This window comes from Opisthocomus hoazin, chromosome 19, assembly GCF_030867145.1.
Source record: "Opisthocomus hoazin isolate bOpiHoa1 chromosome 19, bOpiHoa1.hap1, whole genome shotgun sequence".
Lineage (NCBI taxonomy): Eukaryota > Metazoa > Chordata > Aves > Opisthocomiformes > Opisthocomidae > Opisthocomus > Opisthocomus hoazin.
The window spans coordinates 15371860-15508462 of NC_134432.1; the positions used below are offsets into that span (position 1 = coordinate 15371860).

Below are 136603 nucleotides of genomic sequence, written 5' to 3' on the forward strand. Positions count from 1 at the left end.
GTCCGTAAAGCCCTGCAGTCACAGGTGACTGATCCTCGGGGGAGTTTATGTTACATTTAAGATAAACATAAGGGTAAGCCAGAGGTAATGAGTTTGGAACCGCTCCCTCAGCATCTGGGCGAGGGGAACTCTGCCGCCGAGGCTGGCGGGGTAAGGTTATCCTCCGGTGAGGAAGGCAGCGCACAAAATGGGGGCTCCTCGAGGAGCTGGGCTGCGGAGCGTGGGGCAGGGGCAGGTGGAGATGAGGGGCCGGCAGGCAGCGCCATGCCCTGCGGGGCAGGAGCGGAACGCGGAGGGAAAGGCGGGAAGGGGGAACCGCCGCCGCCCTCCCGCCCTCAGCGGCGCCGCCCGCGCGCCCGCCCTGAGGGGGAGCCGGCGGGCGCGCGCCCCAACGGCTCCAACGGCCGCCGCGCGCCCGCCGTCCCGCAGGCTCTGCTGCCCCCTGGCGGCCCGCGCGGCCGCGGCGCCTCAGGCGGGCGGGCCCGGCCCTCATCCATCGGGCCGCGCGCTCCCCCGGCGGAGCTCGCTGCCGGGGCCAAACCTCGGGGCTCTCGAACAGGTTCACCAAATTGTCAATTAAGTGCAAATCAATCCCGGGCCATTTATCACCGTGTTAATCCGTCTGCGCCGTCCGAGGCGAAAAATCGATCGGTGCCTGTCACCGGGGACCAATCGAGGAGAGCTGGAAGACCAACATCTGCTGTATCAGGGCAACAGCTGAAATTTATAATCGCGGAGAAAAATTGCCAAGTGGCCCATTAGGAAGTTGGGGAAGTTGGGGGCGTTGGGGGGGAGGAAGGGGCCGTGACAAGGAGCCTGTGCGGGAGGGGTCCTGCCAGGCCCCCGAGGAGCTGCTGATTTATCGAGGAGAGAGAAATAAAGGTCCCCGTTCGCGCAGGGATCGATGCGTCCATGCGTGCGGCTCGAGGTTTCGGGGGGGGGTTGCTGGGGCTGCTGCGGGTACCCCGAGGTGCAGCGAGGGGCTCCTCAGGACCCCCCTTCGGGGACAGCAAGGGGACCTCGGGCTCTGCGCGCTGGCGGACGCTTGCATCCCCGGGATGGATCCCCCTCGATGGCATCCCCCGTTCTCAGAGGTGTTTATGGTGACTGAGGTGGCATTTACACAAAGCCCGTAGGCAATCTTTTCTCAAACCGAAGTCACGTCAGGCAGGGTTGTTGGACACGAGCGTTTCATGGATGGTGCTTGAAAGCATGGAACGGGGTGAACGCACCTCCAGAACCCCCCCAGCCACCCACCCTCCTGCGTGTGGGGATGCAGAGCGTGGGGAAGCTTTCCCAGCCAGCTGCGGGCTGTCACACGCTGGGAATGCCCAGAAAAGAGGGGCTGGAGGCGGCGGGTAGCTGTGGTGACAACCGCACCGAGCAGCGTCTCTCAGGTCGGGGTCTGCGCTGCTGCTGACCGAGAAGGGGCTTGTCTGGGCCCTTCTGGGCTCTCTTCATCACGGAGTGATTTCTGTCCGATCAGACCAGCTCGTTGTCATCTCTGTCATAAGTTTTGCCTGAAAAACCTGTGCAGTCACCTCCCGCCGATGGGTGGGAGACCTGGCTGTGCCCGCAGCAGCCAGCACGCCTTTGCTGTGTGCCACGTCGGTGTACTGCAGACACCCGCGACGTGACCACTGCATTTAACAGGAGCGTCTGAAGGGCTCTCCAGAGACAGCTGGTTTTAACAGAGCAGTGCTAGGAGCACCATCATAGCTCTTTTTTAAAATGCTCACAAAACAAACACAGTTTTTTTTAGGGGAAATAAAGCTTCTCAATTATTCTTGCGTGCAGCTACCAGGATTGCTAGAAAGGGTGTCAAAATGCCCTCCCTGGAGGCTTGCCAAAGGTCATCACAGGCAGAGCTTCCTCTGGAAGAGTTTGCGAAGGGAAGTGACTGTATTGGGGAGCTCATTTCTTGAGCTTCCTTGAGGGTCTTACTGAATGCAAAGCTTGAAATCATAAGCACAAGCCAAGAGCTGGGGAATTAAAACGGTGACGTGATTATTAGCTTAAAGAAGTGAACACGCAGTTATTTCCTCTGAAAAGAATGGCTGTGTGCTGGATGACGGGCTGAGACTCAGGCGGTGCGGGGTCCTGGGCTGACTCTGCCACAGGGCTTTGGGGCTGTGACTTCTCATTTGACAACTGAGGTTGAAACAACTTCCTCTGGCTGCTTTTGGGGGCTGGCATCGCTGCTCACCAGGAGTGCAGAGCAGCTGGCGTAACCGCGCTCGCATCTTAGCTGGGCTTCCTTTGGTGCAATACGGAGAATAAGAGAGCAACTCGGCTCGTAAAGGGAAATTGAACCACTCAAGGAAAAGCGTAGTCAAAGCCCTTGTGGTTTTTATTCCCTTAGTGCAAGTGAAAAATCTGCCTTTTTTTGTCCATAAGTGCATGAAGGCCAAGAAGTTTGGTTCAAGACACAGATAAGCTACTACAAAACAATTTTGTTTTAAAATTTTATATTGGTGATTTTCACCGCTGTAATCATGCTGTGTTCCAATATGAACCTCATTGAAAACTGCTATTACATGTGTTAGTTTGTTCCTTGCCAGAATCGTAATTGGTTAGGCACAGTTTTCTGGCAGAAAGGAAATCTATGTCCAATCAGGATTTGTATTTTTGGTGATGGCAGCAACCTGGCTACAGAAAAAAAAAAAAAAAAGCTGCTGGGTATATTATTGAACTGTTTGGACACTGCTGTATTTCAGCTAAAGGATAAGGTGCTTGCTAGCTTGTCCTGCCGCTCAGATGCTTTTTATCCACAAAGCTGTGTAGTTACTGGAGTTAATGAGAGGAAGGAAGAATAACGTGTGGATCTTCTCACCTCCAGCAACTTTCATTGGAATGAAAAAAAAATACTGAAATCAGCCCCCGTTGGGGGGTGCGTGTGTTACATTTTTCGTGTAAAATCTGGTAGAATATCACTCAGAATCAGGTTGGTTGGTCTTGGTTCCCAGATTAAGGAATTAAAGATCAACTAAACTCTTCTCAAGTATTTAAGAAATGAACCATCTGTATCAGAATCTAGGACAGATTACACTTAACCTTATTCTGAAGCAAGAGATTAAGATGAGAACAGCTACTGTAATTAAGATGCTGCAGATGCTGTTCACTAAATATTCTGCAAAAGAGATCCTAGACTCACATGCTGCGAAAGAGTGTAAAATAACACAGGATCTTTTCAAAAAGAGCCTCAATATTTTGTCTGTGAAAACCGTCTCACTCCAATAACTCTTGACTGAACCTGTGAGGTGCTCTCAGGCAGTGCTGGGCTAGTGATTCACTGCCGGGCTCACTTCCCACGGGCTGTGGCAATGTTCGCCGCTGAAGACTTTAAAACAATGCCAGGGGTGCCTGTCAGAAGGTTGTTCTCTTGCTCAAGCACTGCAGAAACTTCTGGAAAAGCGCTTTCATCCTTCTGTAGGAGGCCACAGGAAATGGACAGCTGTGCCAGCCCAGCTTTACGTCATATTTTGAGATTCCCAGCTACAACAGATCCTTCTCTCACCTTTTTTTAGGCAAAATTTACTATTTGCAATGCGGGCTAGGACTCAGACGGGAGTAAGGAGCCCTTGAAATTAGGATGGGAAGAGGGTTGGGGCTTGGGGTTTTTTTTCAGTTTTTAAAGGTTAATGGGATAAAAGGTTTGTCCAGAAACCTTTCTTGAAAGTAAAGTAACTAATCAAGTGACAGTAAGAAATATTATATGCCGTGTGCAGAATCTGTCGATCTTGTGTTTTGCTGGAGAAAAGGACTCCTTGCTGATGCCTGCAAGAAGTCTGGGCTCCTCCTAACTGCAGAGCTACGCGAGGCCTCTCGGGCTGGGAGTACTTGGATGTTGCTGATTCAGGGATTTTTCACGGATGCACATGAAAGTCATTTTGCATGTGACTGTTGTGTTTGGTAGCTAAAGAAAGATTTTTGGCTGCTGTGACTCTTGGGCATAAGGGTGGAATAGCAGAGCGTCAATCTAACTGGCCCTGAGAAAGCCGCAGGCAGTAATCTGGTTCCCAGTGGGAAGCCCCGGTCTGGAAGTGAGCAGAGTATTTCCAAGCGCTCACCTGAAAATCGTGGCATAGTGCATCAATCTGATGCTTAATGAAGTGTTGTCATATAGCCAGCTGCCAAACTGCACTAGTAAAAGAGAACTAAATCCCTAGCAGTCTTCCAGCAACTTGGGTTCCCAAACGAGGCAGGAAGCAGAAATCAAACCAAGGTTTTTGTTTTTTTTTTTAGAAAAGTTGTTTACCAGCATCGGTGCAGAGATCTGACTATTAGTAGTAGGAATTTCTTTCACTTCCCAAGTGGGAGATTTCCATTAAACAAGAGAAAAGACACTGAAGCGTTCCCTGAAGGAACTGAAGTTATCATCATGTGAGTAAAATTCCGAGACATCCATTGCACACTCATGAAATCACGCTGGGAGAATGACCATGGGCTCGTGGTCAGGTGAAATTGCCTGGGATGCTCACATTTATGAAGCGAAGTCATCTAGTTAAGCATCAGTTTTCCTGCTGTCAGGAGAGCCTTTCCTCGTTAATAGGCTTGGGCTGCTTGAATATTGTCAGGGAACAAATATTTTCCCAATCCTTTCCCGGTTCAACAGCAACCATTGCCCTTTGGGCCAAACCAGCTTCCTGGAGGAGGGACGGTCCGTTCCCTCGGCTGCTTTTGGAAGCGCCTGCTGTGACACGCCGTGTTTGTGCAGTGCCTTTCACGCCTTGCTAGTTCAAGAAACCCTAGGCACTGGTAAAAGCACTGGTATGTCTCGGATGGGGTGGAGTAGTTGCTGTACTGGCCAACAGCACTGGGAAATTATTCTCCCCGTTGCCTTTATGCCAAACACAGAGATCTGCAGCCCTGCCTGCGCTTGGTGGACGTTTGGCCAGCCAGGCCCTGGTCCGTGCTGTAGCAGGCAGACCTGCCTTCTTATGCCTTGTTATTCCAAAAGCCTCGTCTGAAAGGAGGGGGGGACATCTTCAGCGTATTATCGGCGATTAATAGAAAGCATCACATTTGAAAGTGCTCCAGAAATGAGTTGTGCATTATTTAAAAAGGGAAGAGTATTACTACCTTCCTCGGATCCCACTCTTCTTGCCGATCAGATTGGTTTTTTTTCACTGGGATGGCAGGGAGTTGCTTAAAATGAAAAATTGATCACAGTGAACAGCTGAAAACTGGTTTGCATAAGTCACAGTTATTATTCAGATATTACAATGCAAGGCAGTGAGACCCATGAATACTCTCATGGAAGCATTTAAATATAAAAGCTTAGTATTTCCAACCCCAAACAATCCCTGCAGCCTGCCAACAAACGAGAATCTTACTGGAATACACATAAATCATCTTGTTTCTGACAAATCCTGAAGAAGCAGGGGGAGGGGGAACAGAATCCCTTGCTAATTCCCCCAAGCTGCTGTTTATTGAAATTAGGCAGCAAGGATAAACTATAGCTGGATCAATAATTATCTGTCTAATATAATCAAGTGCCTCCTATGAGAGTCTGCCGTTAAGCACAACTTCCTGCCAAACCCTCGGACAACGTTTCATGCAATGAACTACCCGGCGATTCCAGCGACGGGAATGCAGACGAAGCCGGGCCTCGCCGGGCCGCCGCGTTGCTGCAGAGCGGGAGCTCCCGCAAGCCGCTGACCGCTGCTTTGTGCTGCTGCTTCTGCAGCTGTAGCTCTCCGTTTGCAGGAGGACAGCACGGTGCTAGGTGCAGTACCAACGTAGAGGAAGAGACAGGCATAAAGTCTGATGAACTCACAGGCTACGAATCACCTCGAGCCTGCAACAGGCTTGCGGCTGGAGCAAGGCAGGAGTGGACAATCCCTTCGCATAACGCAAAAGGCTCAGGGTTTAGTGTGTTTTTCACTTTGCAACCCTTTCATTCTGTTCATTCCCGCTCAAAGTCTGCAGTTCTCCTGCCACCAGCTAACTTGCAAGCTCGCTTCGAGGGGTAGGTTTGGGGCCTGCACTTGTACCTGTGAGTGACTGGGCGCTGCGACGGAGAGCAACTTTATCCGTAGAAACAGGGACAGAAACAGGGAGTGCCGCCCCGAATCCTGAAGCACAGAGCACTTAACCAGCCCTCCTATGGAAACAAGCAAACTGTGAAATAGAAATAAGCAAGAAACATTTCCTACAGTGAGAAAATGAAGGGCAGAATCCGTTCTGCCCACAGAAAGCCCTGTCGCTTGAACCGCCTATATTGACTATTCAGATGAAGGAGTTGCTAAGACTGCAGGAAAGCCTGTGATTAGATAGCTGTACAGGCAGAGCTAATTGAAACTCTCAGTGATGTGGATGAAAGCAGCAAAATATTCTGTTAGTCTTCTCCTTCTCCAAAATGCTTTTAACATTCATCAAGAAGTTCCTTGCATTTTTCTGATTTTTAGGCTTCCTACTTGAAGTTTTGCATCTGAGAGTTATTTTGACAGACAACCCAGTTAAACTGTGAATTAGGCATTTACAAGCAACTTTCTTCTGTTTCCACAGTTCAGCTGCAGAATATTAAAGGCTTGTAGGTGTTACTGATAGTCATATATTGCAGCAATAATGTGTCCTACTGCTATGAACGTCACTGCAGAATTCATCAGTTCCATGAAAAATAGTTCCACGTGCACGAGTGTGTAAGTTCACAGCCGTGCTTGTGCCTGGACTGTGCCGACGCTGCTGACGGCAATAGACATAGATCACTTCATGACACTGCCGAATGCTTCCCCACATACATATGAAAATGTCTCTTTGAAATGGAATTCACAATTTTGGACCCTCCCCGACACCCCCATAGGTACATATGTTCTTGGAGCCCCTTAATGTGTGTTCTTCTCATAGGCACAGCCGTATCTGTAATAACCTCATTGAAGATCATCCTTCCTGCCTGTTCTCAGCTTGGATCAGTGGCACGTGGAGGTGGGCTTGCCATCTCCAGAAGTTTTGGGTTAATATTTATTTTGGAAACTTGTATTTCTTATAAATTAAAACAATCAAGTAACGAATATGACATCAAAATAAATACGCAGGCTGTAGACACACTTGTTCAGTACTCTGGCTGGTGTCGTCTGCAGACGTAGCTGCTCACTCCATCCAGTCAGAATGAGGACTATGTAATTAAAAGCTTTTATGACTAATATCATAAGCTATGAATGATCTCTCCTGTTGAAGATGACCAATTCTAATGCAGACATCCTTTCTTGAGAGAGCTTGCTGTAGGCATTTAGACTTTACCAAAAGCAATAAGCTAATCTGTCTCTATAACATGTCCTGTTTGGTGTTTGTGTTTCAGCCGGCAATAAAAATCAGGGCAGGCACAACGTTCAGACACAAAGTCATTTCCTACCTAGCTAGCAAAAGTCCCTATTAATTCTGTACAACGTGGTTTATTAGACCTGCTTACTAACCCTCTTCCTACCAAGCAGAGCCATGTTGCCTGCTGGGCAGAGATTCCGGTCTCTCTTCACAGCCCACAGCTGTGTAAATGCCTCAGGGCAATCCTATTCACCCTTCCCAAACAGGCTTCTACTGGAGGCTGGGAAAAGCACTCTGAGACTGGCAGGCAAAGGTAGCCTTTTCTTTCCTTTCTGAGCAGATATGGAACAAACCAAGTATTCTCTGTCTTAGTGAAGCTGTGAGGGCTGGTTCTGCTGGAAGGCACAATCTTAGAAGAATTTCGGGAATGGTATTTATTTTAAAGGAGCGTGAGTGGGTACCTTAGACATTGCTGGCAAGTACAAGGTATGTTAGTTTATAGAGACATCCTATAGAAGTTCCGAGCTATAAGGAACTGAGTAGATCGAGCTTGAGTTTGCTGTAAAGGAAGAATTGCTACTAAATAAAACCTTGTATTCAGAAAAAGGCTTCTTAAAAACTGTGAAGAATAGGAGACTTTAATACCTGAGCAGATAAAATCAGCTCCCAGCTTGTGAAATCCGGCTCCTCAGAAACAGCCTACCCAAAGAGTGCAAGCAACATTTAAAATTCTAATGCACTAGGGCTACTTTCTGATCTGACTTTACACTTAGGTGAAGAAGTTGAGCTGCTTTGAACGTAGCCAAGTTTAATTTCGATCGTCATTTGTGCTTCCTTCCCTTCTGTGAAGGTGTTGGGAAAAATGTGAGACCGTTGCTGAGACACAAACCTGTGCGGGGCAGGACAGCCACAGCTGTGGCCCAAGTGGGTTCAGCTGGGGTGTGTGGATGTCACTCATGCTTTTGCAAGCTTTTCTTCATCATTTAGCTTTAGTTAATAGAAGATTTAGCAATAAAGAGCTAATCAACTTTTGATAGGTATCTGTGACTGAAAATAAATGAAAATGCTCTTTATTCCAGAGGGAGAAAAATAAACTTTGATCTCTTCAAGGAAACAGCAGTTTGGCTGTATAGACACCATGGAAGTAGCCTCGAAACTGTTTGTAGTACTTAGACCTGATTTGTGGTTCTGCTGTTCTGAGAGCCCTTAGGCTTAAAGTGCTTTATACAGCCAGAGGTAATTCTGTCTGACTTCTGAGAATATAAGTCAGCAGCAGTAATATGTAAACTGAGAAAGATATGACCTCTGGACTGTATTTACTGATAGGCAGAGGGCATCTTCGGCCACACCTCAAAGTAGGAATGTGCAAATAATAAGTTACGTTAAATTTAAGCCTGAGAGTCTTTCGCTACTGGGTCTCTATACCGGCTTCTACTGAAAAACCTCTGCAAACAGAAGTCCCACTAACAATAAAATAACTGAGCTCAGTAGGAATATGTGCAAAGTCAAACACGCACATGTATATTTAGAGGGTTGAAGCCCTCCACAAACATCCTACTCAGTGAATGCAGTGGCTGAAGCCATGAATAAAAGATCTCCATTTGGCTCCGTGGTCTCTCCAGGCTAGGTTCATTTCTACTTACCGGTTATTACTCACCAAATGTACGGTCTATGGAAATCTAACTAATTTGTTGTTGTTTTCTGGTAGCTGCATCCTGCGGAGTTATTGATTGTCTGGGCTCAAGGTATGCATGTTATTGTAATAGGCTCCTGAGCAGTTAGCACACCATTGATTCAATATTCCTCTGGAGCGAAAGCCTACTGCCAAGGAATTTCCAGGCACTGGGAGGCTGTAACTATTTATAAATTTTATTCTTAGCACTTTGAACTCAGAGAAAACTCTTCTAGTTGTTGCCAGAACAACATTTCTTGTTATTAGCAGTAGAAGCGGGAAGCTGATTAAAAAGTGAGAGCAAGAGAAACTCCTCCTCCGAAGGGCAGCTTCTAAACGCATTTTACTGACCGATCCGATGTTCTCTCTCTCACCAGCTCCCAAGCCAGGGAGGCAGGACACCCGTGTGACTACAGCGCAGAAGCAGTAAATAAAAAACTCAGTTTTGACTCCAGGTCTGACTTCAACTGGCTTCTGTGACCCCAGATGGTCCCACTAAGCTCCTGAGATCTGAGGTTACTCCTTATTTTTCCATGCCTCAGTTTCCTCATTTTCTGCTCAGATTCCTGATTCTGTGATTCGCTGCCCGCAGCCGGGCACTGTGCTGTAGCTGACTCACCAAGGAGCTATGCTCCATGACTGTCCAACAGCCATGAAGCACATTGAGTTGGAGCGGGGTAAAAAAAGTCGGTTTGTTCTTTGTGTGCCCTGCACTTCTGTGATTCAGGGAAGGAGCCAGAGCTCTGCAGTGGAGGTGATCAGCAGGTGAAGCGCAGACCCCAGCACCCCTCCTTGCTGATGGGATTCTCTCCCTGCATGGCTGTTGCTCCACGAAAATGTTACTCCCATCTCACAGGATCACACAGAGAGGTTTTCTCGCTGAGCAAGGACTGAGTAAGGAGACTGAGCAATCCTTTTGCACTAACTTCTCAATTGTTAGCGAGGTACACAGGCAATCAGGAAACATTCAGAAAATGAGCATGTGTGTATAACATCTACATGCATCAGTTGAGTGCAGGGCTCTGCAGGATCATGGCTGGAGATTCTCTAACTTCTCGCATATACACTCCTGTACAATTATGTGCTTGACTTTTCTTTTTATTTTTTGGTTGTCAGAGTACTTCTTGCAGGGGATGTAACATCTCCTGTGGAATAAGTGACAACGGGTGGGGTGAGGGCTTTATAACTATAAGTAAGGATCAGCTCGTATTTGTCGGCATGGCTAATCCCTTGCCTGTTTCATCACTGGTTCTCCCAGCTGAGCAACAAAGCCTGCAAAGAACCAACTTTAAAAAAAAAAACCCCTGCATGAAACTAAAGGAAATCAAAAGCAAATTATTTTCCAGATTATAGCCCTCCAGAGCTGCTGAGATATTGCCCATTTTTCACAGCAGACAAAAACATTTTCCTGGGGATCAATTTAGCTTCCAGAAGTCGGCTTCTTTCAACCTATAATCCATCATATTTCCCCATTTGCAATCTCTCTGTGTCTGAGTGTTTTAAGTTTCCTATGAATTATTTTATAAAGAGTATAAAGAGGCCTTTCTTCCTGCTGAAATGAGGGAGTTGCCTTTCTGCCCTATCAGGTCAGATACCATTAGACTGTTGTACAAGGGGGCCCTGCCATCCATACCTCCATATTGGCAACTACCTTAGTAGGCTCATCTGTCAAAGAGATCTAGTAATCAATCACTGCAGTGATCAATATGCAGCTTATGCATTCATCATTCCTTTGAGGAGACTATTAGGATGAAGTTGTCAGTGAAAGAGGAACAAAGGGAGAAATATACTGAGCTGGCTGAGGGGTGTGAATGTGTGTTGGGGCACGAAAGAGGAGCTTAAAAAGAGGAAATACAGCTCTACTGAAAAGGGGAAAGAATTTTGCACCTGGAGGGACGGAGAAGTTTGTGACAGATTTATCTGGATGCCCAGGAATGTGGTGCAGAAGGTGACTCATCTTTCAAGAGGCAGAGTGGTGTAAAAATTTCCGGATCTCTTGATTGGTGTGTCACTATGATTTGTGGGCTGCTCTGCCAAGGTAAAATGGGTACCACGCGGAGCTGGGCACAAGCAAGCCAAGGAGGAACACGATGCAGGAAAGCTTGCAAATGAATCCATGAGAAGCACATTGAGGCAGGGAGAGGACTATTTATTTATTGCTCTGAACTTGTGCCTTTATTCCATTTAATCTGAGCCCAGGAATTACTGCAAACATTGATGATCACTTCTGCCTTGAAAAACACACCAGGGGTCCCTGCAGGTCTCAGCAGCACAGGCACTTGGAGGCATTTTTGATGAGCGTAAGCTGCCTGCCTGGGGCTCTGTGACCACAGGCCCCCAAAAGCATGCATTAAATCTGCCTCCGAGACAGGACTGCATTTCCGTGTTTGCCTTGCCAGGCAATGCTCTGTGCCCACCTGGGCTCCATGCCCGCAGGACGTGTTTTGCATGTTGGGGGAGAGAGAGGTGTGTGAATTGTTGGTGCCAGGGTCAGTACCTTCTGACTGTGCTTCCCTGGGAGGTGGATGGCCAGCTTGGGCTGGTTCTATGCCTTGGAGAGTGGAAAATAAAGGACACATCCCTGTGCTCCCGAGCATGGCCCTCCTCAGGCAGGTGAAATGCTGGCCTTTGGGCAGGTACCTCAGCACAGCGTATTTCTCTCCTTCCACTGCTCCATCCACATCCTTCCCCAATGTAACGAACATCTGGTCACTCTTCTGACCTTGCTGTTGCGTTAAGCTGTAGCAGTCTGGGATCTTGCCTTCCTCTCAAAGCATCTCCCATTGAGGCAGTGGAGCCCAGCAAGAGATGCAGGGGGAAGGGTGTCTCTTACTTGGTGACTGGAAGGACAGACGTTGATTTTGCCAATCTGCTGGAGTTTAACAGGCACCTGCGGTTACTGCAGTCACTCTGGTGTTGCCCAGACCTTCACAGATGGCGATGAGGGCATTGGATCAGACAGGCTCAGCTCATGCAGTCAAAGGAGTAGGGCTGGTACCCAGCTTAGACACCGGGTCCAGTCAAGTTAGGGGAAAGGGTTAATTCAGCTGGACCTTGGGAAGTTGCAGGCTCACTTATGGTTATTCCCTTAACCAATGGCAGAGCCATTATTTAGTCACTGTAATAATTTACATTAATTGGATGTAACGCATAACAAATTTATGAGACTGGGGCTAGGCTCAGCTTTTGCATGAAACTCATCATTGTGATGTGCTGACCAAGCACAATGGGCTCAGACCTGCCAGTCAGAGGAGAAGTGGTGCTGGCCCACGTTGTCCAGGGACAGGAGGGAGACGCGCTCGGCCCTGGGCCGGTGTGCAAACACCACCTCTGCATAGCAAGGCCACGGACGCTGCAGGGCCGTCCCGGGAAAAGCACAGGCAAGGAATCCCCTTTTACGTGCATCTGGATGCTGCTGAAAACCCTTCAGCTCTGGTTGCTGTAGGGCCCTTGCCACCATTACCAGTTAGGGGTAAGTCTCTCCAAACAGGAGCCATATGTGAGACCCCATAATAAAAACAATAACCAAACAAATACCACAGAAAAGTGAGATCGTATTCCCTTTGTCTCCCAGCCGCCATGCTCATGCATGTGGAAGCTCCTCGCTGGTCCCTCAGGCTCTGCTCTCCTGGGTAGGTGACCAGCATCAGCCCCATCAGTTGGCTGCTGTGGCCTGTCTGGTGTCCTCACAAGGGAGTGAGCACAGCCAGAGGAAACACGAGGCAATGTGCTACAACACTGAGGTCCTAGTTTCTTGATCTCTAAACATGTTCAGCACAATCTTTTCTACTCAACTCCATACAGATAATTTTTGGATACAAGTGTGTACGAAGACTGCCACGGAGAAACAGCGTGCCATGCTGAAACTCTGATTTGGGGGGATCTCCCTTCCCCCCCAGCTCTCCCCATCCCTTTCCCCTCCTGTTGCACTGAGCTGCAGGCACAGCTCACCCCGTTTGGAGAGAGGGATACAGTTGTGTTTGCCATGGGTTTTCTCCTGTCTGGTTGCAAATTAAAATGAAAGAGGAAGAAACCTGAAGGTTTCTTCAGCTGAGTGAGCGAAGCCAGGGGTCTGTCAGCCGGATAACTGCAGGCAAGTGGTGACTGGGAGGCTCTGGTCCGGGGTCAGGGAGGACTCGGAAACAAAGAGAAAAGGGAAAAGCCTGGGATGTGATTCCTGGTGCTAATTAGCTTGACCCCAGTGATTGTGTCTTAAAGCAACACTGATGACCTCTGACCGCGAGGTTCTTCAACTGTGATCTAATAAAAGTCTCAAGAATGAATTTTGCTTTGCATGTGGCCCCAGGGTATTTGTCTCTTAACTAACTTGTAAGAAACCTGGGAACACATAGAATCCCTCCATTAACCTTCATATCCTTACTTTACAAGACACGGTTTCCTCCTCTGACCTAATGACCATTCATAAAAACCTCGGTCACCTCTAACCTCACAGCTCGGCAGGATGACACGTGCACAGGCACGGGCTGCTCTGCTCTGCGAGGACCACGTGGACCTGGCAGATGCTCCAGCACGCCCACCCAGAGAAAACTCCTGCAGTGACTCTAAGCTGGCCTTTTATGGGGACAATGGTTGGGAGAGATGTATCGCTCTGCCCTGAAGTCCAGCACGCCCCAAGGGCCGAGTCCTGCTGCGCTGGTGGCTGGTGCCATTTCGGGTGCTTTCTTCCCTTGCTGACCCCACTCTTTTCCTTCCTGGGGTCTTCCTGCACTGACTGTTGAGCTCAAGCTTGAGTCACTGTCCACTGGGACTAGCAGGAGCAGAACTGGCTCTGTAGTCAGCTCTTTCTGGAGGTGCTGTAGCTGTCAGCGTCGCTGTACTCACACGCAGACCTTACCTTCCTGTAGTCTTAAGGAGCTAAGTGATTATTTTGCATTAAACTTCGTGCTAACTGCAAAACTAACTTTCATCCCTCTCAGACCATGATGACTGGTTGGTTTCTGTACCTTCATCATTTTTTTTTTCTGTACCATCATTTCCATGATGGCTTGGTTTCTGTACCTTGCATTGCTCCTCTGAAGCAGATCCTGAATGCAAAACACCCTGTCTAGAAGCAAGCATCCAGATCTCTAAAAACTAGTGCAGGCAGAATCCCGTGTGTAAATCACTCAGATTAGGATGTGACCAGGAAAACCTGCAAAGCGGCCGGGTCAAGCAGTACAAAGTACTCACCTTTTAGGGACAGTTCTCTTTTGCACTGAGATAAAGAAATGTCATCCTGGCATTTGTCTAGGCAGGATACCTGGAAAGCAATGGAGAAACTGTCTTGCCCTTCCCTAAGGGTCTGGAGCTAAATTGCCCTTTGCAAAAGCACCAGCAGCCCCAGGGACAGACACCGTCCCGACTGCAGAGCACTGCGGAAAACAAGGAAGGGATCTGGCACCTCTTCTGTTCAGTGATGGCCCAACCAGTGACCAAGAGTCTGAAGTCCTTCTCCTTTGACAGTCTCTTCCAGGGTGCAATGTATCTTAGTCATTTGTACTAATAATTTATTACAGAATTAAGTGTATTGCATAGGAAGCGTGCCAGTAATGCTTTGCCAGTGTATGTACAACACTTTGTTAATTAAATGTATTAGGCAATATAGACTCCATCGTTGTGAATTAATCAGTTTAATTATGAAGAGGATTAAGTATCATAGTTAAAATAATAGCTTTTGTCTCACACCAAGGTGAACGCCTGGCATGTGATACATACTTTTTTCCCTCTAAATAGTAGATCATTGCCCATGTTCGTGTTTTGCTTCCCGCTGCGCTGTGTGGTCACCAAGCTGCTGCCAAGGTGGAGCACAAGGGAAGCAAAAGGGAACGTGCCCCAGCTTTCCCCCATCTTTAGCAAACCCAGACCCTCTTTGGAGTTGCTTTTCAATGGATGAAATCCACTCTGCTGGTTTTCTGAGTGGAGGCTGAAGGATCAAAGCTTTCTGTGTTGCCTGTTCCAGTGAGGTGGCTGTAAGTTTGAGCCCAGGGAAGAAGAGGTGCATGACCAAAAGCCCTCAGCTGCCCTGCAGTGTGGAGGGCTGCTCTTTCCCTGGCCTCTTCTCTTTTTTCCACACTTCTTGCTACCTGATAATCATGGCCATAGACCTTTTTTATTGGGAATAGTGGGAACTTTTTCACTCTAAGAGGAAAAGATCAATTTTGCTCTCTTCATTTAAAAAATGATTTCTTCTTCTTTTATTTTCCTCTCATAAATCAACCCTGGCCCAGGCTCCAGGAGGACAGGCTCTAGAAAGAATAAAACGCTGAAGCTTGGGGATGTAAATAAAAACTGAATCTCAAGCAGATTCCAGGCATCCTCTGGAGCCAAAGATTCATCTCAAAGAAAAATAACAGGATGGCATGGGTTCAGGGCAGCGACAAGCCCCCGCGCCGTGATCTCGCATTGCTTGCAGGACCCGTCGACGCTGCAGCAGCTCTGCGCTGATCCTGCTATCAGTCACCCTGGAGTGACCCCACTGTCCTCAGCCAGAAAGTACGAGGGAGGCAGAAAATGACTTTTAGTGTGAGGGAGCAGCACTGTGGACCCTGCAGCACCCCAGATGGTGCCACCGCAGCCGGCAGCTGCCCTGCAGACACAGCTGCGCATCAGCCCCTGCTTTACCTGGGGAGGTCCGTTGGCTTGGGTGGCTGTGCCCACACAACTCACAGACACGAGCTGTGCGACAGCAGTCCCAGGACTCACAGATTTGGTGGGAGCTGCAGGTGTCTGAGATGCAGGGACGCATGGGAATGGGGAGCAGCCCCGGGGCTGGTACAAAACCAGAGGCTGCTGCATCTGGAAAGGGCAAGTGCCACATGCTGCGCTTCCCGGCCCAGCACATGTGCTCCTTCAGACCTACTGGTGTTGGGGTGGAGGGCTGGGAGCCCCTGTGACAACCTCACGGGGCTGCTGGAGGCATCAAAGTCTATTTCCCTTATTTATTTGGGGGATTACTCTGTTCTCTTGGGTAGGAGTGGAGCGCAGGGGGGTTGGAGGAGGTTTAATCCCGGAGACAAGAGGAAACCTTCCAAAAGGTTAATTGCTGGGCTTTGCATTTTGTGTAGTGTGGCTGCTCACGTTACGGCAGCGATGCCATCTGCTCAGCACAGCTCACTGCCCTGCATAATTCACCAGCTTCGCATGTCGGTGTTCGGATGAGCGCTCGTGGGCTATTCATGAGGAAGTTACCTTTAGGCAGAGCTCAGGTAACCGGTTACCTGACACCCCAGACTGACTTCTGCTCTCTTGTCCTTTTGCCCTTATTGTTCCTGTCCCCAGGTTGTGGGAGTTAATACCGGGGGAGGAGGCGGTGGAGAGGAGCCTGCTGGGTGGTCTGCCCACCCTGCCCTGCTCCAGCATCGCCTCCTCACTGCAGCAGTGCTTGAGTCGCTCCTTTGGACTGGGATAGCAGGTTTGATGCTGTTCCCTCTCCAGCTCATCTCCTCGCCCTATGCATGTGGGCACGAACACACGCCGTGCAAGGACACTTCATTTTTATTCCCCTGTTAAAATCTCAATCCATTTGGAAATTCCCCCTTGCTCCTTTAATGGCCACGAGCTCATGCAGGACTTCACCTGCTGCCAGAGGCGTGCTTTGGGGCTCCAGGCTGCCCAGCATGCCACTTTACTGGTCAGCTGGAGGTAATAATTGTACTTCAGCCGCACAACATGATCAGGACTTTTTCCTACCTCTCCATGCCCAGGCCTTATGTGGGGTAAGTCATTTCCAGGGGGGTTTTTAACTTGATATTGAGCTGATCTGCCCTGCCAGCACACCCTTCTCATCTCCGCTGTGTAACCCGAGTTCTCGCCCCCAGTTTAATAGCTACCTCTCCATGAATATTTAACCAAGGATCTTAGCAGATGAGCTCCAGCTAACATGTGGCAAACAGATTTCCAGTACAATAGGGGCTACTAAAATGATGCTGCGTAACAGAAACCCTGGAAGGAAAGGTTCACGTTCTGGAAAGGGAAAGGCTGTTTGTACACAGCGAGCTCCAAGCGGCTGCTCCAATTAGCGGAGAAAGAGGAGAAAGTGGAGCTCTCTCTGGCAGAGCATTCAAGGAGGGCATTTGGGAGAGACAGAGACAGAAACAGCTCGGACAAACAAACTGGAACTCTTCTGGCTGGTGTAAAGCCTTACCTACACGAGTTTGGAGTGGTTTAATTAATATCTCTGTAAGGTATTGTGACCTGCCCTGTGGGCCTGACCCACACGAGCCTCCACAGCTCTGGCCCCGGAGCTGTCTCTAACGAGGCAGCAGCAAAGGCGCAGGGAAAGACTTTGAAAAAAGGGCAACCCTTCTGCTGTTCATTGCTGTGCCTTCTGCAGCCCCCTGACGGGAGACCTCGTGGGCTGAAAGCAGTGGATGGACGTATAACACACGAATTTGCATAGCCTTTTTCTAGCTCCAGTGATAACTTACACAACATCCTCCAGCAGTGAGTTCCACAGTTCATTAATGCTCTGGGGGGAAAAAATCCGCCTACTGCCTGATAATTTTATTGTGTGCCGCTTAATTCTTGTACAGAGGAGAACGAAGAATGACTTTTTTTTCTCCTTTTCTTGGATACATTCTCAATTATTTGCAGAATTCTACTGTATACAGTTTCTCAATACTGTCCACCCAGGTAAATCTGTGTTTCTGAGGTTCATTAGTAATGAAATTAAGAACTAATTTCAGATCTAATGAGAGATTAATTTGGTCATTTCCATTCACCCATGAGGTGAAAACCAGCAGTGCTGTCAATAGCAAAAGATCTTTCTGCTCTGTTGAACAGCCTGGATATTAATAATAATCTCTGCTGCTCTCTTCAGCCAAAAAGGAGATGCTCTGACCCCCACCCCTCAAGGACTCATCAATGATAAAGGGCCCAGATTACCAAATTAAACGGAATTACTTTGACCCAAGTAAGGGCAACAGCTTAATTTTTGCATAAACCATGGCTGTGTTTGTGCCTGAATTGCTCTCCAGTCCCATGCCCGGGCGCGGCGCTCAGAGGACACCGAGAGGTGAAGGTCTCCAGAAGTCTGTGTGCTGCTGAAATATTGGTTTGTTCACCGGGTTTCCCTTGTGAGAAGGATGAGCAGGATTTACAAGGCAGGGCTGATTTGAACTGAAGCAGCCATTTGCACAGAATAATTTCCTCTTCAAGCCCTAAATTCAGACTTTATGGCTTCCTCTGCTCCCTTTGGTCTGCCGTGTGTTCTTGCCCCCGCTCCCACTCACCGTTCACACAGCTTGAACCTAGGTCCGAGGAGATGTGGCAGTGGCCTGCGCTCACAGCCTGGCAAATGTAAATCAGGACACTTGTTCCAGTTTTAATCCCTGCATGTGCTGCTATTTCAAGAGGAAATACACCACCAAAGGCAGGCAGCGATTGCTGGGGGGCTGGAAGCTTTTAACAGAGCTGGACTTTGTGAGTAGGGACACAGCTTCTTGGGAGAAAAATCCAATAAGTGATGAGATGAAGGCTTGGCCACCTCCTAGCAAGTCCAGCCAGGAGAGCTGGCACAAAGCCTGCGTTGACTTCCATGCTTCTGGGACCACCTAATCTTTGCTTCAAAAAAAATCTGTTATGAGAGGGGGGTCAAGAATTCCCTCAGAAAAACATGTGAGGCTTTGGACAAGGAGCCTGGGCAGTGAGGGCTCTTGCTCCAAAATTGGGAGCAGGGCCTGCCTAGCCCAGCCTGCTCCTAGCCACCTCCTCTGCCAGGGTTCCTGGCCCCTTCCCGGCTGCTTGGCTTCCCCAGGGCAAGGGGTGCTCTGGGGCAAAGCAGGGCTCCTCCGTGCTGCAGAGCCTGGGGTGCTGCCGGGGGTGGCCCCAAGGCGAGTGGGGTGCAGGCTGCTCCGTGAGCAACCTCTCGCTTTGTGCTAAGCTCTGCAATTTATTGGTGTTAGTCAGGTTAATGTACTATTACTTTGCATATTAATAATATCTTAATACATTTGTTCTTAAGAGTGGTATCGTGTTGAGGCAACGAGGATTAATGGCACCTGAGTAATATTTACATATTTACATTATTAAAAAGCAATACATCTTTTAGACAGCCCTGCGCATGGTCTAGAATTGCAGATGCTGTTCCTAAGCCCACTGCAGCCTTCACCCCCCGATACCCATCTTGCTCCCAGCTGCCCACCCTGGGTGTTCAGCAGGTTTGGCCACAGTGAGGAGCCACGGGCACCCACCTCCTGCTGAGCCCACCCATCTGACCAGCCGTACACCCCACATCTGCCCCCTGCTCCATGGTCCCAGAGAGGACCTCAGCTCTCCTAAATGTCTGAGCAAAATGTGCCCAAACCACCCAACCCCTCAGCGGTGGGAGGTGGTGGGGGGACGCAGCGGGATGGTGGTTCCCTCCCTGACGTGGCGAAGGACGATGGACAAGGGAGCGAAGGTTCCTCCCTCGCCAGCAGCCCCCGTCGCTCCCCCAAGGAAAGGCTCTGCGACTCAGCTGGAGGCTCCCAGTCACCTCTACAGTCCTAAACTTAATTAAAGCTGCCAGCTTCTAATTAAACCACTTAATTAAGTGCCACATTGTCAGTAGGTAAAGATGGAACAGACTTAATTATTTAACACAATGACTTAGAAGAAAAAACCCACTTTAAAAGCATGACACCTCCCCGGTGGGCAGGAGCCCACCCAGCCTTGCCCCGTGCCACCCCACAGTGCCAGCAGCCCAGCCAGCGTTCCCAGCAGCAGCTGGACGTGAGTGAGGCCTTCTGGACCTATTTTGAGTCTCTCCAGAAAGAAGACATCTAAAATTTCCAATAACCACACCGTGCCACCCCTGCCTGGGACGCTCCGAGCGGGGTCAGCACTGGCCTTCGTGCTGGCTCTCCGTCCTCATGAATCGCCCCCAGACGTGGATCATTAACCCCGGAGCACGGGGGTGGCATCCTGACCCCGCGGAATCAATGAGCAGAACCCAGCTGCCTCCCCAAGGTCACGTCTTTGCCTTCACAAGCTCATGGAGGTTGCCCGGCAGACACTCTCCCTACCCCACAGCCTCCGCTTCACCCACCAGCTCCTTTGTCTTATTTCACTCTTCCTTTTAAAACTTCTCTGGCTAAATGCTCCTGGCTGAAGGGGTGATGTAACCTAAGTGACTCCCAGCCTGGCATTCCGCGGGTAAGATTAACGGCAATGCCTTGTCAATAAATCCATAAAGACCCCAAACTCGGTGATGAACGTGCAGAAGGTAAAGGCAATGGTTAATATCTTCAAAATAGGCCCCAGAGCCTTTGAGTGCAGGGAAAGAGGAAAGCACCGGTGACCCTTGTTAATCTTTTTATTGGCTCCAGCAGCTATCGGCACCTTTCGCTGGCCAGAAATTTGCAAGTCTTTGGGGAGCAATGATTTCACAGTCGGGGTCTCTTTGAGAAAGAAAAAAAATCCCTTTGCTCCTGAAACGGGACCATTCTTCCAAATGAAAATTGACATTTTGGTTTGAACTTCACGACCTCCAGTAATCACACTAATGGCCTTAGCTGGCTGGCTGGGAGGGAGCAGGCTGTGGCCAGGACTGATGGGACCTGTATGGATCGCTGGAAATGGACCGAGAGATGAGGACAGGAGAGGCGGCTAACGGCGGGCTCTAACCGGCCGAGGCACTGCGGGTTATTTCTGACCTGCTCTAGAGACTTCCAGCTGCATCAGGCTGGATCACTGGTATTGGCAAAACCATTGGGAAAGCAGTCACTGAGTGCTCTCAGCCATCCATCCCGTGCCTCCATCCATCCACGCCGAGCTGTTACAGCTAACGAGCACCCATGAGCTGTCTGATTAGCAGCAACAGTGTCAGGAGCAGGGCTAGCTGGGGGCAGTTCCCCACGTGCTCTCGCTGGAGAGCAGATCACGGCTCCCAGGCTTTCTTGGAGGCCGACGATGTGCTGCAAGGTCCAGCAACGCTGGGTGAGGCTGGGGACGGTCTCCCCGCCAGACCCCTCGGTCCTGGGGTCCCAGCCCGGCTGTGCACGGTGGTGGCCGGGAGCAGCACAAGGATGCTGGTTCCCAGCGCCGCGATATCGCAGGGGCAGCCCCTGGCAGGGCAAACAAAGATGGAGGCAGGTTTCCCTTTGGCCGCTCTGCAAACACACGGGGAGTAAAGGTGCCCCCCCCCTCCTTGCTGACTTCTTTAAGCAAACTCACTTTTCATGAACTCTTTTCTTCACAGAAGGACAAACTCTTTAGCCAGAGGAGTTGTCTCCTGCAGTAATTGGTAAAAATGAGGGGGGAAGAAACACAATGCGCCAGAGTAGAGACGGCAAACCCGACTGACCAAGCCCTGAGCAGCCCCAGCCAGGTCATGTTAACTTCCAGGCTGCAAGAGCTCAATTAATATTGCTCAGCGCTTTGCGCTTCCCTCCCTGCAAGGGGTTGCAGACATTTTTTCTAGGTTATTTTCAGACCCGCAGTGAATTTTCACTGGGAACATGGGAGGCTCTTCTCCTTGCTACGCTTTTTATTCATTGCTGATTTTAGAACGCTCACGTGAACATCCCTCACGCACACACGGAAAACCCCAGTGCACCCTCCTGCAGCGGGCAGCGGCTGCCGGGGTCCTGCGCGCAGAGCACGCCAGCCTGCCCGCTGCTTGGCCCTGCTTCAACAGCCTTCAGGGTGAGGAGGGGGTGCTGGGGCTGAGACACTCCCACAGGAAAAGCCTCCTCCCTCTGAAACCGCTCCTTTTTATAGTTTGTCCGTGGGTAATAAAGTTGGAAAGCTTTCAAACGTTTTATTCTCCAGTTGCAATCCATCGCGGGCTGCCCTGGGAGCTGGGGCACCCTCCAGGGCCAGCCGGCGAGGCCAGCAGGGCAGCTCTCGGCTCTTCGGGATGCTGCCTCCGTCACGGGGAGCCCAGGAGGGCGCTGGGGCTTGGTGGTGTCTCCGGAGCAGCCCGGGCGTGCAGTGGTGCCACGTTTCGGGGAGGTGACGGAAGACCTGGTGCAGAGCAGCCGCTTTGCCGAGCCAAGGGGTTTTCCGCAGGCTGATCTCTGGGGTGCGGGGAAGTGCGTTGGCCAGGCACAAGCAGATCTGGAGGTGCTAAGTGCCGCCTTGGGTTAACTTCCCCACGCTCCATATTTTCCTGGGTGCAAACAGAGGACCTGTGAGACCTCCCTGAGCGAGATGTCACAGGTCTGGGCAGGAAAAGAGATGCTGTTCCCACTAAAAAGAGGGGAAATGGTTTGGGAGTCAGACAGAAGGGAGGATCTCACCCGACCATCCAGCACAGCTCCTCTGGCAAGGCGACCTGGGGGCCGGGGAGCTGAATTTCCACGATGATAGGGCCAAGAGAAGGTCTTCTCCTTCCTTCTGCTCCCACAAACCTCCCACCCATCTGCCATGTTTGCCTATCAATCTGCTTAATACAAAGGACTGATTTTTAAGTAGTACTGAATAAATTCAAACAAAGTTGCTGCTGTCTGGAGGCGTTATGCAGTGTGCCTTCCGTCGGCTGCTCCGACTCTCCTGATGGATGGTGGATGGATGGATGGATGGATGGATGGATGGATGGATGGATGGATGGATGGATGGATGGATGGATGGATACAGCCCCGTGGCAGCTCGTGAGGACCCGCCCCACCTTGCCAGGGCAGCTCTGCTCCTCTGGCACGGCCGAGACTCCTGGCAAAATTGAATTCTGACATCAGATCAAAATTCTTGGGCCATTCAGAGGGAAATCCCTATGGACTGTTGTGATCCACCTGCATGGTGGTGGCCGGGGTCAGGAATTGGCTGTAACTAAGAAAGCAAGGGGTTCCTTTTATATTATTTTTTTAATACTTCATTTAGTAGGTTTATATTGCATGTTATTTTAGTCTGCTTTCTCTATACATCTGCCACCCAAGCCCGTGCAGATGTTTTAGGATTCTTTAATCCTGACAAAGGACTTAGCGTTAAGGAAAAATGGGTTACATAAAGATCCTTATCTCCTTAAGAAATAAAGCATGTTTTGGGCATATTGTGTACAAAACAAGACTAAAATAGAGACAGAACATTCTGGGGCCACTTACCAGATGTCCAGGTCGGAGGACGCGGGTCTGGTTTGCCGGCAGTGTTCCTGCCTGTCTCCCGGCCCGGCGCTGCTGGGGTGCCCCACGGCCGAGCAGCCACCTGCGACAGGCGCGGCTGGGGAAAGAGCGGGGCTTTTTATTTGTAGAAGGCAAAAGTACCAGCTCTGCCATGGCACGGGGGAATTATTGAGCTCTTCTACCTTCCCGCTAACGGCAGCCTCATGGGTTAGACAGCAGGAGTTTTGCTTGGGAGAGGAATTTCCCAGGACAGTACCAGCCCAGGCTGATGCTCGCTCGTCTGCCGAGGGCAGGAAAGGTCGCCCCAAGCTGCACCCCTCTCCCAGCCCTGAGCTGCCGGAGTGTCCAGGCTGACAGCATTTCATCCTGTAAAACTTACAAAGTTCTCACATTTTCGTGACTCCGGTGATTGATCCAGTTCATGTAAATTACAAAAAGGAGTTGCAGTCCTCTGGGGTCTGAGGCAGAATATCAAAAGAGCATGGGCTCATGCTGCTTTAATTAAAACTTAGTTTAATTAAAAACCTTGAGAGCTTTATTAGACTCAGTAATTGATTTAATTTTCTTGTGGAATTCTATTAGAAAACACTTCCAGCATGTTGGCCTTGGGATCCCGGCTCCAGGACTGTCCTCCTCCCCCAGTGGCACCTTTGCGCTCTCCAAGGGGCGAAACACAAGCTCCTTCTCCGCCAGCCGAGTCCCCGAGCCTCCTGGGCATTCTCCTGGCTGAAACAGGCAGCAACCTCAAAGCTCCCACCCCTGTAAAATTAAGTCACTCCCTGTCTCTCAGCTAACAGGGCAGCCAAACGCATCTCCTGCTTCAAAAAGGAGCTGGGGCAATAGCTGCATGCGAGACTCGTGCACACAAACACGCTCCGATCTCTCCGAGGTGACGTGAGAAACCCTCCCGGGTCTCTCTAGGGCTGTGCCTACATTGGCACTCTCGGATAACCACGTTTTTGCAAACAGATTGTTTGCAGGGTGAAGGCAGGAAGACCTAATCCACCTCATGAAAGATTTTGTGGCAGTTCCCAGAGGTGAGGGTGCCCGATGCCACGGGTGCTGCCCAGACAGGCTGGCACGCCAGCGCTTGGCCTCGCTAAATTCCACTCTTGCTCCCAGCTCGGCTCTTCACTTGCTGCCTTAAGCTAAAGCGGATGGCTCAGTGCTAGGAATCGGCTGCCACACTTCGCCCCAGCCCAGGCTGCATTTCTGCAGCAGAAAGGACTGGCAGGGGGAAGAGCTCTGTGGGTTGCCCCAGCGTCATCTCACCAACCATCTGGCAGTGGATGCTCTGGAGAGATGCCTGGTGTTAAAGCAGTTCTGGCCAGGACATAGGGAATCAAACCGTAAAATAAGAATAATAAAAAAAAAACCCACCAGACAATGATTGTCTGATCTATATTTATTTCATAACATCCAGAATTAATAGGATACAGGAGTTAAAGCAACCATGGCAACTGAATGCAGAAAGGGCTGTCCTTGTAAATAAATGAATTCATAAATAACTCACAAGTGCTGATATAAGAAGTCATGGGAATCTAATGCAATGCTAATGCAATTCAAGCCTTCCCTTTTTTACATGCAGTATTATAATATTGGGTGCGCCTTGCTTTGCTCTGTGCTACAAGTGTCATTCTTAAGATAATAGAACTTGCTAATTGTACCAGGAGCCGGCCTGTGATTGATGAGGGCTTTGGGTTTTTGTCTCCTCCACGTTCTCGTTTGCAAAGTGTTGCACCATTAAGTTACAGATTGATCCGCTGGCAACAAATTTGGGAAAATTAGGGAGAAAGGAGCACACTTTGCCCTGCTGGGCTCCAGGGTGCTGGAGGGGCACCCGCCAGGCAGGCATGGGCTCTTTGAAAAGATGCTGCTACGAAAAGCGGATATGTTTGAAGATAGTTTTGTCTTATGAACCCTTTGTTCCTTTTTTTGTGATCATTTTTATTGATACAGATGTTGCTGCCGTTATCACGATGCTGGAAAGTCATTTTCTCCTTTGCATTACACAGGCTAAGCATAGAATCACAGAATCATAGAATGGTTTGGGTTGGAAGGGACTTTGAAGATCATCTGGTTCCAACCCCCCTGCCATGAGCAGGGACATCTTCCACCAGCCCAGGGTGCTCAGAGCTCCGTCCAACCTGGCCTTGAACCCTGCCAGGGAGGGGGCAGCCACAGCTTCTCTGGGCAGCCTGGGCCAGGGCCTCACCACCCTCATGGGGAAGAATTTCTTCCTAATATCTCATCTCAATCTGCCCGCTTTTAGTTTAGAGCTGTTCCCCCTTGTCCTGTCACTACACCCCATTGTGAAAAGCCCCTCTCCACCCTTCCTGTCGGCCCCTTCAGGCACTGGCAGCTGCTCTAAGGTCACCCTGGAGCCTTCCCTTCTCCAGGCTGAACAGCCCCAACTCCCTCAGCCTGCCCTTGTAGGAGAGGTTCTCCAGCCCTCGGATCATCTTCGTGGCCTCCTCTGGACCCACTCCAACACATCCATGTCCTTCTTGTGCTGGGGGCCCCAGAGCTGGACGCAGGACTCCGGGTGGGGTCTCACGAGAGCGGAGTAAAGGGGCAGAATCCCCTCCCTCGCCCTGCTGGCCACGCTTCTCTTGATGCAGCCCAGGGCACCGTTGGCTTTCTAGGCTGCCAGCGCACATTGCCGGCTCATGTTGAGCTTCTCATCCCCCAGCACCCCCAAGTCCTTCTCCTCAGGGCTGCTCTCCAGCCCCTCTTCACCCAGCCCGTGCTTGTGTTTGGGGTTGTCCCGACCCGATGTCAAAAAGACTCCTGCAGTGTTTCAGCCCCAGAAGTTTCTCTCCAGCTGTCAGCAAAGCATCGCTCTGCAGCAAGGCCAGGCTCTGCCGCAGACCCCTTGGGCACCCAGCGCCCACCGCCCTGGGGACACGGGGGCAAAACCCGGCAGCGGGGAGGGAGGCTGCGGTTTGCCCCACGCAAGCGGGAGAGCTCGGTTTGCCCCCCACGCAGGCGGCTCAGGGGCCGGCGGGGCCACGGGTGATGCAAGGGGGTTCCCACGGAGGGTCCTTCCCGCCTGCACCCCGCTCCCACCCCGCACTTTGGTACCTCAGGAGGGCCGGGACAGACACCCCCCCCCCCCCCCCCCCCCGCCCTGGGAGCGAGGAGAGGGGCTCCGCGAACCCCGGGGGAAGGGGCTCCGCGCTGCGCAACCCGCCGGCCCGACGCGGGGGAGGTTGCGGGGCTGTGTGTCCCCCCGCATCCCCCGCCCCCCCGCACTGTCGCCGGCGCCGCATCCCCGGGGCAGGAGCACCCCCACGCGGGACGCGGCCGCAGGCACAGCCCCGCCCTGCGGGGACCCCGGGACCAGCCCATGCCCCGTGAGGACCCCGGCACCGGTCCTCGCCCCCGCGGGGACCCCGGCACCAGTCCTCGCCGTGTGCCCCCCGGGCCGGGAGCTGCAGCTTGGCAGCTCCCCGCACCCACCGGCTGGCTGCAAAAAAAAACCCAAAAAAGAATAATAATTATAATAATAAAAAAGAACACTTACAGCAATTTACCCTAAAATATTACAGACATATTTTGTGCACCCTAACGAAAAGCAGCGGGGGATTCCCGGCCCAGCGAGCCCCCCAGGGCTGAACACCACACCAGCTCGTCCCGTCGAGCGGGGGGCTCGGGCGCCGACGGGCGAGCTGTAGCCGCGCTGAAGAAATATGGGCGAACTCTGCTTTGCATTGATCTCAGAAAAATGAATCCTGTCGCTAAATTTGACATTTAGCCGATGGCCAGAGTGGATGGCTGCATTGATTCGCACCGGAGGGATGGAGGGGGGGGGAGCTTGGGGAAATGCGCCTTCGCCAAGTGAAGGTTTGTCTCTGCTCTCCCCTGTCACCGTCCACCCCCCCGCACCCCTTCCTCGCACCCAGGTGTTGGGTGGTGGCACCCAGCCCGTCAGGGTTCAAAGCACGTGACACCCTTAGCCGTATGGTTTATTTTGAGGTCGTCCTGCGAGGAGAAGGGAGGTGGGCTTGGTGATCCTTGTGGGTCCCTTCCAACTCGAGATACTCTACGATACGCAGAGGGATGGAAGGAGAACCGGCTGGGGTGCAAGCTGGAGGCTGCCTGGATATCTTGGTGTCGTCTGCAGGTTTTTCCTCACCGTCTGTTTTCCTCCAGGAAATCGGGATGGAGTGAGACCTGGCCTGTGTTTCCTCACCACAGAGCTCAGCCTGAGCCCCCCGCTTGGCCCAGCGCAGGGCTCCCAGGGTGGTTATCGGTGTCGAGCTGCTGGTGGTGCTGGCTGTTCATTATTCGACCTCACAGACTTGCTGTCCCAAAGCCTTTCTGCTCGCGGCACTGGTGTGGTGCTGAGCACCCTCCTGGGCTGCTGAAACATCTCTTCCAGAGACGGGGGCTCTGGAAACACCAGCGACGAGACACGGCCCAGCGCTGCTGCTGACCCAGGGGCAGGTTGCTCTTGCTAAGGTGACCCTAGAGCAGATGGATCTCCTCTGCGCAGACCGGAGGGATCCATGCTATGGGTTTAAGAGGACTCATCTGCTACTACCACGATACGATTTGAGATTCACTACTAAGGAATGGAAAAACAGGGCACTGAGATTCCCAGAGAAAAGGTGTTACTCTGCCCCGACACTTCACGCTTGGAGACGCGCTTGGCAGAGCCAGAGGAGCTGGGAGGCCTCCCGAGCCCCCCCGCCGAACCTCGGCGTCACGAGGCAGACAGGGATCGGGTCCGTTGTAACGCCTCGTACTCGCATTAGCCCTAGCCTACAAATGAACAGCAGGCAGTAACGACACTTCTCCATGCGAGTTTTCTGCAGAATAGGCAGTTTCTGACATCAGCCGGATCGGGGCTGGCCAACGTGATGCAGCAACAAGCTTTGGCAGGAGTCCTCTCCCTGGCAAAGCGGCCGATTCTATTTTCATTTTCTTTAGAGACAGTTTCTCGCCCGCCATATGTGCGCAGCTGGCTCCTGCTCCAGCCCCCGGAGATCAGCGGGAATGTTTCCATGACTCCGGCATCTCCAAAATAGCTGCCTTCCCGTTCTCCAGAGATGGGGGAATCGCTGGGCCAGAGAGGCTCTGTCCTCCGCTACGTCACCAAGGCAGCTGAGCGTCCCCGCTATAGGGGGACGTGTATTTTTGTTTAGGAGGAGTGTGGGCAGCAGGTCAAGGGAGGTTCTCCTTCCCCTCTGCTCTGCCCTAGTGAGGCCCATCTGGAGTCCTGCGTCCAGTGCTGGGCTCCCCACTTCAAGAAAGATGAGGAGCTACTGGAGAGAGTCCAGTGGAGGGCTGTGAGGATGAGGAGGGGACTGGAGCATCTCTCCTACGAGGAGAGGCTGAGGGAGCTGGGCTTGTTCAGCCTGGAGAAGAGAAGGCTGAGAGGGGACCTTAGAAATGCCTCTAAATATCTGCGGGGGGGGGTCAGGAGGACAGGGCCAGACTCTTTCCAGTGGTGCCCAGCGACAGGACAAGGGGCAACGGGCACAAACTGAAGCAGAGGAAGTTCCAGCTGAAGATGAGGAAGAACTTCTTCCCTCTGAGGGTGACGGAGCCCTGGCCCAGGCTGCCCAGGGAGGCTGTGGAGTCTCCTTCTCTGCAGATATTCCAGCCCCGCCTGGACGTGGTGCTGTGCAGCCTGCTGTGGGTGACCCTGCTTGGGCAGGGGGTTGGACTAGATGACCCCTACCCTTCTGTGATTCTGTGATATCAACCTTTTGTGGGTTCACTGGGATCCCACCCACACCGGCGCTGGTTCTTCCGTCGTGTTCCACGTGTGGGGTGGGAGCAGAGTGTGAGGGCAGAGGGGACATAGGCCACCCCCAGCCCCACCGAACCCCCCGGGCTCGCTGGCTTCCTGGTGCAGCGAAGGCTGGCGGCAGCCCTGGGCAGATTATGATGCTAGAACGCATGCTGATGTGTCACATATATTGAATACATCAAACATTCCTGTCTCGCCGTGCCTCACACCAACCATTTATTTCTTTAGAAACTGCAGGCTGGTCTAGTTTTATATTTCGCAAGTCACCTGTAAAATATATATCTATAAAAGTATAACAGGAGCTACAATTCCTGCAGGGCCGCGGCAGCCTGCCCTCGTTGTGCTCTGCGACCCGACCATCTGCGCTGGGATTTCCATTTGTACCCAGTGCTGTCAGTCCCCAGCTCTGCCGTGCGGATTTCAGCTGGGGGTGCGGCGACGCGTGCGGACCCCTCGCCCCCTCGCTTCCCAACGCTCCCCAAACCCCGAAGCGCACCGAGCCCCGCGGCTTCCCCGGACTCCGAGTGCTGCTCGGGGGCTGCATGCGGGTATTGCAGTGCTGCCGGAGGAGGAATTAGTTGCGCTTGCTGCTACAGGTATTTTTTATATGATTAGTCTAATATACCGCATTATTATTTACCACACGCAAATCTCTTCACACTGATGAAGGCTGACATTTCAGCTAAGAGACGAGATCTGGAAAGAAGTCATAAGGAAAAATTATTTCAGAAGCTTTCGCACTTTAGATTTGCGGGGAGGACAGATTACATTTAAAATTTAAGGCCCAGGCTTGACCCTAAATCTCCTTTAAGGAAAAGGAAAGAATTCATTCATTAATTTGCTGTATTTCAGCGTTACAGGCCAACTCAGCAAACCCAGGGGAGTTTGCACAAGATGCCGCTGGCGTTGGATGGTGCTGTTGGATACGACCGAAAGGCAGCAGTGAACGCTAGTTTGAAAAATATCATGTTTAACACTTTTATTATCTTTAAGAGCTGAAGAGTTATGGCTATCTCTATTGCTACAGAATTACCGTGGAAGTAGTTGTTTCTGGGTCACTGAGGGAAACTTGTTAGCGATCTTTCTGGATATCCTTCTTGGCACATGGATTTTTATTTCCTGATTTCTGCCGGTGACCACATAGCGCTAGGTGCTACACACTTATACAGCACAATCCCCGTTTCACATAAAAGGTGACAGAAATGGTCAGTTGGCCTCTGGAAAGGATATTTTGCAGAGAGAGAAAGACAAAAAGGCAGAGCGAGAGGGAAAGAGTTTTGCAATGACAGGTTCATTCCCACAGCAGCTGTATGAATGTGGTTATTTTTTGTAAAACAAGAGTAGAAAGGTTAAAGAGCAAACAAGGGTCTGATTTTCAGAGGTCCAGGTATTTTCTAGGATTGAATACCTCACGGCCTCCTTCACATGAACCTGTAAACGAGAACCTCTCCATAAAACCTTGCTTACGCTTGCAAAAAGGAGATGTTTAGCTCTCCACAAGTAATAGTACTGAAAGCTTTTTCCAGACAGGGGTCAGGCCCATGTTATTGTAAGTGCAGATCCATTCAGCGTGCAAAAGGACCGAGCTGAACGGACGTTTCGGTATCACTGGGTGTTACTCCAGCTCCAGTTTAAATGACTTGACCGAGGCTCAGGTACGAATCGGCGCCAGAAAGTAGGGCTGGACACCGCAGTGCCTAGCGTGGCGTTCAGAGCAAAAGATCTCAATCACAAAATGAGCAAAACATGTGGAGGGAACGCCTGCCTAGGTTGGAGTCCTTCACTCACCCAGACCGAGACGAGATCGACTCCGTGGGCGAACATTGCAGTCATTCAACGAGACAAGCTCTATCCAGGACAGGCATTTCAAGTCTTTACTGGAAAAAATGTCCCCCCAGAATGGGAATAAGAAGACATTTCCATCACAGAAAGATTGTGGCGACACAGCTGCTACTTTTTTGCCCTCAGCCTAGAAAGCGTTTCTCGCATTCTCGTCGCGGCACGCTACCTTAGCGGCCCTTCATGTGCAGCACCATAGTAATTTATCATTACTCGGTCTCCAAATTATTCTAGTGTTGATTAAATTAGTAAATGCAATCACAATCTGAAGCAAGTTAATTGAGAGAATTTATTTGGCCCTGACAGTTTTATGCATGTTTGATTAAGTATTATAAGGTTTGTTTTTGATTTTGCATAATTTAACTTTAAATCCTGCACTGGGGGGGCCCATCAGCTATTAATGACCAAAATAAACTCTTTTAAGATGCATATATTTATGATTTATTTCTAAACACAATATCGTCCAGATTTTTTTTGTTCTGTTGCCAAAGTGACAAATATGTTTAAAGCAATATTTTGAGGCATTCGGTTCACGCTATAAATCTTGTGAAATGTATACAATTCATTAAAAGTTTTGAAAGAAGTACAAGTTAGCATTTATATTGCAACAAGTGACATATAAATGTGTATGTTTGTCTTTGGAGCATGCCATAAAATATATCAGCGCTCACTGGCCGCTGTGACTAGTACTAATGGCCCGCTCTCTGGGCTGATGATAAGTTTCATCACAAATCTTCAACGCTGTCAACACAAAACTGTTCAATCAACAGGAATATGAGTTGTGTCTTTAGTAAAATTAGCACAGGAAAGAAATACAGCCCGGAGCGCTGCCGGAGTGCTGTGGGCGGGTTCCCTTCGGGCTGCATCGCAAGCGCTCCGTCAGGATCCTGTCTCCTTGAATGTCAAAGCTTCAATTCACGCCTGACCTGGGGGCAGTTTGTTTTTTATGAAGATACACCTTCATTTAAGCAGCAAAGGGGTCGAAATATTTCAGGCAGAAAAATGAATAGGGCCATCCTGCTTTTTTTGCCATTCTGACCTAAGGAATGGAAAGGGTCGGTCTCGGCACCGACGCTGCCGTGTCGCGCCCTTACATACTCGTGTTTAGGTTGGAGGGGGTCGCTCAGCGGAGCTGCCTGGGTTTCTCTGGAGGCCAGGAGAAACCCCAGACCTCCTTCCCCACCCCGAGGGGTTCCTGCAGGACGCCAGGAGCCCCCCTCCGCAGCACCTGCCTGCAGCAGCGTCCCCGTAATTCTCCAAGGCAAAGCTGGAAAACCAAAGTACTGTCATAATCTTGCTGCTTGGGCTGAAATTCCCCTCGCTGGGCTGCGGCTCCAGTCCCAGGCAATGGCGGAGGGACTACAGGCAACGCAGCCCTCCTGCTTGTCCTCATCACTGAACAGATGTTCCCAGTTTCATGCGGTCGGGAAAATATATCCTCCCCTTCTCCCTGCAGAAACGGCAGTTTCCTAGGAGCACGCTGTCACTGTCACCTCGCCTCCAACCTCCCCTGGCCACACGCCCCGCGCTGCAGCCACCGAACAGAACTGCTCTGCAGGGCGGGCGACCGGCGAGCAGCCATGACGGCAGGCGAGGTCACGCGGGGTCCCTGGCCCGGTGGCTGCAGCGCCCGGGCAGCGCGGCAGGTCTCCGCGCGGGCAGATGGCCCGAGTTATCCTTATTTAACGTTTCTCCCCCGTGGCAGTGCCTGGACAGCAAGCAGGGAGCCAACGGCAAAGTCCTGTATTCTTTCCATGACAGCAACCAATTCCTAATTTTATATAAGGGAAAGCAGGAGGAAGTTTCTGTTCTTTATTTCTATATATTTTTATATATATTATATATTTTTAGTAGAGACAGCAGTGACAGGACGAGGGGTAATGGTTTTAAACTAAAACAGGGTAGGTTTAGGCTGGATATAGGAAGAAATTCTTTACAACGAGGGTGGTGAAACACTGGAACAGGTTGCCCAGAGAGGTAGTGGAGGCCCCATCCCTGGAAACATTCAAGACCAGGTTGGACAGGGCTCTGAGCACCCTGATCTCGTTAGCGGTGTCCCTGCTCGTTGCGGGGGGGTTGGACTAGATGACCTCTAGGGGTCCCTTCCGACCCAAAACTTTCTATGATTCTATATTGAATTTTCCTCCACCTGTTCGCTTTTTTAGAAACCCTTCGGCTCTCTCTGGCCTCTCCCGCGGTCTGGGGAGCCCCTGAGCTCCTCCCGCGGGCCGAGACCCCGGGAGCAGCCCGGTCCCTCCCGGCAGCGGCCCGGGCCCACCCGCAATCCGCCCGGCCACGGCACCGCTGCCAGGAGGGGCCCAGCCGGCGGGTAACGGAGAAACGCCGTGCCGGCGATTCCTTCACCGGGGGTGTCGCGGCCCCCTCCGGCCCAGGCCCGGCCCCGGGCAGCCCCGCGGCACGGCCTGCTGCCCGCCCGCTCAACAGCGGACACGGCCCCGGGCCCCGCCGCCCCCGCGTTGCCCGGGTAACGCGGCGCCCTCCCGCTTCCGGCCGAGGGGGGGGCGGCGCGGCGTGATGACGCCATCGCCGCGCGCCTCCCCGGCCGCTCCCTGAACCGCCGCCGCCGCCACCGGCCGGAACCGGCGCGCCGCTGCCCCCTGCACATGCGCATTGCGGCGCTCGCCCGTAGGCCCGGGCCTTCCATCAGCCCGGGCCCGGGGCGCCTGGCCTCGACGGCCGCGGCCCGGCGGGGGGCCATGGGCAGGACGGTGAGTGCGGGGCGACCCCCGGGACCGGGGCCGGGACCGGGAGGAGGCGGCGGCCCGGGCCTCGCCGTGCTGCGGCGGCCGCCTCCGCCCCCGGCCCCTTCTGCGCGGCGGGGGCGGCCGCGATCGGTCACCGGGGCAGTGCGGCCTGCGGGGCCGGGCCTGGTGTCATCCCGGCGGGGCTCTGCGTTCCCTGCGGCGGGTCGCAGCCCTGCCCCGGGGGCCGGGCGGTCGGCGGGGGCTCTGCCATACCGGGGCTGGGCTTCCCACCTCGCGGGCCGGCCTGGCCGAGCCTCCCGCCCCTCCGGGCCCTCCCCGGGGCGATGCCGTCGGATTTCGGATCCGGTGGGAGGGAGGGAGGAGGAGGAGTTGGGGTTCCCCCTCCTGCCAGCGCTCCCCGCTGCCACCGATCAGCGCTAACCTTTATTTGTCATTGTCCCTAACCTTGTACTGGTCCCACTGGTCCCACTGGTGGTCCTGCCGTCTGCCAGCCTTGCGGTCTCCCCGCCATCGCTCCTCCACCACGGCTTGGGAGCGCCCGGAGGAAGAGCAGGCCTTGCCTGGAGCGCGGGGAGGGGGAGAGGTAGCGCTGTGTTTCGGTAGCTCTCTCCTCGCACGCTCCGTTTTTAAAAGAGCAGAAGTGAAAACTCTCCAAAGTGAATGATTATCCGGATTTTTATCTTCCTGGCGCGGCCGTCGTTAGTGTGGCGCTGGGGGCGGCGGCAGCACGGCGGGCATCGAGCTGCCTGGGAGCTGAAATCCCGTGAGCCGCAGGACGATGCCCAGAGCAGACCAGCTCGGCGTTCCAGCCGCACAGCAGTGGGGTGTAAAACAGAAAGGCCTGAAAAAACGGTCACGAGAAATGGGTGTCCCGGTCTGATTCTGGGCGTCACGTGCCAGCGAAGAGGTCTGGGCGCCTGCTCTGCCGTGTTCCGTTTGGAAAGCGGTGGCTGCGCGTGCTCTCTGCGTCGTCTTCCGCGCGGCGCGGGCGAGCGGTGGTGGCTCTGACAGGGCCGGGTGACCGGGCAGAGATCTGTGGCTGTGATTTCCCTTTTCCTTTCTGTGTGCACGGCGTTGAGTACGAGCTGGGTGATTCTTGCCAGCGCGTAGAAGCAAGCAGCGTTATTGAGCACGTGGTTCTTTTTACAATCTTTGTGGGATTAAACATTCATGCCTGGGGAGGGGCATTGTATTTAGAGCTTTTTAACACACAAAATGAGCAAATTGAAACTCACTCTCTCGTTTTATCTTTTAGATCAACTCATATGTAGAGTGTTGTGAGTCTGTGAAGCACCTGAGCAGTTTCTTTCACTCCTCCTAGAAGGCCAGGTGTCACAGGGAAGCTTCACGCTTTTGTTACGAGAATTAAGTGGCCTCCAGAAGCAGCAGCGGATTACCGACCTTCTGCTGAGTGGGTGGCAGCACCGTTAAAAATGTAATATTTCAGAAAGTTTATTTTGTTCTCGCGATGTCCCTCTGCTCGTGGCTGTTCCGGTGTTGATGCCTGAGTTTATCTAAAGAGCGTGAACCTACCAAAGGCTGTTTGTTTCCGTGGTGGGCGCAGGGAGTGGGAACAAGCTGCCGCTGTTCACAAGGAGTAAGTCTCTGCAGCTGAGCTGTTTGAGCCGTTTTGTTGGCTTCACCTCTTGAAGGTTTTCTCAGGATCTAAGCTCCCCTGCTAAAACAGGGCTCAGACACGGAGCCAATGCGTTGAGTTTGGTCCTCCAAACTACAGCGTGTGCAAGCGTCGCTTGGACAGTGTGCGCACTGATCTCCCTGTGCCTGCCTGGGGACTCCGACCCAGCAGCTCTGTAAGGGTTTGCTGGAAAATGAGAAGCTGACTGGTGTCCTGGGGAAAGAGGTCGTAAGGAGAGGCTGCATCCTCAGAAATCACAGAATCACAGCATGGTAGGGGCTGGAAGGGGCCTCTGTGGGTCATCTAGTCCAACCCTCCTGCTGAAGCAGGTGTATGTGAATTTTAACTTACCCTGCTAATTTAGTCCTCCACAAAGATCTCTGGAAAGAAACACCGAGCAGTATATGTGCAGCATGTGGAAAGCATGTTCGGGTGCGTGCTCCAGGCACAAAACTATGTTGGTTTTAAGTAGTGTTGGTTTGTAGTCTGACCAACTTAGATGTCTTACAAAATACGTTCTTGTAACGTACTTCTGAGCTGCTTAGTATTTCCTTTCTACAGACAGGAAATGATGGCGAAGGGGCACCCATCGTTATGATTAGTCTCTGCTAATTGAGAACAGACCTCGATTTCCTAGATCCTTAATCAGGAGTTAAGCCATGCTCCTTTTTATTAGTCCCTGATTCATGTAGAGCCAACAGATTGCCTGCAAATTTCTGTAATGGTGAAAAGGAATTAGAACCTGGGGCCAAGCAGAAGAGATCAGAACTGCGAGTTCCATTTCCATGTAATCTGAGGCAGGAAGCAGGGAAGAGACTTACCCAGCAATGCACGTTGTATCCGAGAAGGTTTTTTGATATCAAAATACTGTTTCCTGCAACCTTATAATTTACTCTGTGATTAGTTTTGTTACTAACAAAGTAAAAAAGTTCTTGAAGTAACTTTTAGATTACTTTAGTTTTAATTTTAAGAGGAATAGGACTTCTGGTTCAACAAAGGAAAGGTCTGCCCAGGTCTGAACGCCTGGGTGTGCGAGGAGGCTGGGGAAGTCCCTGTTTTTTTCCTAGCGTTATCTGATGAGTGCATTGTCATTTCATAATTCCCGGAATTTGGCACATCGTGAGCCTGGGGTGAAGCAGAGAGCAGCTAACAGGCTACTGCTCATCACGCACGGGACAACAATGGGCGTGTGGAAGGATGTTAAGATTATAAATCCTAAACACTCCAGAAGATCAAGATATTTCACTTATCTCTGCATGTCCCAAAGGCAGAAATAAGGTGGTAGATGTCTTCGAAAGGCTGCCTTGCCACTGGGTGCAGTGACGGCCAGACCGCAGGGCTCGGCTGAGCAAGGGGAGGCGCATCCTGTGGAGTGTGAAAAACACGGTTGCCTCATTGTTCTTGCAAGACCTTCCATTCTTTTCAGTTTGTTTATTTGGCGAAGCTCTGCCAAGTTTTGAAATGAGCAGAAATCTAGCTTCACCGCTGTGTCTGGGCAGTGGAACTCACTTGCAAAACTACTTGGAGGACTTTTTTTTTTTCTGCTTTAAAAGAAGTATGATCCAATGCAAACATATACATTAATAGAACTGCTCGCCTGGGCAGACTGTTGCAGGCCGACTGTTTGATTAAGAAGGATCTGTGAATTAGCCAGGAGAATTCCAGAACAAAGTTCTCATTTTTCATGTATTAACACTGTAAAGTTTGTAACAGGTTACAACTAGTGCTGATACTGCGTGCTGCTAGGGAGCCGAGCGGGATGTGACTTGGTGATGATGGAAGCAGAATTGTATTTCCGTATGTCTGCGTGGTAAACAGTAAGCAAAGAGGCAAAACAGAGTTGTTTTAAGCGAAGAAGTTGAGTTTTGCAAAGCAGTTGTAAGTAACCGCCAAGCCGGAGAGTGTCCGCGTGCTGCCCCTGCTCCTGCTGGGGCTACTGAAATGTGTTTTCCTTCTCTGCCTTCCTGCAGGTCTCTTCCTTCCTGGAAATTCCGCAAAGAGCTAGCGTTCCTGGGCTGTTGGATCTCTTCCGTGTTAATGGATAAGATTTGATATGTGCCCTGTAAATCCTGCCCTGGGACTCTGTGACCGGTGGGGTGCCTGATGCCTGTGATCCCCATTCCCCGCCGGGTCCGTTCGTTCCACGGCCCCCACACGACCTGCCTGCATTCGGCCTGTGGCCCGGTGAGGACCACTCACTTGGTGCGTACCAAGTACAACAACTTCGACATCTATCTCAAATCCCGATGGATGTACGGATTCATCCGATTCCTGCTGTACTTCAGCTGCAGCCTCTTTACCTCCATCCTCTGGGTGGCACTCTCTATCTTGTTTTGCCTTCAGTACCTTGGCATCCGGATCTTTCTGCGTTTCCAGTACAAACTCTCCATCATCCTCCTCTTACTGGGGCGAAGGCGGGTAGACTTCAGCCTCATGAATGAACTGCTCATCTATGGAATTCATGTGACCATGCTGCTAGTGGGGGGGCTGGGATGGTGTTTCATGGTATTTGTGGATATGTAAATAAAACAAGCGCATGTGGGCTGAGAAGGTGACTTTTCTTCTACCCCAAAAATGTGTCAATATCCTCTTTTCTTTTTTTATATAAATTATTTTATTTATCAGTGCTACTTTTTATTGATAAATTAACGTACTTGTCTCTGGAATTTGTATCTTTTTGAGGGTTGAGGTGCCATTTTGATTACCCAAGTGCAACACTTGATTGGGTGTTTTTTTTCTTTGCACAGTGTGAGTTAATGGAAGTCTCTTCTAGTCCATAGGAGCCTGCCTTGCTGCTTTTCCTGTGGGCATGAAAAAGGCAACAGTTTATCTGGAGGACAGAAGCCAGGCAACTTTGCACACCACACTCTTAATCCATCTTCACCCTTTTTCTGAAAATGTTCCTTAATGTCTCAGGCATGTAATACTTATCCTACTTGACCCGTGTTATCCTTTCTCTGTGTAGTTTGCGTTTTGCATATTCCCTGCTAAGAATGTGGGGCCAAATTCAACAGAATGTGGAGGGTTTGGGTTTCTTTCTTCCTGTTTTTTTTTGGGGTTGTGCGAGACGTGCATTTGGCCCGCCGTACTGGTCTGTTCACTTTAACATAATGATACAGCTTGAAGGCCTTTGTGCTTTTCAGGCAGTTAGTGCTGAGTGATGGAGGCTTCCCCTGCTCAAGCAAATCCACGGGAGTGGTGGGAGCAGAGTTTGATATCGTGTGCTCTTGAAACTCCCAGTCAGGGCAAGCGTCTTACCATTTTGCAATGATTAAGGGGAAGCCGTCGCAATTGTCCGTAGTGTTTAGGTGTTGGCATTTGGTTCTACTTTTCCCTGAATTGATCAGTTGCTGTTTTCTCACAGAGGTACTTCTGTCTTACGGAGTGTGGTAAGCTGGGACTGTCTTACCTAGGAGAAATTGAAAGCAGAGTACAATCAGAAACAGCAAGAACTGTTCTCTGCGGTTACAGAACATGTTCTTTCTCCTGCCTCTGCAGCGGTGAGCGTGGGGTCACTGGGGAGCTTTGCTAACAGCTCGAGAAGGGAGTTAAGCACTGAGCTCAGTTTTTCTGGTCTTGATCTAAAATCTCAGACTGTTCCTCTGCAGTCAGTCAAGTAGCTGTTTATTTCTGGAGTCCAGAAGCTGGCCTGAAGTTTGTTTTTATTCTTTGTTTGTTTTGTTTTTCCTTATATTGGAACATTGCTCTCTTCCATGTGTTCCTTAAAGAACTGTTTAAAAAGAAGTTGGTAAAAATGATGCAGACCCTTTTTTCCCCGCCCCTGAGATCAGTGGAGTCGATCGTAACAGAATAAGCAAGACTGAAAATACGTGATTGTTCTTTTATGACCTCTTTGGTCTGAGGTATGAATGTGGTTGAGAACAAAGCCAGTTTGCACACAGGGAAGGATACTGCATATTTCAGCTTGTGCATGCAAAATACAGAAGCTTCTGTCTGAAGCCCAAAGCTAAAGCAAACCCAGAAATTATCTCGTTATGAAGTGTTACAGGTAATGCAGACTGAACACGCAGAGCTGAATAAATAACAGGCTGTGGTGGCATGAACTTTAGATTAGCCCCGCGAGAGCCAAAGGCTGTTTCTGCAGGAAAGATACGATGTCAGCATATGTCACAAATGATGTCTGGAGGTCTCCTCCTAACCGTAGAGCTCCCCAGAGCTTTGTTCTGGGGTTGCTTTCTGGGCTGCAGGTCCTCAGCGTCCTGCAGGTCCGAGCTACAGCTTGCTCGGTTCGCGGAGGGAATTCCCAGTGGTTCCCAGCCCAGTGCTTTTCTCACCAGTACAGCTGTGAGCCTGGGGCATCGCAGCTCCGGTGTGCAGACTGTGGAGCTCCTGGGATGGCTGTGCACAAGATTTTCTGCAGGAAACCTGTTACAGATGGCCAGCAGACAGCCCTGGTGCGAGCTGCGAGACCAGCTGGGACCCCAGCAAGGCACAGCTGAGAGCAGCTCTCCCTCGCCCATCGCAGGAGGCGCAGCCTGGAGAGTGGGGGTGGGATGGTAGGACCTTGTTTCACCTTGGAGTGGCTGTATTTTAGCACTCCTTATAACAATGAGTAAAAGAATCATAGAATCATAGAATGGTTTGGGTTGGAAGGGACCTTAAAGACCATCTGGTTCCACCCCCCCTGCCATGAGTGGGGACATCTTCCACCAGCCCGGGTTGCTCAGAGCTCCATCCAACCTGGCCTTGAACCCTGCCAGGGAGAGGGCAGCCAGAGCTTCTCTGGGCAGCCTGGGCCAGCGTTTCACCAACCTCATAGTGAAATTGCCCCAAAAGGGTGATTTGTGGTACGTGTGGGTGCTGCTGCGCTCCCCACCCGGGCCTACTTCAGCTGGAGGGTGCTCTGTGATGTAGACACTCGACTGCTTGGCCAAACCTGTGGTAGTTTGGTTCAGCCTCCGAAAGAAGTGAAGGTCAAGGCTGTGACCAGGTGATGAACTTCTCTAGTCCCAACCTGTTCTTTGAAAACCCACGCAGGAACAGGGTGACATGGTGAGCTTTGATGTGTATGAGCTGGGAAACCGGAACAGCGATCACGCGATTAACACGTGAATAGCAGGTGGTTCTTCCAAGACTAATTTGGTCAAGGAACAAAGGAGGTTGTGGGTATGAGGAGTCTCATACTTACCTTTTCCATTACATGTAATTTGACTACAACTACTTTATTCCATAAATATGACAGCCTGAGCGAGCCTTTTTTGAGCTCTCCCTGCTAAGTGGCTGGCTGCACGGCGGTGATCGCCCCGTGAGCTGGGACACCTCTCCAGGTTACTCCTCAAGGTTGAGAGACCCCTTACCAACTGCAGATCTTTGGTAAGTGACCAATATTGCCCATAACCATACCGCAGGGCAGTAAGATCTGGTATTGGTAACTTTGAAGCATTATCATATCCTCTGTGCAGTAATAGATGGAACCTCGCCCCCGGACTCACTTTTACAACATCTGACTTCAGTAAAACCACTTTTGCCACTACCTTCAGCGGTGGCTCTTTAAGCAGTCCAGACCTGCCCGGCCACACTCCTGCAGCCACAACTGAACTAATGAGGGCTTCAGCGCCGTGGCTCGTTGCTTTACTGCACAGCCTTCCCATCAACCCTCCGCCTCCAGATCCAGTCGTGCGTACCGAGGAAGAAGTACCCGTCCCCAGCAAATCACCAAAACCTTGTGTCTGCCAAATGCACCGGTGCTGCTCGAGAGAGACCTTGGGGCTAAGTTGCTTAAAGGACAGTGGGAAGTAATTCCTCAGCCTTCGTTTACAAAGCTAGCCAAGCACCTGCCGTCAGAATGCCCCGAACCCGAAGCCTGCAATGGCACCAAAGATGGGCAACGCCAACATTAACTGCCTGCGCAGGAGGCCTCGGAGGCGCCGCGAAGCTCGGGCTGCGCTCGCCGTTGGGCACTGCCAGCGCTTGGACACCTCGCAGCGCTCCGGTGTGTGGTCCTACCAGTGTCAGGGGGGAAGCGAGGGCCCTTTGAAGTCACATTGGCATGGAAGAGGAATTAATTTTCAAATTATTTGTTTTATGATGCCATAATTTGAACATTTTAGATCTACATGAGTGGAGCAGTATTTGGCACCTTTACGGCACTTTTCCTCTTCAAAGCGTGTTCCGACTGGAGCTAATTAAACCTCACAACATCCCCAGGAGATTGCAGAATAAGTAAGATCTTGGTAACGGTTCAGAATTTAAATTCAGTGGGTTTAAATCTGAGTGTTGGTTTTTTTTTTCAAGCTTTTAGGATTACTTTGCCAAAATATTTTTGTTCAAAAAGGTGAGATTCTAAAAGTTTCTTAGAAGCTCAAGGGAGCCAAGCCACACCAGAGGGAAGGAGAAAGCAGCAGAATAAAGGTTATATTATGTATGTGCAAAGAATAAGCTGGGTGGGGTTTTTTCCCCCATTTAGGTCAATTGAAAAATCTGGCATTTTTAATAAAGGAGGGGAGACCAAACTTCATAGAATAAGTAAAGAAACAGAGGAAGCTGAATCTTCTGCTCTTCTAGAGTCAAACAAGTGGCTTATAATTATATTTGCCAGAAATATTTCATGTTGAGCAGGCACTTGCAAACTTGTGCACCATTGGGGAAGTTCAGATTCTTTTGGATTCTTTTATTCTTTCCAAATCCATCGATGCTGGGAGGGATGGATCAGGCTCCAGAATGTGTGTGCTTCCCTTCTTACAATATAAATGGCTGTAACTCTAAAATATTTTGACATTTTCGTCTCAGCATTCCCTCGAGCCAATTCCCTCCTGAACCATGAGAGCAGCTGGTTTGTTCCCTGTCATTTTTTTTTTTTCCCCTTTCCGTATATGTGATTTAAATATTGCTATCATACTTACTGGGTTAAAAATGGTGTCAAAAGTAATTAGGAAGAATACTAGGAATACGGATTTGGGAGAGCATGTCCATCCCAGAGCCACGCCAACCGCTTCGGAGAATTCCCCTGGGAGCCCTGCTCACTCCAGAGCTTTCCAGGTGTTTGGGCAGCAGAGGGGCTCCGGCTGCGTTGCGCAGACTTCAGCCCAGGGATGACGGTACGTGCGGTGGCAAAGCTGCCTTGGCCTGTTGTTTCTCCTGTGAATGCACGAACGAGACTGAAGTGTCAGAGTTTCACCTCGTTAACTCTGCGGAACATGACACCAGCTGGTGTTTTGGGTGCCTGTTAATTTCTGTATGAAACATGCCACCTACATTAAACTTCTTTATTTTTTTTTAACGTGCTGATGGATTGATTGCCTGTGAAGGAAAAGGAAGAATTTTGTCGTATGATGCTGGTATCGTTCTGATGTGGGGATGCCCGAGATCCTTTTCCTCTCTTTGCACTGGTGCAGACAGCCAGAGCCAGTGCATGGCGGAGGAGAATCAGGCCCTCTCTGGTCATGCCTCGCTGAGAGCTGGGTGAAAGGCCTCTTTTTACCTCCTTGAAGGGTCATTCGGCAGTGACTTATGGGGAGAGCCAGGAGTACAGCACAGCTGTCTAGCTCCTAGGCTGAGGCTCTGCTAAGCAGACTGTTGCCCACCGCGGGCGTCCGAGTGATCTGAAGGAGCTGTCGCTTCGTGTTGCGGTGCAGATTGGTCAGTGGCGAGAAGGTGCTGTTGTTCCTCCTTTCCTTGCATGGAGCTGAGCTTGTAGTGCAGAGCTGAATTGTTTCAGGACACAGCTGAGATGAATCCTATGGGAATAAAGAGGAATATTCCTACTGTGATGGACTTTGTAATTCCTCTTGTTCTTATGTGGAAAGTGCTACAGTGATGTGCAGGGGTACAAAATCCTCAAATGGGCGCGGAAGAGGATCTGTTCTCCGGTGACTGGCGAGGTTGGAGCCAGCGGAGGCACAAGCTGCAGAGAGCCAGCACGGAGAGGACCATCACAGACTGAGCTGGAGGTGAACTGGAGGAGTGTTTGGAGAGAGCAGCCCACATCCCCGTGCGTGTGTGCGGTGTTGCTTTCTGCTACCCCAACTTAACAGCTGAAGAGTCACAGTGGAGGACGTGAAAGAAAGGGGAAGGAGGTTTCCAAAAGAGAGAATGATTTGGGCAAGGGTGGATGTATTTCCATTTTCAGTATTACATAGGAAACCGTAAGCAATGCTCAAAAATGTGGCTGGTGCACAATGGCAGGTGGCGAAGTCGGTTGAGTGCTGTGGAGTATTGGACTCGATGACAGTGAAAGGCTCAGGAATGTACTATATAAATGTGCAATTTTTGTTATTGATGTTATTTTTAAATGCATCTCTGAAGCCTTTGCCGTCTCCTAAGGAACTTGTTTGCCCAGTTCCTACAGCGGCACCTCACGGTGCCAGTGCAACTGGGCCAGCCTGGAAAGGGGAATGACCGGGTGCCCCATCGCGAGGGGTCCCCAGGGAACAGCCTCGGGGTGCCGCAAAGGCAGGCGCCGTGCCGTGCCAGCTCCCAGGGTGTGCTCAGCAGGCTGAGCCTTTTGCTCCGTCTGTACAGCCTTAGGACCAGGATTGCTGTTTCCCAGAAAAGCGAGCTGGGGGCAGGTTCTGACCCAGTCTGCAGGTGCAAGTCTCAAAGAGGCACTGGGAGCAGACTGGAGAAGAGACCAGCCCCTTACCTGAAACAGCCTTACCTGGCTGCGAGCTCGTTGTCATTCTTCCCAGGGTTCTCATGAATTGCTGATTTAGTTTCTTTCCCTCCTGGGGAGGTAGGAGACAGCATTTACAGCCAGTTGTGGAAAAGAACGCTGCACGTTTACTGTCACGACTGGCTTTGGCAATGCTGGAGCCTCGAGCATCACAGATAGTGTGCTGTTCCAGTGAAGACGTTGCTGGAAAATATGAAGCCTTGTTATCTTTTTGCGTTTTTATTTAGCTAAACAAGGTTTCCATAGCTCCTGGACAGCTCTGCCACTGGGGGGAAAAAAAAAAACCTCTCTCATTTCTTCACCTGCCAACTCTCTGCGCTAATTTTCTCTTCCCGCTTCAAAGCAGCCATCGTGCCCAGAAAATGTCAGTCCAAAGCGAAGTTTTGTCCAGTAATGAGCCAGTGAAAGTCGTTTAGTGTGAGACCTTCTTGTGCAGCTGTCAGAACTGTGCTTGGGTGAGAGCGGAGCTGGGCGGCCGGGGTCTGCTCCGAGCTCTCCGCTCGGGGGGTTGGAAGTCGGGGCTGTGTGTGAGCTGCGCTGCAGGGCTTGCCTGCGCGCTGGTTTGCTGGAGGAGCAGCTGGAAGGTAACGTAGATGAAAGGAGCATCCCTGCATCTCCCGCATCTTTCTCAAGCGACAAATTCATCTACTGGGGAAAAAAAAAGGGCCACGAAACTTGTGCAAAGGCTGTATAAACATGACAGTTTTCTGCGCTGACGCATGCCGGGTTTTGGAGAGCCTTCTCGCCCGCTGACCTCCACCCCACACTGCGCTGGTGCAGAGAGCGCGCTCCCAAGGCGCGTGCTGTTCCCCCAAGTGGGTGAGCGCGCGGGAGGGAGCTGTTCCCCCGCCGCCAGCTCTCGGCCGGGCGACGGAGCCTGGAGGGGCCGCATCCTGACCTTGGGCGCACAAGGCTGTCGTAAATCAGAGTCTTGAATACATCCAAAAGCCAACTTTCCCCTGCATGGAAAATACTGTGTGTAACACCAAGAGACGAATACCAAAGTCCTTAGCTGGTTCTTTTTTTTTTTTAAAAAAAAAAAACAACAAACTAAAATAAATCTCCCATTGGCCCTGGTGAGAGTTTTGCCTGAGTAAGGACGTCAAGATTATGCATGCTAATTGAATGAACCACCCATCCCTTCAGAGTCAGCTCTCTGCTGGGAATTCCCCTCTGAGTAACTTGCTCCCAGTGAGGAAAGGAGTTGCATGAAAAATTTCCCAGATGGTGAATCCGTTAGAGAAAATCACAAGCTGTTTGTGGCTTTTTCAAACAAAAAAGAGCACAGGAGCCGCTGCGGAATAAATTTGTTGTTGCAAACCATTTGCTCAGTAATGGGGAGAATTTAGATGGGCAAAGAGCTTTTTTTCAAAGGAGCCTTATCTCTCTGCCTCTAAAAATGAGCAACGGTTTAAAAAATAAATTACAGTGATGTCTATTTTAAAAGCCCGATGCCGTGACTTTAATGATGCCGGTTCATTTATTCTGGCATCGAGGGTGTCTGAAGCTGCCGGGGGACGGTGGCCTTGTCGGTGCAGACCTCTGAAGGAACAATTGCTGCTGTGTCAGCGCCCGGCTCTGTGCCCCCACCCGCACAAAGGAGCTGTTTCACCCAGAGCCGCCATGTCCCAGCATGTCTCCTGCCAGCGTCCACGGGCACGGGGACCCCAGTCCTTGGGGGACCCCCATCCCCGGCCAGCATGGCTGGGTGAGCGCAGGGCTGAGCCGAACGCTGTGATTTGGTGCCAAAGCCAACGCGGGCCAGGGGAGGGGGCTTGGGGGGCGATGGAGCAGCCTTTGGCTGGGGGAAGGCTGGCGTTGGCAGGGCCTGGCAGCGGTGCCAGCGGGAGCTGCCCGCGTGTCCTTGGGATGGACGGTGCCACCCTGTCGCAGGCTCAGCAGCAGGGGACGCGTGCCCCCGTGCCATCGGCCCCGTCGCAGTCGCTGCCTGGGGTGGGAGTGGGTGGAGGTGCCCGGCTGTGCCTGGGGGCTGCAGGTCGCTGCGCCTTCCTGCCAGCCCTGCTGCAAGGGGACGGTGTCCGGGGAGGGGACCTGCGTCCCTGCTTCACCCATCAGAGCCCGAGACAGCGCGTCGCTGCATGCAGCCTGGCTCTGCTGCGTTACTGACGTTGCCTGGACGCGTTTCACTTAAAATCCGAATTTCATAAAAGGCTCCAAGCCAAAAGAAATTCTTCCAAGGTTTTCCTTTTTTTTTTTTCCTTTAAACTCCAAATGAGCACTGCTGAATAGTTTCTTGGGAAGGCGTTTGCTTGCAGTTACGTGCCGCGTAGGCACTGCTACTTCCTTCTTTTCCATGTGAGGCTGACTGCAAGCTGTCTGCTGGCAAACATGAAACCCGGCGTTGTGCAACGCCGGGGGCGAGGCGGGCGAGCGGGGAGCAGCCTGCACCGCTGAAAGGGACCCGATTTTAAATGTGAGGTTTTCTTCGCAAAACCGATGGTGAGTTGTTCTTGTGCGTACAGGGGTCTAACCAGCCCCTGTCCTGTTAATAACCCAGTCCTTACTGGTAAGGCTTACGTAGACAAGCGCTGTCTCAGTGTTGCCAGGTTCAGTTTCGGAGCGATTTGTGAGCCTCCAGGATTTGTACAACTTGCTGAGCTTCAAGGACTGAGGGTCCAGCGCCGGTCACGACCGGGACTCGCACGCAGCCCTCTCGCTCTCCAGCCTGTCCTAAGGAACCAGGCTGGCAGTGCTGGTTTGCCAACAAATTTCCTATTTACTGTTCACCAGAGCATCAGCTGTGACAAATAAACAGGAGAAGGCAGCATTTTGCTGAGAGCATGTTGTGTACTGATGAAGACACTGTACAAAGAGAGCTCCTCTGGGTACATGGGAAGGCTTGGTTGCAAAGCAGCTATTGCTGCGCTCAGGCGGGTTGCTGTTGGGGCTTTGCGGTGCTAACCAGGGTAAAAAAATCACAGAAATACATGTATTTCTGAAATCTGACTGTCCGAAGCCAGGGGAGCACGCTTCTCTTTGCAGTAGCAGGGGGGTGGCTTCCACAGAGGTAGTTTGATTAAATTATGCCTATATTCACACGCCGTGAACGCCTTCGGAAGGAGATGAATACGGTGCCTGCTTTTGAGAAAACACAGGATAATTTTTATGATCAGTAACAACATGATAGCAATGTGCTACAATAAGGGCAAGCAAATTTCACACTTCAAGGACTGGAACTGCTTGCCAGGGAGGGCAGGAGGGGACTGATGCTGCTTTTTCTGTTCTTTGAGAACGTTGGGCGCGCATGAAAGGGCTGTAGGATTTTTGGTCTCTTCCTTTAAAGCATCAAGCACCAACAAAGAACTGAAGCGAGAACCGAGACCTGCACCCAGGTTTTAGCTCTGGGTAAACGTCTGGTTCTGCCGGAGTCAATGGCGAACTCGCAGAGCTTCCAGCGAGGTCAGGATTTCACCTTGTGTTCTGCTCAAACAACACCGCCTGGTCTTGGGGAAATAAATAAAACATCCGAAAGCGATGCTGGTGAGGTCGAGTTGCGATGTGCCTGCAGACAGAATTTGTGCCTTGCTTTGTGGCGATGCGTGGCGTGAGAAATAGGAGGCCAAATCCTGAAGCCCCTCAGTCAGACCACTGCTGGGGGTCTTTTTTTCCAGGCTGACTTTGCCCCCCGTTGTAGCTCCCGCGCTTCCCGGCTTGCGCAGCGGCACCGCTGCCTCGGAGAGCCGCTCGCGGACGGGGCTGCGTTCCCTGGGCGAGCGGTGGGATTCAGCTCAGGGGTGCGAGCTGCACCTCCCGGGGGGGGTCCAAAAGCCTCCAGCACAGTACGGCGTGAGAAGCGGCTCAGCCCCTTTGGAGAAGCCACCCCGCTGCTGGGGGTCCCGCCGGGCAGACGCGCCCATCGCTCCGTGGGGGTTGACGCGGTGCCGTGAAGCCGCGGAGGATGGAGGACGTGACCTTGAACATCTTTTACACCCTTCCAGCGCATGATTCGGGGGAGAAAGCAGGGGCGGGGGCGGCAGCACAGTATCGAAACGTTTGTTCAGCAATCGCTGCAAAAAAAGAAAACTTGCTTCAATCTGCAGAGATGCCAGCAGAATTTTGTTTTGTTTTGGTATTTTGGAGGCAAGCCAAAAGCGGGAGGTTGTGAAGCCTTCAGCAGCTACTGCCTGCTTGTTCCATACCAAGCATAACTTTGTATATATTTTTATCGGCAAACTCGGTCCCACGCATCTTGATGTGCAGACGAGAACCCTGGCTGCAGGGCTGCGCTTCCAGGGCGCTGGAGACAACAGAGCCCTTTTGCTTCCCTGGTTTCTCCGAGCTGGAGTTGCAGGAGCTGGCCTGCAAAGGTAGCGTTTTCTTCCCTGCCAGCTGCCAAGAGGAGTCGCAAATCACAGAATCACAGAATCACAGAATGTTCAGGGTTGGAAGGGCCCTCTGTGGGTCACCCAGTCCAACCCCCTGCCCAAGCAGGGTCACCCAGAGCAGGCTGCACAGCACCGCGTCCAGGCGGGGCTGGAATATCTCCAGAGAAGGAGACTCCACAGCCTCCCTGGGCAGCCTATGGATGGTTTGATTGGAGAGGGATGGCAAAACGAGTTCTGTACCCGTCGGGGTGCCTGCTCCTCGGTCTCAGTACAGGGGAGATTTCGGTGCGGTCCTGGCTGCGATTCTGCAAAGGTTACGGTGAATTTAGAGCATTGCTTTCTGCATTTCATGGAGGGATGAGGCACATTTCTGCTTTGTCAGCAGAAGGGCCTGTTCTCTCCCTTGCACAGTAGAAAGCCGCTGGGTATAAATAGCCTTTCATGCCTATCACCTCGGTGACTTTAATGGCGATGCCCTGATTTAAGCCCTGCTTCCAGAAGATGCTTCAGGTGTGTGCTCACCCTGCGGGACTGAGCACGCATTTAAATTAAATGCCTGTTCAAGGGGCTCTAAGCAGCGACGCGCTAAGCCCGTGTTTGAACACTTTCCGGAGCTGGGACTGGCGCGAGGGGGGGAGAGCTGAGCCCGCTGTCGCTGTTTAAGCTCTACAACTGTCACCTTCACAAAGGATCAGTGCTCAGAACAGGGAGACATCTTAAGAATGTCTGACAAATATATGTACATTCGGGGACCGCGAGCCTTGCATGCGTAACACGGTGAAGGGTATTGAACATGACAGAGCTCCGCGGAGGATCCAGCCGACGCTCTACCTGCCCGCCTCAGCAGGGCCGGCTCGAACAAGCCCCCGGGGTGGCCGGGGTGGGACGGCAGCGGCTGGCGGGGGGCAGGATGGGTGCCCGGCACCCAGCGGGCGTGGAGGGGATGGGTGCTCCCTCCTGTCTCCCTGGTTCGTCTCCTGCCTCTTCGTGGAGAGCTTCGCGGGTCGCTCTTATCGGTGTTTTCCAGTGCTTACCACGATGCAGCCCCAGCATCAACTGGGGTGAGAAGTTTATCAATTTAATACTAATAATTAAATGATTTATCTCGGGGCATTCAGTGTGCGGGCTGGACTGGGTGCAGAATCCCAACTGGCGCGACAGGAGATCTGTGTCGTGACAAGCTGGGCAGAACACCCCGATGGGGTGGCCCAGTCTCACCTCTTCCCTCGCCCCGCTTGCCCTGCCTGCAGCCCGGTTGCCCCTTTGCCCTAAGAAAAGCGCCCGAGGTGACTAGGGATGCCTTTTTAAATGCTCATCGTCACATTATCCATCAGATACATATTTACAATCATTCATTAAATTAAGATGTACGTTTCATTCTTCTTTCTTAGAATATTAATACCTACTCCTGGCTGAAATGCCATATGAATATTCATTAAAAAATCAATCAATTCCTGTGCCAGGAATGATGTCATTTGCGCAATAACTGAAGCAGTAATCGAGCATGCTATGAAAAAACGATGAATGCCATCAGATCTAATGTTTATTGAACTCCGTGTGGGTAAATCACAGTAGGTTTTTTTCCATGCTTTTGTGTGCATGAACTGGTGCTCCAGTTCTTCCTTCTGCCTGGTGCCAGCGAGCCCAGCCCAGCCCGGCCAGGATTGGCGACCACCTTGGAGCAGGTACGAGACATCCCGCAACGATGGATGGGCCTGGGGGCCGGGTGGGATGTCACATCGCTGCAGAGCTCCTAATGAAGAGTGAATTCGAAATTTGTCTTACAACAATGGGAAACAAAAGCTCTCAAACCTGTTGTGGGAAACCTGGAGAATTAATAGGCTGAAGTCTGCTTTCCAGCAGATCTTTGGCTGGTGAAGCTCTTTCTCATCGCTTAGAGCATCGTCCCGAGGGAGTTGAAGTGATGGCTTTTCTTGGGTTGTCCTCTCCATTTTTAATGGTGGAGCTACCAGGGCAAATACAGAATAAAGAGTAATAATGCTCTTTGGGAGGGATCATTATTGCTCTAAATTTGCTTGAATTGAGACTTTCTAACAATAGCGAAGGAGCTGTGCCAATGCCCGGGCTCTGACTGCGGCTCCCGTGATAAGATCGCACTCTGGTTGTGTGGGAAATATTACGAGTTTTGGCTTGACTTCAGCAGCAGGAGTCATTTTGGAAATCTTTTGTGTGCAGTGCACCAGCCTTAGAAGAGAGGTCGTCTTCAGGATCTGCTTTTTGCCGTAGCTGCCATATGAAAATCCTCCATCAGGTCTGCAGAACAAATTCCATGGAGTATTTATCCTGGGGAGAAGTTGGTGTGATTGTAACTACACGTATTGTCTAAGATAACTTTAATAGGCAAGATTGTCACCCAAAGAAATTTGCATTTTTTCCTTTGTAGCAGAGGCAGGCATCAAACACAACAATTTTTTTTTTCTTTTACTTTTTTCCACCCTCCTGATTTCTGCCAAAAGAGATACAAAAATAGCCTGAATTTTAAAAATGAGCAAAACCTTGCTTGGCACTGACAGGCAGCCATCAGTTCTGTTCTGCCGAGCACAGCACGAGCTCCTGGCCGCGTCCGCGGTGCTTCGGGGGCTGCTGTGTGTGGTCAGTTGATCTCCTCGCAGGAGTCCAGCCCCGGCAGTAACCGGAGCGGTAAGAGGAGAAAGGAGAATTAAAATGTGTTTTCTGACGGACTCAGGCACGCTGGAGCCGTTCTCGCTGGGTGATGGGATGCCGCCTTTACAAACAGCGGAAAATCTGGACACGGTTCTCTCCTGAAAAACCCTGACGTGTCGCGTCGGACGCTCCTGATCTGTCAGAGCGGAGGTCAGGTTCGGCGCGGCTGTCCGGGAGGAACGCCGGCACGGCCGCGGTGCTGCCGGCAGCTCCGGAGCGCAGCGGTGGGCTCGGGGAGCGGCCGTCGGGCGAGCCCAGCAGCCAAATACCTGGCTCCTCGTCTTCTTCTGAGCGTTCTGGGGGGTTGTGCCACACTTTATTGCTGTTTACGCCCGGCCAGCCCCTGCAGAGCATCCTCTGCCTGTGTCAGTCTGCAGGTGTGAAGGGCACCCCGCCATGCAGGGTGGTTCTTCCCACTTGGCATTTCGCTGCCCGTGTCTCTCGCTGCTGCAAGGCAGATGTTTGATCCGGTAATTTGCTGAGCACTTCCCAATTCCCATCCTCCCCTCTCCCAGGAGAGTGGGCGGAGGAGGTGGGAGAGGAGCTGACGGTCGGGAGCTCTTTTCTCAGGATGTCCTCACAGTCTGTTGGAGCTAAACATTTAGGAAATTTCACAGTCATAAGTCATGAAAATTCTTACCGTGAATTAAGTTATCGCTTAATCATTCAGAAGATCACCTCGATTGCTCAGAATAAACATCCAGACTATCTCACGTCCAGCAGCAATATTTCAGGAGACATCTGGGTCAAGCCCAGCGCTGCAGGGACACGGGGCTGCTCCGTCCCCTCTGCCCGGCCCACCGTCACCGGCCATCACTGGAGAAGACAGGAGCCCAGGAGCCCAGCTGCGCTGGTTTAGCTGTCCACACGCTAACGTGAACAGAGAAAATCTTCAGCGGGTGTCAGAGTGGGGGTCAGCCCCTTTCCAGCGGTGAGAGAGCCGCTTCCCAGCAGCGCTGGCCGGTGGTCCCGGGCCCTGGGGTCCCGCAGAGGCGGAGCGGGGAGCCCGGGTTACCCCCTTCCCCCCCAAGTGCTGCAGCATCAGCCCAGGAACCACGGCTCCGACAGCAGCAGCTTGCGGTGTCAGTCACCGCGCGGACACTTCAGCCCGGAATGTTCTCCTACGGAAAGGAGGGGAAACACAAGCTGATTACGCCAGTCTCATTTACATGCTTAGCTTAGAAAAACGAAACGCCTGACTCTGTCTCCGGCAGTTTCACGCTCTCGTTGAGAGCATCGCTGTCTCCTGCCGAGCAGACACAGGGCCACCCGGTCCCCTTTCCGCCTGGCCAGAGTTATTTGCCCCTCCGAGGGTGACCTGAGCTGCTTGATTTAAGGCCTCCTGCTTGTGTTTCTGTGCCTCTGAAGCACGAAATGGGGAGAGATGGAAGGGAGTCTGTCGGGAGAGGCTGAACGCCATTTATCTGCTCAGCGGTCAGCTGAACGGTCAACTTTAAATTAATTAAAATCATTATCCAAGAAAGACTTTGAAAAAGCGATGGCTGTATTGAAAAAAAATGAGACACCCTGTGTGCCAAGCCTGAGGTCAGTGTGCGGGGAGCTCTGGTTTGAGAGACATCCCGGGGTGTCGCTCTGTGTCCCCAAAGCCTCCAGGCTGGCTGCAGACCCCCCCCCCCCCGTTACCGTGGGCACACAGGGCCCAGCTTCACCCTCTCTGCTAAACCCGAAAGGAATGCTCCCTGCCCGAGTTTCAAAACTCCTGAAAGCAAACAGGTGACCTCAAACGCCAGGCGCTGCGGCGGGAGCGAGTCCTAACAAGAGTCGGCGCCGGCACCCAAGTCGCTGGGTGCGATCGTTGCTGCGCTAACGAGCCGTATTCTCACGCAGCCCAGTGGAAGATGATGCATCTGGGAGCAGAAATCATGGTCAGACCTTAAAGAGAAAGCAGTCAGCTAGAGCAGGACTTGTAAAATCCCGTGGATTTTGCCCGTTCAAGTTAAATACAATTTCTGAGCGGTAAAGGCAATTAAATATCAGGCTCATTTACAAGAAGAGGTATCTATCCGCCAACATGTTGCGTCTTTGAAGTTGAAAGCACGTATCCTTCTGAAAATGTGATTTTAATGCTGCTCCTGGGAGAAAAGTCTGCCGTCTGTGTCTAGGGAGGTCAGGAGCCTTCCAGCACCAGAGCCCAGCAACTCCAGCTGAGGCAGGGCACTGGGTCCCGGCACGTGAATGAACAGCGGAGGGAAAATTCCTCCTGGGACGGGGTTTTCTCTTCTCCTGTTTGCACCGTCGCCGCACCATTAGGGAGTAAATAACTCTTAAAACAGGCCAACGGTACGTTATTTTTGTTACTGTCCTCCTCTCCCCTCGTGGGACCCAGCTGGAGAGGAGCGGTGCCGTGTGCTGCTGGAGCAACCCTCCCGGCAGGGTCTGAAGGATTTCTCCGTTGACAGAGGATTAAAGCCTTTTCACACCCATCCTTGCACCGGTTCGGTTAGGACACTGCGGCCACCTTGGAGACGCTCTCATTTCTGTTTGTTTTAACTTATTCCTAATCATTTTAATGTAAACCAAATAAGCCTGGCTGTAGTCAAAATAACTATCGTTTGCGCCGTGTCTGCTGGGTGGCACAGGGCAATGCCCGAGCCTTGCGCAGATGCTTAATGTAAAGAACTCAGAACTTTATTTACTTTATTTAGAAAAAGTAACAACTTTAACATCTGGTTTCGTCCCATGTCTTCTCCCATCAGTGACTGCTTCATCATGTTACTGGGAGACCCCTGCCCAGAGGAGGGAGGTGGCAGAGCCTGCCTGCGGTGTGTCCCATTTTCTGGTCGGCATGGCGTGCGCCGGAGCAGACAGAGGGTTGGGAGAGCTGGGGCTGTCGCACCATGTTCGAAGCTGAAAATGAGAATACCCCGGGGGAGAAAAAACAACTGAGCTGAACAGCCACCAAAGACAACAAGTGAAAGGTCTTCTTGGGTAAGAAATCGTCTCCCTGGGTCCTGCAGCTTTGGCTGAGCAAAGACTTGGGGGGCTTGTCCCAAAACGCGGTGCTGGCGTCCCGTCCCTCCTCAAGCGCGACGGGTCACAGGAAGGTGTGGCGAACACGCCGCTCAGCATCGTCCCAGCACGGCTGATCGTGCCTGGCGGTCGCAATTACTAATGTGACAAGTGGGCTGCAGTGGCAGGCGTCTCCCAGGGTCATGGTCTGGTTCAGAGAGCTCAGACGCCGTCAAAATGCCGATTCGGAGCGCTGGGCCTCCCGGGAGATCTCTGCGGGGCTGACGTGCAAACATTGCTGGGCTGGAATGAGCCCCCCTGTGACCCAGGAGAGATTTACTGCAGCAGGGTTAAAGCTTTCCCAGTGAAATGCATACCAGCGAGGCTCCCTAATGGGAGCAGAGTGTAATTCTGGAGGGGAAAGTGAAATGAAGACACCACAAAGCGGTCAAGGAGCAAGAGCCTAACGAGGCAGAGCCAGCAGATCAATTCCCGGGATGGTCACAGGTTGTCATTTAACCTCTTTATCGCCATTTCCCAAGGGAAAAGCAGGCGGAATAGCTACCTTCAGACCTGCTCCGAGCTTTGTGGCGGAGAGGTGTGTACCTAGGGAATCGCTGCTCTGCGCGGCCAGAACCTGTGCGTCCTCCCACACCACTCCGCGCTGCTACTCAGACGGCAACAAATCCCCCGAGGAACCAACTCTCTCCTCGCTTCGCGGCTTTTCGCTTTTGTGCAAGGACGTGGATGATTGCCTGGAGCACAACCAGCAAGACTCATCACCTGGCGAAGTTCACTTGGCTGAGGAGAGAAGGCAAATCCCTCAGCCAGAAAGAAGTGAAGGGTGTAAACGAGGGCTTCTGATACATTTTGCTTGGTCATTTGCTGCGCTTCATGATGGTGTGTTGATCCCAGTGAACTTCACGCGGCTGTAATCTAGCTGCCGTGTCCTCGCCTCTCGCCTGTGAATACCAAGCACGCTGAAGCGTCAGCTCCACGTCCCATCGAAGCAGAGGTTTCTGGTAGCAGGTGATTTTCCCTCCCTACCATGCTGCCTTGTAGCTCGCCGCGACGTGCAGAGCCTGGTCGCGGGTGTTGGACTGGGTCGATGCTGCTGCCTCTGCCTGCAAAGCAAACTTCTGCCCCAGTTACAGAAATTCCTCCTAACGCGACAACCGACCTGCTTTGCGAGCTGCTCTGAAGGGTTGCTTCAGGGAAACGAGTCGCTCGGGCAGGCTGCTGAGTGCTTGCTTTTCTCTTCGAGGCCGGAGCCACTCCGCTGGACGTGCGTGGTGGTTCCCGCAGCTGCGAGCGCTGGGGAGCCGCCGAGCCCGGGGCCGTGACACCCCTCGCCGCGGCGATGGCCACCCCCACCGCAGCCCATCTGAGGGAGGAAGGTGAGGAAGATCTTGCAGGTCTTCTTCATGACCGAGTTGGCTGGAAAGTCCCATCTCTGTGTCCTCTACTCGCTGGCTTCGTCAGCCATGGGTGCAGCTCCGTGGGCTCCCTGGCACCGGTCTGGTGCCCAGCCCGGCCGGCTGCCTCCCACGGCCGTTCGGAAATACAGCTGGGAAGCAAGATGCAAAGTGCATTTCAACCATCTTCCATGCCCTGAGAGCCCAGAATCTGCAGAAGGAACAAAATCTCTGAAGCTTTGCAGTGAACAGTTCATGTTTAGCTGGAGAGCTGCAGCCGGGAAGGGTTAAACGGACGTGGGATGCTGCAGGATGATTTCTTCTGCTTCGCTAAACTGCTGTTCAGATGGGGAAAAAAATAAAAAAAGTTAGCTTTTCTCCTGCGAGAATGTAAATGTTGGGTATTTTATCAAGTGATTTCTTCAGCCCTCAAGCCATTCTTCAATCTGAAATGCTAGATTTCAAAAAAAAAAAAAAAAAACAGGGAAGAGAGAGAATGAAAGAAAATATTTTCGTCAGCCCGAGAACACTTTGCAGACATTATGGAAAATGTTGCCTATTTTGTTTCCTCTAGTCGCTGCACCAATCTTTTGCATTAAAATCAGCACAGTAGTAAATAAACATGTTTTCTCTAGCCCTGGAGCCATTCTGAGACATCAAGCGGTACTTAAGGAACGTTTCTTTCTCCATCACAGGACATTTTTCAGCCGGCCCTGGCTGAAGGGAGGGAAGGTGCTCCCTTGGCTGAGGCAGCGGCGGCTGGCTCAAGGCTGGGGCAGGCCCTGGGCGAGTCGCGGAGCTCAGATTTTCTGTCCCGCTGAAGCACTTGGAGAAGAACAGGAGTTTCCCGGCCATACAGCGTCCCACCCCTCGCCGTGGAGGTGCCTGGATTTCCCGTGGAGCTCGGAGAGGTGCAGGGGGCTGCCGAAACCCAGCCCGCCGACCCCCTTCCCTGCGCCCAGCCTGAGCTCTGCGGAAACCGTCGCCAGCGTATGAAGCGTCTCGGGGCAATACGAATTCCTCGAGTCGCGTCCCCACGTCCTCTGCAACACGGGGATGCTGCGGCGTGAGCTGTGGTCCCTCAAGGAGGGACAAGGGGATGGTGCTGGCTGTCCCCTCTGGGGTGTTTGTGCCTGGGGAACAGCCCCAGGAGGGGGTCGTGGTGGTCCAGCCAGGCACAGCCGGGGCATCTCCAAACTCTTTCCAGTGGTGCCCAGCGACAGGACGAGGGGCAACGGGCACAAACTGAAGCAGAGGAAGTTCCAGCTGAACCCGAGGAAGAACTTCTTCCCTCTGAGGGTGATGGAGCCCTGGCCCAGGCTGCCCAGGGAGGCTGTGGAGTCTCCTTCTCTGGAGATATTCCAGCCCCGCCTGGACAAGGTCCTGTGCAGCCTGCTGTGGGTGACCCTGCTTGGGCAGGGGGTTGGACTGGGTGACCCACAGAGGTCCCTGCCAACCCCCACCATGCTGGGAATCTGTAAGCGTCACAGACAAAAGCGGAGTCCTCTGCGGTGGGACCGCTCGAGACTTGTGGGCAAATTTCCGTTCCAAATTTCATCCTATAGCCTAAAAAAAATAAGTAATTCATTTTCTTGCTTCTCTAAGCCCAAAATATTAAAACCAGCAAACCCATCTGCGTGATTAAAGCGCGCGGCGTTAGCCCTACGTCTTCTAAACAAATTTCAAAGGAATAACAAAAAACCTCTTTAAAGCACGAGCCTCTTTCTGTCTGTTCCGCACGCAAGATCGTGTCAGAACGTCTGAATCTGGAAGTTTCTTTTCTCTCACACTCTCGAACATTTATCATTTCACGGCTGCCTTAAAGATCTGCCGCAAAATATCCCCGTATTTTAAAAATCCGTACTGGATACCGAGAACTGCTCAAGGCTGAGGAATTTCATTAGCACTTGACACTTTAAAAAACAGTGTCAGGTCAGGACAAACACATTTCCTTTGCTGCGCAAGATAAAATCGGTTTTTTTTAGAAATGATGCATGAGAAATATGTCCCAAAACCGCATTCTGAGCCAGAGCGATCGTACTGCCCCGCCAGCGTGACGTTCCCTGCTCCCCTCCCTTCTGTTCCATTGAAGCATCTCGACGTGACGCCACCAACGCTCCAGCACCCGCACGGCCACCCGCTCGGGAGCGGGGACAGCGGTGGCCCACCCGGCCGCTTCCTGGGCAGAGCGGAGCCGCTGAGTCCCACTCCAGCGGAAATGGGTGAAATGTGTCCCGCGAGAGCTCCCCGTCGCAGGAGATCACAGAATCACAGAATGTTGGGGGTTGGAAGGGACCTCTGTGGACCATCTGGTCCAACCCCCTGCCCAAGCAGGGTCACCCACAGCAGGCTGCACAGCACCACGTCCAGGCGGGGCTGGAATATCTCCAGAGAAGGAGACTCCACAGCCTCCCTGGGCAGCCTGGGCCAGGGCTCCATCACCCTCAGAGGGAAGAAGTTCTTCCTTATGTTCAGACAGAGCTTCCTCTGCTTCAGTTTGTGCCCGTTGCCCCTTGTCCTGTCACTGGGCACCACTGCAAAGAGTCTGGCCCCGTCCTCCTGACACCCTCCTGACACAAGGCTTTGTGCCGCGGGAGAAGGGGCCGGGAGCGGGCGCGGAGCTGGAGGCAGCCCGGGAGGGTGGGCTCGGCTCTGGCCTGGGTCTGCGGGGCTGTGGGTCAGCGCAGGTCTTGGTTTGCTGGGGCCGTCTTCCCCCGGCGTGAAAATCCGGGCTGCGAGGCCAGCGAAAACCGAAAGCCCCTGGGTTTCGCTGGGGCTGGGAGCTCTGTGCCCCCGAGGGCTTCCCTCCGTGCTGTGCACGGGTTGCGGGCGGGCAGCATCACCCACCGGCCCCTCGCCGGGTGCCGCAGCCCCGCAACGCTGCCGGCTTCTCCTGCTCAGCTTCGAGGGGTTTAAACCTCCTCGCGGGCATCGTCAGCCCATCCCACCCCGCAGCCCGCTCCGTCCCTCCCTCAGCAGGGCGGCTCCTGCACGCGCTGATTCCAGACGGAATCCCACGGGATGCGGGCGCTGGGACGCGGTGATGCTCCGCGCCCTCGGAGCCGTCCCCTCGCCGACGCGCGAAGCTCGGCACGCGCACAGATATCGAGAAAATCAGGGCCCAGGCGAGTAAAATGGAGGCAGCACGCGGAGAGGAGAAGGCGTGGGTGGCGAGGTCGCGTGAATTCCAGAAATCAAACTGGTCCGGGGCTGAGAAACCGCCCGGCTGGCTGGGACGAACCAGGGGAGCTCGGCGGGGCGGGCTGGGGAGGCGGCCGGGGACGCTCGGACATTTCCCCGGTGGGATCGTTGGGCGAATCCTGTGGGATTTCCTCTCCGAAGGGAGCCGCCGGAGCCCGGAGCCCATGGCTGCGCGGTGTTCGGGAGGGTCCTCCGCCATGCCGAGATCCCGTGCTGCGAGCCGGCCGAGGGCTGGCAGCAGGCGAGCGGCGAGGGAGCGGGAGCAGCGGTCTGGTGCCCGCCGCGTCGGCGGCTGAAGCGGGACCGGGACGGGTTGGCCCGAGCGTGAAACTTCCCGTCTGCCTCGGCGGCTTTTGCGCTCGCTCTCGCTTCCACTCCAGGTTCTGGCGGGAGCTCTGAGCGACGCGCGAACACGTCGGGGACTGCGGTGGGGGAGCGAGCCCCCGAAGGGCCCCGGGCGCTGCCGCCGGGTGACGCCGGGCCCCTCTCGGCAAGATTCCGGAATTATTTAAGTTTGGGGTGGAAGCAAGGGTTTGGAGGGGACCCTCTGAGAGCGCACACACGTGGTCGGCATCGCACGTCACGCGGTGACGCCGTGGTACCGGCGCAACCAGCACGTCCCGCTGTCCGCACCCTGCCCAGAGCCAAAGCCTTGGCACGGCGGGAAGCACGGCGGGAAGCACGGCGGGAAGCATGGCGGGAAGCACGGCGGGAAGCATGGCGGGAAGGCAGTGGGAAGGCGGCGGGAAGGCGGGGGAAAGGCAGGGGAAAGGTGTGGGAAAGTGGCCCGAAGCGGTGGGCACAGGGCAGGGTGCCCAGGCAGCCCCCGAGCAGTGTGAGCAGGGGGGTGGGGTGGGACCCCAGCGGGGCTACGCACGCTCCAGCTGACATCATGTAGGGAATGAGGAAAATAAAATAAATTTTTTAAAAATTAAATAAAAAATGAAGTAATAAAATAATAAGGCAGTTGGCAGTTGGACTACGTGATCATGGTAGGTCCCTTCCAAGTGAATTACTCTATTCCATTCTACTAAAGAATAAAATAAAATAGAAAAAAAATAATAATAAAAATAAAATAAATGAAATGAAAAATTAAAATAATAAATGAAATTAAAAATTTAAACAAAAAAGAAATAATAAAATGAAAAAACCAAAATAATAAAGTAAAATAAAGTAATAAAGGTAAATAAAAATAAATAAAAGTAACAAAATTAAATGAAGAATTATAAAATGAAATAATAAAATAAAAAGGAAAGTAAAAAAAATTAAAATAAAATAAAGAAATTTAAAATGAAATAATGAAAGGAAATTAAACATAAAACAATAAAGTGGAATAAAATAAAAAATGGAAAATTTAAATAGTAAAATGGAAAAAATAAAACATGAAGCAAAAAAAAATACTAAAATGAAAAAAGAAAAAATTAAAATAAGAAAATAAATAATTAAAATAATAAAATAATAACAAAGGTAAAGAAAAATAATAATATATATAATGATACATATATGACATAATTATAATATAATAATATATATAATTATATATAAGACATAATTATGTTATAATAATAAAAAATTAAAAAGAAAAATAAAAATGAAATGAGATGAAACATCAAACAATAAAATGAAACAAAATAATAAAAATTTTAAAATTTTAAATAATTAAAATTAAAAAGAAAGTACACAAAATAAAATAAATAAATAAAATTTAAAAAATAAATAAATAAAATAAAAATAAGATAAAAAATTAACAACAAATAAAGTAAACCAGTATAAAATAAAATAAATGAAATCAAGAGATCCCGCCCCCCCCACCCCGTTCCCGGGCCGCGCCCCTCCACAGCGATGCCCCGGGGGGCGGCGGGGCTGGGGGGGGGGTCTCTGTGTCCGTCTCTCTGTCTCTGTCTGTGTGTGCCGGGGTCCCGCCCCCCGCGGTCCCTCCCCCCCGAGCGGGGGCATCCCGGAGGCGGGGGGGGGCGAGGGGCGGCGGCGGCGGGAGGTGGGACCGGACCCCCCCCGCCCCCCCTCCCCGTGGTCCGGTCCCACCCCCGCGGTGTCCCGGCGCGGGCCGTGCTGCGCGGCTGCCGGCGCGGGGCGAGGTCAGGGCCGGTCCATGTGAGAGCGGCCGGAATCACTTCCTGCCGCCGCCGCCGGGACCGCCGGCTCCCGCCGCCGCTAGGCCCAGGGCAGCGTCCGGGGGGCCGGCGCCCCGCAGGTGAGCCCCGGGACCCCCCCCGGGACCCCCCCACGCCGCGGCGGGGCGGGAGGGCGGGCGGGGGGCTGCACCCGGCATCCCCCTTTTAGATTTTAATAAGTTCCCCCCCCCATGTTACAACTCGTGCACCGCGCCAACACCCCTCAGCCCCCCCGGTTTTTTTTTTGGGGGGGGGGGGGCACGCACATCGCTGCTTTAATCCCAATCTGTCGTTACCACCCTGCGGTGACCCAGCGGGGGGGTTTGGCTCGGGCAGAGAGGGGATTCTGGGGGGCTGGCGCGGGGGGGGGCACTGGGAGGAGGAGGAGGAGGAGGGGGTCACCCTGGGTGCGTGTGTGTCCTCCCCCCCCGTGGGAAGCGGGGTGTGGGGGGGAGCTGGGTCGGTTCCTGCGGTGTTTTCAAGTCTTGCTCGGATGTGGGAAACCGGGTTATGATTGGAAACACCTTTCTGGGGGGGCTGCGGTGCGGCGGGGGGGTCGGGCCGGTTCGTGGCTGAAGGCGGGCGCAGGCCCCCGCGTTCTCTCCCAGGGGAGAAAAATGCTGCGAAAGGGGAGAGATTGGGAAAAACCCAACCCCGACACCCGGCCGAACGCCTCGGTCCGGAGCCGAGGACGGATCCCGGCGGTCCTTGGGGTGCCCGGTGCCCCCCCCACCCCCGGCACGGCTGGGGCTGGGGGCTGGCTGTCCCCAACCCAGCCGCGGAGACCCCGCCATCGGCGAGGGGTAAGGCCGCTGATCCGCTCGCTGGTGTCTTCAATTGGGGGGGGGGGGGGAAATATTGGGGTGGGTGGTTGGGTTTTTATTGGGTGAGCGCCTTGCCGAGCGCCGGCGCGTTCGCCCGCCTGCCGCAGTCTGCAGCCTGCTGTGCTTAAAGTGCTCAAGGACTTCTCCGAGCGTCTTCCCTGCCGTAGGAAAAACCGAGCGGCAGCAGTGCATCGCGTGCCGCGCTCGCCCGTCCCCGCCGACGGCGGAGTGCCGGCTCGCTTCCAGCCAAGTCTCCATGACCCGCTGCCTCGTTAATTGGAATATTCCCTTTTTTTCTGCCTCCCTGCACTCCTTTCGGGAGGCGTTTGCGAGGTTGCGGGCAGCTCGGTGCCTGCCAAGGGTTCGCCCCGCGGTGCGGAGGGGCCGGCGTGCCGCTTTGCCTTCGCCGGCTGAGACATTAAACAGCAGGAGAAGGTGAAATGGGTGAACAAACGGGAGCGATTGCTGCCCTCGCGGTGGCACGGCCGCTGCTCAGCAGCGATAGCCGCGGCAGGGCTGGCAGCGGCCGTGCCAGCTCCGTGGGGTCCCCGGTGCCTGCTGGGTGCCGGGGGGGGCCAAGAGAACCGGTCTCGCTCACAGGCACGGCGTTCAAGCACGGCTAATCCCAAGCTACCTGCCTTTTTCGTAGCCTGCTATTAAATAAAGCCCTTCCACTAGAAAGAAGAAAGCTGAGGCTTCCCTTATTAGCTGGATTGATGTTGTTTGTCCAGCCTGGGACAAGAAGTCCGTGACCTCAAGGTGTGGATAATGGCGGTAATAATAGTGTGAGGTGAAGTAAGCAGCAAATATAAAATAATTAGGGATCTTGTCCTCCTCCTCCTGAGAGTCAGTAGCCTTCCGCAGCTGTAACGGCCGCAGGTCTGGGGTTTTACCTCCTGCAGAAGCCTTACCATGAAGGCTTTGTGGGAGAAAAGTTGTGATATTTGGACGCTAAAGGGTAGGGATGGATTTCTAGAACTTAAAATCTGTCAAAGGAAACTTCCGAGGCTCGCTGAGCGGTACCAGTAGTCGGGCCAAAGTCAGACGTCAGCAGTGCGTGCGCGGGGGGGTCTCTGCATGGAAGGGGCTCGCCGGGGTGAAACATGGGGTTTCTGCTTCCCCGGGTGTCCCTGGGGAAATTCTCCCTTTGCCCCCGCGCTCTGGCCAGGGCCGTGCTGTTGGCAGCCCTTGGTGTGCTCCCCGCCGGCCGGTTCGGGTTGTTCGGGTCTCCCGAGGCTTTCCCCTCCTTTGTTCCCAGAAGATGGATCTCATCCTCGAGACGAGACGCGTGCGTTGATGCCGCACCGCTGCGGCAGTGCTGTTTTCGGTGCCCGCTTGCAGTGTGAACGGCTTTTCACCCACCCGGCCGTAACTCTGTGCTTTCCTGAGGGAGCCTCCTTGGATTTGGTGAGGCCCCATCTGCAGTACTCTGTCCAGTTCTGGGCTCCCCAGTTCAAGAAAGATGAAGAGCTACTGGAGAGAGTCCAGCGGAGGGCTGAGAGGATGATGAGGGGACTGGAGCATCTCTCCTACGAGGAGAGGCTGAGGGAGCTGGGCTTGTTCAGCCTGGAGAAGAGAAGGCTGAGAGGGGACCTTAGAAATGCCTCTAAATATCTGCAGGGTGGGTGTCAGGAGGACGGGGCGAGACTCTGTTCAGTGGTGCCCAGCGACAGGACAAGGGGCAATGGGCACAAACTGAAGCAGAGGAAGCTCCAGCTGAAGATGAGGAAGAACTTCTTCCCTCTGAGGGTGACGGAGCCCTGGCCCAGGCTGCCCAGGGAGGCTGTGGAGTCTCCTTCTCTGGAGATATTCCAGCCCTGCCTGGACGCGGTGCTGTGCAGCCTGCTGTGGGTGACCCTGCTTGGGCAGGGTGTTGGACTGGGTGACCCACAGAGGTCCCTGCCAACCCCCACCATGCTGTGATTCATTGCTGCTCGGCACTCGGGGAAGAAGCGCCAAGAAGTCTCCTGCCGGAGCCCGTCCGGCCCGGTGAGCTCTGGCTTTCCTGCAGAGAAACCTCCAGACTGAAGTGTGCTTACCCGCCTGGGGATGCAAACCAGCTCGCCTCGGAATGGAAATATTTATTTTAGACTGTCTGCTTATAAAGCCCCATTTCCCTGCCAGCCTTCCGGAGGGCTCGCGCCGGGCTGCGGAGCTCTGCGGGGCCGGGCGGTGTCGGAGAGCCGGCTCTGGTGGCACGGCGGGGCTGAAGTCGGCGCGCGCGGACGGCGTGGACTGGGGATAAACACGGCGAAACCGCCCGCGGAAGGGCGACGCGACGCCGTGCTGGCTTCGCTCCGCACGGTGCCTGTGTTTAAAAATACCCAGGGCTGACAAAATGCGGTTAGAAGGAGGCTTCAGCCCGGGGTTCGGATTCTCCCAGGTTTTCTGCGCCAGCCGGCGCTGGGGGTCGGGAGCTGGGGTGGGCCGTGCCGGGCTGATGGGACTACTCCTGGGGTGCTGAGGAGCAGAGAGGCTGCACTTGAAATGCTTTTTTTTATTTCCTCTTTTCCTACATTTCTTGGCGTTTAGTTGAATGCAATGAAAGAAGCAAAACGCAGGCGTTCAGCCCTTCTCGCTCTCTGCAACTACTTGGAAGGAGGGTGTAGTGAGGGGGGGGTTGGTCTCCCAAGTAACCAGCGACAGGACGAGAGGCAGTGGCCTCAAGTTGCATCAGGGGAGGTTTAGACTGGACATTAGGAAAAATTTCTTTACTGAAAGAACTTCTTCACTCAGAGTGATGGAGCCCTGGCCCAGGCTGCCCAGGGAGGCTGTGGAGTCTCCTTCTCTGGAGATATTCCAGACCCACCTGAACACGGTGCTGTGCAGCCTGCTCTGGGTGACCCTGCTTGGGCAGGGGGTTGGGCTGGATGACCCACAGAGGTCCCTGCCAACCCCGAACGTTCTGTGATTCTGTGAAAGAGTGGTCCAGGCTGCCCAGGGAGGGGGTGGAGTCCCCATCCCTGGAGGGACTCAAAAAATGTGTAGATGTGGCACTTCAGGACATGGTGGTGATGGGTTGACGGTTGGACTTCATGATCTTAGAGGTCTTTTCCAACCTTAATGATTGTATGATTCTGAGAAATTACAGCTGGAGGAAAGTAAAGTGAATTGTGAGTTCCCTGCCCTACCCAATGGCCAGAGAGCGCGTTGGGTCTCGCTGCCTTTGGCGTGAGCCCGTGTCGCCGTCCGACGCGCAGCCTCCCAGCCCGCCCAGCCTCCGTCCGGGGAGGGGGACGCGGACCCGGCTGGGACGGGCACACCCAGAGGAGGTGTTGGCCTGGGGTTGGTGATGTTGGGTTTTTTCTTTGACTCAAGCCCGTAGAGCAGTTGAGAAATAGGTGAAGCGTGCTCAGGAGAGGGTGAGGCTGATGGTTTTCTGTACCTGACTTTATTTGTGAAGTGACAGGAGTTTTGACAGGCTTTGTGTCTTTTTTAGCAAATCAAGTGTCATGCCAGGTTTGCCTGTGGATGAGATCATTTGCAAAATATGTTTCCCAGCTTGCTTCGGGCATAATTCATTGTGTCAGCTCCAATTGCTCATTTGCTAGGAACGGTGATTCATTAGCAGTTCATTTTTTAAATTTTTTTTTTAAGTTCAACTTGTTTTTAAGCAAATGTTTGGAAGCAGAACAGAAATTTTTAAAAAAATACAAAATCTCACAGTCTTTGTATCCACAAATGCTGCTGTTCAGGGAAAGCTTGCTAACACGCCACGATCCCGGGGAGGGGGACGTGGTCCCCGGGCGAGCTCCGCTGTGCGGGACTGCGCTCGTTTTCGTCATGTGCTTGCTCCTAAATGGGGACGGAGGTAATAAAAATTGGACTGCTGGGATGGAGCCTGCCACGCGGAGCCCCGGGGTGATGGAAGCGGCGTGCGGAGCTCCCTCCTCCTGTCCCCTGGCGAGGGGTTCCAGCCCGCTGCAGGTACCGCGCTCCTCCTCGTCCCTGGGCTCGGCCGGGGCGAAGGCTGCGCTGCGGATGGGAGCCGGGAGGGATGGGGGGCTGCTGGGGTGACCCCGGCTCTGCCGCTGAGCCCCTCGCCGCGGGAGGTGCCGGGGCCGGTGTGAGCGGAGCAGTGATTTGTTTGGTGTGGTGAGCGAGACCCCCGAGAGCTGGCGGCTAGAGGGGAAGATGAACCGCGCTTGGCACGCGCGCTGTGCCGTGTGCGTTCCGGGGCTGCTCGCTGCCGTCGCAGTGTGGCTCCGGTCGTTTTAGAGGTCCTCACGTCAGACTTTTTAAAAAAAAAAATTTTGCATGTCAAGTACATTTTTTTGTGTTTCGCTTCCTATGAAGACGAACGTTTCAGCGCATTTTTTCCCGGAGGTGGGTGGATGGGGGGGCAGAAATCACTGCTGCTGCAGCAGCCGCGGGCTGTCCTCCCCGAACAAACCGGAGCGTGGGGGCTGAATAAACTGAGATACTTTTCACAATAAGATTGATTTTTATTTTTTTTTATAAACTTCTAAGTGATTGCGAACTGCACATTCAAAGAGAAGCAACTTGACAGGGTGGGTTTTTTCCCCTGTGCAACAATTCTCTAGAAAGTACTCTTGAAATGTTGTGGGGTTTTTTTTTCCTGAGTGTTTGTGCATTCTCTCTCTCTCTTTCTCCCAACTTAAGATTTTTTAAAACCGTAAGCCAAAAAAATTGGGAAAGGGGGGGAGAGAGCACGGTAACAGGGGGAGTCTGCTGACTTCTGGCTCGCCGGCGCCGTGCCCAAGCGCTGCCGGCTTGCTTCGGCGGCCGGTGCCAGCAGCGAAGGGCAGCGGAGCGTGCGGGGAGGGAGGCGACTCCATCGGAGTCACCATATATAGGCACTGGGGTGAGATTAAACACTTCACCTCCTGGTGCCATCCCCACGGCAATAAAGCCAATATCAGGATCTATTAATCACTCGCAAGAACAGGAGGAGAAAAATCCACTTTTCTCCCCAGCATCTCGTTTGTAGCAATCAGGGCTCTTCTGGATCTATCGATCTGGGGAGAGGAGCCAGATGTTTTCCATCCCCGGGTGTCTGGGGACCGAATTTCGGCAGCGCGGTGAGGAGCGGCGTGCGCGAAGAATCGCAAGTTGGAGATGACCGAGCTTGTGCTTGCTCGGGCTGGTGGGCTCGGTGCGGAGCGGTTGTGTGGAAAGGGCCCTGTGTTCGGGTGCCAACACTGGCTCGGCTCCACGCGCGCGTTCCTACACGGTACCCACCGGGGAAGCATATGGCAGCCGCTGGTGTGTGTATATATATATATGTATATCTATATATGTTGTGTGGGGGTACATGTTTTACATGCCAGTTCTCTCTGTCATAGGACAAATATTTACACTCTCGTTATGTGAAGCATCAGGAAAACGAGGGTTGGGTTTGGAAATCAGGTAATTCCTTGCAGAGATGTTGCCGAAGTCACGGTTTAGTGATGACACAGCGAAGCGGCGATGATGTTTCGCTGCTCGGCGCTTTCTAGGGCGTGAAGCTTTGAAGGGATTACGCTGCGTAGAGGTGTAACACGCAAGTGTATAAATAAAGGGTTGGCATTTCAAGGCGTGCCGTGCAGAAGGCAATGGCCAGGTGCCCGAAAGACACGGGGAGCGAGGTTTGGTGCGTTTGAGGGCGGTTAAAATGACTTGATCTCCGAGGGAGGAGGCCGATGGGCCTGGCCAGCGTCGGGTGGGAGACCTCCCGCGGGACGGGACGTGCCCGGCTGCCCTGGTGCACCACGCACCCCTCCCAGAGAGGCTCTGCTCTTGGGTGCAGCCGAGGTCCCGCTGGAAGGACAACCGCACAAGCAGGGGTGACCCCTCTCCGTAGGGCCCCCGGGCTGGAGACCTGCCGAAGTGCTGTAGCAACCTTCGTAGGACCAAACCGGCGTAGGGTGATGTGCTTTTTTGGGTGCGTTTTCTAGGGTTGGAATCACACTCTCGTTGCAAACACAGAGTTTGATGATTCGCGGGTGGTTGCGTGGAGGGTTTATATCACTCTGCTTTGGTCTTCACAGTCCGTCAGAACTTCTCAGCGAGGAGAAGTAAGATGTGGTGGTTTTTGCATCACTCCTGTGGCTGCCGCCCAGCCTCAGAGGCAGGGGAAAGCCTCTGCGCAGCTCAGTCCCTCATTTCTATGAAGAAAAGTTCTTTAAAACTTCACCTGTCTGCTCTGCAGTTGTCTTCTCCTTTTGCTCCTCGCTCCATGTAGACGTGCCAACGTCATCAATACATACCTGTGCTTAACGAAACACTACTGCTCAGGTTTAATTGGCTTGTCATTAAGAAGTAAAATAAAATTTTGCATGGTGGTTGTAACCGCACCTTTCACAGAATCACAGAATCAGAATCCCAGCGTGGTCGGGGTTGGCAGGGCCCTCTGTGGGTCACCCAGCCCAACCCCCTGCCCAAGCAGGGTCACCCAGAGCAGGCTGCACAGCACCGCGTCCAGGCGGGGCTGGAATATCTCCAGAGAAGGAGACTCCACAGCCTCCCTGGGCAGCCTGGTCCAGGGCTCCGTCACCCTCAGAGGGAAGAAGTTCTTCCTCGTGTTCGTACAGAACGGAATGTTTCACGGCTGCGCGTGCTGCTGTGGCGGCGGTGCCTGAGCCGGCAGCGCCGGCGCCGTGCGGGGACCGGGGCGATGGGCAGCAGCGGGAGCCTCCTCGGCGTCGGCTGCTCCGCTGCGTCACCCCGGGGAAATCGGGTCCGCTGCCAGCTTCGAAGCAGGTTTGTGCTGGCAGATCTGCGCCTGCGTTGGTGATGCTGCCGGGGTTATTGCCTCAGCACAGCCCCGCCAAGAGACAGCGCCTGGGGACGGCAGAGATGGGGCAGGCGGCTGCAGTGCTGGGTTTGTGACTCCTGGTCTGAGCGCGGTTCCTGCTCCTAACGCAGCGTTAACACGCTTTTCTGCGTTTCGCTCGGTTCCCAGCACAGCACTCGGTGCCGTCGGTTAATTTTGCTATGTTGGTATTTTTGTTGTCAGCAGTTTTTTCTTTTTTGAAGCATATAAAACCGTTAGTGTGAAAGAAGATTACAAAGATACATTACAATTAAAATGTTAATGAAATCGGCATCGTGCAACTTTTGAAACCATTTAGACATTAATCTTGCTTGGTCTTACGTCCATTAACTCCGGCGATTCTTATTCCACACTGACCCCTGCTGAGAGAGTCGGGCTATAATTGGATTTTAAAAACTGGGGGGAAGAAAAGGAGGGAGCGAGAAAAGCCGTTTTAAAAATGAAGAAGTTGGGAAGCTCGCATTCGCTTGCGGCGTGGGCGTCCGTGGAAATGAAGCTGACGGAAAGCGGCCGTGCAGCCCCGCGCTGCCCTGCCCGCCGCCTGCCTCCGGGTCTGGCCCGGGGTCCCCGGCGTGGGTGGCCGCCAGGCTGGGCTGCTCCTCGGCAGCGTGCCGTCACCGTGACCTTGGGCAGGGCGCGAGCACCGCGCTCCGCCACCGTTCGCCCGGGCGAAACGTGAGAAGGGCCGTGGCGGGATGGCGGGCGGCTGCTCGAGGCTCTTGGCGGGAGGCAGTGGGAGAACAGCGAGTAATCGTCTGCCGTTACGGCTTCAGCTTCTCCCTGTTCCTCCAAAAGAGTATTTCTACAGATTAACTGGTTTGGGTGACGGAGCACTGGAGCCCTGGCCCAGGCTGCCCAGGGAGGCTGTGGAGTCTCCTTCTCTGGAGATATTCCAGCCCCGCCTGGACGCGGTGCTGTGCAGCCTGCTCTGGGTGACCCTGCTTGGGCAGGGGGTTGGACTGGGTGACCCACAGAGGTCCCTTCCAACCCCGACCATTCTGTGATTCTGGGTTTTTTTAAGGTGGTTTTTTTGCAGCTTACACAATATTTGGATGGGGGCCAGCCCCCCCTCCAGCCCGCGGGGCAGGCGCAGAGGAGGATTGACCAACCCGCAGGCTGTGTCGTGAATCGAACAGCGGGGCTGCTCGGCTCCTCAGGCAGCTCCCAGGGTCTGCGCCACGGCTCCGTCGGGGCCATGCGCCGTGCTCGGCCGTGCCGAGCCCCCAGTCCATCCGGAACACTCTGTGCCGGCCGGCCCCGGGGCTCGGGCGCGCTTGGCTTCTGGACATCTTCTCCAGAGCTTCTCAGCTGCCGCGTCTCCTAGGGGGGGATGCTGGTGTCCCTACCCATGGTGGGGGGTCGGAGCTAGATGATCTGTGAGGTGCCCCCCAGTCCAAACCATCCTGTGAGAGGTGGGGAAGGGTGGGTGCTGCGTTAGTGAGGAAGGCAGGGTCGGGAGGGGACTCGTTACCGGGGCGGGCGTGCTGCTGACGAGGCAGCGGTGCGGCTCGCGGGTGGGTGGGCTGCAAGCCGCAGGGTGAGCACGTCCCGGCGAGGGAGCTGGAGTGAAGCACCAGCCCGGCTTGCGTTTGTGCTGCAAGCGTGACATTTCTTTTTTAAAAAAAAACGATAAATAGAAATTTGGAAGTTGCCGAGCTGTCGTCTCCCAGCTGCTCCGCTCTCCTCCGAGCTCGCTGTGCCGTCGTGGGGTGCTGTACCGCGCGGGCACGCGAGCGAGGGGGTGGATGTTGGTGTGCTGGCCAGGCCTGCTTGGCCGAAACACCGGCAGGGCTTGGGAGAAAGCAGCGGCCGTTGCTTGGGGCCGGGGTCATGCGTGGTGAAGAGAGCCGTGAGGCACAGAGCGTGCTGCTGGCACCCCGTCACGGGACGCGGGTGCTGCACGGCCGGGGCGATGCAGGCGCTTCCTCGGAGCTCCGAACTGGCTGTTCACACGCAGCAGAGGCTGGGCTTGAATGGTTTTATTCCCTTTTTATGTGCGTAAAAAAAAGTAATTTACACTGTTGTCGGTTTGTGTCGAGTGTTCAGGCATCGCCTGAATTTATAACCTGGCAGAATTTGGGACGAGGATCCAAAATCATCTTGTTTGGCAGGGCCTGGGGGGACCTCACTGGACCGTGACCCAGCAGCGTCCCAGCTCTGCTGGGCGAGTGAACTGGGACGTGTTGCTGGCACGGGCGTACCCCAGGGTCCCGTTTTGTACCCGTGGGTGAAACCAACGGCGTTTCTGCCGGCCTGGTTAAGCTGCCTCAGGGGATGGGGAGGGAAACCACCCCACCGAGCGACAGAGCACCGGCAGAATGTCCTGGTGTGTTCGACCTCTGTCTCTGCCCTCCCGTCCCGCGGGGGTCCTGCGCCAGGAGGGAATTCCCGAGGGCAGGAGGGCTGCCAGGCTGCCGAGGGGCACCTGCAGGTCTGCTCCCGAAGCCCTCAGAGATACAGCCGGGTGATGACCACCGTGGAGACGACCACCGGCACGGCGATGGGAGCTGCGGCATCTGTTGCGCGCTCGCCTTCCCACGTGGGCGTTGAGGCTTCCCGCGCTCCTCCGTCTCTCAGCACGGTGGCAGACGTGCAGGCAGGGAACAAAGAAATTACTGTTTGAAATTCCTGGCTTATTTTATTGATGTGCGCTGGCAGTTGTAGGCCAAGGAAGAGGGAGCGAAACGAAGCAACCCCAGCCATTCCCAGCGCGGGTTTCTGGCCCGGCACGCAGGTGGTTTCCTAGCAAGGTGGATTTCTGTGTTGCAGACTGAGCGAGAGGCACACCAGAATCGATACCTGAGTAGTCCAATAAAATCTGTGGGAATTTAATTTCAAGCAATCTAATAACTGCTCTTTCGAATGGCTGTTGGGTGTTTTGTTTTTTGGTGCTTTTTTCGTTGGAGTTTTTCATTGTGCAACTGTAAAAATGTGGATTGAGCCCAACGTAGTGCTTTGGTTTTGCTGTGTAAGCATCGAGCCGGAGCCCGGTTGACCCTGGAGTCGGGCAGCGAGGGCTGGAGAGCCCGTGGTGCCAGCTGGGGTGGCTGGGCTCTGGGGGGGGGCCCCATGAGACCCATGGATGGTGGCAACGCTTCTGCTTCCAGGTTGCAATGCTGATTTCGGCACACAGGCTGCTTTTATGTCCTTGCATGGTGTCGTTAGGATTTCTAGTCCCGTGTCCTTGAAGATTCATGAACCAGTTTGGGGAAGAGCCCGTGAAGCGCCGTCCTGTTCCGCTCCCCAGCGGGCAGCAGCCTGGAGAGGAGCACGGGAGCCGGGCGCGTCTCGAGCCCTTGCCTGCTCAGAGCCTGTCACGGTTGTGAAGGAGGTCGGTTGGTGTCCTGCTGCCAGTAACACCGGTGCTGGTCTCCATCCCTCGCGTGGGGCTTGGGCGGGCTGCCCGGCGGTCCCCGCTCGAGACCCTTCCCAGGCTCGGACAAGCGCCTGTGCGTTTCCTTGGGAGGGGATGGGTGCTTCTGCAGAGCGTACTGAGCCGCTTGGTATCTTCATGAATATTTTTGCCATCAAATTTAGGAAGATTCCTCATTCATCTTCCCCTTAAGATCCCAAACTGGCTGTTGTCTTGTTTGCAAGTGGCCTTAGGGGAGGTGTATCCTGCAGTACTTGCTGACTGATCTGCATTCGGCACGAGAAACGATGCAGGAGGGAGGACTTAACTTTTCGCTCGTTGGAGGGGAGCTGGGGCTGGCGCAGCTGGGACGGGAGGGCGGTGCGGCGCGGAGGGGCTGGAGGAGCCGAGTGACGGCGTCGCTGAGTGTCCTCGGAGGTGGCAGTCGCGTGCGCGGCGGTGCTCGGAGCTGAGCAGCGCTCATAGAATCATGAAGGTTGGAAAAGACCTCTAAGATCATCAGGTCTAACCATGCACCCGACACCCCCATGCCTGCTAAGCCATGTCCTGAAGTGCCCCATCTACACGGCTTTTGAACCCCTCCAGGGACGGGGACTCTACCACCGCCCTGGGCAGCCTGGTCCAATTCCTGAGCACTCTTGCAGTAAAGACATCTTTTCGAATATCCAATCTAAACCTCCCCTGATGCAGCTTGAGGCCATTGCCTCTCGTCCTATCGCTGGTTACTTGGGAGAAGAGACCAACCCCCGCCTCACTACACCCTCCTGTCAGGGAGCTGTAGAGAGCGAGAAGGTCCCCCCTCAGCCTCCTCTTCTCCAGACTAAGCAGCCTCAGCTCTCTCAGCTGCTCCCCATCAGGCTTGTTCTCCAGCCCCCTCCCCAGCCTGGCTGCCCTTCTCTGGACACGCTCCAGCCCCTCAATGTCCTTCTTGTAGTGAGGGGCCCAACACTGAGCACAGCACTCGAGGTGCGGCCTCACCAGTGCCAAGCACAGGGGCATGATCCCTGCCATGCTCCTGCTGGCCACACCATTCCTGATCCAAGCCAGGATGCCATTGTCCTGCTTGGCCACCTGGGCACGCTGCTGGCTCATGGTCAGCCGACTGTCGACCAGCACCCCCAACTCGCACTTCACCGATGCGTTGTTTTCTGCAGGTAGGACAGAACTGTTTGGTGTTTACCCAGGCTCGCAGATCTTACCAACACCACTAATTCTTTCTTTTACTAAAGCCCAGTTAGAAAGACCCAGTCTGTGCTCACCCGAGCGCTGCTGGGCTGGCCAGCCCCTGCGGAAGGGCGTGATGGCAGGAGCTGCTGCCTCATGGCAGCTCCGGCCCGAGAGATGAGAGGAGATCTGCCCGGCAGCGTGGTGAGCCCTGGGCAGACCTCGCTCCTGGGCTGCATCCAGGCAGGCTGAGCGCGTCTGCTTTGGGCCATGCACCCACCACAGCTCAGCAGAGCGTCGGGCGTTATTTTTGCTGCTTGATCACCAGCAGAATACAGAGGGCCACTACAGTGGTACACGCGTCCACTGGTGATGCCCATGGTGCAGCATGTTGCTTTTTCAGTGACTTTAAAGAACAAAAATATTCCAGCAGCCTTACTACTGTTTTGTAAGGTTTGATATAGTGAAAGTCATGATCTCTCTCTGGAGAGAGTCCAGCGGAGGGCTACGAGGATGATGAGGGGACTGGAGCATCTCTCCTAGGAGGAAAGGCTGAGGGAGCTGGGCTTGTTCAGCCTGGAGAAGAGGAGGCTGAGAGGGGACCTTAGAAATGCCTCTAAATATCTGCAGGGTGGGGGTCAGGAGGACGGGGCCAGACTCTTTCCAGTGGTGCCCAGCGACAGGACAAGGGGCAATGGGCACAAACTGAAGCAGAGGAAGCTCCAGCTGAACCTGAGGAAGAACTTCTTCCCTCTGAGGGTGACAGAGCCCTGGCCCAGGCTGCCCAGGGAGGCTGTGGAGTCTCCTTCTCTGGAGATATTCCAGCCCCGCCTGGACGCGGTGCTGTGCAGCCTGCTGTGGGTGACCCTGCTTGGGCAGGGGGTTGGGCTGGGTGACCCACAGAGGTCCCTGCCAACCCTGAACATTCTGTGATTCTGTGATTTAATAGCACCTTGGAAAACAAATGCAGCCCTCACAACTCCAGACTGATATTTCCCCCCAGATCATTAAAGCAGTTTGTGTACGGTTCAATTGCAATATATTTATAAAACAACACACATTAGAGTGGGGTGCCAGCCCAGCGGGAGCCCGGCTCTTGCAGGCTCCCTCGGCCGTGCCCACGGGTGCGTGCAGTTGAACTGTTGGGTGTCTCAGACTTTTAGACTTAGTTTTGTAGATGGGGAACAAACCACCCACCCTGAAGGCGGAGTGATGTCCTCCTGGGTGCGTGAGAGGCGTGGGCAGCGCTGGCTGGATGAGGCGCGCTCTCCTCTGTGGTCCTGAGGATGCTCGGGGCTGGGGACTCTCGCTTTCCGGGGCACGTGCTGGCGCTGGCGCCGCGTGGCAATGGTCTCGGGAGCGCAGCCTACGCTGTGGGTCCTGCCTCGTGTTTTCCTCCAAATCCGAGGCTGTTACATCGTTTGTATGATGAGGAACAGATTGGTCTGAAAGTGTTGTCTGTCCTGGCTTCGGTGAAGTGTGTGTGGCTCCTGCATTTTATTGCCTCGTGCAAGGGCTGTCCCAAGGACCTCTCTGAATTCCTTTCGCAGTTTTATTTCGTTTCAGGGAAGGTTAGCTCGGGTTTAAACCACTTGGCTGTGGCTGTTAAGCCTTAGTGACATATTAAGCATTTAATATCCAAGTGCATTCACTTCCCACCCACATCCCCCGTTTGAGATGGGCTGAGGGAAATAGTCGGTGCCCACATCTAAAAGGATGCTGCTCGGCACGCCGTACGCTTGGCGTCCTCCTGGACCTCTGCTTCTTATGTTCAGTTCCTGACCTAATTAGGCGTGAACGATGGCGTGAGCGGAGATCTTGTGACAGCATCAGACAACACCTAATCCCTCGGAGAGGTTTCGGGAAGATTGCCGGCTGCCGGAGGGGACAGCTTCTTGCGCGGCGGCGACGTGGCGGTGACGGCACGGTCTGAATTCCCGGTGCTCCGTACGCAGCTCTGCCGCCAGCCGGGCGAAAGAAGTAACCCAGATAAACCAGTGCCACCAGTACCTGGTGGCAGTGAGGGTATGCCCCGGTGCCACCACCTCCGCTCGGTGTTACCCTGGGGCTCGGCGGCGTGGCACGGCTTGGTGTGAGTACGGACGGGAGAATCGGCCTTAATCGCGGTGGTGCGTCTAATTGCGTTACATCTGAATTTCTGGGTCCTTGCTTAACTCGTGCGGTACATCAGAAGCTCTTGTGAAACGTGATGTGCCGGAGCAGCAGCACAGGAAAAAGCTCTGCCTTCTGCGAAGCCAGGCTGTTGCAGCGCAGTTTGTTTGGCGAGGTTTTGAAAGGCGGTGTCGCAATCTGCAACAGCAGAGTAGTGGGAAGATGGTCAGGTGGCGCTTGGGACTTCAACAGACAGATTTCGTGTCTGTGTGTTTTTGCAACACCTTTCTATAAAGGGAAACATAATTTAAAATATGATTACTTAGTGTTGTAACAGTCTTCTCAAACGTTTTTGCATTATGCAGAGATCATTATCAGAGGCTGATATTAACTTGCAAAGAATATTATGCAAATCATTCTCCTGTTCTTCTAAAAAGAAATTTCCTTCATAATGCAAAGCGTGACAAAAAAAATTGTGCAGAGGCTTTTGGCAAAATTACATTCAGAAGATGTAACAGTTTTTCTGCTTACTAGCACAATCCATTTGTGCCTTTCTACTGGATTTTCTCAACTCGAGCTGATAAAGGATGAATTTTAAAATGAGGGCTGGGGTTGGGGGGGGGGGGGGATATTGTACCTGATGGGTTCAGGAACAGACGAGGAGGCTTTTCGTGTTTAGATCATTGATTCGAATCCGTCCTGATGGTCATTACGGGCTCTGTGAGTTTTCAGCCATCAGTTGCTCCCTGCAGTCGTTTGGTGGGGTGTCTCGTGTTTCCATCAGGCAGGGTGCACAGGGTCACAGAATGGTGGGGGTTGGAAGGGACCTCTTTGGGTCACCCCATCCAACCCCCCTGCCAAAGCAGGGTCGCCTACAGCAGGCTGTAGAGGACCTTGTCCAGGCAGGGCTTGAATATCTCCAGAGAAGGAGACTCCACCACCTCCCTGGGCAGCCTGGGCCAGGGCTCCATCCCCTTGGAGTGAAGAAGTTCTTCCTCATGTTCAGAAGGAGCTTCATCTGCTTCAGTTTGTGCCCGTTGCCCCTTGTCCTGTCGCCTTCACCGTGAGCAGCGGCCCGTGGGTGCCCGGCTCCAGTACGCTGCGCAGTGCCCGGCTCCCCGGACACCCAGTATCGGGCAGTTACTGCACTCCGCGGGCTCTGCGCCACTGGTCCCAGTCAGACCGTCCCGAATGAGGGGCACTGCCTGGGCGATGGGAGCCTGGACTGGGACGCCCGTGGTGGGACGGATGGTCCTGCCCTGAGGCGGTCCAGCCCTGGCATCTTCTCTGGGTTGCTCCGAGCATCAGCGTGTTCCTGGAGGAGATGCTGGCCCTGGCTGAAGTCAGTGTGGCCTTTGCCACTGGCTTCATCCCTCCTCCGTGTATTTTTCTGGTTACAAACTGGTTGTATCGGTTCAGAGCTGCCCCTTTCTAGTACAGAAACCAGATTCTGCTGAAATCGAGAGGATTGTTGTGTAGGTATCGGCTGCTCTGCTCTTATAGATTGATTGATAAAAATAGACCCTAATAAATATTGTAACCGGCTTAAATGACTAAAATATTTACAGGCTGCGGATCGCAGTCAGAGTTGGAAAGGCTCGTTCACTGTAGAGCCCCATTTTTCAGGCACATAAGATCATTTTGACGAACTGTAGCCTTCCTCCTGAAGTTTTTTTTAGGCATTTCTCAATACAAATGTGATTGAGGAAACTCAGTAACATTCAGAGATGCATATTGAATTATAGCGTCGTAAAATGGCAGAGCGGGTTCTCACTAGCATGGGATATTTTCGGAGGTTTTTTCGTGTCTGGTTAGATAACTCAATATTTTAAAATCAAACCAAATTAGATAAATAAGCTGAAAGTCGTAGTTAGCATTCGTCGAGCAACTGCGGCTGGCTGTTGGGCATTGACTGGCTCCACCTCTAGCTGCAGGGTTTCCCGGTTATCAACGGGTGAATACTAATCCTTGTTTATTCTCTGCTGCAGAGAAATGGATTCCTCAGTAGTTTTCGATCTTTGGAAGACGCCCTTGGTGAGAGCTGGGTCGAAGCGCCCTGGGCGGGCGGATTCATCTGTGCGATGGGCACGACGGTGCTCAGCTGGGCACCACCGTTCATACCCTGTGCCAACGCGATACACTGTATTTCGGTGACACAGAGGAGAACTTTTAATCCCCCGAAGGTGGCCCCAGGGCATGGTTGGGGTGCGATCGTTACGGCAGCGAGCGATCACAGGAGTTGGCTCTGCCCTGTGCTTCCCACGGGCATCTCCAGTGCCCTGCTCCCCGCCGTGACGAGCCGCGGGGACACGCGCTGGAGCCCACCTGGGGAGCTGCTGGGGAAGGACGGCGTTTTGTTGTGTCAGCGGTTGCGTGGAAGGGTGAATCCGAGCGGTGAGGTGTTTGGCTCCAAGTGTGGTGGCAGAGAGGAATCTTTTACCTTGTGGGTTGCTTTCTTTCCTGGATGTTCGGTAGCGCAGGCTCGCTCGGCGAGCACAGCGCTGTTCTGCAAATCTCTTCCTGCTGTCCTCTCGAAAGCGGTGATGCTGCCAAGTGAAAGTCAAACATTTTGCTGGAAACTTTCTCCTATTTTGCTCCCGAGGACTCCTGTTGACTGTATTTGCTGGTCCCAGAGTACGAGCGCCCAGCAGCCATCCCTGTGGATCCCGCGGCGTGGGGCTGGTGGCCTCACCACGGCGGCAACTTGGGCTGTCCCAGGTGGGCTCTGTCCCCGGCAGTGGGCTGGGCTGCGGTGCTGGGCTCGCTGCTGTCGGCTCTGCCGGTCCCGCCGTGCACCTGCCGGGGCTGGGGGTAACCGGGATGGCAGGGTCACCTCTCGCGCCGGATGACTCTTTCCCTGTGTTCCCATTGTATTTCCAGTTGGGAATACATCCGGGAATATCCCCTGTCAGCGGGGCAGAGCGGATTTCGTTCCCTTGAACTGCTGCAGCAGTTAGGAAATTCAAACAAAAAACTGCCCTGCGTGTAAAGAGCTTGGGTTTTTTTCTTTTACTTCTGAAAAAGACTGGGAGCGCGAAGGGCGGGAGCGCGGCGTTGCGGGGGTGAGGTGTGGCCCTGTCGAGGCACCCTGTTCCCTTCGTGTCCCTTTGGGAGCCTGTCCCGTGACGGGGCAAAGCACTCAGAAAAACTTGGCCAGGCTGAAGGAAGACCTCAGAGTCTTAAAATACAGCGAAATCTTCTAGACTGTCAGTTCTTCTTTCTGTAGGTGAGCCCAGCCTCTGCATGAAGGGCTGCAGCGTGAAGCAGCAGAATTTCTCTGGGTTTTATAGTATTTCTTAGAAGAGCATTTGCAGCGCTAATCATCGAGCTCCTTCCTTTTGTTTCCCCCCCTTTCCCAATTAACCTCGTATTAGACTGCGCGTATCGACAGTGGCTTTTATCCTCCACCGCTCTTCGCCGGGTTTTAAATTGCCGCCTGCCTCACCACGGCCGTGTTCTCACCGCCACGCGTCCATAAAATCCCAGCGGAGGCCGGCGCGGGCATCTGCTGGAGGGAAACCCTTCCCAACAAACAGGGTGAAAATTGTCACCGGTTGTGTACGTTATGGGCAAGGAAAAGACTCCAACTGGGTGTAAGCTGTGAGTGGGTGTCGTGGAAGTGAGTTCTGCTCATGCACGGCGCGGGTTATTCTGGCGTGAGTTAGGGGCTGGCCCTTCTGCAGGCTTGCGGAGGTGGCAGCCAACATTACAACCTTGAAGAATCTTGTAGGACGTCAAAGTTTTAATTAAAAATCTGACTTGGTTGGGGGTATTTTGGTTTAGCATGAATGTCTTCATTTCTTTGGAAAGAGAATGAAGTGCAGCCCTTAGTATTTTTTTTTTTTTTTATTTCTGCATATTTATTCTGGAAGTTGAAGCATTAGAAAATAATTGAGTAAAACAAAATCCACAAGGCTTCAAATTACCTCTAGCTTAATGTTTTATTTAAAAGGTTTGCTAACTGACATTCTTTATAATGAATTAGGTCACGCGGCTCGGAAGAGTGTTGTGGGTTTTCTTTTTAACATTTAAATTTGAGGCTGTTTCCCTCGAAACTTGGGCTCCGCTGCTGCGAACCGCCGTACGGCTGCGACGCCCCGGCTCGGGGAATCTCGCTCTAATTATTCTCCATCACACCGGTGCAAATGAATATATCCACGTTTGGAGGATCGAAGCCGTGTTGTCATGGCAATCTCCGTAAGGTCATGAGAAACTCATGGATATTGTTCGCCGCCTCTCCCGGGAGACCTCTCCTACCTTTGTAAAACTATGGGCTTGGGGGACTTGGGTAATAACTTCAAAGTGCAGTTTTGTGGTGGTTTGGCTACGGGGCTTCTCTGCTGCGCGCCGGGGGCTGGAGGTGCTGCAGTTCAGGTGGAGCTGCCGGCGGGCTCTCACGAGCTGGCGGGTTGTCTTCTGCGAGCTGCAGCTCGCCGGGTCCCGAGCCGGTACGTGGACCCAGCTTGCTCGGGGAGGTGGGAGCCTCGTAACCCACGGGACAGCGGCGGGGACCCTGCGTTAATGGTGCTCGGCGTGCGGGGATGGGCTCTGCCTCGGGTTTGGTTGGGAAAGGGTTTGCTGGAAAAAACTAAAAAACCAAAAACCCCCTCAAAATACAAACCTAAAAACCCCCCAAAAATACACCCCCCAAAAAAAAAACCCCAAAAATACAACCACCCCCAAAAAACCCCAAACTCTGCTTTCTTAATGGGAGGAGGCGATGCTGGCTGGAGCGGTAGCAATAGGGACCCCCAGAGCTGTCCCCGTCCCTGTGCTGCCGGGGGGCATCGCCCCGAGCCCCTTCCCTCCGTGCGTGGCAGCGCGGCAGCGGGGGGCTGCGGGGGGTTGCGGGGGGCTGCGGCGGCCGCAGAGCGATGCTGGGCCGTGAGCCCCGGGTCGTGCCTGCCGCCGCGCCGGGGGGATTCACCGGAGAAACCGCGTCAGCGGGAAACAGGGGCAGCACGGGGGGGTTTGCTCGGCCCTGCTTGGGCAGAGCTCGCCCCTCCTCAGAGAGATCGTGGCAGAGTCACGGGGTGGCTTTATTCGGGTTGTGGAAGGTGAGAAACGGAGAACAAAGCGCGTCTGCCTGGCGCGCAGCGGGAGGCTGGGCAGCTGCGAGTCTCTGCTGCGGGGAGCGCTGCTTTCTGAGCAGCGGTAGATCTTAAACTGGAATTAAAGCTAAATTTTAAAAAAGTAAGTGTAAAAGTGGTCCAGAAAGTTTGTTGAATAACTTGGATGGAAACCTTTTGCCAGTTTGGACGGCAGCAGCAGCACCGGTGGCTGTACACGGAGCGTGGGCAGCAGGACGAATGGATTCGCTGCAATCGGCGTTGAGCAGCTCTCGGCTGAGGCGATCCGTGGAGACGTGCGTTGATGGTTTTGGATCTCCTGTTGCTTTTTGTTTTTTAAAAGACTCCAAACAACACAAGCAAAACAAAACCAGAAAGAAGTCTTACTGATAGAGAGCCATGAAAGCAGTTTGATTTACCACTAAATGCACATTAAATCTGAAATTCTTTTGCTAGCCTGAAGAAGTTATACGTACACACATATGTACATACATGCACACATACACATACATACATATGTACATACGTACACACATATGTACATACAGACATACACACATCTGTACATACATACACACACACATCCCCCCTGCATTTGTGCCTTTCGGCGGGTTTAGTGCATATTCATGCCAATCGTTGATGCGCAGGTTGCTTGGTTTGAAACACCTGAGATTATTTAATAGTTGATACCAATATTCCACAAAAAGTTATGAGATCCATATTTAAAATTAAAAGACAAGCTTCAGTTTCATTGGCTGTAGAAGACAGCAGCCGACGCCCGTCAGGGTGCCGTGGAAGTCTGTTGCCCTCTACGCGTTGTCTGCGCTCCCTTGCTTCTGGTGGCTGCGTCTTTCAGGATTTGGAACCTCGCCACCCTTGTCCTCGTGCACCCAGCCGAGGAAGGAGACGGCTTGTCCCGGGTGTTTGCACCTCGCGGGTGTTCAGGTGGGTTCACCCTTCCCGTGCGGGGCCGCTGGGGCTGCCCAGCTGCGGGTGCCCCGGCATGGGGGTCCGGCACCCGCGCCTCTGCCCTGCCACCTCCCTGCCCGTCGCAGGGTCCACTCGGACCCGGCTTTCTCTAGATCTTCACAAACATGTCAGATTAAAGGTTTTTAAATGAGAATTTTAGGTAATTGGTGTCAATCAAAGAAGGGCTTCCTAGTTTTGAGCGTAGATATGAGTTGGGTTTTAAAAACCCAACAAAACGCTAAGTAAGTGCAATTTATAATTAAAGGCCTGTATACTTTTGAAGAATTATTTAAAATGATATCTCTTGCTCTCTGCTCTCTGCAGAGGGATGGAGCAGAGGCCAGGCTGAATCCGGAGCGGTTTTCTCGGCTGAGCTGGTGGCACTTGGGCTTTGGCTGCTGCCTCAGCATCCGCACGCGTGCCACCGGGCTTCAGCCCCGCGCCTCAGCACCCGCAGCGTACCCGCTCGTACCTCCCGGCCATCAGGACTTGCTGAGCAGCCCCATAAACAGCCCCCCCGAGCTGTGCTGGCTTGTCTGCCCAACACCTGGAGAGGTGGCCAGCAAGCCACTGTCTCACGTGAGGGGCTTGGTGTTTCTGGTGAGGTTAAACAAGGCACGGTGGAGCCTTCGGCGCAGGGAGAGCAATTAACTGCAGCTTCTGCGATAGTTCACGTTGCTTCGAAAACCTCCGGTTATCCCTGGCGTTGGCTTTTGCCGATCGTTTGGTTGACGGACGCGGTCCTGTCAGCGTTGGTGACAATAACGAGTGAGTAGGCAGAGCACCCAAGTTTTTGGACAATGGCTCGTGGCGTTTTTCCCAATTTCCTGAGCGAGCGGAGGCTGCTTGGGGTTTCGTTCTTGTGCCAGGAGGACGATTTGCTCATACAAAGTTCTTCATTGTAATAGGAAAAAAATCAATTTGATTACTTTCATGTCAGCATGCATGTCTAATGGCTTAGAAGTTATTGCAGCCATAAAATATACAGTATCATTTCTCTCTCAGTCTGAAATTTGACAGGATTAATATAGTCAGCATGAAATCTTAGTCATAAAGTCGACCATAAGTGATGGTAAAATTAGCTGCTGAAATCGTCTGCTTATGGAAAGCATCTTCTGTTTTTCCTTCTGGGAAAAAATATCAAGGGGCTGGCGTGCGGGTCGGAACGGGAGCTTGCTGCGTTTCAGGCGCTAATACAAAAGTGGCCGTTTCATCTCACGCTTTGCTGCCAAGAGGGATGGCGAGGGCTGTCCGGCTGCGGGATGTCCCCAAGGGCCTGGAGCGCGGTGCCGTGGCCACTCGTCACCTGCCCGGGCGTTGGAGCCGGTGCTGGGGCTGGGTCTCGGCTCCGGCCATGGTGGCGGGGGGATCGTGGCTCTCCCGCTTCCCACCCGCCCCTGGACGTTGTGAGCCGAAGGGAGGCACCTTGCAGGGCCTGGAAAGCATCTCCCCCTTCCGAGGTCAGACTTTGGGTTGGAAACCAGGGCGTTGTGGTGTGGCCCGTTGGCGTCGTGTGTCCTCCCACAGCGGGCGACGTGCAGCGGTGCACCGATGCGTCTCGCGCAGTGCGAGCCTTGTTGTGGTTGTTTTGGTTTGAAAAGCTGTTCCTTTCCGTGGGTCAGTGCGCCGGTGGGGTGGAAGGGAGGTGAGGTCCAGGTGAGCTGAGCTTTGCCATGGTCTTCACCCATGGCTTTACTGGATGCTCTTCCAGCTGGTGGGCTGCCGTCCGCCTCGCGCAGCCCCGTGGGCAGCAGCCGGACCACTCCATCAGGGTGGGAGAGACACCCTGTGGGACGCTGCCCGGCTTTGAGCTGAGGAACCTCTGCCTGAAGCTGAGGTTCCTCCTGCCGAGTGGCCACGCTGGGTGTGGTGGAGGAGCCCCGGAGATGGCTGGAGCAGCTGCTCCTTCCTGCGCAGCCGCCTCCAAACCTGCCCTTGGGAGTGGAGATGAAGGGCTGAGGTGAGGCAGGGAGATGTTTGCTGACGTGGAATCCTCCACCAGCCCAGCCCTTGAATTACTTGTTAATGCTTTTGTTTGACGACATCTCCTTTCGGCTGCCTGGTGTAGGGTGCCCATAGCTGTTCTTTCTGCTTATGAAGCTGGTTCCAGAAAGAAGAAAGAAGCTGGGTGTTGGTATCTTAATTATCAACTTCAAAATTAGACCAAGGGAAGACAGCATCTCGCATTTGAGCATCATTTACCCTCCCTGTAAGGTCCCAGACCAGGGTCTCCTTGCTAGCCCTTGGCCCGCTTGGCTTCGCGAGGGGAAATTTCTTCTGCCTCTTGAGCAGAGACGTGCGGGGTTTTACTTCTCCGGGGGTGCTCGTGGGTCCCTCCCGCCGTATCCGGACGTTCCCATCTTGGCTGGAAGCTGTTGTCCCGCTGGTTTCGTGTGTTCTGCCTCGCTTGGCAGCCCGTTGTGAAAAGTTAATATCTGGTCATTGGTCTCGGCCGCATCTCCAAGGCAACTTGGTTCATACCGATCCGGACATGCCTAGATGACTAACTCCCGGCTCCTGTTACGCCGGCTCAGGAGAGCTGTTAACTCCTTCGGCCCAGGTAGGTGGGTGCAGCAGGGCATGGGCAGTGGATGCCCTAAACACCTGGCAAACGCTGGCTTTCTCTTGGCCCCCGCCATCCTCGCTGCTTCGGTGTGCTCCCCAGCCTGGAGAGCAAAGACCTCATCTCTGCGTTAGATCCTTTGCAGTGCAGAAGGGTCTCAGCTGAAGTTTGTTTCTCCTGCAATTATTGTGCTTCATTATCCTTTGGTTTGGGCAGAACGTTGCCTTTGGGATCTAGACTTACTGAAAAATTTCATTTGGAAAAAAAAAAGCACTTGGCTGCGTGCTAGCAATAGACTCTGAAATGGAGCTAAAAGTGAATATTGCGTTTCCTGCAAGCCAAGGGGGGATTTTCCTCCGAGGGGCGGGCGATGTGGTGAGACCACCGCGTTCCCAGCGCGTGTTCGGGGCCCCTGAGCCCTGCGAGACGGAGCGGTACCAGGTCAAACGCGGAGACGCCCGGCGCTGCTGCGGCGCCTGCTCCCTCGCCGATGTGCCTGTTTCTGTGTGGGTTTGTCAGATACGCCCTTACAGCCCCCAGAGGCTCCTTCTGAGTCTCACCAAAAGCTGTAGGAAGGAGGAAAATGAGCCAAATGCCGTTTTTTTTTGCAGTTTGTTTCTCTGGCGGCAGCGCTGAGAGGTGTCGTTGCAGTAGATGATGAGATGTCCTTCTAATCCGCGCCGCTCGCTGGGATGGTCCCACAGCGCCCGGCGATTCCCCGGCGGGGCGAGTGGCTGGTCCCCAACCCAGTGCCAAAGTTTGGCCGTGGGGCTCTTCTTCCAGCCTGGTGTCTGGAAAGCATCCGACCCCGGGAAGGAGTGGGGCTGGGAGGGGGCAGAGCAGGTCTGGCTCCCACCGGCACCAAGCAAAGTCCAGCTTGAGCTTGACGAACGTCTCCAGGCTGTGATGCTGCGCTCTTCCCTTGGGGCGTTTGGATCCCCATGTGGTCCACGTATCCAACCTGGCTGGTGTGACGCTGATTTTCTTGGGGTCCTGGAGGTGCTTTGGCAGGAGCGTAGGCACAGGTCGGGAAAGCACATCGGGTTTTACTGGTGGTGCTCCTGTCCTCCTTGCAGCCTAAGTGGGGTATCGCAGCAGAAATGCAGGGTCAGGATAGCCCTGAGGATCGCTAAGGTGTGCAAACCCAAAACAAGCAAGTTTGCTGATGACACAAAACTGGGAGGAGGGGTGGACACACAAGCAGGCTGTGCTGCCATCCAGCGAGACCTGGACAGGCTGAAGAGTTGGGTGCAGAGGAACCTGGTGAAGTTCAACAAGGGCAAGTGCAGGGTCCTGTACCTGGGGAGGAACAACCCCAGGCACCAGTACAGGCTTGGGGCGGACCTGCTGGAGAGCAGCTCTGTGGAGAGGGACCTGGGTGTCCTGGTAGACAACAGGTTGACCATGAGCCAGCAGCGTGCCCTGGCTGCCAAGAAGGCCAGTGGGATCCTGGGGTGCATTAGGAGGAGTGTGGCCAGCAGGACGAGGGAGGTTCTCCTTCCCCTCTACACTGCCCTGGTGAGGCCCCATCTGCAGTGCTCTGTCCAGTTCTGGGCTCCCCAGTTCAAGAAAGATGAGGAGCTACTGGAGAGAGTCCAGCGGAGGGCTGCGAGGATGATGAGGGGGCTGGAGCATCTCTCCTACGAGGAGAGGCTGAGGGAGCTGGGCTTGTTCAGCCTGGAGAAGAGAAGGCTGAGAGGGGACCTTAGAAATGCCTCTAAATATCTGCAGGGTGGGGGTCAGGAGGACGGGGCCAGACTCTTTCCAGTGGTGCCCAGCGACAGGACAAGGGGCAATGGGCACAAACTGAAGCAGAGGAAGTTCCGTCTGAAGATGAGGAAGAACTTCTTCCCTCTGAGGGTGACAGAGCCCTGGAACAGTCTGCCCAGGGAGGCTGTGGAGTCTCCTTCTCTGGAGATATTCCAGACCCGCCTGGACGCGGTGCTGTGCAGCCTGCTGTGGGTGACCCTGCTTGGGCAGGGGGTTGGGCTGGGTGACCCACAGAGGGCCCTTCCAACCCCCAACGTTCTGTGATTCTGTGAAACCGTGATGATTTTTGAACGCCTGATGCGTTTTGGGAGATCCGTTACACTGAGACCTTAGGCAGAGAATGAAACACGCTGGGAACGTGAACCTGCCGTGACTCGTGACCATGCCTGAGCGGCCGGACGAGGCTGCTCGCCGCAGCGGCGGTTGTGCGCTGTGGAAGAGCTCGTTAGAGAAATCTCGGAGAGATTACCCTGAGGACCTGGGGTACGGGTCGGTCGGAGACTGCTACCCCGTGCACCAAGTATGAAACCCTCGGTCTCGCCAGCCTCCCTCCTCCGGGCGCTGCGTTCCCTTCCCGGAGAAGGCAAACTGCTGCAGGACTGTTTGAAATGTGGCTGCTATAACTCTTAAATTTTAATAATAGATTACCATTAGTGTCAGCCTTATATAATGCACACCTCATTATTGCTTACTCAGAATAATTTCTCAGCCTCCTTATAGAACCTTGGAACTTTATTTGCTGAGTATAAAATATGCAGAAATGCATGAATAGTTTTAAGACTGGGTACCCTAAACTAACACAGCGTGCTTTTTTTTTTCCCTACACCATGATTGAAGTCAAATTAACATATTTACCTTCAGTGCTCCCAGGAGTAGCATTAAAAAATTCAAGAGGTGATTCAGAATAGTCTCCAATTTACGGTGTTTAAAGCTGGGTTTCATTTCTCAATAAAACCATGCCAACGCTTGACTCCCTTTCAGCTGTGCAGCCTCTTGCCTCCCCGTGCAGGCCCTTGGACTTCGCAACAGATGGGAGCAGTGTTATTACCGCTGCCTTCCCAAAAGGAAGCTTTTTATTGTATTTTATTGGTTTTTCGGGATGGAGGAGGAAAGCAGGGACAGAGAAGAAAGGAGGGAATGAGTTATAACAGACAGCACGGAAGCGTAGCTGCTATTGTAACGTGGAAGAAGGAAAAGCATCGAGCGTGATTTGGTCTCGCTGCCTGCGAGCGCCGGTTCGCTGTGTGACGTTGGCTACGTTATCGTGCTCGGCCTCAGCGTATCTGTGTGTGATAACCCATTTCCTAGGGCAAATCACGAAGCTTCATTTTTGCTGTATGTTGACATCTTCCCAGGAAGAAAAGCCATGTCAGTGCGGGGGTAGGAAATGGAAACGGTTGCTTTATTGCCCAGCGGTTTCTTTCTTCTTATCAGCGATGACCCAGGAGCTGTCCTGTGCCGTGATTTATTCCTACAGCTATAGGACACGGCTCCTGTAGCTCCCTGCATGTCAGACCCCACGACAGTCGGGTTCAGGGGTGCAAATTTCTGCTCCGAAGCCCCGGACTGCTCCGCCATTGCCTCTGCCATGGGCTGCTCTGGGGAAGCGCCATCTCTTCGGCACATCAGGGCTGCAGGGAAGGCATCCACCCCATCCCGTCGGTTTTCCTGACCAGGCAATAAATATTCTGGGGAGAGGGTCTGTGTAACGACCCCGGCACTCGGAGTCGGTGCCCTCCAAGGGGAACAACGTTGCCTGAAAATCTTGTGTGCCATGGACTAGAGATATTTGCAGCGGCTTTTTTTTTTTCTTCCATGCCTGCTCCTAGATTGGGAAGTTATTTCAGCAGATGTTGTTTCCTAAGAAGATGGGTTGATGCTTGGTGGTTAGAACGGTGTGGCAAAAAAGCTTATTTGTGCGAGGGTTTGGCAAATTGCCTTGCAAGTGTTACAGAGCGTTGCAGCAAATTTCCTGGGTTTCGCAATCGTGATGGTTCTGGTTTAACTGGCCAGAAAGATTTTCAAAAACACAAAAAGAAATGGAAAAATAGAGGCAAAATCAGCTTTTTTGCTGCAAAAAGCTGAAGGACCTCAAGTCTGGGGTGAGAGGTCTCCAAGGCGTCCGAGCAAGTAACTGGGCAGGTTGCAGAGTTTTATCGTCTTTTAATTGATGAACCCACCAGAACGAGCCCCTGTTAGAAATAAAAAGTAATTCCCAGGCGAAGAGTTCCCTGGGGAGCAGGGATGTTTCTCCCTCCCAGTTCTGAGGAATGGGGAGGTCTTTGCAGGGCTGCTAGAGGGGGGGGGGGCACGTTTGCGGTGTGCAGAGCCCCCTCTGCTCCGAGGGCAGGGGTCTCGGGAGGTGGCAGGTCCCTGCTCTGGCATGGCAGCTCTGTTCTCAGCCCCTGTGGGCCGTGTTCCCGTGGTTTGTCCTGGCAGACCAGTGTCCGGCGCCGGGGGGGCTGCCCGGGGCTGCTCTCGTCCCGCTCTGCCAGCAGCGTGCTGCTGGGACGGTGCTGCTGAGCCGGGGTCCCTCTCTGGGGTCACCCCCTGCTCACACGCACGTGGTGCCCAGCCCCGCTGCTGCTTTTCTCATGGTGAAGGACCAAGGCTTCTGCTCTGGGTTCCCCACTTTGGGGCCAAGCGAGGTGGCTGCCGGCTCCCCCCACGCTGCATCTGCTCCAGCTCCCCGGGATCGCGGGCACCGCACCGGCAGGCGATAGAGAAAGGAGGGGAGATGTGTTTCGGGCGCTTGTGAACCGCGTCTGTGGAAGGTGCAGGTGGAAACAGGGCCTGGGCGGAGAAACGGGATCTGGGCTCCCCAGTTCAGGAAAGATGAGGAGCTACTGGAGAGAGTCCAGCGGAGGGCTGCGAGGATGAGGAGGGGACTGGAGCATCTCTCCTACAAGGAGAGGCTGAGGGAGCTGGGCTTGTTCAGCCTGGAGAAGAGAAGGCTGAGAGGGGACCTTCGAAATGCCTCTAAATATCTGCAGGGTGGGGGTCAGGAGGACGGGGCCAGACTCTTTCCAGTGGTGCCCAGCGACAGGACAAGGGGCAAGGGGCACAAACTGAAGCAGAGGAAGCTCCATCTGAAGATGAGGAAGAACTTCTTCCCTCTGAGGGTGACGGAGCCCTGGCCCAGGCTGCCCAGGGAGGCTGTGGAGTCTCCTTCTCTGGAGATATTCCAGCCCCGCCTGGATGCGGTGCTGTGCAGCCTGCTGTGGGTGACCCTGCTTGTGCAGGGGGTTGGGCTGGGTGACCCACAGAGGTCCCTGCCAACCCCCACCATGCTGTGATTCTGTGATAATATTGGTGCGATGAGTCCTGCGGCTCCATACGGCGACGGTCGCATCGTGCGTCTCGCTGACCGCACGCCGGCTCGGTGGGGAAAGCTGCCTGACCCTGGCCTCGCCCGCTGGCATCCCAACTGCCGGCATCAGGACTGCTCCCCATTGCTGCCACGGCTTGCGGGCACCAATCCTGCCCGTGGCCGGTGGAGGTGGGAGCTGCTCTGAGCTGGGAGGACAAGGAGCAGCCGCAGTCTGCACAGAGTGAAGCCGGCAATCCGGTGAGAACGGCGGGCGCGCAGGAAAATGCAAATCAGGTGTTGCTATTTCGAAGAGCATCGCTGTCAAAAGACTTTTACTGCGTGGAAAAGCGCGACGGCGATGAACTGCGGCTGGCGGAAAAGCCTGGGGCTCCCCTGGGCGCCTCGGCAGTGCCCGCCCTCGGGGTGCTCCGGGGAGGGGTGGCCGTGGTGCCATCCTGCAGCCGGGCCCGCGGTCCTGTGCCGCGGAGAAAGCCGGTTTCTGGGTCTGAGTCCCCGGGGCCACGTGTCGGCACAGCCACACTCAGGCATCGGCCAGCGCCGCATCCCCGCGCCGCTGCTTAAATCGCTAATTAGATTCCATCCGAGCAGCAGCATAAACCGGGAATAAATGGACTTGGCTTCATAAACTTAGCGCTTAAATATTTTCCCAGGCAGGAAAAAAAAAAAACATTTGCTTTCCATGCAAAACATATAAATCTTGGAAAAGTTCCCGAAGTTGCGTGTTTGCCTGTTCCGATCTGTTCCTTTGTAGAGCAGACGTGGTTATTCCCCTGCAGAATTATTTTTCTTTTGAAAAGGAAGCGGAGTTGTTTGCGAGGAAGACATTTTAAGCGACTGCCGGGGATGAACAGGAGTGCGGGGAGAGTCAGGTTTAATGACGATTGCTTCGCTTTGCTTGATCGCCGCTGTTGGAAATGAAGCTCCTCGTCCCCTCCCCGCAAGGACGAACCACAAATGCTGCTTTTACCGTTGGGTTTTGGGGCTCTTTCTGCTCGTCTTAGGAGTTTTATTGAAACATCTATCTGGTCGCTAGTTTCTTTTTAATCCTACCAAAATGCAAGAGCTGTTACTGGAGTTTATTTAAGGCGACAGAATCTTTGCGTAGTTGGAATTGCGGATGCTGTAGGGATCGCAGGCGCTCTCCTTCCTCCCTGGCGTCCCCGGTGCAGAAGGCGCCGCGGCCGGGTGCTCCGCTCCTTCTTGAGCCGGTGCGGGCGAGGGGGGAGCAGGAAGGGAGTCAGGGCTCTGCCTGGAGTGGGGGGGCTGGCGGTGCCGCTCGGCCCTTTCCCCTTCGCTGCGGTGGCAGGGGAGGGGAGCCCGAGGGAAACAGGGGGCTGACACCCAACGAGGGGGCTTCTGCCTCCGGCCACCAGCACCGCTCGCCCAGGATGGAGATTTCCAGAGTGATGGGTGAGATTTCTGCAGAAAGAGCCATCTGTTAGTTCCTGCACTGCCCCCTCCCCACAAACCCCACCATAACTGTGTAAATATAGAGATACATATATTTATTTTGGCATATAATCACCATTTTGCATAAAATCCCTGAGGAGCTGCTGGGGAGACCCCTCACTGAGGGTGACGGAGCCCTGGCCCCGGCTGCCCAGGGAGGCTGTGGAGTCTCCTTCTCTGGAGATATTCAAGCCCCACCTGGACGCGGTGCTGTGCAGCCTGCTCTGGGTGACCCTGCTTCGGCAGGGGGTTGGGGTGGGTGACCCACAGAGGGCCCTGCCAACCCCCACCATGCTGGGATTCGGTGAGTCTGTCACAGCGGCCGGCACAGTGTGCAGCCCGCGCTGGCATCGCCCCGTCCCCATCCTGGGGGTGCGGCGGGGGGGGGCAGCACCCCCAGCCCCGAGGCACCAAGACCCAGTTGGGGACTGGAGATGGAGCAGCGGGTCTGTGGTGACTGTCCTGCCTGGAACGGGTCAGGTTTTGGCATGAGGACGAGTGAAATGAGTATGGTGGTCCCATCATTGGATGGACTGTCAAAACACAATCATCGAGGGTTTCTCGGCGGTGGGATAAGGTGGGGTTGGGGTGCCCCAAGAAGAATTTGCCCGGGACAGCGGAGTGCTGGAGGAGGCTTTCCAGCATGCTGGCCCTTCCTGAGCACCACGAATGTATGGACACACCATCCCTGGAGGGGTTCAAAAACCGTGTAGATGTGGCGCTTCGGGACATGGCTGAGCAGGCGTGGTGGGGTTGGGCTGACGGTTGGACTTGATGACCTCAGAGGTCTTTCCCAACCTTAATGATTCTGTGAAAGAAGCTAGAAAATAAAAACACAGAGCAGTCTCCTATGCAGAGGAAAAGGGAAACCAATAACCATCCTACAGCTTCTCTCCCTGAGCGTTTTCCGTGTGTTTTGCTGTCATTAATAGTCACCATTCCAGAGCTAGAGATGTTTAATTTGTCTGTGTTCTCCTAACACCTTTCCGTTTCAGAACAGCAGTCACCTCTCCCGGTCTGGCCGGAGGCAGCGGCGGCTGCTGCGCTCCCTCTAACCCAGGAGTGAATCAAAGCAACTTTTTACAAAACAAGATTCTCTCGCTGTTGCAAAAGAGCTTTGGGGAAATCTGGTTTTTGTGGTTAAGGATCTTACTCTGATGCACAAGGAAAATTATGTGTAGCTTTTATTTGGCCCAAAGGATTCTTACAACATGATCCGTATTTCCTTTAATTTGTGGGATTTCTAGTAAATGGGCTTAAAAATAGGTCCGGGCAGGATGCCAGGGTACATATGAACAGCAAAAAGGCTTTGCAGGCTGCGAGCAGCTCGCTTTCACTTCTCCCTCGGCGCGAGCGGGGAGGACGGAGCAAACGCTCACCTTCATGGGTTCAGTTTGGTGACGTCTCTGGAATTCTAGGGAAGCAGACGTTGCAGAAACGATCCTCTTGAACAGAGCCGATGCAGTGTGGTTGCTGAGCTGGACACAGGTCTGGAGAGGGAGCAGGATGAGCTGTAGTGCCTGGGGATGCAGGGGGACCCTCACACAAGTCCCTGGACCCGTTTACTGAGGGGATTCGGGGACCCTCGAAGCCCGGCGTATGAGCAGGAGCAGAACATGGCAATGATACGTGTTGGTTTTTTTTTCCTTTCGGCTTTTCATTCTCAGAAGTCTCTTTAAGCCTTCTGTAAGATGGGAAAAATCTAATAAGGGAGAGTCTGTGGCTCAGAGCCGTGCTCCCAGCCAGGGCGACTGCCGGGTGCCCGGCTCCCTTCGGTGATATTTAGCTGGCTCTTCCTTCAAAATCAGCCTCGTGACCGAACTGACAGTTCAAGTGAATAGAAAATCCATTTTTCCCTGGGGACAGCCACCCACAAAAGCCTTGGGACGTTGGAACGTAGTGGGTTTGTGCAGGTGGAGTCCCAGCAGCAGAGGGAAGGTGAGTGGGGAAGGATGACGGCCGCGCCGTGCGGCAGCCAGCCCGCCTCGCTCCTCGTCCCTCCGCCGGGCAGCGGTGCCGTGCGGCTTCCCAAAGCGTGCAGGTTTTGTCCTACTTTTGCAAAATTTGGTTCGTTTAATTTTAATTAAATCTTTGGGCATAATTCTGTAAAACTTTGAGTGCCGTGGATGCTGCGCCTGTCTGTTACGCGTAGCTTCTTGGGAGGTGAAGAGGAGGAACGGGGAGATGGATGACGAGGAGGAAGGTTTTGAGCTTCCTGGGAGCAGCGGCAGCAGCGTGCTGGACCGGTGCGGCGGGCAAGGAGCGGCGTCTCGGCGCGGGGAAGGGCAGGAGCGTGGCAGCAGAGCCAGGGCTGGGTTGGGCCTGTGGGTCACGGCCACGAGCAACGCACCTCGCAGGGAGCGGCGGGGGGGTGCGAGCTCACACCGTGCCCCTGCCAGTGGTCTTGAACTAAAAACCTGCATTTTCACATGCTGGTGGTGACAGACTTCCATAAAATCAAGAGGACCCCGTTGCCTCATGCAGAGGTAAGCTTGTTAAAGGAAAGTTGTTCGTGCCATTGGTGGTGACGTGCTAATAACACTTTCATCCAAGGATGTTGGGTTGCTTTACCGATATGAAGGCTTCTGACACCTCTGTTGAGGTGGGGGAAGTGGGATTAATTCGGTTGTACAGGTGAGGACACCAGGCCTCAGCTCTGCCCGCCTCGAGCACAGCCTGGCTCCTCGTCCTGTGCCGCGCCGGGACCGGGACCACGCTATTCCCCAAAAGCCAACGACTTCAGAGCTGCCGTGGGAACCGGCCCTCTGGGATCGCGGTGGCTGGGGCCTCCAGTCCCTGGAGCCGTTAACCACAGCACCCGGCTCCCCGCTGCCCTTTCTGCAGGAGGCAGGTGAATTTGCTGTAGCTGTTATAATAAGGGATAACATCCAGGATGCACCTGAAGGGCAGCCGGCTCTGTAATGCCAAGCGGTCCCATGGCATGGAATCACCGGCAACCGGCTCCATAACGCCAAGCCTTCCCATGGGATAGGCATCACCAGCAGCCAGCTCCGCAATGCCAAGCCTTCCCATGGGATAGGCATCACCGGCAGCCGGCTCCGTAATGCCAAGCGGTCCCATGGCATGGAATCACCGTCAGCCGGCTCCATAACGCCAAGCCTTCCCATGGGATAGGCATCACCAGCAGCCAGCTCCGCAATGCCAAGCCTTCCCATGGGATAGGCATCACCGGCAGCCGGCTCCGTAATGCCAAGCTCCACAACACCAAGCCTTCCCATGGGACAGGCATCACCAGTGCTTGAGCAGGATCTTGAGCCTTTTCCCTGGGACGGGTGCCGGTGGGTGCCGGTACCGGTGGGTGCCGCAGGTGTGGGAGCACCGCAGGGCAGCTCCCGGCTCCGAGGGCTCTTCTGCGCTCTGGCAAAAAGCAGAGTGGAGAAAAACACCCTGTGCTACCTCGGCACGGTTTCAGTAGGTTATGAGCAGAAATCTGTTCCTCCTGGACCGGGAGCTGCTGGGTGCCAGCACCCCAAGACACCTCGTAAACCTGGGGGTTTGGCAGCTTCCAGCCCCGGGGCCGCCTTCCCTCCGGCACCGGCTCGTGCTGCCGAAGCACCAACCTCCGGCCAGCCCAGCGCCGCAGCAGAAGTTTAAATTCAAGCTGATTCTTCGAATTTACCTCCTTTGCTGGAGATCAGCTTTCCCGGCTGCCCCGGAGGAGAAGGCTCCCGTTGTGCCTTCCGACGCCAAGGTTAAACGAGCCGCTGCGGCGCGGCGGTGAGTGCGGTTGTTGAGGGGTTGGGAGATGAGCGGGTGCTGGCGCGGGGGCTGCAGCCGGGGCTGGGGCTGGGACGCGTGAGCTCCCCGCGCGAAGCGGGGCCGTCCCCGCTGCACGCGCCTGCGGGCCCCCGTGATTTGGCTTTTTTAAAAATAATTGGGTTTGTGCGTCTGTGGTTGGTTTTCGTTTTGTTTTTTTTTAAAAAAGATTTTTAACTGAGAGCAAATTTAATATTTTCTGTGTCTTGGATGCGTCGTGATTTACATTTGATTTTAGGCATAATTAGAAATGCAAGTAGAGCGCTTTGTGTTTTACCTCTGCTTCAACTATTTATGGCATGATATGCAAATGAAGCAAGCTATGAATATTAAAGCTTAGAGTATGTTACAAAGTATCACTGTCTTTAATGAGTTCGGTAATGGGCACAGGCTTTGCGCAGACGTTAATATGGAGGTGGTTTATGTTGTGTGCCGTCTCCGCGGCGCGGCAGCTACCGACGCCGTGTTCGGTGCCGTCCCGGGAGAGCGGGGCCGTGATTTAAACCCGGCGCGGCCGCGCTCGGTGGGTGCGATTTCCAAGCGTGCCCGTGACAGAGGCGGCTGCGGCTGGCGAAGGGTGTCGACGGATTATTTCACGGCGACTGTTTCAGTTCTCCTCTAGGTCAATCCGTTTCATCTGCCGCAGCGTTGTGGATGGATCGGAGAATATGAAAGCGCTCGTCGACCTTTCAAGGTGGCTTTGCAGCACTGGGAGGGAATCTTAAACACGCTCCTGCCAAAATGGAGCTGCCGCCTCGAGCATCGCGGGGACCCCGAGACGTGAATTGTGCCGTTCCTCGCCCGTTAGACTCATTGATACAGAATCATTTGGGGGTTATTGATGCATCCAAAGGCATGTGTGGGAACATCTCACCTGCTGGGTAGCACAGGGTGGGCTCCCCGGATTAACCCTTTCTCGCCGTAGGAGTCTGGGCAGCCCGGTTGGCACGGTTTGATCTCTAAACCAGTAAAAGGTTTTGTCTCTAAACTGGCGTCCCAGTTATAAAAGAGGAAGGTAACGACGGGTTTGGGCGCTGCGGTGCCTACAGAGATTCCATCCGTGGGCCCTCTGAAGAACAAACCTCTGCTCGAGCCCGGGGGTCCCTGCGGGATGCCGGGGGGCTGCGGGAGGTGGGGGAAGAGCCCAGTCAGATACGGAAAGCAACGGATTTAGCGCCAAACGGGGCTTGGGGAGGGTGGGCGGCGGGGAGGGAGAACGAAGCGTGCCCCAGGGAGTGTGCTTTTCAGATTTGAGGTATTTAAATTACAAATTTTGATGAGGAAGATTGTCAGCAGTATTCACAACAGTGCTTAAATTCTTTTGAAACACTGTCGAGCTGTGCTGTGGCAGTTGAAAAGTTTGGCACACAAGAACTTGGCCCAGAAGTTGCTGCTTGGGTTTTTTTTTTCCTTTAAAACTCAATTCATCTGTATTCAGGGATCCCACATGCTGAAGAAAAAAAACCCACCAGGCTCGCAGTGGCTGGAGACAGACCCCTGTGTGTGAGGGAAGCTGCAGAAGTGATTGATCTCGAATATTAGGGGGTTTCCGTGTCGGTTAACGAGCATTAATAACTATTTATACGTGTGTATTTAATAAAAAAAAAAAAGACTTCTGTAGCGCTTGTTTCTACTCAGAAAAACATGCAGCAAGCTAAACTGGGATTTAGAATATGCTTGTTATCCACTGGGTTATATGGTGAGGGGACTGGAGCATCTCTCCTATGAGGAGAGGCTGAGGGAGCTGGGCTTGTTCAGCCTGGAGAAGAGAAGGCTGAGAGGGGACCTTAGAAATGCCTCTAAATATCTGCAGGGTGGGGGTCAGGAGGACGGGGCCAGACTCTTTCCAGTGGTGCCCAGCGACAGGACAAGGGGCAATGGGCACAAACTGAAGCAGAGGAAGCTCCAGCTGAACCCGAGGAAGAACTTCTTCCCTCTGAGGGTGACGGAGCCCTGGCCCAGGCTGCCCAGGGAGGCTGTGGAGTCTCCTTCTCTGGAGATATTCCAGCCCCGCCTGGACGTGGTGCTGTGCAGCCTGCTGTGGGTGACCCTGCTTGGGCAGGGGGTTGGGCTGGGTGACCCACAGAGGTCCCTGCCAACCCCCACCATGCTGGGATTCTGTGATTCTGTGATTCTGTGATTAATCCGTATGCATTAGCTCTACCTGCTTGCTTTGATGGCTTGGTTGGAGTTCGTTGGTGTGGGATCAGCTCGGCGCTCGCAGCCGTGTTGTGAGCGCTGGGGAGACTCTTGCCTCCGAGCTCGGAGCCTCCTCTGCTGCCGGAGGCTTGGATCACCACAAGAGCCCCGAGGTGACGCGGCCTGGGCTGTGCTTTGGCTGGAGCTGTGCGTCCGCGGGGCTCCCCCGGGACCTTGGCTCTCGGCTGTGGCACGGCCGCACAGACCTGGGAGATGTTAGTGGTGGTGGCTCTGAAGTCATACTTGACCATATATTGTATATATATAGTAATGTTATATATATAATATAATCACCATATATAATCTATGTTATAGTATCATATATATGTATATAATGTCATATTTTGGGCTGCAGTGTTGTCGTGGGGTGTTTTAGGGCACGCTCCAGACATCGTCACGCTCTGGAGCTTTGGGCAGAGTTTGTTGGACCGGTGACGGGTTTTGTTGCAAGAGCGAGAAGTCAGAAATGAGAAGTCAGTGCTGAGCCCCATACCCATCCCTGCTTGGTGCTGCGATCCTGAGGTGGGAGCTGACTCTGCGGGGGGGTTTGTCCCCCGAGAAGGGGGGAGACAGAGTTGTTTGCTGGAGCGCAAGCAGTAAACGCGGTGTGTAGGAGACGCGGGTCTTCTGCTTTGTCCCCCCGGCCGGGGGGAGGTGGACAGCAGGTTGAGGTGACCACCTCATGCCACAAATTCCAGGTTTCTCAGGGTTTTTTGCTCAAAGATCAGAAACGTCAGTTGTGAAAAACGCCCTGTGCAGTGGAGTATGTGCGTCTGTAAACCTGCAGCTACAGAGTGGAATTTCTGCAGTCTGTGACTTCCCTTTCGGCAAGCTTGTGTTTCCATTAAGGATCCGGCTCAGATGCGATTGTAGCTTCGCTTTATGGAGTATTAAAAGTTTAATGTACAAAGGTCTGCCCTCGCCAGAACTTTTTGGCAGTGTTGTTTTCCAGTGCTGAGAAGCCTGCAGAAACACGGAGATCCCGATAGATCCCGACAGCCGCCCGGGCTCAGCTCTTGAAGGGTTAATTGTATTAGGCCTGCTTTTTTTTTTTCTTTCTTTCTTTTAAATCAGGGAGAATAAGCTGTAGCCAAAAGTAAAAGTCATTAATTTGAAGACAGAGATGTAAGCAAAGTTTCCTTCCCCTCTGCAGGTTGGGCAGGGTAGGCTATGCAGTAATTGAAAAGTAAAGGCAATTGAATTGCAGGCTCCTGTCCAAACCCAGCGCGATTTCTGCTGCTGCTTTTTTTTTTTTTTTTTACAACCTCCATTGCATCAGAACTAGGCAGTATTCCTGATGTTCTCATGTGTGTTAATGCTGACTCACAGACTAACTTGCACAAGAAAAAAAAACACACAGGCAGCTCCACCATACTAGGTAATGAGCTCTCGCAAGAAGCAGCGGCTGATGTTTTGTAAGCTTTTTTTTTTAATTGACCTTTTCAGCTATTTACTTTATTTTAAGGCTTGCTGTTCTGTGGTGGCACGCCGGCAGGACTGAGTCATGCATGTTATATATTGCTAGCTGGGCTGTTGTGTGCTGGGAGCGAGGAGAATACAATTCAGCATGGCACTTGTCTTCCTGATGCGTTACGGACGTGGATTCGTGTTTGCGATGGGGTGCGGGCAGCGCAGGCTTTGCGGGAGGCACGGTAGCGGGGTGCCGGCTGCTTTCTGGTGGACGCAACTTCCTCGGGGTCTTGAGCTTTGATTGGATTTTATTAGATTGCAACGAATTAAATTCTGCAGAATAACTGCAGAATTTTTAATTTTTTAATCCGTGTCTCTCTTGCAGCAATCTGCCAAAAAAAATAAAATGTTGCGTTTTCTATTTTTGCTTCTCCTTGCTTTGAGAGCTCTAAAAATCAGTGATGGATGGGGGGGGGGGGGGGGGGGGGAATTAAAAGAAGAATGGCAGTAGCACGCCTCGCCTTGGCTGCAGGAGTGCCCTTTCGCGGGGTGGGTGACCTCACGCAGCGGCGTTGCGCCCGCCGCCTCACCTTGCAGCAGGACCCAGCCGGGGGGCTGCTGCCGGGGTCCCCGGGGAGAGCACCCGGGGTCCCCCAGCAGAGCTGCCAGCGCCCCGGGCTGCGTCGGCAGCCTGCCTTTAATTCACTTTTCCATCTTTCCGCCCATTCCCCTGCCCCAGCCGCCGCGTCTTTACTTTCGCTGCGAACTTTTAGGGTTGGGAAGCGAAGGTGGCTCCGTGCCGCGGGCTGCGTCGCTGCCGTGCTGCTGAGTAATATTTGCAAATTCAAGTTGCTGTTATCTTCGTGAGGCAGAAATCGGCTGCTTTCACCCACTGCCACTGGCTGCCACGCTAAAAATAGGGTAGGTTAGCGCCGCTCGCAGCACTGCGAACACCAACACTTCGGAGCTGCAGCAACGGACGCTGCGGAAGAGAAGAGGACTCCGGGCATGACCGTCACTGGGTTGCCAGCCTTCACCTTCTCTCCTTTCCCCCGCCGCAGACGGGCGTGAAGCCGCGCGGGCACGCGCCGCGTTTCCCAGTTGCGCCCCAGTCCCTCTCCCTGCCCCGACCCCCGGCGCGGGGTTGGGCTTGGGGGGTGCGAAGACTTTTTCGTTTTCGCTTCGGGGTTCCCCGACGGAGCGAGCTGCGGTGCCTGGGGGGGTGCACGGCGCAGACCCGGAGCGCGCTTTATTTGACTTTATTTAACTCTTTGGTTGAAGGCGTTATGGCAGCTCGGTGCTCGGGGAGTGGGACTTCGCCACCCAGCCTTGCAGTTCGCTGTTGCGTATTTTCCTTCGGGCTTACGTAAAAAGTGCGTTTCCTTTTCTTGAAAAAGGGGGGGGGACACACCCCAAACCCCTGTAGTTAGAGCTGGGTGGGCGGCAGCCCTGTGCGCGGGGTGGCGGGGGGCTTTGGGGAGCCCCTGCCACCCTCCAGCCCAAGGGTGGGACTTTCCCCCCCTTCTCCTCATTTACAGAAGAAAGGGAAGGTTCCTTTGACCCTCGGGGGCCCTCAAGGGCAGGACTTTTCAGCTCCTTTCTTTGGAGGGGCTCGGGGGGCCGGGTGGGGTGACAGCCCCCGGCCGCTTTGTCTCCCACCCGGGAGGGTCCCACTGCCTTTGTCCTGTCCCAGCACAGCCCAGCGCAGCCCAGCACAGCCCAGCGCACCTTCCCGCGGGAAACCGGGGGCTTGGGGGGCTTGGGGGGGGGGAGAGTGAAGTCTCCAAGTCTCTTTGTATGTTGGCTAAGGAAAATTGAAATGCATTGTCTAATTATTTCTGATTACTCCTGGGGGAGCTCTGATGCCAGCGTCGTCTTCTAGGGCGATGCTTTTTTCCTTTGTTGTTGTCAGCTCGCCCCGAACTTTCAGGCCTCGGAGCAGGAAAATAGTTTCGAAAAGAGCAAACCTGCTTTTCCTCCCCCCCGCCCCGAACATGTGAACACAGAAACTGAGAATTCTCAAACTCTCATGGAAGTTGTATCGAATAACAGCCGCCTTTTTTATGAACGTCTTGTGACAAAGGCTATGACTTTACAAAAACCACGCAGACGTGTACACATTGTCCTGCTCTGTCCGAGAGCTGGAGGAGAGAGGCTGCCATCAGAAAACGGAGTGGTGCTTTGCTGGAAGCGTCACGAATATTAAATAATCGGGGGGGGAGCTGGCTGGGTTTCATCCCATTTTCTCCAGGTTCTCCTGTTGGGTAGGAGGTGCCCACCCGATGATCCGTCACCTGTAGGGCAGGGCAGCCCGAAGGGGACTGGATTTTTTGGGGTGGATTTTTTGGGGTGACAACAGCGCTGGGGGCTCCTCCTGCCCCCCGGGGACACAGCTCAGCCTGGGAGACGAGACTGCAAAATGCAGTGTACAGCTGTAGTTGCTAAGGTCGTTGTTCCTGCAGCACAGCTCTTCCTGGGTCAGATGGACTGAAGCCATTTTGGACCATTCAAAAGTCACTTGGTGCTCTATTAAAAAAAATAAAAAAGTCATATTTAGTAGAGGAGATTTTTAAGTTAGATGTTATCAAGCATTACTGCATTCACTATTCTAGTCAGAGTAATACTTTGTTGTTGTTTCTAGGGGATGTGAGGTCTGGTGGTGAGCAGGTTCTCCTTGGCTTTCAAGACTGCCTTCTTTTATTTCTTGGATTTTGGGGGGGATTTTGGCTTGTTGGTGGTTTTGGGTTGGGTTTGATTTTTGCCTGTAGTCTGGTCATAAAAAGTGAGGGGCAAAGGAAGAAACAAAAATCCAGCAGTCCTGGCCTATGGTTTATTGAAGTGGTTTGGACTTTCGGAGCTCACTGGTACGGCTTTGCTCGTGTTCCTCGGGGCGGTTTCTAAACCACACACAGTTACTTCTTTCATCATTTCCCTGTAAGCATGTTTCAAGGCCTCTTTCCTCCAGGAGAACTGGAGGTTTAGACCATCACCAAGTGCCACCAGCCAGCTCTCCTGCTTGCTCAGCCGCTTTGTGACCAGCAGCTACGAAATTTGCTGGAATGGGAGAAGAGGCCGCTGGGAGCTGGAGTGAGGTGATTTTGGGGGTGGGATGCCTTCGGGGTGGCCAGGCCAGGCTGCAGTCTGGTGGAAGACATACCCTGGGAGGGGTCGGTTGTGTGGAGCATCTTGGTTCAAACTCTGAAGTCTCATGGGAGGTTTTACGTGAAATCTGCCAATAATTTGCTAGGCTGTGGCACTCTGGTGCTTCTCACCGGCTTGAATTTATCCTGAACCGGCACAATTTCGGTGTTTTTAGAGGGACACGGGTTCCTCCTGGCATGCCTAGCTTGTTTATAGAGCAGATTCTAAGCAGTATTAATAATTGATACCTATTTGAAGTTGGTTTGTTCTGTGCTACCAAGCTGTCCTTGGCTGGTCCCACTCAGCCTGCCGTGTTGGGTTTCTCCAAGGCAGGGGGTTGTGAGTGGGTCCAAGCAGGTCCCACCCAGCACCTGCCTGGTCCCTCCAGCTCTAAGGGAGCTCTTGCTGGAAGAGAAGAGGAGGAGATCCTGCTCCACCTGGCATGGTCCCCACAGCTCTAAGGGAGCCCTTGCTGGAAGAGAAGAGGAGGAGATCCTTCTCTACCTGGCATGGTCTGCCATCCACATGGACTCCGCTCTTCCTGAGTGGAGAAGTTATGTTTCTATAAAGGGCATTTAATTTCAGTAATTTTCACAGATCTGGAGGGGATCTGTGTTTGCCAGGGCAGACTCCTTTCCTTCTCCAACAGAGGCTGGTGGTGTCATGGTTGGGAGAGGTCTTGGGCTCTTGGCCTTGGCTGTTGCAGTGTCATCTCTGACCTCCTCGCCAGGATGTCACCTTGGTCCCCTCTCGGTGCCTTAGCCTCCTCAGCAACACCAGGCAGAGATCTCATGGACCTGACACCGGGTTTGGATGAACCCATCAAGCGCTCCCGATGGAGGTCCTGCAGGCCCTCGGCTGGCAGCCTCGTGGCTCTGCCGAGCTGGGAGGCTGCGGGTCCGGTGGGATGCGGAGCAGAAGTGTCCGTGCCGTTTGCTGGGAGAGCAGGGGAAGGCAGCCAGCCCCTGGGCACTTGGGAGCAGCAGCAGTTTGCTGCTCTGGAGTTGAACTTCAGGCACCCAACGTCGGTTTGGACGTTGGAAGCGGAGATGTGAGCACGGTGGGCAGGGATGGGTGACGGCGGGGCATCACCGGCCCCGTCTGCACTCCCTACCGTTATCCTCCTCTAAGGCTGGCTTCTGCTCTCCTCGCGAATTTTAACGGTGTGTGAGCAGCCGAGCAGAGCGATTGAAACAAATCCGGGAGCAACAGCAGAAATAAAACCGCTCTGGGCAAGGGAGAAGTGAGCAAAGTGAGGCCCCACCCTCTTTCCCAGCAAAAAGCACCAAACATGCTCAATAAATGCGAAGGTAATTTAAAATCTGAATCCAGGAGACAATGTGACTAGGATTTCATTACTTAAGCAAATGGATTTGCTTTTAGTGGATTCAGCCACAGACTGAAAGAAGCTTCCCCCAAGGGGTAAACATTTTTCCTGCCTTTGAAAGGCTTTCTGGGGGGTGGGGGGACGGGGGACGCGCTCTGCCCAAGGAGCACCTGGATTTGGGGCAGATTTGGGCATTCCCATAGCTGTCCTTTGGGGCTGGGGGGATGCTGGGGGATACTGAAGGATTCTGGGGGGATGCTGGGGGATACTGGGGGATGCTGAGGGGATGCTGGGGGGATTCTGGGGGATGCTCGCCGCCCCGTGCCTTTCCCCAGCCGCAGGAGTTAACCAGCAGCAGTGCCAGCTCTGCAGACTGTTTGGAATAGTTTAAATGCTTTGACACTCTGGATGTACTAGATGGCAGGGGAGGCAGTTTACAGCGTAATTCATATGCAAAACTGCACTATAAATTTAAAACCTGTCTCAGTTGCCGTGGCACCACTAAGCATTTCATCAGCATACAGTACAGTATTTCTGCCATCTTTGTTTGCATTGCAGTGACTCATCAAAAGTCTGTCTTGTACCAACACTGAGAGCATTCCTCTGGCACTGATATTTCTCTGTTTTTAAAGCTTCGGTTTGAAACTGGCATTTACTTCAGGTCCCTAATCAAAGGGCTCTATTCATCGCGGAGAGCAGCCTGAATGTTAATCTGCATCCGGCCTATTCATTTAGATGCTGTGCGCTGCCGGGGAGATTTGACTTGGGAAAAGCTTGAGCTGCAGCACAGACAAACCCCGGGTTTGATACTATAGATTTTTTTTTTTTTTTTTTAAATTTTCCCCTCCCCTGGGCGCTCGGCATCGCTGCGTATCGTGATACAGAGGGACCAGAGCCCTTCGGCGAGCGGCCGCGCCGGCGACGGGCGCTGCTGAAGGTACGTTCGCTCCCGGCCGGGTGAGGGGACCGGCAACTTCCCCGCTTGGAAGAATTTTTTTTTAACCATGCAGATACAATTAAATTGGCTCCGAGTGTGTTCCCTTTTCTTCCTGTTACCCCGTGGCCTTGCAGATAGGACTTTTTTTTTTTTTCCTCAGCAGTGGGAACAGAGCAGCTCTTTGTGGGTTATTATTTTCTTTTCAGAGATTTTTTTTCTTTTCTCTTTCTCAGATAAACTTCTTTTTTTTTTTTTTCCTTTCCTTTTTTTTTTATATTGTTCTTACCAGCTTTCGGTACGAGTTAAAACGTAGTTTTTCTTCGGTAGCGTTGAAGGCAAACGGGATTTTCGATCTCCTGGACTTGTGCGTGGAGCCCGCGGGGGGGCCGGGGGGGTCTGGGCGCCGGCGGCTGGCGGTGAACCCGCAGCGCTTTGCTGCGCTGGAGTTTGGGGCTGCGCGAAGGCTACCTGCGGCCGGAGCTCCCGCCGCACGCCGGGCGTTCGCTGGGCGCCGCGACGAGGAATTGTCCCCGCGGCCCAGAGGTACAGCTGGCCTTCGGGAGCCGCCGCGCTGGGACGCCGAGCCCGAGCCGTCGCCTCCAGCCCGTGGCGCGGGAGGGTGCTCGGGGGGTCCTCGAGGCGGCTCGGCTGGCGCCGGTACCCCCAGCTGGGGTGATGGGCTGGGGGCTGCGGCCGCGGGAGGGGCCGGGCTGGGACCCCCATCCCCACCTTGGGTTTAGGGGGGGAGAATAAGAAGACAAGTTGGCAGGTGGCTGGCGGCGGCGCGGTGGTTTGTTTTATCGGGGCTCAGATATCTGGCTTAATTTGGAGATCAGGCTCGTTTTGTTGGAGGATGGATCTGCTGCGAAGGGGTTTCACTGCTGAGACGCTCCCTCCTCCTGGTGCAGAGGGGAAGGTTGCTTTTCAAAGTGCTTTTTGCTGGGAGCTGTCGCCCCGGCAGAATCCTGTATTTATTTGAGGCAGAATGGCACATTGTTTTATAAATATCTTTTCTGTAGTTTGAACAGAGCTGCTGGTTGTTGTGTTTCTTATATAATGCTGCCCAGGAGCTGTCTGCCTGTCTCACGTTTGCGGTACCGTTCACTCCTCTCCCATTACCGTTCAGATTTTCCTGCATAAAGTAAAACCCCCGGGGGAATAAAATCAGTGGTGCTTGTTTAAACAGACCTCAACTTGAAGAAAATACTTGCGTTTTTGGAACATCCTTTGCCATCCAGCAATAGCATTTCCAACCTTGTTTGAAAACATCGATAAGTAATTTTTAGAAGCGGCTGCTTTTCCGCACCGGCTCTCAGAGCTTAGCTTCGAGCCTTTGATGTCGGGTGAGGTGGGTTCCTCTGCTTCTGCCTGCCTCGGTGAACTGTCTAAAAACGCTGTGCCTCTCTCCCTGCCTTCTCCGTTTTTCAGATGTGCCCTACTTTGGATATTCCTGCAGTGAATGTCTGAGGAGCTCCAACCGATCCTGAGCCATGTCGCAGATGTTGCACATAGAGATTCCCAACTTCGGGAACACCGTTCTGGGCTGCCTGAACGAGCAGCGGCTGCTGGGGCTGTACTGCGATGTCTCCATCGTGGTGAAGGGCCAAGCCTTCAAGGCGCACCGGGCGGTCCTGGCCGCCAGCAGCCTCTACTTCCGAGACTTGTTCAGTGGGAACAGCAAAAACGCCTTCGAGCTGCCGGGTACCGTCCCCCCCGCTTGCTTCCAGCAGATCCTCTCCTTCTGCTACACCGGGAAGCTGACCATGGCGGCGAGCGAGCAGCTGGTGGTGATGTACACGGCGGGCTTCCTGCAGATCCAGCACATCGTGGAGAAAGGGACGGACTTGATGTTCAAGGTTAGCTCTCCCCACTGTGACTCTCAGACCACCATGATCGAAGACCCCAGCTCGGAGCCGCAGAGCCCCTGCAACCAGCTGCAGTCGGCCTCGGCGTCCTACGTCATGTCCCCCTCCATGCCCATCCCGCTCCTCACGCGTGTCAAACACGAGAACCTCGAGCTGCAGGCAGCTGCCCTGCCCGGCCTGCCCGGCAAGCGGCCCCTCGAGCCCGGCGCCCGGGAAGGGGCCGGCGCCGGCGGCCCCAACGCCACTTCCCTCAAGCTCTCCCGTGTCTCCTACTACGGGATGCCCAACCTGGCCACCCTCATCCCCAACGTCCAGCAGGTCCAGTACTCGCAGGGGGAGCGGACGAGCCCCGGCGCCAGCAGCATTCCCACCACCGACAGCCCCACCTCCTACCACAACGAGGAGGACGAGGAGGACGACGAGGCGTACGACACCATGGTGGAGGAGCAGTACGGGCAGATGTACATCAAGTCCTCAGGAGGCTACTCGGGTAATGGAGGGTCTCTCTCCTTGGGTTTTCTGCTCTCCTTCAACGGTCTCTTGGTCCTTCTCCAGCCACCTCGGGTAGTTTTGGGCTTGTTCATCAGGCTTTTGTTTTCAGGGGGCCTTGTTTGGTTTTTTATGTAGTGTGGCGCAGAAAGCGATGCACGTGGTGGGCTGGGCGCTGGTGGCCGGGTGTGGCACGGGCAGGTCCCCCCCTGCCATCGCTCGTGGGCTGTGTCCCCAGCTGAGAGGCTCTGTAGATAAGAGGGGCAATGTCACGCGCCACGGCCAGCTTGGCCCTTCGCTTTTCGGCTGAGGCTGCTGACAAGGAGCCTGGCGGCTCTGTGACAGTCCCGTGGCGATGGCCGAGCTCAGCTGCCGTGGGTCAGCCGAGAGGGATGGTCAGCCGCGGGAAGGGTGCCCCGGGCCGGCGGAGGTTGGGTGGTCGGTCTGGGAGTTAGTGCAAGGCACGTTCCCTCTGTCCTGGCCTTTTGGAGGAAGACTTTTTAAAAAGTGATGAACGTATGACATTTGGAGGAAGGGGGAAAAACACCAAGTAAGTAATTTTCATAGAGGTTTATTAGGAATATCTGCAAGAAGAAGCAAAGAAGGACTTTTATGCCCACTGCCTGAAGCGACCGCCCTTTCCTTTGCCAGCCTTGCCCAGCGCATCGCTGTCAAAAAGGGAAAAGCAGTTTGGGGGCCTCTTGCTAACGTTTGTTTCTCCACTCGGTGAGGCGCAGTGGCCTCCCGCTCGGAGCTGCAGGTGTCTGTGGCAGCAGCTTTGATCCGCGGGCGCTCCCCGGGGAGGGACATCTTCCCGAGGCTCTGCCAGCGCCGAGCATCCTCTCGCCTGCAGCCGCTTTCCCCGCCACGGCCCTGCGCTGAAATTGCTGGGCTCATTTTGCAAATATTTAAGTCTCGTTTGTTGGAGAGCTGGCGTGCTTTCCTTAAAGCTGTTTGATTTTATTCTTAAACAAGGGAGAAGATCTGACAAATACGGCCTGTTCTGTTACCTAAAGCCAGGCTTTCCCTAACCCCGAGAACTGGCTCGCCTCCATCTCGTCCCACAGAGCAGGCGCCCGGCGTCCCCTTGGCATGTCCCCCTGCCAGGCAGCAAGCAGATAAGCAGTATTTTCCAAGCATTTTTACCCAGCCACGTGCAAAAGGGGGCAGGCATACTGGTAGCAATGTTACTGTTTTAATACTAGAAATACTTGCTGAGAAAAGTAGACAAGCCAGTCGCAGAGAACGGTCCTCCAAAGCCTGTCTGCTCCCTGTGCCGTGCTTCACGTCCCAGCGGTTGGTACCGGGCGGACAAGGGGGGGTGGGAGGAGTGGGATGAGGGGACGGGGATGGGGTCAAGGTCTCCTCCATGGCTGCTGACCTGGCAGGAAGGCGGCCCCGTGCCCTGGCTGCTGTTAGCGTCCGACCGAGCAGAAATCAGGCTGTTTTCCTGCACACTGGTTTTGTTTTTATTTAGCGTTGCGCTTCCCCGCGGCAGAGCGTGTGGTGAGTAATGTGGGTTTGCCTTCCGCGTTACTCCTCAGAGCAGTGGGATTATACCCTTGGACACGGTGTTTTCCTTCGCTGTCACGGGGCCAGTTCAGGCAGTAACGGAACAGAACAAATCCAGAAGGCGAGGGCAGCACCAGCGCCGGGACGGTGCGGGCAGCAGCGATGAGGCTGTACCGAATTCTGGCGGCGCGGGAGCCGTCCCCGTTGGAAAAGCGAAAATACGAGCGGCTTTTTTGGGCGTTGCTGGAGATGCTGCAGCCGTCCAGCCCTCGCGTCGGAGCCGGGCATCTGGCAGCAAAGTTTTCCTACGTGGTTTCTGTAGGGGGAAGACTTGAACCGTGTCGTGGTGCGGAGGCAGGGGCAGGTCGGGCGCAGCGCTGCTTGGCCCCGCGTGAGGTTCTGATACACCACATCTCTGCTAAAACAGCTCTTCCACACCAGCGTATTTCAAGGGAGCTTCCTGTTTTAAATCACTCGGCTATAGTCTCAGGCTTCCTGGAAAAGAGGGCACATAAAAAAGAGATTAAAAAAAATAAAACCTAAGCTATTCCATTATGGTTTGGACTTGTACAGCTAACTGCGTTTTAATTACTCGGGATAAACCGTGCCCTCAAAAGGTGCAGAATAATAAAACCAGAAGATGGAAGAGAGACGGCAGCTAATCCTGCTCCTGGCATGTCGATCCCGACAGCCTTACAAAGGCCTGGGGGAGGGGGCAGCCCTGTAAAACAGTGATTGCCAAGGTTTCCAAGAGCCCCGTTCCTAAAAACAAAAACAAAGCCAAAGAAGAGCGCAGTAGACAAAGCCCTGAATTTCAGAGAGGGTTTTTTCCGCCCCTCCTTTTTCTCCAGTTTTTCCTTCCCCAGCAGAAGCGTTGACTGAGCTAGCGCTGGCGAGTGTGTGGTGGGATGCTGGTGCTGATGCTCTTCGCTTGCCTTGAGCATCACTCACGGCTCCCGAGGCCGGGGAAGGCGCTGGGCAGGCCCCATCTTCTTGCCCCAAGGCTGGGGGGTTTAATTTGGTTATGTTCACCTCTTTTTGTAGTCAGAACCACACCAGGTTTCCAAAGTCAGGATGAGAGAGCCATCTCCAAAGCTGGGAGCAGAGAGCCAAGGAGCACATCATCACCTTGGCCAAGGGTCTGATGGTGGAGGAGGCAGCGGGGAGAAGCGCTGGCGAAGCGATGGCCGTCTTGCAGCGGTGGCACCCGTGGGATGCACCTGCAAAAGGAGCTGGAGATAAAGGAAGAGATAAGCCCAGTCTTAAACCCAATGGGAGGTTAGGTTTAGGTGTCGGTAGACAGGGTGGCAGCTTACAGAATCACAGAATGGTCAGGGTTGGAAGGACCTCTGTGGGTCACCCAGCCCAACCCCCTGCCCAAGCAGGGTCACCCACAGCAGGCTGCACAGCACCGCATCCAGGCGGGTCTGGAATATCTCCAGAGAAGGAGACTCCACAGCCTCCCTGGGCAGCCTGGGCCAGGGCTCCGTCACCCTCAGAGGGAAGAAGTTCTTCCTCGTGTTCAGCTGGAGCTTCCTCTGCTTCAGTTTGTGCCCGTTGCCCCTTGTCCTGTTGCTGGGCACCACTGGAAAGAGTCTGGGCCCGTCCTCCTGACCCCCACCCTGCAGATACTTAGAGGCATTTCTAAGGTCCCCTCTCAGCCTTCTCTTCTCCAGGCTGAACCAGCCCAGCTCCCTCAGCCTCTCCTCGTAGGAGAGATGCTCCAGTCCCCTCCTCATCCTCGTAGCCCTCCGCTGGACTCTCTCCAGTAGCTCTTTATCTTTCTTGAACTGGGGAGCCCAGCACTGGACACAGCACTGCAGATGGGGCCTCACTAGGGCAGTGTAGAGGGGCAGGAGAACCTCCCTCGACCTGCTGGCCACACTTCTCTTAAAGAGGGATGTCGGAAAAGGTGTGTCAGCTCCCACCAGCCTCTGGCCATGTTGGATGGCCACGGTGTCACCACCGCCGTCCCCATCTGCTGCTGCGGCAGGCTGGGAGCATCGCGGCAAAATGGCTCCTTATTCTGTAACTGGGTCTGGTTGTGGAGAACGTGTGGGCCTTGAGGACACGAGCGAGACTGAATGAGGTTTCTGGCATCTGATCGGAGGAATGCTCAACTGCCGAAAGTATTAAACAAAAGCAAAGTATTTTTATCCTGGTTAATTACAGCATCGTGGGCCTGCTCTGAAGTGGGTTTCAGCAGGACTTGCAGATGCTCAGCGTTCTTCTGCGCTGAACCGCGTTCTCGTCAGTCAGCTCGCTGCTTAGCAGGTGCAGTGAAGTTAATTTTGACAGGCGCAAGCGAACTTGCGCGAGGGTCCGTCCTCCTCCCCGGCTCCTGCTGCGCCGGTTTGCGGAGGAGAGGAAAAGCCTTTATGCAGCAAATGGCTGGAACGTGAAGGCTGGACTTGAAAGTTATGAAATCCCGGACTGACGAGAGCACACTTCATTAAAAATTCATCTAAAATAGCCGTTACAGGATAGTTGTGGTAATTAGCTGAGAGAATAGTTTTCTCTCCTGGCCTCCGATTCCTGACAGTAAGGAAAGAGGGCAAGGAGCAGCCCAGAATCCGTAAGGAGCGGCTCCGGCGCCGCCCGTGCAGCGTCCCGAACCGAGCCCGGGAACGACACGCTGCAGCCCGGCTCGCGACGCCAGCTAACCGCAGCCGTGATGAAGTAGCTGGTTCTACCCGCCGGCACGGTGAGCTGAGCCCGCGAGGAGCAGTGCGGCGGCACGGGGGGGATGCTCGCGAGCAACGGCCTGGTGGGTTTTTTAGGAAAGAAAGCGGTGAAATGAGGATGCTCTTGATTCGCCGGGGCACTTTTGCTGTGGCTTTTAGCTGAGGGCTGCAGACAGCCCCGCTGCCGGCAGTGTGCCGAGGGAGCCGGCCAGCGCCGCATCGCCCAGCCCGGCACGGGGACCGGCGGTGCTGAGCAGCTGGAGGAAGGCAGAGCCCCACACCGGGGCGCGCGGCCTCGGGCCTTTTTTGGCATTAAACTTCCAGCCCCGGTTTCCTCACCGTAAAACACAGATGTTTAATTTTAGGCTGGCAGATGTTTCACTCCTGGCTGAGATCTGAAGCGAAGGCAAGATAGAGGTATTTATAAACCAGTAATATTTTTCCTATACTAATTCCAGATTACCTCCCTGTATAAATAGGTCACAAATCAAATCTCTACATTCCAGTACGTTGTTATAAATGTACTGTTTGTAAAACGTAAACTATCACAGTCGGGACCATATCTGTCCTGCGGTGCGTGCGTGTGTGCTCTGGTACAGGTTTACATACGCAGGCAGATGCTGGCGGTGCCGGGGCCGCGGCAGAGATGCTATTTTTGGGGTAGTCCCACTGCCAGTGGAAAATAGGCTAATGGGATAAAAAAGTTTGTAAAATGTTGCTGTTTGAAAAGAAAATTCTTGCCTTGCAGAGAGCAGGGGAGAACTGTCCACGTGTTTGCATACGTGGTGGCTGGGGTGGAGATGGTTTTGTAGCCGTTGCGGTGGACCAAGCCTCGTGACTTGTGGTTCCGTGTTGGGGCTCTGTGAACATTAACGTCTGGATGAGGGTCCATCACTCGGGTGTTTCTGTATCTCAAAATCCCATTTCTAAACCAGAAATAGTTGTTTCTTACCCATGGGAGTGTGTTGAAGTTTGTATCCAGTAAATGGCCAAGAGGAGAATCCGGACTGGTGGGAACTGGGCATTCATGAATAATCTTGAAGCCTTGGTGTTTGGATTGTCGGGAACTAAGGAAAGGAGTGAATATTGGTGCTGGGTGTGTGGCCAGCACTCCCAGTGCTGCCAGACCCCGGGCGCTCACCCGAGCACCTTGTTGCCCGTCACCGATGAGGGCCAACAGGAGCTGTGTGGGCTCAGCATCTGGTCCCAGGCACGTTGGCCGGGATGTGCGGCCGTCCTGGCGTCAGCAAAACCATCGTGGGCTCAGCAAGAAGGTGGGGTGGTGGAGCTCTGAGCTGGATGATATGTTTTAGGGACAAGGAGGACATGTGCCCCTAGCATCACACCCAGCGTGGAGCTGTGGAGCACTGGTAATTCCCACGACTCCAGCTTTCTTCCAAGCATGGACCGGTGAGTTGGTTTGAGGTTGCTTCTTTAGCCAGAAAACCCGGGATATTTCCCATTCTGGACCACTTGTTGCCAGCTGCAGCATCCATAAAAGTTTGAGATGAAAGCATATATCTGAATAAGGAAAACATAGCAGTGTTGGGCTGGCAGCTCTCACTGCTTCCTCTGTAATGATTTCCTGCCCCTCTCCGCTAGCTGGTAGGCTCCTTTCTTGGTCGAGAACAAAACTGTATTAAACAATACTTCACATTGTTTGCCCTTTCATTCAAAGGGAAGGAGCCGCTGCCCTCCGAAGATACAAATTAATTAGAAGCGAATACTATCCTGTTCTTCAGAGCATAAAGGCCAAACAGACTGGCTTTCTTTGAAAACATGGGACCAGAGTGTCTCTTGTATCCTGCTTCTTTACGTAACCGATGGCTATCTGCTGAATTGAGGTGGCACTGAAAGGCCTAAAGCTTCGGTCGTTTTTGTTTGGTATCGTTGAGTTTGTGCTAATGCTTCAATGGAAACAAAGTCCAAAAAATGATTCATGCTCATGTTTAATAAGAGATTTACAGAGAGCGAGCCAGCAGGACAGATGTAACCGAAATAGAGTGGTGGGTTGAGTTACATTTGGTCTTTTCAGCCCGAATTTGAGTTTGTTTTATGAAGCATTTGATTTCACAGGAAGAAATGTAAACTTCTCGATGGCTCCACGTGTAGGAAGTGAAATGTCTTCAAAAGCAAAGAATTTCTTCAAGGCAGGATTGTCACCAGCCAGTGCGGCAGCGTCGTCTGCCTGAAAAGCTGCTTTTCTTTCAGGAGACAGGTTTGACACCAAATCCTTCAGAATTCCCCCCGGAAGGTAGCGTGAGCACAGCGCTTGTGCTGATCTTTCTCTTGCCTGTCTCATTATTGCTACCGTGGGATCTCTTTGGCCCCAAAATTGTTTTTTATTGACTGTTTGCCTATGGAAGGTGGTAGAGCAGGTAGGTTTGTCCTTGTCCGCCGTAGCTGTTTACCACTTGGATGCTGTAGATGTTGAATTTCTTCAGTGACAGCGGTCTCGATGAAGAAGCGGGCAGGTGGAGGGCATGGCTGGTGGCCATTCGAGTCCGAGTTCTCTTCTGTTCCCATGACAACAATGCTGGGTCACAAGCTGTGAGGACCTTCTCCTGCCTCTCCTGCTCTGAACTCATATCTCCTTTGGAGTGTTGGTTGCAACTACTTGACCTGGAGACCTTTTATATCACTTAAAAAATAATTGGAGGTCTCAAAGTTTCTGAAAATCCATACCAGTCTGCCCAACTTCCCTTCAGCAGCTTAACATCTGCTGGTTTTTAGGTGGTGATGAATATCGTGGGCGCTTTTGACCTGGGTCATTAGTTCAAAGTAGAAATTAAATATTACAAATGCAGTTTTACACAGCCTGGGTGGAGCGTTGGGCTTGCGAGGGGTTGTGCTGGTTTTCCTGCTCCTGCCGGGCAGCTGAAGCGGTGGCTTCATGGAGAGGCCAGCGCTGCGGAGCGCTCGCCCCAACGAGCTGCCTGCAATTAGCAGGAGCCCCGTGCACAGGCACGGCCTTGTCCTCTCCCCTTCTGATGGCTCAGGGACACCCATTCAGCAGAAAAAGCTGTTGCCAAATTCTATTTTACCCTGAATAGCATAGAATCATAGAATCACTGAGGTTGGAAAAGACCTCTAAGATCATCAAGTCCAACTATCCACCCAACACCCCCATGCCTGCTAAACCGTGTCCCCAAGTGCCACATCCACACGTTTTTTGAACGCCTCCAGGGTTGGGGACTTCACCACTGCCCTGGGCAGCCTGGTCCAAGGCCTGACCACTCTTTCAGGAAAGAAATTTTTCCTAATATCCAATCTAAACCTCCCCTGATGCAACTTGAGGCCATTTCTTCTTGTCCTATCGCTAGTTATTTGGGAGAAGAGACCAACACCCGCCTCACTACAACGGATAGTTGTAGAGAGCGATAAGGTCCCCCCTCAGCCTCCTCTTCTCCAGACTAAGCAGCCCCTCATCAGACTTGTACTCTAGACCCTTCACCAGCTTCATTGCCCTTCTCTGGACACGCTCCAGCCCCTCAATGTCCTGCTTGTAGTGAGGGGCCCAAAACTGCAGCATTCACCTATCTTTTGTTGCTGCTATTGAGGACCTTGGACATCCCAGTCTGGTTTCTGGGATTTATCAGCAGGATGAGAGCTCCTCTGTGGTGCATCTGACTTTACCTTTGGGGTCAGGCTGCGTGTGACCTGCCGAGGACGCTGGCTGGGAGCTGACGGCGCTGCTTCCTCACCCCATGAGATCTGCGGTTACTTTGCAGTGGCCATGGTGCTGGAACCTGCCTTGGCGGAGCGAGAAAGCCTGGGAAGGACACCAGAGCAGGCCTTCCCTGGGTGTCAGCTCCCCCATACCTAGTGCTTTTGATTTGTTTAAGCTGGAAAATACCAGTATTTAATTGGATATACTCTGCTTATCACGCGTTGGAGGCATCAGAAATAGTGCAGGTCTATGAGATGCGTCCTCTGTGCGAGCAGAAGATGACTCCCACCCTAGGAGAGGCTGCCTGGGTGCTTGGGAGTGCGATTAGACAGGGAAATGTTGCGGTGGGTGAAAATTCTGCGTGTCGGTGGGACTGCACATCAGTAGGTAATCGGGCCGTGGTGGCAGGAGATGTTTTCAAACATGTGAGTCGTTCTGCTGCCGTTTGGTCCTTAACCACCGAGGGAAACGCCGCTCTGCCGCGGTGCAGCTCCGCAAGCAAGGGGCATCCTGCTGGTCTGCCAGCTTTTTAGGGAAGGAGGGAGCGATGGCGGGGGGGGGGAGAGCTTCCAGCCCCGTGCCTGCGATAGGGTGCCATGGCACGGCACGGCGTCGCGGGGCATGGCCTAGTTAGAACACAGCTCCCATTGTACGGGAGCCGTCACCCTGCGGTTACTGCAGCAACAAGTCTGCGAAAGTTGCTGTTTTATCTGGAGAGTGGAAAAGCGTGCCCCAGAACACCAAAATAATTGCAGGAAAAGGCACCTCTTGAGCAGGAGACATTTTGAGTTCGGAAACACCAGTTGCTGGGATTTTTCTCTCCTCTCGGTATTCACAGCTATTGCAGTGCAGAGCTGTGTCTGATTTTATGCGTGGCACTTGCCACACGATCAAACCTTTTTGGGGAAAAAAGACGGAGCATTGTAGAGCTGGGCTGCCGTTCAGAGCTGGAACTGCTCCCACCACCTCCCAGTGCAGCTGGAGTTGATGTGCACCCGTCAGCCCTCTTTTGCTGTCAAAAATTGTAATTTTCAGCAAACCTATGGTCTTGCACCGTAAAAGTGCTTCGGAAAGCAAAGCCTCTGTGTGCCCACAAGTCCCCAGACTTGCGTGGTGCTGGTGGTACAGCTCGGTAGCTTCAGCTTTTCGACGTTAATGGTTGCTAATAGGCAGTGGTGGGCCCTGGGGACGGCACGTCAGGGCACGAAGTGAAGCCACAGCTGTGTCCCAGCAAAACCCAGTAATCTGATTTGGATGCCACAGCTTAACATTTTGTGGCTTGTTGGTTGGGGGTCTCTTGTGTTCTTGAGAGGAAACATTGGGCTGCAAAAGGCAGACGGGGTGCTTCAAGGGATGCGTTGGAGCTTGCAGGAGGTGGCTGGTGGGTGCCGTCCTTGGGGGAGGCTGTGGTGACCTTTCTCGGTGCAGGGGGTATCTGCAGAGTCTGGCGTTTAACTTCAGCAGGAAAAAAACATCAATAGACGTAGTGATGGTACTGATGCAGGTATTTATCAAACTCCGGCAAAGAAACCCCTGGTGAAGTAACCTGCCGTTCTTCTGGGGGTGTCTGGGGAAGCCAGCTCCATCTGCTGCACTTCCAGAACAACACCAGCTGTGCAGAGTTGCCCATTTTCATAAATGATTAACATAGGAAAAGTTAACGCATAATTAGATTCCAAGAATCCCTCTCACAGAACCCGAACACCCATACGAGACTGCTGCGCTAGATGGTGGGGGAGACCGGGGACCTTTCTACGCTGTCAGGTGGCATCTGCCCTGCGGCCGGTAGCCCTGGCGAGTGGTTGTCCTTCTGGAGGGAGCAATATTTCCAAGCGCTACCTGAAAAAGTCAAAATTTGACCTTCTGTTAATATTGTGCCTGCATACTAAGCTGCTTTACTGGTTTTTCCTTTGAATTTTTAAGTTGCTCAAGAGAAGCCGGAGCAGATCCCACTGGAGAACCGCTCCTGTGTCCTCATACGACGGGATCTAGTTGCTCTCCCAGCCAGTCTTATCAGTCAAATCGGATACCGCTGCCACCCAAAACTCTACTCGGAGGGAGATCCTGGAGAAAAACTTGAGCTCGTTGCAGGTAACGAGGGGGTAACTTTGCTTTGCGTGATAATGCCTGGAGGTTGCTGATATTTTCCTTCTTGAAATGTGTTCTTCGTCTTGCTTGCACTGTTGCTGGAGTCGTGCATCTTGTGTGCCCTTGCTGTGTTTTTCTGGATTATTCATCACCAATCATCTTTTTAAAAGTTGTAGATTTCCTTTAATTTGCTGATAGAAAAATGTGTCATTAACAGGATTTATTCAATTGAATTAATTTAGCATTTTAATTGAATTCTCCTGCTTGTGTTCTTCCTGATTGGTACGGGCTGCATCGCAATTGTGTTGTGATTTAGATGCACAGATCCAAAAAAAAAACCACCTGAAAATCCCCACTGCATTATGAGATTTACAAAGCAGTGGAGATAAAATTTGTGTCACTGAACAAGCTTTGAAAAAACTATTAAAGTTTTTTTAAAATTGAGGATGTTACTAAACTGTGAAATGCTGCAGTTGGAAGGAAGAGAAGCAGTCAGGTTTGGTCCTTTCTCCTCTCTTTATTTTCAGCTTTGGGGTTATTTACAATATCACAACAATTTACTACTTCAGAAAGGATTTGTGGCCAACTTGAGGTGGAAGATGGTGCCGTTTAGCTTTTAATGATACTCAGAATCACAGAATGGTCGGGGTTGGCAGGGCCCTCTGTGGGTCACCCAGTCCAACCCCCTGCCCAAGCAGGGTCACCCACAGCAGGCTGCACAGCACCGCGTCCAGGCGGGTCTGGAATATCTCCAGAGAAGGAGACTCCACAGCCTCCCTGGGCAGCCTGGGCCAGGGCTCCGTCACCCTCAGAGGGAAGAAGTTCTTCCTCGTGTTCAGCTGGAGCTTCCTCTGCTTCAGTTTGTGCCCATTGCCCCTTGTCCTGTCGCTGGCCACCACTGGAAAGAGTCTGGCCCCGTCCTCCTGACCCCCACCCTGCAGATATTTATCAGCATTTATAAGGTCCCCTCTCAGCCTTCTCTTCTCCAGGTTGAACAAGCCCAGCTCCCTCAGCCTCTCCTCGTAGGAGAGATGCTCCAGTCCCCTCATCATCCTCATAGCCTTCCGCTGGACTCTCTCCAGTAGCTCCTCAAACTACTGGTGTGGGTAAAGCTGGATTAAGAGTGAGATCCAGTGGCTGGGAAATGGTGGCCGTGCCAGCCTGCAGCCCAGGTACCCCACGCACTGCTCGGAAGATGGATGTTTGGCTGGGCTGTCCAGATCAAATTCCAGTTTAAATAGCTATATTCTGCTTTTAGAAGTTCCCCCCAGCGCCGCTGTGCTGCAGTGCTGCTCTCAGCGTTCAGCCCCTGCTGCCATGAGGTTTTTGCCCTTGGACGCAGCCACGTGCGGATGAAGCGATCTTCGCACGACAGCCCGTACCTGCTGCCCAGGCCGGGGGGTGCGTTAATACCCTTGGTACGAAGAGGACGTGTGGCAGCACAGTCGATCCCGATCGGTTGTCATTTCTTTCTGGTCGTTGATCTCTTGGCGAGCAGCATGTTTTGATTTTCAGTCTGTAGAAGGAGTCTGAATTTCAGGGGATGCCCAGAAAGGTTTCCGTCTGGTGGAGGATGGGTCTTTGATGGAGGCAGGAGTAACACGCACGCGCCGCGGCACAGCGAACAACCACAAGTATTTATTTTGTATCTGGAATATTCATTTTGTACCCATTTACATTTTATGTGAGACTTCTTAAAACCATCAAGTGGTGCAGGTTATTTTCACAGTGAGAGTTGCAAATTGGCTCAAGGCAGCTCTGCTTGATTTACATTTTTCAATCTGGAAAAAAAATAGATTAATATCTCTAACCGATAGTGGCTGCCTCGGTTATTTTTTGTTTATTAAAGCGAAGTTACCCTCGGTAGCGTCTGGCGTTCCCTCTGATGTCTCACCTCTTAAAGTGCCGCTGCTGAAGAAAGCAAATTGCTGTCTCCACCCCGGTGAGACCTGGGGGGGTTTGACCCCGGAGCGTGCAGGAGGGTCCTGCAGCAGAAGTTTTCCTCCGCTCTCTGTTTGGAGGATTCTCCTTTTGTCTCCAATTTTTCATGCCATAATTAATTCTGCAAACCCCAGCAAGCCTCGCCGTCGCACGTCGGGCAGACAGATGCTGTGGGCGCAGCGTGGCCAGAAGCCGGGTGGCTCTGAGGTGCGGAGCGATGCTCGCTGCTCCTGGGGCAGGACCACAGCGGCGGGGAAGGTGCCGTCCCCGGGGAGAGCGTGGGGCTCAGGGGGCTGCTGGGCGCCTGTCCCCGTGCAGCCCTTCGCCGTGGGCTGCCCTGCAGCTCGGCCTTCGTCCGGAAGGTCGGGGACGATCGTCTGTCCTGGGAATCCGGGAGGGATCCAGTAGATGTTTTTATATCTTGAGAACAGAGCGTGTTCTGGATCCAGATACGACCTGGTATTTATTCTTAATTAAAAGCAAATAGCAGAACCCTCTGGTATAACAGCACACGTGAGAACCAGAGTAGCCCCCCCCGCAAGGCGACGCGGAGGCCGGCGCGGTGTGCTCTGCGGGAGCGACGCGCGCAGTGGAAGTGTTGGAGAAGAAATGTGCTGTAAAGCCCTGCCGGAGCCCGGGGGGTGAAGCCGCTTCGGCAGGGGCTCCTCTTTCTTCCGGAGAACATCCTGAAAGGCAGAGTATTCCAAAGCCAGCGATGGCTGCGCGTTGGAAGGCAAATTCCCTGCTCACCAGGAGCATCAGGAGGTGATGGGCTGGGGTTTTTGGAAAAGGGTCTGTGATGTAGCCAAGTGTCTTTTCTGTGCTAGACAGGATTTTTTTTTGTTTCTAGCTCTGTGTTCTAGGATCTTTCACTTGAGAAAAGAAAAGGCCAAATGGATTGGGATTTTCTTGCTTCAGAAAGAATAAATAATCTGATCTGTACATATAAAATCACGGTATAAAGCCTTGCACTGTCTGTCTTTGGAGAAAAAAAAAAGGAGTCCTTTCATTTGATTTCCATAGATTTCATTTCTGTACAGATAAAATGAGGGATTATTGTTACCTGGGGCTTGCCAAGACCCCAAGGGACTGCGATAACAGTCCCTGCTGGGCTTTCCCAAAACTCCTGCCCTCCTTGTTGGGCTTTGGTAGCAGCCAGCGCAGAGCACGCTCCCTCCCATGTCAGCAGCACCAGGACCCCCGGTGCAGGAGGGGCCGGTTGTCGGCAGTGCCGTTGGCGAGGCGAGGCTTTAACCCAGGATTCTCCCTCTCCCACCCTTCCAGGCTCTGGTGTTTACATCACCCGGGGGCAGCTGATGAATTGCCACTTGTGTGCCGGTGTCAAACACAAGGTCCTGCTGAGACGTCTGCTGGCCACCTTCTTTGATCGGTACGTCCTCTTGTCCTCTCCCAAGGGATTCAGTGTGTTTTCTGGTGTTTTAACCTTGTCAGTAGATAATGTGTCACGAGCGCTTCATGCTCTCTACATGCCGCACCGATTTCTGCGCTTCTTCTCAATGGTGCTTGAACCTGAGCAGCAGGTTTTCCAGTCCCTTGCCTTAAAATCACGTAACGTGGCGATCCCTCCGTGAGAACCTACAGGGAAGAGGACGGCGTCCCCTCGTGATGCGCCGTCCCCCGGAGTGCCCGCTCTAAGGATCTGCCTTTGCCTTTCCCGCAGGAACACGCTTGCCAACAGCTGCGGAACTGGAATCCGGTCCTCCACCAGCGATCCCAGCAGGAAGCCCCTGGACAGCAGGGTCCTTAACGCAGTCAAACGTAAGGAGAGAGATTTACTGCCGCTCTGGTGGAGCAGCACGCCCAGAGCAAAGCCAAAACCTACGCGGGGAAGGCCAGCTCTGTTGCGTAATAGGAGAGCTCTATATGCTGAAATTGGGTTATGGGAAAATGAATTTATTTTTATTTTGCATCATTTTGGGGGAGGTGAAGTGAAATTTTTTTTTTAATTTGTTTGGCAGTATCTTAATATAAAACGTTATTGCTGCTTGACTGTTTTGCTATATTTTAAAGCGCTAATTTCGTAGTTAATTATTTTATTGATAGGTGCTCTGTGGAGGAAATCAAAATTATGTTTTTGGCCAACACTCAGAGCTTGATAGCGCTGAAACAGGCCGTCTCTGTGTGCTGGCGTTTATGCCCCTGGGCTCCGGCTCACGTTCGGATTCATCCAAGCGCAGGGCTCTGCCAAATCCCCTGGTTCGCAGGAGCAAAGCGTACGGCTGCGATCCGTCGCCCGGAGACGTCCTCCGAGCATCTCTCGGCGGTGCTGGCCCCGAGAGCGGCCGAGCTTTGCGGTGCCCCGCGCTTTGGGGCTGTTGGCCTGCAGCGGTCAGTGGCCCCCGGAATCAGGGACCTGCTGCCTGCTTCAGCCCCGGCAGCGCGGCGGGAGCCGCTCTCCGTCTCGCTGGCAGCCTGCCTGGTAGCTTTGCAGCTTTGAATACGTTCCTTGAATATATTTTGGAAACTTTTTTTTTTTTTTTCATAAAAACATAAAATGGGAGCCCTGCTGCAAATAATTGCCTGTTTAAAAGATTGCATAAAGCAACAGGAGCTTTTGTTTTTCACGTTTGAGCTGCCAACAAAGTTCTGCGTGGTGCTGCGCGGCTCGGCTGGTCGGTTGATCGGTCCGCAGAGCCACTGAGCTCTGTCCCCGGGCCGGGGCTACCAAAGGGTGAGCTGCTGAACACCCCTTCTGCTGCCCTGCCGGTGAGACCCCCGGTGATCCCCTGTGTTTGCATCGCTACACGGCGCCCGAACTTTCGCCAGGGCTGGGGTGCGCCGGGCTGCCCGCTGCCCTGGGCGTGTTTGTGCCCAGCGCCTGGTGTCTACGCAAGAAAAGGAGAGTTTTGTTGCTTCCATCAAGGTAGTTTAATGATTGATGGCAGGCACCAGACAAATGGTTAAATATTTGGTGCTTGCGGTCACCCTTGAGTACGAGGAGCGTGCTGTGGGACCAAAGGTGCCCGCTGGCGAGCGAGGACCTGGGTGGTGTGGGAAGCCCTCCCGGGTCACGGCAGCGAAGCCGGTTTTCCGTGGGCTTGATACCCAGTGGAGAGCAGTGTGTTCCCTCACCCTTGCTGGATTCTGGATAGTAAATCTTTATGTAAATATTATAGTGCTGGAAAAGGAAACTCTAAGCAATTTTTTTTAGTATTTTTTAAGATTTGGAAAATAAATCTTTCCTCTCCCCAACTGTTGCTGAACTCCAGGGGCCTTCCCACCACCCTCTGAGATCTGTAGCACATGGAGAGAAAGGATAAGATGTCAGATGTCCAATACAGAAAGACAAAACCACTGAAGTGGGCTGTTGGTGCTTGCCCGTCGCTTGTGCGTGGTGCTGTCCTGAGACAGCCCCCCCACTGGCAGCTTCACCCTGGAGAGCCCTGGCTCTGGACCTGCCAGCCTTGGTCCTTGCTAAGGCTTGCAAAGAGGTGCAGAGGTTGGAAAGGCACCGCTGTCCTCTGACAGTGCCTGTGACACGCTGTCACGTGTCGGGGCATTCGATGACTTCCTACGGCCCGAATTTTACAGAGAAGCACCCTGTGCACCAGTTGTAGTAGATAGTTACTGGCCACGGCAGGGTGATGGTGTTGCTCCATACCATCGGGTGCTTGGCCCCCGTGGAGGAGCGGGGCCGCAGCCGAGGTGGGCTTCGGCAGGGTGCGTGCCAGCTGCTGTGCTGATGGTGGGTGTTGGAGCAGCCACCCTGGTTGGGCTGGAGGTCCACGCGGCGCTGGTTGGCCCGGCGGTGGCTGGCGCGAAGCGTGAGGACGGGCAGAGGACAGTCCTTGGGGCAATCTCCTCTGCTCGGTCAGGAGCAGCGCTGACATTTTCCAGCCCCGCAGCTGTGCCTGCACCACCATGGGTTGAAGAGCCAGCAGTGGATCTGCTGTCGAGGAGTTTGTGTTGACCCTTTCTGCGTCCATCTCTGCCTTTGGCCATGCCAACGTGCTGTGGCCATGCTCCAGCTGGAGGCTGGGTCCTGCAGAGAGGAGCCTGGTACCTCTGGGGCTCGCTGGGTTCCTGGGGAGGGAGTGATCCTTCTCCAGCCCCCTTCCCCATCCTTCCTGGGGGTTTTATGCCTTCTGGGTTAATCCCTTCTTGATTATCGCGAGCTGAAGAGTCCTTGTCTGTAAGTCTCTCCTTGTGAGAGCTCTGGCCCGTGGGTCAACCTCCACTCCGCGGCATCTGCCCGTGCTAAGCCTTGCAGCCGGGCTCTAGGATGGGGCAGAGGCTGCAGTCACCTTTGTGCCGCCTCCGTGTTGCTTGCTCGGAATCCTCAGCTGTGTGTATCCCTGTCTTTGCAGTGTATTGTCAGAATTTTGCCCCGAGCTTTAAGGAAAGCGAGATGAATGTGATCGCAGCCGATATGTGCACCAACGCCCGCCGGGTCCGCAAGCGCTGGCTGCCGAAGATTAAGTCCATGCTGCCGGAAGGGATGGAGATGTACCGCACGGTCATGGGCTCCACCACAAACAGTGTCCCCCTGGATCCGGAATTCCAGCCCAACACTGCTCAGGTCTTTGAGCAGCGAATCTATGCAGAAAGGAGGAGCGATTCGGGAACTATAGTAGCCTTGAGAACTAACACGGTGAACGTAGAGCTAAGCAATGGATCCAACCAGTCCTTCGAACAGAGCGAGGACGCCGAAGGGGCTGGCTCGGTGATACAGGAGGCAGCTGCCACGGATGCTATGGCATCGGATACCCAAAGCACTCCGCAACCTTTTGAACAAGGTTCGGGCTCCTCCAGCCGGCCCGAAACTCCCGTGAGAAGACAAGATGGTACTTACGGAGGGACTTTATAAAGAGGGCAAACGTTTCGTGACCTATAAGGGATCTGTAATACTAAAGCTGCTTGCATGCATTACTAATACGAAACAAAAAAATGTGATCAAGCCACTTACCTACTGAACTGCTACTGTTGCCTGAAAAAAATGTGATTTTTATTCTGCTTGTATTTAAAATTTATGAAGGAAATAATCGCATTCGTTATACTGTAAATGACAAGGTCTGTGGCGACCTACTTAAAAAAGAAACTATTGGGCTCCTTTTTTGATATTCCTGAGGTTAGTCTATAAGATTGTAGCTTTTTTCTTTTTTTTTTTCCTTTCTTTTTTTTTGAAGAAGGGGAGGAGAAAAGCTAACCACCCCCCCCCAACCACCACCACCCCCGTCATCACCACCCCATCCATTACTCAGCTCAGAAGTAAAGCCATCGTTAACCTTGTCCTCGAGAGGAAGTTTTACCGTCACTTCACAGGAAAGCGAGGTGCGTTAGGGTGCGGGCGCCGTGGCCGGCCATGTTTGCCTCTAGCAGAAGGGCTCTAGCCAAGTGGGACAGGGTGGGGGAGATCGTGGAAGGCTTCTGGTGTCGGCGGGGAGCCCCTTGCCGCGGGTGCTGCGGGGCGCAGCCGCTGCCGGAGGCTGGCAGGGGCTCGGGGCCGCGGGCTCGGGGATTTTGATCCCTTCCCCGGAGCAGGGACGGTTCCGCGGGAGTTGAGGCTTGCACGTGTCGGGAGGACTGTGTGGGGTGCAGGTGGAGACCCTGGCCGGCGGAGTGGTTGTTGTCGTTTTTTTTTCCCCAGGACGGCTGGGTTTTGGGTTTGGTTTCTCTCTCCCTCCCTCCCGGCGACCCCTTTTTCGTTTGCTTCTCCTTGCTTGCACCCTCACGTCACCCGCTCCTCGGGCGAACGGGCTATGGCACCCCCTCGGCCCCCCGAGTCGGGAGGGAATCGGCCCCCTCAGCCTCCTGCCGGGGGTTTGGCAGAGGGATCCGAGTGCGGAGGGATCCCCCTCCGAGGGGCACGGAGCCGGGAGCGCTCGGTGTCGGCTCCCAGCAGCGCCCGAGGCAGAGAGCGGTGCAGCCGCCGGCGTGGGGGGCTGGCCCACTGCCCCCTCCCCGGCAGCCGGGCGCTCGCTTTTTAATAATTTGGAGGGTATTGAATGCAAAAAAGCTGGTTTTTTGTATTTTTTTTTTTTTTTAAATAGCTTTGTGCCCTTCTGCGAAGTGGGGAGGATGCGTTCGGCCTCCCGCTCGTCCTGCAGCCAGGCCCCGCTGGGGAGAAGCCCCGTGTGAGTGATTTGTTGGTTTTTCTGTTGACAGCTGCTGTCCCCAGGCTGTGTTGGCTTTGGTGGCCCTGGCTGGGTGGCAGAGCCGCCTGCGGGCACCAGGAGAGGAGCTGCCGGTGCCCCCGGGGCCTGGCAAGGCAGTGGGTGCCGCTCACCCCCCAGCCCGCAGAGACCCCCTGGAATCCTCTCTGCAGCCCCGGCTCCCACGCCGCTGCCCCGGGCGCTGCCGCCGGGCTGGGCGATGCCGGGTGCTCCGGGAGCAGCCACGTGAAGGCCAGGTGTGACTTTTTCCTTTTTCTTTTTTTAATTCTTCTTTTTCCCTGTGACTAGAGGGCCTGCTTTAATGATATTTGCGGCTTGTCCTTGGCCAAGTCCGGGGCGATGAAGAAGCGCGGGGCGCGCCGAGGGGCACTTTGGCAGGCGGCGGTGGCTGCGCTCGGCTTTCCTCTCCTGCTGGAGTTCCCGACTCCGGCCGGCGCTTCGCTCAGGGTCTGCTTCCTTCTTTGTGTTTCCGCTGGGAAAAGGGGAGCGGGGCGAGGACGACCCAGCTTTCGGCCGTTTGTTTGGTTTTCTTTGATACTTGAAGCAGTTTTTTTTTTCTTTTTGCATCGTTGTGACGAAGCTGTCTGGCGCTTGGGCTGTTCCATGGCTCCTTGCTCTGGGGAAAAACAAAAATCCATGATGAGGTGGTTTTTGCCTCGCGCCTCGCGCAGCTCTCCGGTGTTCGGCACGGCTCGGGCAGGCTGCGACGCCCCGGACCGCGTGCCCGGCCGCCGGCGGCACGATGAGCCGGTGCAGAGGTGCGGGGATGCGTCGGGGAGCGGGGACGAGCACGACCAGGGCCTCTATTTGCACTTTACCCACGTCAGCAAACAAAACTCGCGCTCTCGCTGCAGCCCGGAGCCGACACGGCTCATCCCCTGCCCGGCAGCGCCGCGGGAGGAGGACGGACCTGAGCAGGGGGACCGGAGAGCTGGGCTTGGGGTGGGCTTCTGCCCCGGGCACCCCCGAGGAGACGGGCTGCTCCGGTTCCTTGGTCCTGGGGGGTCTGCAGCCCCCTGGGGGGGGCTCAGGGGGGCTGAAGCACCCCCAGACCCCCCATCACCTCCCCTTAGGTGTGAGGCAACCCGGGAGTGGATCCAGGCGCCAGAGATCACGCGTCGTCCCTCCCGCGTGTGTCTGCGCGCGCATCCCTGCCGAGTTTCGGGATGTCGCGAAGGGTCCCTGCTCCGTTCGGGCGCCCGCCGGGGTTTGGTGAGCTGGCCGGGCCCTCCCGCCGGGGCTGCCGTTGGCTGTGGGTGTCAGTTCCGGACCAAACCCGCACCCAGACAGACGGACGGACGGCCCGGCCGGCGGGGCTGCCCGGGCGGCAGCAGTACTTGAATGGCTTAGGACAGAGAGTCTGGAGAGAGTCAAGTTGCACAGTCAAAATATATATTTTTATACCTAGCACAACTTCCTGTATATTTTTGGGGTTTTTTCTTTCTTTTTTTTTTTCCCTTTCTTTTTTTTTTTTTTTTTTGTTTTTGATTTGGGTTTGTTTATTTTATTAATTATTATTATTAGGAAGGCAAACTTCTAAAATGTGAAGGGCGTTGGGTTTTTTCCTTATCTGGTAGATGAGGGCAAGCATTTTGCACTAATGTTTCCTGTGTGTGGAGGATTAATGATATGTTGGAAAATGTTACATGGTAATGATTGTATTCTTCCGGGAAAAAAAAAACCACAAAAAAAAAAAAGTAACCCCTTTAAAATACTGAATGTAAGGTGAGAACAGAGCAGTCCATCGATTGTATGCGGCTTTCCTGAGTGCCTTAGAATTTTTTGATCATTTTTTTCCAAGGAAAACAGATTGAGAAGATCCGATCATAAGCGACTCCTTCCTCCTCTTTGTTTACGACACTGTTTTAAATTCTAGAATTTGGGGCTGCTTTATAATGTGAATAGGAAACTGCATTCATCTAGGTCTGGTAGTGTAAAATCAAAGCATCAGTATTTATGGTATGTCTGCACCTTTACTCTTATGCTTGACTATTAGCAATATTACCTGTATATTCTATTATCTAAAGTTATACCAAGCACCTTTAAAGAAAACGGAGTGTACGCATACAAGTTACCTGCAGCTGCCATATAGTGTAGAAGCCAGCCCCTCTCCTCCTCGTTAGCGCCAATTAACGCCGCCATCCTCTGCTTTGCGGAAGGGCTGCATGACCTTCTGCCCCGCGCCCGGCGTCGCGGGGAACCCCCGGCGTCCCCCGGGCCGGTGGCCGTCCCGCGCCGGTTCGGTCGCGGCGACGCCGGCGCAGGCGGGAGCTGGGGAGGACGGATGGTGCCGGCGTCGCCGCGTCGCCGGCGGAAGATGGGGAGCGGGGTCCTTTTTGCCACCTTGATGGTTTAATTCTTCTAATTGTGGTTTCACCCTAGAAATTCCCCGCGAGGGTGGCGGGGAGCCCGGCTGGGGGTGGCAGGCAGCGGGGCTGCGCTCCTCTGGCCGGCGAAGGGTCTGACCCACCCCGCCACCCAAAACTGGAATTGCCCACGGCTTCACCGGCGTTGGAGGGCGCGGAGCATCCCGGCCCCGGGGTTTCGCTCCGATCGCGTGTTTTTCTGGAAAAGCCACGCTGCGGGTGGAGACGGGCGGAGGGGAAGCGGGGCCGAGCCCCGGCCGCCTCCCGGCAGTGAATCCCGGGCGCCCGTTGCCAGCCCGCAGCCATCCTGGGCTCCAGCTGCTGCTCCAAGTGTTCCCGCTGTCCGGCCCGGCCGTGCTGCCGGCGAGCGAGCCCCGGTGCGGGGTGGGGGGAGGCGAGCAGGGACCCCCCCAGAGCCCCTCACCTGGGGGCTGACGTCCGGCGCGCTCGCGCCCGCAACCCCTCGGCCCCTCCGATGAGTTTCTTCCACTGTTAAGCGTTTTGCACACAAAAATCGTGATTTTTATGTCAAGGTAAAAGCCAAAACTTGCAATACTATTTTTAGCAGACAAAAGTAAAAATAAATAAATAAATAATAAATAAATAAATAAATAAATGAAAAACAACTGAGTATAAATGTATAAATATTTTTGACTTGAACATTTGGATGGCACTTGATTCAAATAGAACATTAATCCTTTGGACAGAATGTTTGGGAAAAAAAGGACTTAAAGTACAAGGTTGTTTTTAAAGCGTCTTCATAGGGTATTAAGTAGTACTGTAATTCATGACTGTTAAAAACACTTTCTGTGCTGTCAGGAGATCTCACAGTACCACTGAGTTACGTTCCTCAACCGTCTCCGCCACGAACGACGCTCGCTTCTTTTTTTCTTGTTTTTTTATCGTGCATTATTCACTAGTATTTATGTGCTCTTACTCTGTATAGTTAAGACTGTTATTTTGTAGCCATGGCTGACACCATATATCAGTAACTAAAAACAAAGGAGAAAAGATTAAGACCCCCGAGCTGGAACTGTGCTCATAGCTGTTTTCATATGATGAAAAATCCATTTAAAAAAAAACCAACCCAATGTGATCATTAATTGTAAAACGCTTTGTAAAATCCACATTTACAAAATAATAAAGTAAATGACAATTCAAAGCTTTTCTTTGCTCTGTTTTCTTTCTTTCTGGGTGCTGGATGTTGGCCATGGGAGGCGTTTGCCCATTGGTGCTGCCGGGGCCGCAGGTCCCCGAGCTGCCCCACGGGGCCGGGCGACGCTGCCGGGCGGGAACCAGCCCCAGCCTTGGCCACTGAATGGGTTTGCCCAAATCTGGGGGTTCTCGGAGGTCCCTGCCCTGCCCTGGGCGCTCCCCCCGCCTCACCGGAGCTGCCTTGGGCAGCTTTGGGCTGTTTTTGCTGGACACGTCCCACGCTTCCTCCCTCCCACGCTCGCTTTTTTTATTATCATTTTTTTAAACTTGATTTCGCAGCCCCCCGCCCCAGCGCTCGGGCGCTTCGCCAGAGAGCGGGGCCGAGCTCGGAGGACGCAGCGTCAGCCGGAGCCGCCGCTTCCCCGCTCCGCCGAGCCCTCTCTGCCTGTGCGTCAAGGGAACCCCCGCGCCGGGCTCCGACAGCGCGGGCAGGTAAATCGGTGTTGCAGGGGCAGCTCCGCTTCCAACGCGGGGGTCAGCACCCAGCCCGCGGACACCTGTGACGAGTTTCCCAGGCCTTGGGCAGCGGGGAGCTCGAGGCCGGCCCCGGCGCGGAGTGAGGATGCTCGGTGAGATGCGGCGGCGGCGGCTGCGTTCGCCATCCCTGCTGCCGGGGGGTGAGCGCTGGCGTGGATGGGGACGATGCTCTGGCGTGGATGGGGATGATGCTCTGGTGTGGATGGGGACAATGCTCCACCATGGACAGGGACGATGCTCTGGTGTGGATGGGGACGATGCTCCAGCATGGGCAGGGATGATGCTCTGGTGTGGATGGGGACAATGCTTTGGCATGGATGGGGACGATGCTCCGGTGTGGATGGGGATGATGCTCCAGCATGGGCAGGGATGATGCTCTGGTGTGGATGGGGACGATGCTCTGGTGTGGATGGGGACAATGCTTTGGCGTGGACGGGGACAATGCTCTGGCGTTGATGGGGATGATGCTCCAGCATGGGCAGGGACGATGCTCTGGCGTGGGTGGGGACAATGCTTTGGCGTGGACGGGGGCAATGCTCTGGCGTTGATGGGGACGATGCTCTGGTGTGGATGGGGATGATGCTCCAGCGTGGACAGGGACGATGCTCTGGTGTGGACGGGGACGATGCTCTGGTGTTGATGGGGACGATGCTCTGGCGTTGATGGGGACGATGCTCCGGCGGTGAGCCCTGCCCCGAGCACGTGGCCCGGGCTCTGCCCAGAGCTGGGGTTGTTGCAGGGTCTGACGTTGCCTTTGGGGTAAGGAGGGGACCAAAGAGTTGCAAATCCCACGGCGAAGCCCGAGAGGCTGCGATGCCCTTGCAGGGCAGCTGGAGTAGGGTACAAGGGACCCCCCAGGTGGAAGGGAGGGCTGGGGGGTGTCAGGGCGAGCGGAGCAGGGTGGGGGCGAGGGTGGTAATTCTCTCTGTAATTTTTGTCTTTCTGATGTTTTTTTTTCCCAACCCAATTGGCCATAAAATTGCTGAGAAGCTGCATTTCCTCTGCTTAGCCAGAAAAAAAAAAGTGCCCAAAACCACTTGCAGTTGGGGTTTCATTTAATCTCATCTCACTGAAAGGAAAAACACAGAAACTTGGATGCTCATGTGCAGCACATACCGCCGTGTTATATAAACCATTTCAAACTGATTTATTCTAAATGAGTTGTTATAATCAGAATTTTCCTTATGAGCAGCTTTCTTGCAAACGTCAGTATTTCAGAAAAAAAAAAAAAAAAACCCATCATACGACCGCTCCAATATTTCAAACTGATTACTTATAAACACCATTTCTAAAATTAGGTCTTTGGTGTGCGGTATTGTCAGAGTGGGTGTATTATGATCTGCAGAGAGTATAAAAAGATAAATGAGTTATTTAACCAAGTAAACGACGTTGCTGTAGAAATGTGCAGGGGGAAGGCGTGCGGGGGGGCCGCGCCGTAACGTGCCTCGCATTGCGGCCGCAGGGAGACCGGGGGAGCGAATGCGGGGCGGATGGAGGAAGGCTTCCTCTCCGCCTTAATGTTATTATTTTTATCGCTGTTGTTAGAAGATGGCTGGTCTCCCTCTGCGCGGCGGGGGGCTGTGATTTCGGCAGCACCCGGAGATGGAGGAGGCTGAGCCGTGGGACGATGGGTGCACCCGTGGGCGCTCCCTTCCCCGGGGCGTTAGGAAATGACCGTTTGTTGATGCTGTGTTGGGTCACAGCTGGTTTCGGGGAGGCAGCTCTGGGTTTTAAAGGCTCGATGTCTTTATTTTCTCAGGATCTGCTCCGGAGGGAGAGATACCGGAGCGCTGCACCCACTCAGACTCTGAATTTGGCTGTTCACCTCCACCCGCCCTGGCTTTTGACCCCGGGGTGCTACAGGGCTGCCCTGGGTGCTGGCTGTCCCCCTACCACGGGCCCCCGGGGACACAGCAGATGGGTGCTGGGGCCAGGGACCACCAGCCCGGGGACAGCCGGGACACCGAACTGCCCTGCATGGCTGGGGGCAAAGCACACCCCGGCCTCCTGCGGTGCCCAGCAGCTCCCTCCTTCTCCAGGAGAAAAAGCCCCAGTGGAGTGAAAGCTGTTCCGCTTGCCGCAGTCCCCGCTGGGCTGCAGATTTAGGCTGCTTTTTGATTTTTTTTATAGTTTTATCTTTTCCAGCGCTGCTCTACACCAGCTTCTGATGACGTACCACCCCAGAAGACGAAGGGGAGCCCAACACCCACCACGGCGGAAGAGGTGAGGCCGCCCGGCTGCAACCAAACACAGCCGAGCTGAAGGGGCTGGGCACGTCCTCCCGGTGCCTGGAGGGGTCCCAAAATGTGGGCTGTCAACAGGGGGACGCAGGAGGCTCCAGAAGGCGGCTGGTCAGGACTGGGTGCCAGAGGGTGAGGGAGTGGCATGGCCCGGGCAGGCACACCTGTGTTGGCCAGTGCAAGAGCCATTGGCCATTACAAATGGCATTGGCCATTGCGGATGGCCTTGGCCATTGCAGAAGCTGTTGGTCCTTGCAGAAGGTGGTGGCCATTTTAGATGGCCTTGGTCATTGCAGAAGGCGTTGGTCCTTGCAGAAGCTGTTGGTCCTTGCAGAAGGTGGTGGCCATTTTAGATGGCCTTGGTCATTGCAGAAGGCGTTGACCATTGCAGAAGCTGTTGGTCCTTGCAGAAGTTGTTGGCCACTGCAGGTGGCCTTCACCACTGCAGAAGCTCTTGGTCCTTGCAGAAGGTGTTGGTCCTTACAGAAGCTGTTGGTCCTTGCAGAAGGTGTTGGACGTCACAGATGGCTTTGGTCATTGCAGAAGGTGTTGGTCCTTGACAGCTGGGGGATGCCAGCGGGCAGCCAGCAGGCACCGGGGCTGTGGTATCCCAGCACCATGCTGCTCCACCAGCACCAAGCTCCCATGTGAGCCTGGCACCGTCCCTGCTCTCAGCCCTGTTGCAAAGAGGAGAGAGCAAGAGCAGCGCCTGGCCAGAGCCAAGACACCAGGTATGGCTGGATCCATCCCAGCTCGCCCCCCTTTTGCCGAGACGGCTGCCCGGGAGGGTGGTGTGGGGGGAATGGCAGGAGGGGGTGTGCCCGCGGGCGCTGGGGGTGCCGCCGCTCCCTCTCCCTAACTCCCTACGTGGGAATGAAGTCTGAGATTTATGCCAGAGAGGCCCGTCGAGCACATGCTATAAATCACGGCCACGAGCGCTCCCTGCACCAGCGGCTGAGGAACACTTCACGGCTTCTCTTATTTATATGCATCTTCTGCACCGAGCCGTTTGATAATAGACTGTGGAGCGGCACTCCAGCACCGGCGATGGCTGATATATATCGAGCAGGACAGAAAATACAAATACAGGGTGAAGGGTAGGAACTGCATCATTCCTGACGCGCGCTGCCGTGCCCGCCTTGCTCTGCGGTGCTGACTTGGGCGCACCGGTGCTGAATTAAGCTCGCCACCGGCACATAAATCAGCCCTGGCGAGCAGGGCTTTGGAGTGTTTTTGTAGGGTAGCTGAAGAGTAATAATGATAATAATAATGATATTGCCCCAAGTTTGGCAAAGGGATGGTGGGGGGTGGCAGGGATGGGTTGGAGCGCCAGCGTGGCGGCCGGCCACGTCCTTGGGGTCATGCCGGGACGATGACAGCCGGTGACGGCAGCAGTGGCGTGGCAGCAATTAACGTGTTCCTGCAGGAAAGGTGCAGGTAATCAACGTGCGGCCGCTCCCCGAGCAGCGTCCGGGGGGATGCATCGCACGAGGGCGGCTCACTGAGCCACGCGCTTGGTTTTCGGCCCTGGGCGATGGTGGCTGCGCTGGGGCTGGGCTGGGGGCAATGACAGCAGGGCAGAGCCCCAGAGCCTCGGTGGTGGCTCCAGTCCTTGGTGCGTTGGGGCAGGGTCCTTCCCCCCAGGGCTCTCCTCCCACTGGGAGAGGAATTAGATCAGTCTAATTCAATGCAAGGGAAAAAAGACAAAAAAAGAAAAAAAGGGAAGAAATGCCGAGCCACAAACCAAGATGAGAGATAAATCCAGGAGGGGAATGTAACCTCACTCGCTGGACCCAACTAGAAGCTACAATACATAAATTATTGCGCCTAAAAGCTTCTATAATTTCACTTCTATTTGATTCCCCATAAAGTACCACAAAGCCCTCTGCATCTACCCGTGTGATTACACATTTGTACCAAGACACAGCTTATGCTTAAAATAACATTACTGGAATGGAGATGGACAAGAGGATTCATTTGAATGGAAATCAATTTGATTAGAAAAGTAAATTACCCAGAGTATATGAGCAGCATATTGCGGTTCTGTATAATAATAATAATAATAAAAAAATAAATCAGTGGCAGCAAAGGATCTGAAATGTTTTCACAGAAGGGGCAGTGGCTGAGCTGTGATCGCTGCCCAACGCGGAGCCGGTGCTGGGTCCCTGCTCCTGGGCGTCCCGGGGCTGAGCTGCCCCATGTCCCCGGGGACCCCCGTGCCACCAGGACCTGCTGCAGGGGACGAGCCGGGTCGCGTCCACCCGCGGCACCTCCTTGGCAGAAAGCGATGAGCGTGGCTCTGCACGGCCAAAGGGGACAGGCGTGGGTTGATGTGGCTGGAGGTGCCATCAGGGGCGTGATTTTACGCGCCCCAGGGGCGATGCTGGTCTGAAACAGCGATCGGCCAAGCCACGGGTCCCCTCCAGCCACCGGACTGGGAGCCACCGCTCCGATCCGGGTGTCGTTTGGGACAGGGAGCGCGCCGGGGCGCTGGCCTGGCCGGGGGGAGGACGGCAGCGTCCCTCCCTTCGCCGCCATCCGCCGCTGCCGCAGAAGGTGCCGAGGAGGTGGGCGAGGTGCGAGGGGCCGGGGAGGCCGGTGGCCGTCGGTGCCTGGCAGGAGCTCCCTGAAGGTGCGTTTCCCCCGCGCCAGCTGCGGCGCGGTGAGACGGCGGAGTCGCGCACTTTGCCGAGCTGTGGTATTTTATAAATAATCAATTGGTATTTAATTCCCATGTGATAACTGTCTTATTAAATCGAAATTTAATGTGTATTTGGGAAACCCTAATTTAAAGTGTTACTGCATGCACCATCTGGTGTGCTCTCTAAATACAAATGCAATAACATAATTCAGAATTACATCATAAAAGTAAGTTATAAGAGATTAAAATGCACAACTATGTTCTTCAGTCAAGGCAGCTTTTATGCTTCTTCTCCTGATTTAGACACAAATCACAGCCGAAACATCCCTACCCTGATTAAGTGATTTTCTGCAGGGATTTCTGTTTTAATGGCGAGCCGGAGTGCACGGGAGGGAGGTTGGAGCGGAGCAGGAGCCGGCGCTGGGCTCTGCTGCCATCCAAGGCACTGCTGAAGCCCTCTGCCCACCGGTGCTGGGGAGGTTCGGGAGAGGTGCCGGGCGCAGGGCACCCCGGGGTGCTGCCTCCCCGCACCCCCGAGGCGCTGGGATTTTTAAGGGCAATGCCCTAACGCTGGCCGGGGTGTCCCCTCCCAGCCCCGTGCCACCGGCGAGGGCCGAGGCGGGTGTGGGGAGACGCGGTGACCCACCAGGCTGCCTTAGGTTGGAAAACCAGTCAAATCCAACGCGGCGTTGGGTGCATCAGCGATCTTTTATAGTGGCAGTAAATCTAAGATCTTCGCAGAAGCCCCTATTTTCTCTGTATGTTGAATGAAACATGAGATTCCTTAATAGAGAGGGAAATTAAAATCTAGTTTTATTGCAGTTCCTGTAACTGGTATCTAAGCTATTAATAATCAATCCATTCTTGCTTAAAAGCGAACATTTATCACGCCAGCGAAGACGAGCTGACGGGCACTGGGGGGAAAGTACAATTGACTGCAATTACACTTTGAAAAATGTTATCTGTGCCACTGACCACTGGGGATAAATGATGAGATTTCGTTTGTTTCTTCAAGCTTCAGACTCTTTTTCCCAACTTTTTTTATCTTTTTTTTTTTCCCCTTTTGCCTACAGGTTGCCTCAGCATTGAGGGCAGGGGACTCAACCTCAACGTCAGGGCAGGGAACCGCCGTCTCCCAAGGTCGTGGGGCTCCTCCACGCTACGCCCTGGTGAATGCAAGGGCCATTCCTCTGCTCTTGTCCCATCCGGGGACATCGCACCATCCTCATCCTTACCTGGGGACATCGCAGCTGGGGACATCGCACCATCCTCATCTTCACCTGGGGACATCGTAGCTGGGGACATTGCACCTTCCTCGTCCTCACCTGGGGACACTGCACCTTCCTCATCTCCACCTGGGGACGTCGCAGCTGGGAACATCGCACCCATCCTCATCCTCAGCTGGGGACATTGTCACTGGGGACATTGCACCCTCCTCATCCCCTCCTGGGGACATCGTGCCCAGGGTGAGCAGTGATTTCTGCAGTCATGGGCTGGTGCCCTCCCCGAAGGGCACCCATGGGTGCCCGCTGAGGCCGGATCGCCTGGAGCAGCCCTGTTCCAGGGCCACCAGACCCCTTTTAACCAACACAGAAGTTTATTCGTTTCATTCCTGCCTTCTACAACGGCGAGGAAGAGGCTGGTGAGGGAATCGATTTGCCTGATTTACTGGTATTAATGAAAGGGCTGACCGTAGATCTCCCGCAGCAGTATTACACTCCCCACGATAATTCTCCAGACTCCAAACTTTTCAAATGAGTTTTTGCAATTTAAAATTAATAATTGTTCTGTCTAGAACAAGGATAATTAAATGCCTGTTCATCCTCATTATTGTCAGCCTTGTGATTTGTTGTTTTCTCTGTAATAAAATTAACCGGTTTAACTAATGGGTGCCAAAACTTGATAATTAAAGCTGAGCAAATAATTTGCAACAAATAATTTGCCCACTGGATTTGGCGGGGTCCGCGGCAGACACAGAGCTGGCGGCGAGAGGCCGGGAGCCAGCGGCGATGCCCAGCCCCAAGCAGGGCACCCCGGGCAAGCTCCTTTTCCTTACAATGGTCATTTTTGTAATGAAAATTCTTTTTTTCTTCTTTCTAGGAAAAGAGGTTCCCACCGCGGGCTCTGCCACGAGGCAGACTGCTCATGGAAGTTCCGAGGGCTGACCCATCGGTGAGGAGACCCGTAAGCAGCAGCGGCTGCTCTCCGGTAAATCCCGACGACGCGTAGGCGGCCGAAAAATGGCAGCTCTCGGGGGGAGGAGAGAAATTAAAATAATGAGCCAACAAAAGAAATTTGGTCAGACACAATCTCCTAACAAGAATGGACTTGAAAATTATGGTTATTAGCCAGGTTTCATTTCAGCTGCAGTGAAAGAAGCTTTAGAAGGTGCTGCAATTAATTTGTGAGTTTATATTGCACATTATAGCGCGAGGGGCCGTTAACGAGGTGGTGATATTAAATTTAATGTACTTGGTGAACGGGACAGTTTGTCTCTCCCTCTGGGTGATTCCCGGGTGGGCGGTCGGGGTTCGGCGCTGCCGCGGAGCCCCGATGCCCGAGGGGTCGGGCAGGGCTGGGTGGGCACAGCCGGTGCCGGTGACACCAGGGGGTTATCGCGGTGACGCTGCGCAGGGCCGGGCCGGGTCTGGGGGCACTGGTGGGATGAGCAGTCTTGGCCCCAGCACCGCGGCACGGCCAACGAGGCTCAGATGAATCTAAGGAGAATATGAAATGTCTCATACCTATAACTTTAAATTAAAAAAGCAATGTACTGTTTATTGGTTCTTCCGAGTGTCTCCGGAGCGGCAGGCTCATAAAGATCATATTACAGTACAAGCCATTATGCAAAGAGTTTACTATATATACATTTCTAAATGCTTCAGCAAACAGCAGCCTACTTACGAGCAGAGAAGGATAACTGGTTCGTTTGGGGTAACAAATGATCCTTGATTTGATTTTAAATGCAATGACAGCAAAATTTATTTCTTATTTAATCACTTGCCAGAGCTGTTGAGGATGGGGATGGTATTAAACTGCACAATGCAGCATATGACTACTGAATCAGTTGAAATAGGCATAAGAATATATTATGTTTATAGGATAGAAAAAGATTGTACAGCAATGCATATAACTAGAATGGGTACTTTTGTCATTTATACAGTAGCTTATATCATTATTTCTTCCCGCTTCCAATTTTTCAGTAATAAAAATACAGGGGATGTGATTCTCTTTGCATTACAGATAAACCATCTTGATTCTTTATTAAATATTTTTATTAATCTGAAGTACTACAAAGCATTTGAGCAGATAAATCAGGCTCCGAATAGTCATTTCCTCTCTGCTATGGCTCTATAAAGTGGATTCATTTATGAGTGCGCAATACCAGAAAAGAAGGTTTCCATATTCATTAATACGCTCCCTTATGGTCCTATTTTTGTATCCCGCTGTAGCGTGCAGACGAGCTGGCACTGACTTCGTCCCCAGAAGGAAACCGCTCTCGGCAATCGGCTCTGCGACCCCTCCGGGGCCGGGGTCCCATTTAACCAGGAATCCCCACCCGGGTACCAGCCGGCAGCGCCGGCGGGGGGATGCCCGGGGTCTCACCAGCCCCCTCTCCCCTGGCCCCACAGAATCACAGAATGGTCGGGGTTGGAAGGGACCTCTGTGTGTCACCCAGCCCAACCCTCCTGCCGAAGCAGGGTCACCTACAGTAGGGTGTAGAGGACCTCGTCCAGGAAGGTCTTGAGTATCTCCAGAGAAGGAGATACTCTCCCGGTCGGCAGCGGGAGGACACCTGCACCTTTGGGTGATTTGGGGACCGATCCAGCCCCAGCATCATCCCCTCCTTGCCAGTGCCTTCACCCATCGCCCCGGCCGCTCCGGCCGTAGGATGTGGGGATCCCCTTACTGGGCAGAGGGACTGACGAGGGATGTGGGGGCCAGCCCCTCGCAGGATGGTGCCCCGTGGGGGTCCACCGGAGGCTGTTCGACCCCCTGAGGTGTCTCTGGCCTCTCGCTGCCCCTTCACCCCTACCTCCTCCCACCCCATGGAAAGCAGCACTCTGGGGCCAGCACCCCGCATCCAAGCAGCTCCGCGCCGTGCCGGGGGATGCTGGCGGGGGGCAACACCGGTGCGGGGGCAAGTCGAAGCCCGTGGTGCTCAGCCTGCGACAGCTGACGAGGCATTTAGTCATCGGAGGACGCGGCGGAGAGGCTCAAAGGAATTAAACCTACTTAAAACACAGCCAGGTGTGCAAACAAGTTTATCCTATTGTAACAGGGAGCGCCTGAATCAGGAGGGCTCCGCAGAGGTTACAGCAGCCACGCGGTTATTTAGGGCTCCCTGGGAGACGTGACATTTCGTGCCCGCATTCACCGGGGCTGTGGGAATCGCTGGGACCCCCGGCGTCGCTGCCATCGCCCCGCCGAGCCCAGGGCTGCCATCCCCTGCCCCGCGCCGCGGTCGGCCTCGTCCGGCCCCATCACCCCAGCCGCTGCGGGCACCCCGGGGGACTTGGCTTTGATTTCAAATTTTACGACAGCAGCTGGCTCGCATTTGTTTGCTGTTTGAAAACAGGAATTACGGCGCTCGGCGAAGGCGGGGGTCCCTCCAGCGACCCCAGGGCTCTGAAATGTTCCTCCGGCTGCCGGTGGCCTTTCACAGCCGAGCTGCGACCGCACGCCGGGGAGCGGGAGCCCGGCTGCGGGGGGATTTAACCAGGCTTTCTGCCCAGACCGCTGCTTTTTGCAGCTTTTGAGCATCCCTGCTGTCTCC

The 136603-nt window shown here is 53.8% G+C and overlaps 2 protein-coding genes across 6 annotated transcripts; both read left to right on the top strand.

Moving 5' to 3' along the window:
- The first annotated feature begins 33134 nt into the window (after nt 1-33134).
- Nucleotides 33135-37483, top strand: TMEM250 (transmembrane protein 250). Of its 2 annotated transcripts, XM_075439730.1 has the most exons (3): nt 33135-33300; nt 34553-34732; nt 36904-37483. In XM_075439730.1, exon 3 carries the CDS (start codon nt 37037-37039, stop codon nt 37454-37456), a length of 420 nt encoding a protein of 139 aa, XP_075295845.1. In that variant the 5' UTR covers nt 33135-33300; nt 34553-34732; nt 36904-37036; the 3' UTR covers nt 37457-37483. The 2 variants fall into 2 exon arrangements, with proteins under 2 accessions (XP_075295845.1, XP_075295846.1); XM_075439731.1 differs by lacking the exon at nt 34553-34732.
- A 22787-nt stretch (nt 37484-60270) lies between these two features.
- On the top strand, nt 60271-121581 carry NACC2 (NACC family member 2). Of its 4 annotated transcripts, none has more exons than XM_075439504.1 (6): nt 60271-60394; nt 103933-104859; nt 114648-114815; nt 118038-118143; nt 118435-118532; nt 121082-121581. In XM_075439504.1, exons 2-6 carry the CDS (start codon nt 103995-103997, stop codon nt 121579-121581), a joined length of 1737 nt encoding a protein of 578 aa, XP_075295619.1. In that variant the 5' UTR covers nt 60271-60394; nt 103933-103994. The 4 variants fall into 4 exon arrangements, with proteins under 4 accessions (XP_075295619.1, XP_075295622.1, XP_075295621.1 ...); XM_075439507.1 differs by lacking the exon at nt 60271-60394 and adding an exon at nt 97087-97104; XM_075439506.1 differs by lacking the exon at nt 60271-60394 and adding an exon at nt 102414-102504.
- The last annotated feature ends 15022 nt before the right edge of the window (nt 121582-136603 follow it).

What these genes read in the sequence shown, in the direction of transcription:
- TMEM250 (XM_075439730.1), top strand. Translation starts at nt 37,037, where the DNA reads ATGCCTGTGATCCCCATTCCCCGCCGGGTCCGTTCGTTCCACGGCCCC.
- NACC2 (XM_075439504.1), top strand. Translation starts at nt 103,995, where the DNA reads ATGTCGCAGATGTTGCACATAGAGATTCCCAACTTCGGGAACACCGTT. An exon ending in GTCCTCAGGAGGCTACTCGG is followed by an intron (nt 104,860 to 114,647) that starts GTAATGGAGGGT and finishes TGAATTTTTAAG; the next exon opens with TTGCTCAAGAGAAGCCGGAG. An exon ending in GGTCCTTAACGCAGTCAAAC is followed by an intron (nt 118,533 to 121,081) that starts GTAAGGAGAGAG and finishes CTGTCTTTGCAG; the next exon opens with TGTATTGTCAGAATTTTGCC.